The following is a 121,896-nucleotide window of genomic DNA, read 5'->3' on the forward strand; positions in this document are numbered from 1 at the left end:
TGATTACAAATCAGGAAACCAAGACCTAAATCAGATCTTATAGACTGGCAAACAACATAGGGGCAAGAGAGAAGGTAGTGAAAAAAAGGGGAGAAGGGGGAACCTGATAAAAATAAACAAAAAAAAGCAATTTGTAAAGCACTCACTATGTGCCAAGCATGGTCTTAAACATATTATGAATGTTAACTCACTTCATCATCACAATGATCCTATAAGATATGTGTTGTTATTATTATCCCTATCTTACCAGTGAGGAAACCAAGGTATAGAGAGGCTGTTACTTGCCTAAGTTTTCACAGGTAGAAGTTGTCAGAGTCAGGTTTGAACCCAGGAAATCTGGTTCCAGCGTTGTGATCTGTACCACTCAACTCTTACGCCTGTCCAGGTGCATATACCACTTAATTTAATTTTAAAGGTAATTATTATTGCCTCTGTTTTCAGAGGAGGAAAATAGAAGCTCAGAGCAATAGAGAAGCTTCCCCAATATCAAACAGCGAGTAGAGAACTGAGGCAGGATATTAACACAGGTCTGTCAGCTCCTGCAATTACATGCAGTCCTCTGTTTAACAGGCACAAGGACTTAGGACCCACCAGAGGATGTTTGGTACCAGCTAAGGACAGCAGGAGCAATTGATTCCACTTGCTATAGCCAGGCTATGAGCCAAAGGTATCCTGGCCTGCCTTGGGCTGAGTGGGTCAAATTTCAAGGTCATGGCTGGGTCTCAGTGCCCTTACAGGGACAAAGTCCCCAAGGTAGAACAGCAGTTCCCTCCCCCCAACCTGCCACATCTCCCCCACAAATGCAGGCATGCTTGGGCTTGGTGTCACGTGATAAATTCCAGTCTCTGACGGCAAAACTCCCAGGTCCCATCCCCGTCTGCCTATTAAGCGGCAAGACCTTTCCCTGACTCAACAGGGAAAGCCTCGGAGGAAAAGGAAAAAAGACTGGGTTTCCAGAACATTAAACTTCCATTGCCACTACTGCCTGCCAATCTCCCTGCTAATCACTTGGAGCAAAGAAAGCCAATGCAGGTTGGCGGGCGCGGGAGGTGGGGTAGATGCTCACTGCAGCACTGCCTGCTGACAGTCCTTGTTTCTCCAGCAGGAAGGGACCTTGAAAGGTCAGTCCATCCCTCCTCCTGCCCTGGCCCAGACTCACTTCACGCAGAGAAAGAAACCTGGCCTAGCCAAAGGGACAGTTCTCCCTCCATATTTGGTAACAAAAATATCAACCAGAGTTTATTCAAGAGCCAACAGATATTTAGTAAGCACTGTCCATGTGCCAGGCACTGGTCTGATTAAATAAGGCTCCAACCCTCTGTCTCCATAGTTTATCATCAGGGGCTTAAGGACCAAGGAAAGGAGTAGTCCTCAGATTTGAGGATATAAATACTGAAAGCCTTTCTCTGTCACCGTACTCCACCGCCTCCACCAGGACCTCACAAAGCACACATTCCTTCTGCCTTCTTTGCTGGCTTTCTTTTTCTGGGAAGGATTTTCATGTACAGCAACAGACTGCTCCAACACAAAGGTTCAGTGGAGTTTGACCAGCAGTGAGATAGAGTGAAAAGATCACTGAACTGGGTCACAGTGTGAACCTGGACAAGTCTCTCAACCTCAGTGATTCTTAGTTGTGTTATCTGTAAAATGAGATTACTTATACCACCTTCTTCATAAACTGTTCATCCCATTCTAATCTCTTTAAAGCAGCCTAGCTCACCATGCTGGCATATATGATAAGAGCACATTTTAGAAAAAGTGCACAAAAAAGAGTAATCCTAGGGTGTGGGGAAATGGGCCCTTTTGTGCACTGCTGGTAGGAGTATAAGTTGGTGCACCTTTTTTTGTGGGGGGGAGGAGGTGGCAATACATTTGAAAGAAAAATTATTAAACTCATCCTTTTCCTCAAAATCTTCTTTCCAGGAATTTACCTTAAGATGTGTGAAAAGATACACATCATAACAATGGTCATTACAACATCAATTATAATTATTCCATTTTTATTACATCATACCTACAAAAAGTATATGTAACAGATATTTACAGGGAACCCTCCTACACTGTTGGTGGGAATGTAACTTGGTGCAGCCATTATGGAAAACAGTATGGAGGTTCCTTAAAAAACTAAAAATAGAGTTACTATATGATCCAGCAATCCCACTCTTGGACATATACTTGGAGAAAACTATAATTCCAAAAGATACATGCACCCCTATGTTCATAGCAGCACTATTCACAATAGCCAAGACATGGAAACAACCTAAATGTCTATCAACAAATGAATGGATAAAGAAGATGTGGTACATATACAATGGAATACTACTCAGCCATAAGAAAAGAATGAAATAATACCATCTGCAGGAACATGGATAGACCTAGAGATTATCATACTAAGTGAAGTAAGTCAGAAAGAGAAAGACAAATACCATATGATGTCACTTATATGTGGAATTTAAAATATGACACAAATGAACTTATCTACAAAACAGAAACAGACTCACAAACATAAAGAACAGACTTGTGGTTGCCAAGGGGAGTGAGGGGAGAGGGATAGATTGGGAGTTTGGGACTAGCAGATGCAAACTATTATATATAGAATGGATAAACAACAAGGTCCTACTGTATAGCACAGGGAACTATATTCAATATCCTGTGATAAACCATAATGGAAAAGAATATATATATATATATATATATATATATATATATATATATATATATATATATATGTATAACTGAATCACTTTGCTATACAGCAGAAATTACACAACATTGTAAATCAACTCTACTTCAGTAAAAAAAGAAAAAATAGATATTTACATTTTAAAGAAGTGCCATAATAAAAAAAATACATAGCCAAATATCCAACACCTATCTTAATAGAATATTCATAATACCTTTAAAGCCCCCTACATGCCCTATCCCTTCCTATGCATCTCCCTCCTCCCACTCCAGTAACCCACTACCCCAAATTTTGTGCTAATTATTCCTTTCCTTTCCTTTTCTTTATAGTTTTATCACACATCTATGTATCTCTTAAAAAAAGAAAAGTTTCATTTTTCCTATTTTTGATCTCTATCCAAATATGGTCAATTTGTGTACTTTTGTTCATGATTCTAGTTCTAACTTGATTTTTAACCCCACAAATTAGATGATGATGATGATGATGATGATTTTATACAATCAATATTTATTTATGCATCTACGATATTCTTTCTTCACCATTCATTCTTGCACTTCAAAACTCCTCCTGGGATCATTTTTCTTCTTCCTGGTACATATTTGTATAAGTTCTTTTAGCAAGTGTCTCTTGGTAATCAATTGTATCACTTTTCTTTTTAAAACATTTTTAACTTGTTTTTATTTTGCCCTCACGTTTAAGAGAAAATTTTACCAGGGGTAGAATTCTAGCATAATATTTTCACTTAGCACGTCAGAGCTATCATTCCATAGTCTTCTGGCTTCTGTTGTTGCTATTTTTTTTTTTTAAAGAAATTCACGTTCTTTTATTTATTTATTTATTTATGACTGTGTTGAGTCTTCGTTTCTGTGCGAGGGCTTTCTCTAGTTGCGGCAAGTGGGGACCACTCTTCATCATGGTGCGCGGGCCTGTCACCATCGTGGCCTCTCTTGTTGTGGAGCACAGGCTCCAGACGCGCAGGCTCAGTAATTGTGGCTCACGGGCCCAGTTGTTCCGTGGCATGTGGGATCTTCCCAGACCAGGGCTCGAACCCGTGTCCCCTGCATTGGCAGGCAGATTCTCAACCACTGCACCACCAGGGAAGCCCTGTTGTTGCTATTGATAAATAAGCTGTGGGTGGAATTCTCATTGCTTTGTAGGTAATCTATCTTTTCTCTCTAGCTACTTTTAGGATCCTCTCTTTTTCTTTAGTGTTCTGTTTTTCAACAAAATGTGGGCTTCTTTATCTTTATCCTGTTTTGGATTCACTGGGCTTGCTAAACTGAGGACTGATGTCTTTCATCAGGACTGGAAACTTTTCAGTCATTATCTTTTTTAATGCTTCTCTCCCATTCTCTCTGTCATCCTTTGACATTCCAATTATACATATGTTATATCTCCTCACTCAGTTCTTTATACCTCCTCACTCTTTCATCTCTTGTCTTCCTACTGTATTCTAGGTCATTCTTCAGGGAAACTTCCAGATCACTAATTCTTTCTTCTTAATTCAGTTGTGTCTAGTTTATTATTGCATACATTGAGTTGTTCATTTGAATGATTATACTTTTCTACTTTCTAAAATTGTATTTTTTTCCCTTTTACATCTGACTAGGTTATTCTGATAGTCTTTTGTTCCCTCATTATACTTCCAATACTCTCTTTTATTTCATAAACAAATTAAATATGTTCATTTTATATTCTGTATTGGCTAAGTACAAGTCATTACAGTCTTTGAGGAATTTGTTGCATATGCTGAACCTCATTCACAGTCATTTATTTCCTGATGTATTTGTTGAATTTTTATTGTGAAGCCCATGTGCCTTGGAACTTTATCTGTGGGAATTCTCTGAGGCCAAGGTTTAAAGAGTGTTCTTTCAGAGAGGATTTTTTTTCAAGAACTGAGGATCTCACCAATCCAGGATAATTCAAATTTTCAGAATGGAGTTTTAGGTAAATTCAGGTTTAAGATTAGGAATTCTCCAAGAAAACATTTTTCTTTATGTTCTTTCTTCTGTTCCACCAAGAGTCAAGGATGATAAGCAAGTATCTTCATGAATTTTCTCTTTATGTGGAGTGTGTTTTTTCCAGAGTCCAGGCTGCTTGGGCCCAGGGCTCTATCTCCCATCTGTCATGTATATGGTCCATATTACCTATTAAACTCCAAATAGACTCCAAGACAAAAACCAGCTCTAGAGTTTACTTATTCTTTCAGCTTCATATTTTCTTGTGTTTGTCTCTAAGAAATTCTCTTTATTTTGTGTCAACTCAACCATGTACTCATGCATTTTCAAAGGAGGAGGAAGTATATATATTCCATCATTTGGGGGGCATACTGTCCCTGGAGAAGTTTCATGGAACATCTAGTCCACTATATTTAATGAAAGGATAAGTGTAATTATATTTATTGGCAAGGGACAATGTCAACATAAAGAGTGAGTATAAAAAATTTTTATATAATAGTGTTCTCTTTGGATCATAGTTTGTTGAGTAATGCTTGCTTTGTCCTTTGTGCTTTTTTCCATACTATTTAAATTTTTTGTGATGGGAATTTATTATTTTAACAAAAACAATTGTCTCAGTTTTACTCACAGAATTATGCAGATATGCAAAATATTTGTGGCTTTTTTATTTCTCTGTAGCATGCTTAACTGCACTTCTAGAAACTCCATTCTAGCAGGAATTATAGGACTAAGGAATAGGAGTCTAGTGGACCAGACCCAGTATATGGGTCTCCCCAGATTTGCTTGGCCCTACTTGCCTCTCTCCTCCACCTCATGTTCAATGTGTAGCCCTAGCCACCACTGCCTCATCTCCTAAAAGTACCTGCTGTCTCAGCCTTCTCCAAAGTGAGGGCTTCAGCAGATACTCCTTTGTGCCTGCCATGGCAGGAGCCACAGCAGCTCTGGTGTCCAGGTCTGATTCAACAAGACCCATGAAAATTCTGTTTCCTCTCACCTCTTCCAGACTCAGATAAAGGGTGTGTTTTTACTTAGTGCTTTGTAACAAATTATTCAAAAACTTGGGGCTTAAAGCAACAAACACTTATTACCACACCTTTTCTGTGGGTCAAGAATCTGCGAGTGGCTTAGTTAAGTGGTTCTGGCCAAGGGTCCCTCATGAGATGGCAGTCAAGATGATGACAAGAATTGCAGTCATTGAAGGCTTGACTACACTTCAGTGAAGTTGGAAATTGGAGATTCATTTCCAAGATGGCTTACTCTCATGGATATTGGCAGGAGGCTTTAGATCCTTACCACATAGGTCTCTCCATAGGCTGCTTGAGTATCCTCACAACATGGAAGCTGGCTTCTCCAAGAGCAGGTAATTTAAGAGCAAGGAGGAAGATGCAAGGACCTAATCTCTGAAATCACACACTGTCATTTTCACTTTATTCTATTTGTTAGAAGCAAGCCAATAAGACCAGTGCACACTTGGAGAGGAATTAGACCTACCTCTTAAGGAGGGTATGAAAGCATTTGTGATAAACAGACCTATCACAAGCAATGAAATTGAAACTGTAATTAAAATCTTCCGACAAACGAAAGTTCAGGACCATATGGCTTCACAGGTGAATTCTATCAAACATTCAGAGAAGAGCTAACACCTATCCTTCTCAAACTCTTCCAAAAAATTGCAGAGGAAGGAACACTCCCAAATTCATTCTACAAGGCCACCATCACCCTGATACCAAAACCAGACAAAGATATCACAAAAAAAGAAAATTACAGACCAATATCACTGACGAACATAGATGTAAAAATCCTCAACAAAATACTGGCAAACAGAATCCAACAACACATTAAAAGGATCATACACCAGGATCAAGTGGGATTTATCCCAGGAATGCAAGTATTCTTCAATATACACAAATCAATCAGTGTGATACACCATATTAACAAATTGAAGGAGAAAAACCATATGATCATCTCAATAGATGCAGAGAAAGCTTTGGCAAAATTCAACACCCATTTATGATAAAAACTCTCCAGAAAATGGGCATAGAGGGAACCTACCTCAACATAATAAACGCCATATATGACGAACCCACAGGCAACATCATTCTCAATGGTGAAAAACTGAAACCATTTCCACTAAGATCAGGAACAAGACAAGGATGTCCACTCTCACCACTCTTATTCAACATAGTTTTGGAAGTCCTAGCCACAGCAATCAGAGAAGAAAAAGAAATAAAAGGAATACAAATTGGAAAAGAAGAAGTAAAACTGTCACTGTTTGCAGATGACATGACACTATACACAGAAAATCCTAAAGATGCCACCAGAAAACTACTAGAACTAATCAATGAATTTGGTAAGGTTGCAGAATGCAAAATTAATGCACAGAAATCTTTTTCATTCCTATACACTAACAATGAAAAATCAGAAAGAGAAATTAAGGAAACAATCCCATTTACCATTGCAACAAAAAGAATAAAATACCTAGGAATAAACCTACCTAGGGAGACAAAAGACCTGTATACAGAAAACTATAAGACACTGATGAAAGAAATTAAAGATGACATAAACAGATGGAGAAATAGTCCATGTTCTTGGATTGGAAGAATCAACATTGTGAAAATGACCATACTACCCAAAGCAATCTACAGATTCAATGCAATCCCTATCAAACTACCAATGGCATTCTTCACAAAATTAGAACAAAAAATTTTACAATTTGTATGGAAACACAAAAGACCCTGAATAGCAAAAGCAATCTTGAGAAAGAAAAACGGAGCAGGAGGAATCAGGCTCCCTGACTTCAAACTATACTACAAAGCTACAGTAATCAAGACAGTATGGTACTGGCACAAAAATAGAAATATAAATCAATGGTACAGGATAGAAAGCCCACAGATAAACCCACACACATATAGTCACCTAATTTATGACAAAGGAGGCAAGAACATACAATGGAGAAAAGACAGCCTCTTCAATAACTGGTGCTGGGAAAACTGGACAGCTACACGTAAAAGAATGAAATTAGAACACTCCCTAACACCATACACAAAAATAAACTCAAAATGGATTTGAGACCTAAATATAAGACTGGACACTATAAAACTCTTAGAGGAAAACATAGGAAAAACACTCTTTGACATAAATCACAGCAAGATATTTTTTGATCCACCTCCTAGAGAAATGGAAATAAAAACAAAAATAAACAAATGGGACCTAATTAAACTTAAAAGCTTTCGCAGAGCAAAGGAAACCATAAACAAGATGAAAACACAACCCTCAGAATGGGAGAAGATAGTTGCAAATGAAGCAACGGACAAAGGATTAATCTCCAAAATATACAAACAGCTCATGGAGCTCAATATCAAAAAAACAAACAACCCAATTAAAAATGGGCAGAAAACCTACATAGACATTTCACCAAAGAAGACATACAGATGGCCAAGAGGCACATGAAAAATGCTCAACATCACTAATTATTAGGGAAATGCAAATCAAAACTACAGTGAGGTATCACCTTACACCAGTCAGAATGGCCATCATTAAAAAAAATCTACAAATAATGAATGCTGGAGAGGGTGTGGAGAAAAGGGAACCCTCCTACACTGTTGGTGGGAATGTAAATTGGTGCAGCCACTATGGAAAACAGTATGGAGGTTGCTCAAAAAACTAAAGATAGAGTTACCATATGATCCTGCAATCCCACTCCTAGGCATATATCCAGAGAAAACCATAATTTGCAAAGATACATGCACCCTAATGTTCATAACAGCACTATTTACAATAGCCAGAACATGGAAGCAACCTAAATGTCCATGAATGTTTAAAGATTAATGGATAAAGAAGATGTGGTGTATATATATACAATGGAATACTACTCAGCCATAAAAAAGAATGAAATAATGCCATTTGCAGCAACATGGATGGAACTAGGGATTATCATAATAAGTGAAGTAAGGCAGATAAAGACAAATATCATATGGTATCACTTATACGTGGAATCTAAAGAAACGATACAAATGAACTTATTTACAAAACATACTCACAGAAATAGAAAACAAACTTGTGGTTACCAAAGGGGAAGTGGGGGAGGGATAAATTAGGAGTTTGGAATTAGCAGATACAAACTACTATATATAAAATAGATAAACAACGAGGACCTACTGTATAGCACAGGGAACCATATTCAATACCTTGTAATAAATTATAATGGAAAAAATTATGAAAAAGAATATTTTTTTAAAAAAAGATACTCTTCTTTCTTCCTCCACATCCCAGTCCCAAACACTCAATCTTCCCCCTTAATAGGCAGCTCAGTTTGGAACCATTTTGCTGATTTTGAACTTAGCAGTCCTTCCAGGGTGTGAGTTCCTATACTTACCCCTTTGATCCAGAATAAGAAAGAGCTCTCTCCAGCCCCATTGTCTCACCTCACAGTTAGGAAATAGAGATCAAACACAAGGATGTTTTAAGACATGAAAAGAAAAGATGTATGTGAAGTCACTTTGCAAACTGTAAAGCACTGTAAAAATATCAAATACTATCTCATGAAAGAAGACTTCTCAAACAGCTGAGAAGAGTACTTCTACTAATGTTGTCTCTCTAGATACTTGTCTTTTGAATGATGACACTTGTCCCCAGGGGCCAGGAAGGATCAGGTCAGTATCAAGAGGGAGACTTCTTTAAATCACTGACGAGAAAGGATGAAAAAAGAGGGGGCACCTGTGGAAAGTCATTCTCAGATGCATCTCATCTGCCTGAACAACCACTGGCTTCAGGCATCCACTGGTGGAGCAGTATTAGAGAAGCTTAAGGAAGGCATCCAGGGAGGTACAAGTCACAATGTTGAGACGGTGGCAAGCCAGAACCCCAAGACCTTCAGGCAGACCACTTCTGCAGTCAGGGGCAGAGATACACCCAGGCCGCATTCCAAATTCACTCTGCCGGGCAGAAGAAGAGCTGACTCATGTCTCCAGCAGGTATGCCAGAGAAAATTCAAACTGATCAAAAATTAAATATTCATAGGACATTATTCATTAAGATTCATCTCACTGAGTGGATGAAATGAGGCAAGGGAAGAAATTAGCTTGCTTGAGAGTGTCAAAGTGATTATGTGATTAAATTGCAATTTATAATTTCTCCTTCAAAAAAAGCATTACTTCTTGACTTGTGTTTTTTCCTGTTTACTGCGCCCCTTGTTGTTTAGGCCTGAGCCAAGGGCTCTCAGGATTAATGGAAGATGGGAAGGCTCCAAACACAGTGCCTGGTCCCCATCCTTCACCCCCACCCACAACTGACTCCAAAAGAGGCCCTTCACCCAGGCTTGAGGCTTTGCTCTTCATGCTGAGAACAGGGCCTCCAGAAGCAAGCGACAACATCCTCAGAGAAAGCCAGACAAATCCCCACAGGGCCACTTGGCTGGATCGTGTCCAGGCTCAGGCCACTGTCTCCTCTTCCTCTGTTAGAAAAAAAATATATATATATATAGGAAATACAATTTTCCTGTAGATCACCAGTGTCCCTACAGGGCATATCTAGATGGTCCCTAGGGAAGTTCCCTTCCAGCCATCCTCCATATTCTTCCAGAAGGAGGTATCCTTCTTGTACTCTTGGGTCCCCCTCCTGAACTTGATGTGGAGCTGTACAGAGCCTCCTTGAGGCAAAGTCAGGGTCAGGCGATGACTTGCTAAGCTCACCCACTGAGACTCCATCATTGAAGGTTAACAAGACAGTTCCCCAGTTCCTACCAACAAAGGTCCCTGGGGAAGTAACCAGAATTCAAGAACCCAACAGTCCAGGGACAAGAGAGTAGGTGTTCCCTCAGGGAGCCCACCCCCTTCAGCTGGTGGATCCTTTCCACCACACTCCCTCATCTGGCGACTCCCAAATTAGGCTAAGCCTGAATCCAGTGAAAACCAGGGACACTCCCAAAACCCTGTCACACAGAAACTAGGCAGCTTTAGTTTCCCGAGTGAGCTCTCCGGAACCCTGAGGATCCTGAGGACGCAGCCACCCTGGGGGTGGAGGGGGGATGCGAGGAGCTGCAAGCTCCAAATGGAGCCCTGTTTTATCTGCTTCATACATTACGCTTCTACGTGTGATTTCATTTCAGGAAAGGGATTTGCTGCTAAAAATAATTTTAAACCACCAAATTAGATGACCTCTCATAAGCCCCTTCCAGCCCAGAAGCTTGATTCTGATTCTCTGACTTCAGTGGTATAAAAACAAGATGTACTCTGAGCTAGACAGTCTCCATTTTCTCCCCTTACCACTCGCTTTGAGAAGAGATGCAATCTGTCTGTCTCTCTGCCTTTCTAGAATCCCGAGTCTAGCTAAAATGCTATGTATGGGTACGGAGGCAGATGGCTAACTGTTTATCTCACTCTGTCTCTCTGTCTTCTCCCATCTTGGCCTCTCACTGTCTCTATAATTCTGTGTGTCTCTACTGCTATTGCCCAGTGAAGATTTAGAGGCTGGCTCCAGCAGCTGAGAAGGGTGGTATTAATTCCAAGCTTGTTTCCAAACACCAAGGAGGCCTGCCCGGGTTAATTAGTTGTGCAGGCTTTTCTTCAAGTGAGCGAGCCAGCAGGGTTTTTTACAGCTCTGTCACTGCGGTTATTTGTTCGTTTTCTGTTTTATTTGGAAATACATTCATCTGACAATAAATAATATCCGCCATGACTAAGGCCAATAAAAGCAGTGAGCAGCCCCTCCAGGGGTTTGGGGGGTCCATGGTCAGAAGACTTTGAGGCCCAGTCCCCCTACCCCAAGAAGTCTTTCCAGGCCCTTGGAGAGGCAGGGAGGATGTAGGTGAGGCCAGTGAGAGGAGGCTAGAGGAAGAGGCAGGACCAAGGTGCGTGGACATGGCTACAAGTGAAGAAGAAATACCCACTGGTGAGCAGAGCCCACAGCAAGGGGGCAGGGGCCTAAGGGTCTCGCATAAAAGGCATTGAAGGTAAGCCTGCCTCATGATAGGGTGAAGGCAGAAGATTTGGTTCCAGGCCCCAATTCTGTTTGATCTCAGGCAAGTGTCTAACCTCCATGATTCAGTTTCCTCACTCTTATAATGAGAAGGATAATAATCACTTTCTACTCAAAGTGGTTACGAATACCTAGGAGACAATGGAAATAAATATGCTACACAAACAAAAGAGATTCTCCTCTTTCAGATGAAAAGAATTGCTCAGGTAGACGATCCTGGAGTGTGTGGTCAGGACCCTAGGCCACCCGGGAACAAATTAATCTGAAAATGTTAGAGAAGGTATTTGATGAGGAAGCATCAGCCTTCTGTCCAAAGGGTCTGTACTGATGACTTCAACATGATCACAGAGTTTGGCCCATTTACAAGTTGACCACAATCTCACCATGGCTAGTTCAGCTCTTGCACAAGCCCCAACGGGGCAGATTCTGTTAATCCAAACAAAAATTATTATGGGAAGTATTTCACACTGATCTACAAGTACTTACTTAGGGCCTTAGGGGTGATAGAGGGGGAGGGGGAAGGGTGCAGAAGGACCACAGTATAAAACCAAAGAGGCAGAACAAAATAGTGGTAGAGGGTATGAGCTTGGGATTTAAATCGCCTGTTTATATCACTTTATGATTATAAACCTTAGAGAAGCTATTTAACATTTTTACCTCCTTTTAGTTTTCTCATCTATAAAATGGGCATAATAATAGCACCTAGCTCCTTGGATTGTGGTGTGAGGACTGAATGAGATGAAGGAGGTGACATGCTTAGGACAGTAGATGGCACATGGCAAGAGTTCAATAAACACTAGCTATCCTTATAACACATAAAAACTAGGCAGGACACGGATAAACAACTCACACATGTATGAACTTACTACCAATTGAGAGCCTGAGTGCACAATAAACAATTTCAGTCTGATGGGATTTAATCAAGGAATGCTTCCAGGAAGAAGAGCAACTTCAACACGGTTAAAAGGAGAAGAGACAGGATATTCTTGTGTACTGCTGGGCAGATCCTCACATGTTTTCCCATTAATGCTAGAATTGCAGCCAAGGACACGAGAGCCAAGTAACCCACAGAGAAGTACCAGCAAGCCGCCAGCAGATGGAGCCAACCTCCTCCACACGGAGCGGATGGAGGCACCAGAACCCCTGAAATCAACCAGCATCCAGCCCACCTCCAGTCAGAATAGAAAAGGACCGAGAGACAAGGAGAGAGTCCCCAGGCCTGTGAGGACAGGTTAGGCCTTCTTCTCCCCTAGGGAGAAGAGAAGGGAGTGCTTTCCTGCCCCAATACAAAGGGAAAGAGGATTCACAGACCCCACCATGCCTCAGAGCCTCAGAGCATTGCCAAAGAGTCCGTTGATTCCGGGAGCCAAGGGCTGCAGCCCAGTGATCTGTCTGCTCCACTTCTCCACTGTAAGAAAGAAGAGCAGAGCTCCTGACATTCATAGCCTGAGGTCTAGGATTATACTTGAATGTAAAGACTGATACCCAATTCAGGCCTGGAGATTCTGAAATTGGGAGGCCCACGGCAATAGCCTACCCAGCAGAGCTTGAAAGGACTTGGTACAGCATGAGTGGGAAGAAGATGGGGGGCAGCTCTCCCATCCTAGATCCAGGTGGCCCTTGAAGGCCACAATCACTCCAGCAAGCCCTGTAGCTTCATGTGGAGATGCACAAAAGTCAGCTCTAGGGCAGAAGCCAAAGGTTTGCCCAGGTTGCTGCTGAATCAAAAGTTGGATACCTAAGCCAGAAAATGGAGTCGTTGGGAGCCTATATCACTGGTAGGGCCAAAGGGAGGTGCAGCTGAGGGGGCTGGGGGTAAGAGGAAAGGATGGGCCTCAGTGATTGAGGAGGGCTGTGGTGAAATCTTCAGCTTCTAACAGAACCAGAAAGAACCAAGAAGGGGTAAAGGATGCACAACACCTCTCTTGCCCTCATAGGTCATGTCAACAGGCCTCTTACTCCCCATCTCTCCTTCCAGCCTCAAACAGAGATGCTAAGGCCTTGAAACGGAGGAGGATGGGTGCCTTCAATCCAGTCCCCACTTCCCTTCCACTGCCCCAAACAACCAGGGCCCAGCTCTAGCTTATGCTGGCGGGGAGGGAAAAGAAGAGCTTTGAATCAAGTTTGCAATGAAAGTTTTAAAAATGTAAAAGATTGAGTCTTAATTACCGGAATGAGACTGTTGTAGTAACCGAAAGTGGCTGGAAAGTTATGGAACCGGACCAAGACATCGTTAAGGGAGCTGCTCCCAGCAGGAAAGAGAGATCTGGCTCTGTATAGCCAGGAGCAGTTACTGGAAGAAATAAAATTGTTTTGTGCTTATATTCCAACAAGCTGAGACTCCCCCAGTAAATCAGGCCCAATTACATGCACACAGGAAGTAAGAGGACCTTGGAGACCTGTGTCCCTATGGTCAGAGCACCCTGAGGAAGGATAATGACTCACACAGAACACATCCTGCTCTTTCCCATTCAGGTGCTGTCTCGCATCCCAGGGTAGAGACCTTAAGTGAAGGAGGGGAAATCTGTCCTCAGGCTTTTAACGAGGCACTTAGAAAGAGGAACAAGACGGTTTCTTCTTACAGGAATCATCAATGGATGTGCTTGCAGGCAGCTGAAAGAGATGGTGCAATTTGCTTACTTCTGGTGCATTCCAGGAAGCATTACCTCTGCCTCATACTAACATCCTCCAGTGATCCCCGCCTGGAACAACCAACAACCACAGAGGTCTTTTGAGTTTCCAGGCTGCAAAAGGCAGGAGAGGAACAAGTCAGGGGACACTACCAGCCCTGGGACACAGAGGCAGCACATCCAGAGGGTCAGAAGACTGCCATAGGGGCTTGATCCCCTAGTGGAAAATGAGAGGAAACAAAGTTTCTAAAGAGCAGGGTGGGAACTGGTTGATAGAACAGGATGTTCCCTTGGCTAATTTCCACCTAGGGGAAAGGGAGGAACATTACTGAATGCCTGGACTGTATCAGGCACCATGTTCATCCTCACCTTGTTTAATCCTCCCACGACCCTGTAAGGAAGGCCTTCTCCCCATTTTACAGCTGAGGAAACTGAGTCAGAGTGGTTGCCTAAGGTTACATGTTGCTGGGATATGAACCTCAGGTCTGTCTGTATAGCATACATGGAGATTTACTACTATTGCCCCTTCAGTAAAGGACTTGCTGCCCTGCTGCCAAGAGTGTTGGTTCTAGTTGCCCCCAGCAGTTAGCTCCTTCAGGGACCCGTCAGCTTTTGGGACACAGTCATGCTCTTCTCAGGGGTGGCTGCTAGCCAATGGATGAGCAAGACCGTGGTTCATAAGCCTATAGCCCTTTTCTACGAACATGGAACTCCTCTAACAAGAATTTTGCCCCAGAGTGCCCCATTGGACTCGCAGAGGCTTTGTCAGGCCTGCTTCGCAGACTGAGACCTCCTCTTGGCCAATCCTGCTTCCTGCCTTTTCCTTTAACAGGTGTTACTCCCTTATTGTACACTTAACTCCATTTTAGCATCTGGTTCCCAGAGAACCCAGCTGGAACTCCCAAAGGTCTGACTCCTAAGCTCCTACTCATTCGACACTTTATCCTCACTTTCACTCACCCTTGAAGCAACATTGCTGCAGCCCAGAGAATGGCTTCTTATTGGTAGCCTTAGCTTCACCCCTTTCAGAGGAAAGCTACTAAGGTTTAAGGATTAGAGGAATTCCCCAACAGTTAGCTATCCTTGACTATTAGTTGCTCAATGCTCAAAGTCAGTGGCTAGCATTCAACTTTGAACTCTAAGTCCAAGTAAACAATTGCCCTCACTTTCTCCATTTCTCCCATGTCAATTCCACCCCTTTATTTGCCATAAAATGGGGTTGAGATATAGTTTTATTATATGTTGTGCTTAATGAGAATGCTTTATGATTCCTGTCTTTCATTTAAAAGCAGATGAGCACAAACAAAAAAAGAAAAAATGTGTAAATTGTACTTCATCAAAATTTAAAACTGGGGACTTCCCTGGTGGCGCAGTGGTTAAGAATCCGCCTGCCAATGCAGGAGACACGGGTTCGAGCCCTGGTCCGGGAAGATCCCACATGCCTCAGAGCAACTAAGCCCGTGTGCCACAACTACTGAGCCTGCGTGCTAGAGCCTGCGAGCCACAACTACTGAGCCCACATGCCACAACTACTGAAGCCCGCATGCCTAGAGCCTGTGCTCCACAGCAAGAGAAGCCACTGCAATGAGAAGCCAGTGCACCGCAACAAAGAGTAGCCCCCGCTCAACGCAACTAGAGAAAGCCCGCGCACAGCAGCAAAGACTCAATGCAGCCAATAAATAAATAAATAAATTTATAAAAAAAAAATTTTTAACTGTGAAGCAAAGAGAATACTTCCTAATTCATTCTATGAGGTCAACATTACCCTAATACCAAAACAGATAGACATTACCCAAACAAAAACCAAAAAGACCTACAGACCAATATATAATACGCCACAACCACATGGGATTTATCCCAGGTATGCAAGGCTAGTTCAACATTTGAAAATCTATTAATGTAATCATCACATCAACAGGCTAAAAAAGAAAAATCACATGATGATATCAATAGATGCAGAAAAAGCATTTGACAAAATCCAACAGCAATTCATGATGAGAACATTCTGTAAGATAGGAATAAAGGGAAACTTAACCTGATAAAGAACATCTATAAAAACCTATATCTAATATCATACTTAATTGTGAGAAACTTGAATCTTCCCCAATAAGATCAGAAAGTAAGGATTCCCCTCTCACCAGTGCTTTTCAACGTTGTACAGAAAGTACTACTTAATGCAATAAGACAAGAAAAGGTATACATTTTGGGAAGGAAGAAATAAAACTGTCCTTGTCCGCAGATGGCATGATCATCTATCAGCATGTAGAAAATCTGAAAGAACTGACCAAAAAAAAAGAAAAAATCCTCCTGGAACTAATTAGTAATTATAGCAAGGTTGCAAGGTATAAGGTTAATATATAAAAGTCAGTCACCTTCCTATATACCAGCAATGAACATGTGGAATTTGAAATTAAAAGCATGATGTCATTTACATAAGCACCACCCAAAAATGAAATACTTAAGTATAACTCCAACAAAATACGTACAAGATCTATATAAGGAAAACTACAAAACTCTGATGAAAAAAATCAAAGAATTAAATAAATGGAGAGCTCCATTTATTTAATAAATTCCATGTTCATGAGTAGGAAGACAATATTGTCAAGATATTATTGTTCTTTCCAATAGTTCTTTCCAACTTGATCTATAGATTCAATGTGATCCCAATCAAAATCCTAGAAAATTATCTTGTGGTGTTGATAAACTGATTGCAAAAGTTATATGGAGAGACAAAAGACTCAGAATAGCCAACACAACAGTGAAGGAGAAGAACAAAATCAAAGGACTAATAGTACCTGACTTCAGGACTTCTTAAGGCTACACTAATCAAGACAGTGTGGTATTGGCAAAAAAAAAAAATATACAAACAAGTCAATTGAACACAAAAGACAAAAGAAAGCCCAGAAATAGACCCACATAAATATAGTCAACTGATCTATCATAGAGGAGCAGACACAATACAATGGAGCAAATAAAGTCTTTTCAACAAATGATGCTGTGACAATAAATATCCACAGGCAAAAAAATAATAATAATTTAGACATAGACTTTGTACCCTTCACAAAAATTAACAAAAATTGATCATAGACCTACATGTAAAACAAAAAAACTATAGGAACTCCTGGAAGATAACACAGGAGAAAACTTAGACGACCTTGGATATGGCAATGACTTTTTAGATATAACATGAAAGGCATGATCCGTGAAAGATATAATTTATAAGCTGGACTTCATTCAAATTGAAAATATCTGTTCTCTGAAAGACAATGTCAAGAGAATGAGAAGACAAGTCACAACCTAGGAGAAAATGCTTGCAAAAAAACATATCTTATAAAGAACTGTTATCCAAAAGTACAAAGAACTCTTAAAACTCAATAAGAAAACAAACAATTATGAAGTGGGCCAAGGACCTGAACAAACACTCTACAAAGAAGGTATACAGATGGAAAATAAGCATATGTAAAGATGCTCCACATCATACGTCACCAGGAAATTGCAAATTAAAACAACTAAAAGATAACACCACACACCTAGAATGGCCAAAATCCAAAACATTGACAAACCAAATGCTGTCAAGGATGTGGGACAACAGGAACCCTCATTCATTGCTGGTGGAGATGCAAAATGGTACAGCCGCTTTAGAAGACAGTTTGGTGGTTTCTTACAAAACTAACCATAATCCTACCATACAATTCAGCAATCATGCTCCTTGGTATTTACTCAAAGGATCTGAAAACTTATATCCACACAAAAAAACTGCACACAGATGTTTATAGTATCTTTATCCATAATTGCCAACACTTGGAAGCAACCAAGATGTCTTTCAGTAGGTGAATGGGTAAATAAACTGTAGTACATCCAGACAATGAAATATCATTCAGTGCTAAAAAAAAAAAAAACAACTGAGTTATCAAACCATGAAAAGACATAGAGAAACCTTAAATGCATATTATTAAGTGAAAGAAGCCATAATGAAAAAGCTACATATTATATGATTCCAACAATATGACATCACAGAAAAGGCAAAAGTATGGAGACAGTAAAAAGATCAGTGGTTGCCAGGGGCAAGAGGTGGGGAAGGATGAATAGAGCATAGTCAATTTTTAGGGCAGCAAAAATACTCTGTATGATACTATTATGATGGATACATGCCATTATACATTTGTCCAAAACCGTAGACTGTACAATACCAACAGTGAACCCTAATGTAAACTATGGACTTTGGGTGTGTGGACATGATGTGTCAGTGTAGGTTCCTCAATTGTAACAAAAGTACCACTCTGGTGGGGGATGTTGATAATGGGGGCATAATGCACTTTTGGAGGGACAGGGAATATATGAGAACTCTGTACCTTCCTCTCTATTTTGCTGTGAACCTAAAACTGCTCTGAATAAAAATGAAGTCTTCTTTTAAAAAATTTAAAACTTTTGGGACTTCCCTGGTGGCGCAGTGGTTAAGAATCCTCCTGCCAATGCAGGGGACACGGGTTTGAGCCCTGGTCCGGGAAGATCCCACATGCCACGGAGCAACAAAGCCCGCGAGCCACAACTACTGAGCCCACGTGCCGCAACTACTGAAGCCTGCGTGCCTAGAGCCTGTGCTCCGCAACAAGAGAAGCCACCACAATGAAAAGCCCGCGCACCACAACGAAGAGTAGCCCCCGCTCGCTGCAACTAGAGAAAGCCTGCACAGCAACAAAGACCCAAATGCAGCCAAAAATAGATAAATAAATAAATAAATAAATAAATAAATAAATAAATAAATAAATAAATAAATTTATTTTTTAAAAAAATTTAAAACTTTTGTGCTTCAAAGGACACTATCATGAAAGTGAAAATACAACCCACAAAATGGGAGAGATATTTGCAAACATATATCTGATAAGAAACTAGTATCCAGAACATATAAAGAAATCTTACAACTCAGCAATAAAAAGACAGATAACCCAAATAAAATGGGCAAAGAATTTGAATAGATATTTCTCAACAAAAATATACAAATAGTCAATAAATACATGAAAATGTTCAACATCATTAGTCATTAAGAAAATGCAAACCAAAACCACAATAGCATACTACTTCACACCCACTAGAATGGCTATAATTTAAAAATAAAAGAAAGAAAGAAAGAAAAGAAAAGAAAGAACAGTAACAAGCATTGGAGAAGATGTGGAGAAATTGGAACTCTTATGCATTGCTGTTAAGAGTGTAAAATAGTACAGCCACTTCAGAAAATGTTTGTCAGTTTCTTAGAAAGTTATACATAGAATTACGATATGACCGAGCAATTGACCTCTTCAGTATATACCTAAGAGAAATGAAAACATATATTTATACAAAAACTTGAGGGACTTCCCTGGTCATCCAGCAGTTAAGACTCCACCCTTCCACTGCAGGGGTGTGGGTTTGATCCCTGGTTGGGGAACTAAGATCCCACATGCCATGCAGTGTGGTCAAAAAAAAAACAAAAAACTTGGGACTTCCCAGGCAGTCCAGTGGTTAAGACTCCATACTTCCACAGCAGGGGCTGCGGGTTCAATCCCTGGTAGGGAAACTAAGATCCCGCATGCCGTGTGGCGTAGCCAAAACAAAAAAACAAACAAACAAACAAAACTCATACACGAATGTTCATAGCAGCATTATTCATCATAGCCAAAAAAGTGAAAAGAACCCAAATGCACATCAACTGATGAATGGATAACCTGTAGTATATTCATACAATGGAATATTATTCAGCCATGAAAATGATTGAAGTATTGATATATGCTACAACATGGATGAACCTCGAAAACATTATGCTATGTGAAGAAGTTATAAACAGAAGGCAATATATTGTATAATTCAATTTATATTATATGTTCAGAATAGGCAAATTTATAGAGACAGAAAGTAGATTAGTGTTTGACGGGGGCTGGGATGAGAGAGAAATGGGAGTGACTGTTTAATGGGTACAGGGTTTCTTTTTGGGGTGATGAAAATGTTCTGGAGTTAGATAGTGGTGGTGGTTGCATAACTTTGTAAATATACTAAAAACCACTGAAATGTGTACTTTAAAGAGTAAGCTTTGTGGTATGTGAATTATAGCTCCAAAAAAAAACCCTAAAACTGTAAAATTTCTAAAAAAAAAAAAAAACAGAAAAAAACTTTTGTGAACTTGGGTTAGGAAAAGATTTTTTAGAAATGGAACCAAAAGCACAATCCATAAAAGAAAAAAATTGATAAATTGGACTTCATCAAAATAAAATTTTTGATCTATGAAAGACGCTGCTAAGAGAATAAGATAACAAGCCGTATACTTGGAGAAACTCTTTGTAGAACATGTATCTGATAAAGGACTCATGTCCAGAATATATAACAAACTCTAAAAACTCAATAATAAGAAAGCAAACAGCCAGTTTTTTAAATGGGCTGAAGATTTGAACAGACACTTCAACAACAACAAAAAATTGGCAGATTGAAAATAAGTATATGAAAACATGCTCAGCATAATTAGTCATTAGGGAAATGCAAATTTAAAACCATAAGAGGTACCACTATGCATCTATTGGCATGGCTAAAATTAAAAAGATGGCCATACAAGTGTTGGCAAGAATATGTAACAGCTGAAACTTTCATGGTTCAACCATTTTAGAAGACTGTCTGGCAGGTTTTTATTATTTTTAAGTTAAACATATTCCCACCATACTCCAAGATTTTGACCCAAAAGAAAAGACAAAACAAGTGCATAAAAGACTTGTATAAAAATGTTCATAACAACTTTATTTGTAATAGCCAAAAACTGGAAGGAACACATATGCCTATCATCAGCAGAATGGAGAAGCAAATGGTGGTCTATTCATACAACTGAGTACTACTCGGCAATGAAAAAGTATGAACTATTGATATACACAACAATACAGATGAATCTCAAAATACTTATGCCCAGCCAGACAAAAAAGGAGTACATATTGTATGATTCCATTTATATAAAATTCTAGAAAATGCAAACTAACTTATAGTGACAGAAAACAGATTAGTGGTTGCCAGAAGCAAGAAGGGGAAGAGGCAAGAGAGGGTGGAAAAGAGAGAATACAAAGGGCACAAAGGAACTTTCAGTGACGGATGTGTTCACTGTCTTGACTGTGGTAATGGTTTCATAGGTATGTTAAAACTTATAAAGTTGTGGGAGGGATAAATTAGGAGTTTGGGATTAACATATACACACTACCATATATAAAATAGATAACAAACTAGGACCTACTGTATAGCACAGGGAACTATACTCAATATTTTGTAATAATCTATAGGGGAAAAGAATCTGGAAAAAAAATTGATATATATGTATGTATAACTGAATCACATTGGTGTACACCTGAAACTAATACAACATTGTAAATCAACTATACTTCAATAAAACAATTAATTAATTTTTTAAACTTATAAAATTGTAAATTTTAAATATGTGCAGTTTATTGTATGTCAGTTATAACTCAGTAAAGCTAGAGAAAGAAAGAGCATACATGAGTGAAGATACAACTTATTGTACAATATCCTACAAGGTGGGAAAAGTCCCACTTAGATTCTGCTCCCAAGACTTTTAGTGCTTTAGGATGGAATGATCCCAGAAGGCCCAGAAAGCTGACCCTTCCCCAGGTCTTTTATACAAATTTTTCCCTTATTATTTTATACAAATTTTTCCCTTATTATTTTATACAAATTTTTCCCTTATTAAATTTTTCCCTATTCCCTTCGTTCACATCTTTCAAGCCCAGCTCAAATCTAATCTACTCCTTGAAACTTTCCTTGACTTCTCCAGGCAGGGTTTGTGGCTCAGTCTGTGCTCTCCTAGCACCTGAGAATCCAGTAATGTATCCCCTTGACATCCTAGGAGACAAGATTCGTGGTTTCAGCTGTTCCCCCCAAATCCTAAAGGTCTACCACTTGCACTGACTTCTCATTTTACTGAGACACAAATTTGATTCCAGCCAGTTATGAAGTCCCTACAGAGGAGGGACTGGAGGTAGGTAGGGGCTAGGTGAACTCATCATCTCAGCCTTCATAGCCCAACTCAGCTTGCTTGGTCTCTACTTGTTATAAAAGCTTTTTTTTCCCTTTAAGAAGAATTGACTGCCCGATAAAAAGCTATCAGCTTGTGGTGGAAATGCTGAGTGAGTGAAACAGTCCAAAAAAGCGATGGTTCTTAGCCAGAAAATAGCTTTATAAATTAATCTTTTATTAAGAATCTGGGTTTAAGACTGTGCGCCTGGTGTTTCGTGAATGTGGCTGGGGCAGCAGAGGGAGGTGAGTGGAGGCCACATCCAGTCCCTCCACCTTCCTTCAATACTTTGTTTTTAAACATTGGATTTTTATTTGAAAAAGAAGTTTGGTTTTGCATTTAAAAACGACAGGATTGGGACTTCCTTGGTGGCACAGTGGTTAAGAATCCGCCTGCCAATGCAGGGGACACAGGTTCGAGCCCTGGTCCACGAAGATCCCACATGCCACGGAGCAACTAAGCCTGTGCACCACAACTACTGAGCCTGCACCCTAGAGCCCGAGAGCCACAACTACTGAGCCTGCGTACCACAACTACTGAAGTCCGTGTACCTAGAGCCCATGCTCCACAACTAGAGAAGCCACCACAATGAGAAGTCCGTGCACCACAAAGAAGAGTAGCCCCCACTCGCCACAACTGGAGAAAGCCCCCACACAGCAACAAAGACCCAACACAGTCAAAAATAAATAAATTTATTTTTTTTAAATGACAACATTGGGGGACCTTCAAGATGGTGGAGGAGTAAGACGTGGAGATCACCTTCCTCCCCACAAATACATCAAAAATACATCTACATGTGGAACAACCCCTACAGAACACCTACTGAACCCTGGCAGAAGACCTCAGACATCCCAAAAGGCAAGAAACTCCACACATACCTTGGTAGGGCAAAAGAAAAAAGAAAAAACAGAGACAAAAGAATAGGGACGGGACCTGCACCTCTGGGAGGGAGCTGTGAGGGAGGAAAAGTTTCCACACACTAGGAAGCCCCTTCACTGGCGGAGACGGGGGTGTGGGTGGGGGGAAGCTTCAGAGCCACGGAGGAGAGCGCAGCAACAGGAGTGCAGAGGGCAAAGCGGAGAGATTCCCACACAGAGGATTGGTGCTGACCAGCACTAACCAACCTGAGAGGATTGTCTGCTCACCTGCCAGGACAGGTGGGGGCTGGGAGCTGAGGCTCAGGCTTCAGAGGTGAGACCCCAGGGAGAGGACTGAGGTTGGCTGCATGAACACAGCCTGAAGGGGGCTAGTGTACCACAGCTAGTCAGAAGGGAGTCCGGGAAAAAGTCTGGAACTGCCTAAGAGTCAAGAGACCATTGTTTTGGGGTGCGCAAGGAGAGGGGATTCAGAGCACTGCCTAAAACGAACTTAAGAGATGGGTGCGAACCTCGGCTATCAGCGCAGACACCAGAGACGGGCATGAAACGCTAAGGCGGCTGCTGCAGCCACCAAGAGTCCTGTGTGCAAGCACAGGTCACTATCCACACCTCCCCTCCCAGGAGACTGTGCAGCAGGCCAGGGTCCTGTGATTCAGGGACAACTTCCCCGGGAGAACACACAGCATGCCTCAGGCTGTTGCAACGTCATGCCAGCCTCTGCCGCTGCAGGCTCGCCCACATTCCGTACCCCTCCCTCCCCTTGGCCTGAGTGAGCCAGAGCCCCCTAATCAGCTGCTCCTTTAACCCCATCCTGTGTGGGCGAAGAACAGACGCCAGAGGGCAACCTACATGCAGAGGCAGGGCCAAATCCAAAGCTGAACCCCAGGAGCTGTGCAAACAAAGAAGAGAAAGGGAAATCTCTGCTTGCAGCCTCAGAAGCAGTGGTTTAAGTCTCCACAATCAACTGGATGTACCCTGCATCTGTGGAATACCCGAAGAGACAACAAATCATCCCAAAATTGAGGCGGTGGACTTTGGGAGCAACTGTAGACTTGGGGTTTGCTAGCTGTATCTAATTAGTTTCTGGTTTTATGTTTATCTTAGTTTAGTATTTAGAGCTTATTATCATTGGTAGATTTGTTTATTGATTTGGTTGCTCTCTTCCTTTTTTATATTTTTTTTTCCTTTTTCTTTTTTTGTGAGTGTGTATGTGTATACTTCTTTGTGTGATTTTGTCTGTATAGATTTGCTTTTACCATTTGTCCCAGGGTTCTGTCTGTCTAGGATTTTTTTGTTTTGTTTTTTTGGGTTTTTTGGTAAAGTTTTTAGTGCTTGTTATCATTGGTGGATTTGTTTATTGGCTGGGTTGCTCTCTTCTTTCTTTCTTTATTACTTTTTTATTTTTTTATTTTAATTTATTTTATTTTATTTTATTTTATTTTTTCTTTCTTCCTTTCTATTTTTTTCTCCCTTTTCTTCTGAGCTGTGTGGCTGACAGGGTCTTGGTGCTCCAACCAGGTGTCAGGCCTGAGCCTCTGAGGTGGGAGACCCAAGTTCAGGATACTGGTCCACCAGAGACCTCCTGGCCCCACGTAATATCAATTGGCTAGAGCACTCCCAGAGATCTCTGTCTCAACGCTAAGACCCAGCTCCACTCAATGACCACCAAGCTACACTGCTTGACACCCTATGCCAAACAACTAGCAAGACAGGGACACAACAACACCAATTAGCAGAGAGGCTGCCTAAAATCATAATGTCACAGACACCCGAAAACACACCACCAGACACGGTCCTGCCCATCAAAAAGACAAGATCCAGGTTCATCGACCAGAACACAGGCACCAGTCCCCTCCACCAGGAAGCCTACACAACCCACTGAACCAACCTTACCCACTGGGGGAAGACACCAAAAGCAATGGGAACAACGAACCTGCAGCCTGCGAAAAGGCGACCCCAAACACAGTAAGTTAAGCAAAATGAGAAGACAGAGAAATATTCAGCAGATGAAGGAGCAAGGTAAAAACCCACCAGACCAAACAAATGAAGAGGAAAGAGGTAGTCTACGTGAAAAAGAATTCAGAGTAATGATAGTAAAGATGATCCAAAATCTTGGAAATAGAATGGAGAAAATACAAGAAAGTTTCAACAAGGAAGTAGAAGAACTAAAGAACAAACAAAGAATGATGAAAAAAACAATAAATGAAATTAAAATTTCTCTAGAAAGAATAAATAGCAGAATAACTGAGGCAGAAGAACGGATAAATGGGGCTTCCCTGGTGGCGCAGTGGTTGAGAGTCTGCCTGCTAATGCAGGGGACACGGGTTCAAGCCCTGGTCTGGGAAGATCCCACATGCCACGGAGCAACTAGGCCCGTGAGTCACAACTACTGAGCCTGCGCGTCTGGAGCTTGTGCTCCGCCACAAGAGAGGCTGCGAAAATGAGAGGCCCGCGCACCGCGATGAAGAGTGGCCCCTGCTCACCGCAACTAGAGAAAGCCCTCGCACAGAAACGAAGACCCAACACAGCCAAAAATAAATAAATAAATAAATTTTTTTAAAAAAAGAACGGATAAGTGACCTAAAAGATAAAATAGTGGAAATAACTACTGCAGAGCAGAATAAAGAAAAAAGAATGAAAAGAACTGAGGACAATCTCAGAGACCTCTGGGACAACATTAAATGCACCAACATTCGAATTACATGGGTCCCAGAAGGAGAAGAGAAAAGGACAGGAACTGAGAAAATATTTGAAGAGATTATAGTTGAAAACTTCCTTAATATGGGAAAGGAAACAGTCAATCAAGTCCAGGAAGCACAGAGAGTAACATACAGGATAAATCCAAGGAGAAACATGCCAAGAAACATTAATCAAACTACCAAAAATTAAATACAAAGAAAAAATATTAAAAGCAGCAAGGGAAAAGCAACAAATAACTTACAAGGGAATCCCCATAAAGTTAACAGCTGATCTTTCAGCAGAAACTCTGCAAGCCAGAAAGGAGTGGCAGGACATATTTAATGGGATGAAAGGGAAAAAACTGCAACCAATATTACTCTACCCAGCAAGGATCTCGTTCAGATTCAATGGAGAAATTAAAAGCTTTACAGACAAGCAAAAGCTAAGAGAATTCAGCCCCACCAAACCAACTTTACAACAAATGCTGAAGGAACTTCTCCAGGAAGGAAACACAAAAGAAAGAAAAGACCTACAATAACAAGCCCAAAACAATTAAGAAAATGGGAATAGGAACATACATATTGATAACTACCTTAAATGTAAATGGATTACATGCTCCAACCAAAAGACATAGACTGGCTGAATTGAAACAAAAACAAGACCCATATATATGCTGCCTACAAGAGACCCATTTCAGACCTAGGGGCACATACAGACTGAAAGTGAGGGGACGGAAAAAGATATTCCATGCAAATGGAAATCAAAAGAAAGTTGGAGTAACAATTCTCATATCAGACAAAATAGACTTTAAAATAAAGACTATTACAAGAGACAAAGAAGGACACTACATAATGATCAAGGGATCAATCCAAGAAGAAGATATAACAATTGTAAATATTTATGCACCCAACATAGGAGCACCTCAATACATAAGGCAAATGCTAACAGCCATAAAAGGGGAAATAGACAGAAACACAATCATAGTAGGGGACTTTAACACCCCACTTTCACCAATGGACAGATCATTCAAAACGAAAATAAATAAGGAAACACAAGCTTTAAATGACACATGAATCAAGATGGACTTAATTGATATTTAGAGGACATTCCATCCAAAACCAACAGAATACACTTTCTTCTCAAGTGCTCGTGGAACATTCACCAGGATAGATCATATCTTGGGTCACAAATCAAGCCTTGGTAAATTTAATGAAATTGAAATTGTATCAAGTATCTTTTCCAACCACAACGCTATGAGACTAGATATCAATTACAGGACAAAAACTGTAAAAAATACAAACACATGGAGGCTAAACAATACACTACTTAATAACCAAGAGATCACAGAAGAAATCAAAGAGGAAATCAAAAAATACCTAGAAACAAATCACAGTGAAAACACGACGACCCAAAACCTTGGGATGCGACAAAAGCAGTTCTAAGAGGGACGTTTACAGCAATACAATCTTACCTCAAGAAATAAGAAAAATCTCAAACCAACAACCTAAACTTACACCTAAAGCAATTACAGAAAGAAGACCAAAAAAACCCCAAAGTTAGCAGAAGGAAAGAAATCATAAAAATCAGATCAGAAATAAATGAAAAAGAAATGAAGGACATGACAGCAAAGATCAATAAAACTAAAGGCTGGTTCTTTGAGAAGATAAACAAAATTGATAAACCATTAGCCAGACTCATCAAGAAAAAAAGGGAGAAGACTCAAATCAACAGAAGTAGAAATGAAAAAGAAGTAACAACTGACACTGCAGAAATACAAAGGATCATGAGAGATTACTACAAGCAGCTATATGCAAATGAAATGGACAACCTGGAAGAAATGGACAGATTCTTAGAAAAGCACAACCCTCTGAGACTAAACGAGGAAGAAATAGAAAATGTAAACAGACCAATCACAAGCACTGAAATTGAGACTGTGATTAAAAATCTTCCAACAAACAAAAGCCCAGGACCAGATGGCTTCACAGGCAAATTCTATCAAACATTTAGAGAAGAGCTAACACCTACCCTTCTCAAACTCTTCCAAAATATTGCAGAGGGAGGAACACTCCCCAACTCATTCTACGAGGCCACCATCACCTTGATACCAAAACCAGACAAAGATGTCACAAAAAAAGAAAACTACAGGCCAATATCACTGATGAACATAGATGCAAAAGTCCTCAACAAAATACTAGCAAACAGAATCCAGCAGCACATTAAAAGGATCATACACCATGATCAAGTGGGGTTTATCCCAGGAATGCAAGGATTCTTCAATATATGCAAATCAATCAATGTGATACACCATATTAACTAACTGAAGGATAAAAACCCTTATGATCATCTCAGTAGATGCAGAAAAAGCTTTTGACAAAATTCAACGTCCATTTATGATAAAAACCCTCCAGAAAGTAGGCATAGAGGGAACTTATTTCAACATAATAAAGGCCATATATGACAAACCCACAGCCAACATTTTTCTCAATGGTGAAAAACTGAAACCATTTCCACTAAGATCAGGAACAAGCAAGGTTGCCCACTCTCACCACTATTATTCAACATAGTTTTGGGAGTTTTAGCCAAAACAATCAGAGAAGAAAAAGAAATAAAAGGAATACAAATTGGAAAAGAAGTAAAACTGTCACTGTTTGCAGATGACATGATACTATACATAGAGAATCCTAAAGATGCTACCAGAAAACTACTAGAACTAATCAATGAATTTAGGAAAGTAGCAGGATACAAAATTAATGCACAGAACTCTCTTGCATTCTTATACACAAATGATGAAAAACCTGAAAGAGAAATTAAGGAAATTCTCCCATTTGCCATGGCAACAAAAAGAATAAAATACCTAGGAATAAACCTACCTAAGGAGACAAAAGACCTGTATGCAGAAAACTATAAGACAATGATGAAAGAAATTAAAGATGATGCAAACAGATGGTGAGATATACCATGTTCTTGGATTGGAAGAATCAACATTGTGAAAATGACTACACTACCCAAAGCAATCTACAGATTCAGTGTAATCCCTATCAAACTTCCAATGGCTTTTTTCACAGAACTAGAACAAAAAATTTCACAATTTGTATGGAAACACAAAAGACCCCGAATAGCCAAAGCAATCTTGAGAAAGAAAAACGGAGCTGGAGGAATCAAGCTCCCTGACTTCAGACTATACTACAAAGCTACAGTAATCAAGACAGTATGGTACTGGCACAAAAACAGAAATATAGATCAATGGAACAGCCCAGAGATAAATAGAGGGCCCAGAGATAAACCCACGCACATATGGTCACCTTATCTTTGATAAAGGAGGCAAGAATATACAACGGAGAAAAGACAGCCTCTTCAATAACTGGTGCTGGGAAAACTGGACTACATGTAAAAGCTACATGTAAAAGAATGAAATTAGAACACTCCCTAACACCATACAAAAAAATAAACTCAAAATGGATTAAAGACCTAAGTGTAAGGCCAGACACTATAAAACTCTTAGAGGAAAACATAGGCAGAACACTCTATGATGTAAATCACAACAAGATCCTTTTTGACCCACCTCCGAGAGTAATGGAAATAAAAAACAAAAATAAACAAATGGGACCTAATGAAGCAAAAGCTTTTGCACAGCAAAGGAAAACATAAACAAGATGAAAAGACAACCCTCAGAATGGGAGAACATACTTGCAAACAAAGCAACTGACAAAGGATTAATCTCCAAAATATACAAGCAGCACATGCAGCTCAATATCAAAAAAACAATCTAATCCAAAAATGGGCAGAAGACCTAAATAGACATTTCTCCAAAGAAGATATACAGATTGCCAACAAACATATGAAAGGATGCTCAACATCACTAATTATTAGAGAAATGCAAATCAAAACTACAATGAGGTATCACTTCACACCAGTCAGAATGGCCATCATGAAAAAATCCACAAACAATAAATGCTGGACAGGGTGTGGAGAAAAGGGAACCCTCTTGCACTGTTGGTGAGAATGTAAATGGATACAACCACTATGGAGAACAGTATGGAGGTTCCTTAAAATACTACAAATAGAACTACCACATGACCCAGCAATCCCACTACTGGGCATATACCCTGAGAAAACCATAATTCAAAAAGAGTCATGTACCACAATGTTCATTGCAGCTCTATTTACATTAGCCAGGACATGGAAGCAACCTAAGTGTCCATCATCAGATGAATGGGTAAAGAAGATGTGGCACATATATACAATGGAATATTACTCAGCCATCAAAAGAAATGAAATTGAGTTATTTGTAGTGAGGTGGATGGACCTAGAGACTGTCATACAGAGTGAAGTAAGTCAGAAAGAGAAAAACAAATACCATATGCTAACACATATATATGGAATCTGAAAAAAAAAAAAAAAAGATGGTTCTGAAGAATCTAGGGACAGGACAGGAATAAAGACGCAGACGTAGAGAATGGACTTGAAAACATGGGGAGGAGGAAGGGTAAGCTGGGACGAAGTGAGAGAGTGGCATGGACATATATACATTACCAAATGTAAAATAGCTAGCTAGTGGGAGGCAGCCGCATAGCACAGGGAGATCAGCTCGGTGCTTTTCGTCCACCTAGAGGGGTGGGATTAAGAGGGTGGGAGGGAGACGCCAGAGGGAGGAGATTTAGAGATATATGTATATGTATAGCTGATTCACTTTGTTATACAGCAGAAACTGACACACCATTGTAAAGCAATTATACTCCAATAAAGATGTTAAAAAATAAAATCTTAGCTGTACTTTACAGCATTTTATGGGGAGAAGTTATACACTACAGTGGCATTAACAGGATTGGAAATTTGAAAAGGCTTTGGGCCTTGCCCCTCAATAATGTCAAAAGCTCCCAGTAGCTCTAGTGAGTACTCATCACATTGCATTATAATTATGAGTCTAGACTCTAGAGCTAGATCGTCTGGGCTCAAATATCAGTTCAATTCATAGCTGGGCGGGTGACCTTGAACAGGTTGCTCAACCTCTGGGTCCCTCAATTTCGTCATCTTTAAAATGGCAAGTAAAATAGTGCCTGCCTAATAGAGTTGATTTAAATGATTCAATATGGCAATACATAAAAAGCACTTAAGTCAGTGTCTGGCCCATCAAAAAGTGCTCAATAAATGTTACTAGTTAGTCTGAGGATTTCCTCTGGGGCAGAGTTTATTAGGGACCTTTTCAAAATTTTCTAGTTCTCCAATGGCTCATATAGTTCTTGGCACATGGTGTGTGCTCAATAAGAGTTAAAAGAATGGGTGAATGACTCAGCAAGTGAATGAGTTATGGCTCTGCCACTTTGTTCCTAAAGCCAAAATTCCGTCTGGTATAATGGAGGCGTTTGGCTTGGCTTATCTGGTATCCAGACAGCACTAATGTGGTCAACGTCCCCACCACTGTCACTTTCTCCTTTGCTGTCAATTTGTAACTATGAGAATCATGGTGCTGTGACTGGGAAGGGGCAAGAGGAACAGAAAGGATGGTGGAGGATCATAGCTGTTCCCCATTTGGCCATCATGGTAGAAAGATGACGCCTAGAATCAGACAAAAGTCAACTAGAGCAGAGCTGCCTTGGGATTCAGCTGGCACCCTTGCCCCCCTAGAGTTTATTCTCAACCCAGCACCCCGAGTGACCCTATTAAAACCTAAATTAAATCATGTCACATGCCTGTACAAAACCCTCCAATGGCTCCTCATCTTATTTGGAATAAAACCCAAAACTATCACAATGGCCTACAAGGCCCTACATGCGCCAACCTGTGCTCTCTCTCCTGTCTCATCTCCTACCTTGCTCCTCTCTGCACACTGTACTCCAGGCTTCTTGCCGGATACTGACCTTCTGGCAGTCCTTCAAACACACCCAGAAGACCCCTGCTTGCGGTCTTTGCACTCTCTGTTCCCTCTGCCTGGTATGCTTTTCCCCAGCAATTCATGGTTCACTCTATCACTTCATTTAGGCCTCAGCTCAAATGCCACCTCCTCAGAGAAGCCTTCTTTGTCAACCTGTCTAAAACACATGAAGGCGGGGACTTCGTCTGTTTGATGCATTTCTCTATCCCCAACACCTTGTCGGGTGCCTAGCACATAGTACTCAATAAATACTTACTGACTATTAGGTGAAGAAAACCCCAGGAATCCACCTGCTTTCGGCTTCTGTTTCCCTCCCAGGGCTGGGTCCTCCCCACGTGGAAGCTTCTCCCGGTAGTGGGCTGTCTGTGTCCAAAGACGGTTCCTGCACCCCCAGGAGAATAAGGTGGATTCAAGTGTATTATTGGAACAAGAGGGAGCTTCTCGTTGGTGCGGACACTCAGGGGTCTCTGGCTTGACAAAATGAATTCGCCTTTGCTGGTGTTTTTCAAGAAAAGATACAAAGTATAAGGTGTTAAAGAGACAGAAGTACTGATTATCGTGACCCATTACATCTAAAGTAATGGAGGGGGACAGAGACTGAAAAGAGAAAGAGAAGGAAAGATCTGAATCATTGGTGATGTTCTCCCTGGGGCAGGACTCAAGAATATGCATTTTAATAAGTCCCCTAAGTGATTCTTAAGTAACCAGCTTAAGACAGGTCTTTAGAAAGGTTTTTGGAGATTTAGTAAAGTATAAGTCCATACATTACGTGAGAAAGGCATGGGCCATCACAGCCAAATAGACCTGGGTTCAAACACTGCCATCACTACTTATCATCTGTGTAACCCTCTGCTATTATTTAACGTCTCAGAACCCATTTCTAGTTAGAGTCGATAATGACATCTATCCTATTGCACTGTTGTGATGATTAAACCTCAACACATGTAATGTGCCTGGAACATAGTAGATACTTAATAGGTAGTAGTTTATTACTGTTGTTTTTTATGGCCTCTGTTTTCTGAGTGCTTACAACCTCCCTACAATGTTGTATTGACATTCTTACCCCTCTACTACGTGACCTCACAGAGGTGAAAACATATAGTCAAAAGGGCCAGTTCTTCTGCAGATAGCAAAGTCTTCAGCCCATACCTTCCCTAGAATTCTTCTTCCCTCCTCTAGCATAGCTCAAGGAGCATATTTTTGCTTTTACCCATTACCCATTAATAATCCTTATATTTTTAGTCTTCACTCTACCAAGGCTGTCACATATATTTCAGGACAAAAGCTTGAGAAGGACGTGGAACAGACCCCATGGTCACTCACCCACAGATGTCTGGCAAGTGCCCTGTGTGCATGTCTAGGACGTGGGTATGGTTGGACTTAGAACTCCCCACCGCTGTGCACTCTCCACTAGGCTACATTCACCATCATCAAGACCTCCTACCTTTGAGGGCAAAGAGGAAAAAGAGGCAGGGAGTATCTCTCTCCTGTTGCTTCCTGCCCCTCCTGCTTCCTGCCCCTCCCCTCTGGAGTACTGGTTGGAGAATGAGAGGGCAGCCAGAGTTGCTCTCCTAGCTTGGCTGCACAGACTGCAAGGACAGTCTTGAAGAGCCTCTCCCATCCATATCAGAGGTTGGCTAGCGTCTGTCTTCCGGTTCTACTCAAGGCTGCCAGCCTTCTGCAACTCCACACTCCCACCTGCTGGACGCTGCCTTGCGCGGATCCTGACTATCTGGGCTGGACTACTGTTTTCTGTGAATCCCCTACGCCACCCGCCCCTCACCAGGGCTGCTTTGGGGGCCACAGAACAGGCTGAAATGGGGGAAGCGCCCCTATATCTTTCCCAGTCTTACTGTAAATCTTAATCTATGATATTGCGTGAACTCTTCACTCTCTCTAAACTTCAGTCTCTCCCAGGTTGTAACCAGAGGAAGATTCAGCCCTGACTTTCCTGCCCTCCCAGCGTGAAATGGACTGGAATAAGACACCCCCTCTGCCAGATGGAAAGAACTGGGGCTTTGGAGAGGAAACTGCTATAAATTTGAGAACTAGGGGGATAAAAGCAGCAGCATTCTCAGTAAACAAATGAAGAAACTAAGTCCCAGAGAATCAAAGTCAGCAGCTGCAGGGAACAGACTTTATTTATTCATTCATTTATTCAATTACTCAGTCAGATATATTAGTTGAACCCCTACAGTGTGCCTGGTACTGTGATACATGGATGAGAAATCCGTTGTTGGACTTTAAGTCCCTTTGCTGGGTCACTCATTACCTTTCTCCTCTCCAACTCCTTGTCACAGTTTTCCTTCTGAATGTTTTTCCCTGTGCTCTTGGTAACACTCATTCCACTAAAAACAAATTCTACGTCCAAAACACCCTCCAAGAACTTTCACTATATCCTCCCCCTCACTGTAACTAAAACCTGGCCTTGTCCCAAGGACACTGGTTCCCTTGCAGCCCTCTTGTGTGGAGGCCGCTACCCCTCCCACATGAGTTCCATTTTCCAGCCAAGAAGGGTACACTTGGGGTCAGCACTCTCCCAGATCCTGCCCCCCCCCACCCTCACTGGCAGTTTCACAATATGGCTTTTCTACCCTCATTTAAAGCCCTCCTCAAGCGGAATGTTTCATTGCGCTCTACCTCTTCCTTTGCTGTCACTGACCCTGGCCCACACCAGCTGAGGACTGTCTCCACTTACCCTTACACATTAACTCCCACCATGGTCCTGAGACAACTCGCTGACACCAACCCATTTGACATGCTAACCTCCCCCTAATTTTATCCTGATTACTTCAAATAACCTTCGATGCTGCTTTCAGCCACACTTTTCAAGGCCACACTTGGACCATTACTAGCATTGCTCTATCTCTCAAAAATTAAACTTCAACATCCCACTTGGACCACAATCCCTCCAGCTCTATTCTATTCTTCCCACTTCACCACTCCCTGACCTCACTGAGTTCCAGCAGTTTAACCTCTTTATTGCCTCACAGTTTATCTTCCTTCCTCCCTCAACCCCAGGGCTCAGTCCTTGGAAAACCAAGCTAGACCTCTGGTCAATAAGCTGAATGACTTCTTGTCAGCCTCGTCAGCACACTTGCTCCCTTTTCCTTCTACTCCCAAGCTCTGGAAAGCCCTGACCCCAAGTCAGTCCTACAACTGCCTGCTCTGCCCTTAAGCCTGGACTTCTGGGTCCTGCTGGAGAAAACTGTCTACTCTGGCACACTTTGGTCTTCTGAAAGGTTCTTCAAGGGCTATTACAAATCTGCCTCACTCTCCCCAAGGCCTCAGCAGATAGCCTGTCCTCGTACTTCACTGAGAAAAGTAAAGCCAAGGGGCTTCCCTGGTGGCGCAGTGGTTGAGAATCTGCCTGCCAATGCAGGGGACACGGGTTCGAGCCCTGGTCCAGGAGGATCCCACATGCCGCGGAGCAACTAGGCCCGTGAGCCACAACTACTGAGCCTGCGCGTCTGGAGCCTGCGCTCCACAACAAGAGAGGCCGCGATAGTGAGAGGCCCGCGCACCGCGATGAAGAGTGGCCCCCGCTTGCCGCAACTAGAGAAAGCCCTCGCACAGAAACGAAGACCCAACACAGCCAAAAATAAATAAATAAATAAATAAATCTATAAAAAAGAAGTAAAGCCAAGAACTCCCTCAGCGTCTCATCCTCCTTCTCTCATAAACACATTCTGACTACCTACCACGTATCCTTCCTTATGGTCTCCAGGCTCAAAGGATGCTCCTCTCCTTGTTCAGAGTCAGTCTTTCCACCTGGGCCTAAATTACCTTCTGTGTCCTCCCCACCTCTGAAATTTCTATTCCCTTCTTTTATCAGTGTATCAGTCAGGGTCCACTCAGGAGACAGAATACAAACCCGAATTGTAACAGAGGGATTTTAATATAAATAATTATTAACTATAACAGGGGATTACCCTCTAAGGAGAAAGAAAGAACTCAATGAGATACACAAATACCCGATATAGGGAGCAGCCAATACCTCTAGGACTGAGACAGAAGAGGCCCCACCCCCTCGGCTGATATCTAACCTGTGTTGGAAAAGGTGAGGCCTTGACCCACTGGACAGCAGAGATGTTGTGCCAACAGAACTCACCAAGAAGCCACCCTCTAAGGTACCTGAAAAAGCCTTCTGCATGGAAGGTCTGTGCTACAGAGCTTGCAAGGCCACCATGCACTGCCCAGGAAGCCATCTGGAGTGCCAAAGGACCTCCTTGAGGAGGTGCTGCCCTGCAGAGCTTGCTGGGAAAATACCTGTTAGGATGGTGGATTAGAAAGCCACACTCTGGTATGCTGGGAGAAGGTGCCCACAGGGAGAAGCCATCTGCTGCTGGCCACCATGTGTGTTGCTGGTTACCACACTTGCAGCTGGCCCCCACGAGCTGCTGGTGCTCGGCTGCAAGAGCCTGCCAAGAGGACACACGGGAACCAGGAAGAGAAGCTCTTTCCTCCCAGTATCTCTTCAGTGCCCTCCACTGACAAAGCTTAACCTTGTGCCAGCTGGCAAAGGAGAAATGTAAACAGGGTCCAGCTTCATTTCCACAGAACAGGCAATGAAGAGTTTACTTGGAACAGAGAGGCAATACATTGAAAAGTGACTTAGTATCTTCCACTTCCCTTTCTTTACCAGCTTCTTTCACTCAGCCTATGAATATGTACAAGTACTACCAATTAAACACACACACACACACACACACACACACAATCTCCAGTCCCTATGCTCCCCACTAGGTATGACAATCCTTCTCATTCCTTTTAAGTGAAGCTTCTGGAAAATATAGTCCTCACTTGTTTTCTCTCTTCCATATTCCTGTCACTCCTTTTTCTACTTTAACCTGGCTCCAACTACCACTATCCACATAAATTTCTAGAGACAATCTCATCAGTGAAACTCAAAACATAATTTTTATCCTTATCTTTTTTATTTAACATCTAAGCACTTTAGGCTGATAACAACTTCTCTCTCTTTCCTTGGATTCTGTGACATTCCTTGTAGTTGATTGCATTATTTGCTCAAAATTTTCTCCTCTTCCAGTTTTGCCATGGTTCACTGTGGGCAGAGCGTATTTCCCTGCCCCTATTTACTTTCGGCTTGGCTATGGGACTTGCATTGGCCAATGACATGTAAATTGAACTGAAAATTGGTCAGTTCCAAAAAGAGACTTTTCTACTTGCACTCTTGCACTCCAGCCCTCAGCCATACAAAGCAAATGCCCAAGGCAGCCACTTCATCAACCTGAGTCCAGAATGAGAAACACATGGAGTAAACCTGAACACTATCCACAGCCTGGATCTGAGCTGCCAGAACTTAAGGAAAAGAAAACACCTGCAAGGAGTAGGGGGGGAAATCCTCAGGGTTCATCTCCCAACAAGAGTGGAAACTTCCTAATTTACAGGTCATCAGGTAGAATATTCAGACGGGTATTGCTTCAGTAGTAGGCAATATTAGTCATAGATGAAAAACAGTTCTGGTCATGCCTAACAAAGCAAGCCTCAAAAGGACCAAATAGTTTCCAAATAACTTAACTACATTACAGAATAAAGCTCAAGTTATGCTTATAGGAATACAAAAACATCCAGCACCCAACAAGGTAAAATACATAATGTCTGGAATCCAATAAAAAATTATGATACAAATAAGCAGGAAAATTCAATCCATAATGAAGAGAAAAATTCATCAATGAAAACTGACCTAGAAATGACATAGATAATAGAATTAGTAGACAAAGACATGATAACAGTTACTAAAACCATATTCCATACCTCAAGAAGGTAAAGGAAAGATTAAGCATGTTAAGTGAAAACATGAAAGATATAAAAGACTCAAATAGAACTCATAAAGATAAAAATGAAAATATTTGAGATGAATAACAGCATATTAGATACTAAAAAATAAAAGATTAGTGAAGTTCAAGACATAGCAACAGAAAATTATACAAAATAAAACACAAAAAGAAAAAAGACTAAAAAAAAAATTACCAGAGCATTAGTGAGACAACTTCAAATGACCTATTATATATGGAATTGGACCCCAAAGGAAAAAAAGACAGAGAAGAAGTCAGAAAAAATATGTGAAGAAATAATAACCAAAATTTTTCCAAAATTTATGAAAATCATAAGTGCACAGATACAAAAATCTCAATGAACCTCAAGCACAAGAGACATGAAAAGCCAAAACGCATCATAAAATTACATCAAAACATAAAGTGCTTAGGGATAAATTTAACAAAATATATACAAAATTCATACATGGAAAACTAGAAAACATTACTGAGAGAAACTAAATACCTAAATAAATGGATTGAAAGGCACAATATCATTGCCAGCTCTCTCCAAAATGATCAATAGAGTCAACATAATTCCAATAAAAATTTCAGCAGTCTCTATTTTGTAGAAATTAACAAACTGATTTTAAAATTTACGTGGAAGTTCAAAGGACCTAGAATAGCCAAAACCATTTCTTATAAAGAAGCTGGAGGACATATATAACTTGACTTGAAGATTTATTATAAGTACTATAATCAATATAACGTGATATTGGAGTAAGGATAGGCAAATATACAAATGAAACTAAATAGACCAGAAATAGACCCAAAGAATGACCAAGAAGCACATGACAAGATATTCAATCATTAGTCAACAGACAAGTGCAAATTAAAACCACTGTTATGTACTACTACACATTTACTAGAATTGCTAAAAATTAAAACTAGTAACAATACCAACTGGGGTGAGAATACGGAGCATTTGGAAATCTCATATATAACTGATTAGAGTGTAAAATGATATAACCACTTTGGAAAGAAGTAAGCAATTTCTCTTAAACATACACTTAACATTTGACCATGAAAATATATATATACACAAAGACTTGTACACAAATGTTCATAGCACTTCATTCATAATAGTCCCAAACTAGAAATAACACAAACATCTACTAACAGGTGAGTGGGTAAACAAATCATGGTATATTCATACAGTGAGATTTTACTCAGAAATAAAGACACTGACCCATGCAGCAACACTAATGAAGCAAGATACAAAAGAGTATATACTGTGTGATTACATTGATGTGAAATTCTAAAATAGTCTATGGTGATAGAAATCAGATCAGTGGTGGTTTGGAGCAGGGAGTGCAGGGGAATAACTGAGGAGGGGCACAAGGGAATCTTAATATGATGGCAATATTCTATATCTTGAATGGAGTGGAGGTTACATGGGTGCTTACATTTGTCAAAATTTCACCAGAACTGCCTGCAGGCTGCTGAGGTGGTAGCATCTAATTGTGGCATATGTCTGGGAACTGTACACTCAAAATGGGTGCATTGGTTATATGCATTTTCCACCTTATTAGGTAGGTTTTTTTAAAAGGAAATAGAAAAAAATTTAATTAAATTCATCCCTATCTCCTGATTCTCTGCCTATATCTCTAAACAGTGCTTCTGAATCTTCTTTATGAACTCTTCACTTGGTTTGCCTTTGAAACATAGGGATTACCTCATGTTCCATCCTCCATGATTTTGTCTCTCATATAACCTTAGTTAGTTCCCTCATTGCTAATGGTATAACTACCACCTATTTGAGGGTCATTCTCAAATCTATATTTCTTGCACAGACTTTTCCCCAGAGCTCCAGACAAGTATATCCAAATGCTTAATAAAAATCCTTTATCTTAAGCTCAACATGTTCAAAACTGAGATCAACTACTACACATAACCTCAAGCCTGCCTTTTCTACTATATTCTCTTTTTTTATTTTATTGAAGTATAGTTGATTTACAATGTTATGTTCTACTATATTCTTCATATAAGTTGATACACTGTGACAGACACACAGTAAACACTGCATATATATTTGTTGAATGAATGAAAGATGGAATTATCAACAGTCAAAAACTCCTTCAGTTCTCCCTCTCCTGTATTAATTAAGCACATGACCAACGTGTTTTGCCTAATCCTGCCTTTCCCTCCCTTTGGGAAGCTAGAAAGATATAACCTTCTTCTAGGCTGGCTGTGTGGCACTAAGCAAATTCTCACCCCTCTCGGGGGCTCAGAGACATAATATAAAAAGCATGGGTTTGGAATTAGATAGGGGCAGATTCAAATTCCTGCCTATTGTTGATATATCTTTAGCATGTTCTTTTTATTCTTTGAACTTCACTTTCCTTATCTATGAAGGAGAAAGACTAATATCTATATTCTAAGGTTGTTCTGAGTATTAAATGAAATGCAAGGTTACCACTGTGCACATAGGAAGTGTCACTATATGTTAGTGCATTCCCTTCCCCATCCCCACTACCACCTCTACTCCCACCCCAGAAGGAGACGGAGGGAGAATGGAGTTGGTACACATCTCTGAATGGCACCTCCTCTGACTGACAGGCTTTATTTCAAGATAAGGAAAGATGCTCTCCCCCTCCCCCTACCCTTGAGCGCCGTTGTCACCAACAGAACTGCCTGCAATTGGTACTCCAGGAAGATGCAGCCAGCTGCCGAGGTACTGTTACCTGATCATGCATCTGTCTGGGAAACTAGAAAAAGAGAGACTGTGTTTAAAAAGTATATTTTTCCCCTCCCCAGGTAAGCAGGAGAAATAATGGAATTCAAATTGGAATGAACATGAGATAAAACTCCTGCCCACCAGGTGTTTATCCCAGTTCATAAAAACAACTACTTTAAAGTAATGAAGAAAAAAAAAAAAACTACTTTAAGGTAATGAAGAAAAAAAAAAAAACTCCCTGTTGAGAAAGCAAATGGAACCACATGTTTCTGAAACAGTTTGAGAGAGAACAGCAAACTCAACAAGCAGACAGCAAATGCATGTCAAGCAGGGTCAGCACAAGCTGCCTTGCTCACAGACACTCCCCACAGACAAGGCTCCAGGAAAGGCTGGACCCCTTGAAATCATACCACCCATCATGAGAGCACATGCACCTTCTGTCAAGCCCACAGGCCTTGGCGGGATGTGGGAAGGCTCCCCTTTTATCCTGTACCCACACCCCAAGAATTCCACTCCATTTCTTTTTCTTTAATGCTGCCCTACCAACTCTGTTGCTTAGGACACTGTCCCCCCTGTTCTTCCTTTCCCTGTTGTCCCTAAAGATAAGCACACAGGCCTTTATGGTTGGAAGAGTTTGCTGCTAATCGCTAGAAGACAATGCACAGGGAGAAACAAAGCCGACAAAAATGAAGACGTTTATTTACCTAATGAGCCCTTGCATGTAAGGTGACCAAATGTCCCTGTTTGCACAGGACGGTCCTATTTTACACCTGTTGTCCTGATGTCGTGATTAATAGCATCCCTTTTACTCTCAAAATTATCCATGTGTGGTCATAGAGTAGAATAAGTATTTCTATTTACATGGCACTCACTTACTTTATGTGAAACATATAAACATTAACTTATTTAACCCTGAAAGCAATTCTATAAGGTAAAAAACATTTTTAAAATAATGAAGCCAAGGCATAGAGAGGTTGAGTAGCTTACCCAAGGTTACACAGAGAGTCAGTGTCTGAGCCAGGATTTCAATCAAGGCAGTCTGGCTTCAATGTCCTTGTACTTAACCACCATGGTAGGCTAGCTATGACAAAGCTTTAAGAAATCACTTGCTCTTTCACTTAATAAATATTGTTCATGCCTTTTATGTGCAGACACTATGCTACAAATTATGAATACAACCATGAACCAAGCAGAGTCCCTGCTCTCAAGGAGCTTTTAGTCAGGGGAGACACAGACACAAGTAAAAGGACAGGAAGTACAGGGTGCATTGAGAACAAATAGAATGGGGCGGGGCAGGGGGGGGGGGTCAAGCGGCATCTAATCTGGCCTTAAAAGATCACAGAAAGCTTCCTGGAGGAAGTGACATCTGAGAAGAGTCCTAAAGAAAGAGTAGTTAGCTGGGCTGGAAGGATGAAGAAAAGGCCGTGCAGGCAGAACAGCACATCAGAAGGTCCTGAGGCCAAAGAGATCATGATGAAGTAAAGGAATTCAAGTAGTTCAGTAAAGCTCTAGTACTGCCTGGGGCCAGGGCACTTGCAAAAGTTGGAGCTGAAAACTCAAGTAAGCAGAGGCCGGACCAAGAAGGGATGTCGCTGATATCCTCACGTTACACTTTATCCTGAAGTTAATGGGAAACGCATGACTCTCTAGGAACTTAAGCAGAGAAGTGACCTGATCGAATTTTCACTTTAGAAAAATCACTGTGGTCTCTGTGTAGAAACGAATTGAAGAGGGAAGAGCTGGAGTAGACACAGGACACCCAGACAGAAGGCCGTTGTCAGGATCCATAGGAGAGGGGAAAGTGGCTTGCACTAAGGTAGTGATAGGAAATGTGGAGAGATGGGGTGGATTAGGAAGGTAGAACAGGCAGGACTTGGTGATTGGCACGATGTGGTGAGTGGGAGGAAAGGAGAGTCATGGATGCCATGCAGCTGTCCTATCTTATCGGAGTCTGGAGCTCGAGTCATAGATTTATTTGAGAGTCATCCGAGCAGAGGTGGTAACTGAGCCGTTGGATTAGGTGGCTCACCCAGGGGAGAGTGTAAAGTGGGAAGAGAAAGAAATGGCCATAAGAAGAATGGGAAGGAGAGGCAGGAGACCGACTAAGAGAGGATGATATCATCATGGCCACCAAGAGAAGAAGGAAAAGGAGAGCAGTGTCTAAGGCTGCAGGGAGCACAAGTTAGAGCCCAGACACATCCGCATGGTTTATCAACAAGATGGTCATTGGAAACCTTAGGGGAGCAGTTGCACAGTGCAAGCGGGAGTGAGGCTACGAAGGGATGAGGACAGGATGGAAGGTGACGATGAGTCTCAGAAAGCTTGGCCTTAAGGGAAGGGAGAGAGTGCGGGAGGTGGAAGTGGGTTCAGGTCCTGGAACAGACACCCAGCTCCCTGTTTTCTTACTGTGTCCTCTCCCTCCCTAATCCTGCCCACCAGTTCTGCTGATAAATACTGTAGGAGAACAGATGGCCGTAATAGAAATAGTTAAGAAATCTCACTAAGTTCATATTGCCATTTCCATGTTTTATAGTACTAGTCACCTAGAGAAGCCCCTCATGGGCTTTATTCCTGATGGCATCTTTTGCTAGGCTGGCAGCCATCAGGGCAGAACTAGCATTCATCTCCATTAGCATCCATCCAGGAGACCATCTGTCTCAAGGGGATTATCTGTATTCCTGAGGACCACCCAAATGGGTCAGTGGATCCCTTTTGGACATTCCCTCAATTCCAAGATCATTTATTTGAGTAGCTACCAGAGCCCAGGCATTGTTCCAGGAACTGAGGATTAAAAAGTGAGTAGTAAACCATGGTCCTAGAGGATCATCCTAAGGGGATTTTTCAGGAGGGGCACCTGAAATCTCTGAGCTTTCCAGGCACCTCCAAGGGTATGCCCCTAGGTTTCCCCTAGAAGGGTTTGCAGTAGGTTGAAATAGGTCATAAAATGTTATATGTCCCACCACAGAACTCAGGATTATCACCACAGTTGGACACTAGGAAAAATTATTTATAGAGCACTTTTATAAATACTGCACTTTCATTCATTCATTCATTCATGCAATCAATCAATAAACATTCATAGAACAACTACTGTGTACCAGGTACTGTGTTAAGATACTGGAGATAAGAATCATGAGCGAAATAGACATGATCTCTGTCCTCGTGGAGCATACAAAAGAGTTATGAAGAGCCACATTAATCAAAATAACTGTACAAATGTATAATTACAAATCATGACACATGCTACAAAAGCAAAATATTGGAACCTACTCACTCTGTTGGGCTAAGGAAACTTTCCTGAGAAGGTAACATTGAGATGATGTCTGAAGGATGCATGGGCTTTAGGTAGAGGGTAGGAAGAACAGCCCAAGAACACAGAACAACATCAGCAAAGACTCTGAGGAACAGAAAAGCAGCCATCATTGGAGAAAAAAATTATTCTGACACTTGTTAAAATGGTAAGGAAGACTTCCCTCAGGACTACTGGAAAAGTGTCAAGACTATGGCAGTAGGGGAGAGAGATCAGGTTCAACTCCAAATGCAAACGGACGAATGGGGATTTATAGCCCAAAAGCAGAGCGAGGAACTCAGTGGATGGAAAATCACTAAGAGGAGTTATCAAGGGCAGGGAGATTCCTGTTAAACCGACTTAGCAGGATTCTTGCTGAAGGCAGGCCAAGGACTTAGACATCAAAGGTGAGGGATGAAGCACTTCATCAGATATGATGGGTGTGAACTGACTTAGCAGGATTCTTGCTAAAACTGGGCTATGCAGGCCCAGAAAGGCCAGGGAGTGAGGGTGAGGGACCAATGTCAAGACCTAAACTAACCAAACCTAACTTGGTCAAGGAGAGAGTCTTTATCCCCAGTTGTCTAGGGCAGAGAGAGCAACGGGAAGAGGGGTAGTAGATGATTCTGGAGAGAGAAGCAGGAGCCAAATAATGAGGGCTTTGTGAATAGGGTTATCCTAAGACCCCTGAAAAGTTTTAATTGGAAGGAAGGGTTGTGACATGATTGGATTGTGTTTTCTTAAGATCTACTCAGCCTGCTGTGTGGAGGATGGAATGGAGGGGGCAAGAAGAAGGCTAGAAGACCACTTAGAAGGCTGCCGCTGCCCTGGAGAAACAAGGTAATGGGCAGACCAAGGAGGCGATGGAGGTAGGAACAGAAGTTACGGAGTTGATGTATTCAGGAGGTGAAATTGACAGGTCTGGGTGATAGAGTGGTGGCAAGGAGAAAAAGCATCAATAAGTCTCCCATTATCTCGCTTCCTCTTTACTACAACCCTGTGAAACACGTTATTATTTTCTCAATTTATGATAAGGGATTTGGAACTCAAAGTAGTTAATGACATGCCCGGGTCACACAGCTAGTAGGTCTGGCTCTCAAGTTACTCCCTTTCTATGATGCTACACAGGAGTCAAGAAGCTGTTCCTTGTGGAAGATTCCACTCCCTTTTGTGCCTCTGAAAGCTACACCTAGTCAATACCTCGAGCATTTGTCCTCCACCCTCAACCTTCCCTGTTTGCCTATGCAATAGCAAAATAAATTAAATATTATCACAGAAGCTGCTGCAGTTTGAGTCAGTTGACCTCCAAGGACAGTACAAATAGATTCCTCTGTTGGAGAAAGTATCTTCATGGGCTTATCTGGCTATGAAGAGTGAGGGTCCCCGGAGAGAATTGAGATGAGAAAAGTTTGGCAATAAGGAATTAAATCGCTCGGCATGACAAAGAGGAATTTTGCAGCAGGTACCATGGCCATCATTGTAACCTTAGCACCTGGCACACAAGAGCCAGTGTATATTTTTGTTGAAACTCTGGAGGTAGGGCCCAGCAATCTGTGATTTATCAAGACCTGGTGATTCTGACACACCCTCAAATCTGAGAACCTCAGATCTTTAAAAACCTTTTTAACACTGCCCATACCATACCAGGCCCACAAATCCTCAGTGAACAGCTGTTATACACAACAGTCTTTTGTTAGTAATGCTTTGTGCCCAAGCATTAGAAAGGACAAAGACCAGCCATTCCAGAGTTTCTGACAATGACCAGCAGCAAGGCAAGTCCAGGCCAAGGCAGAATTGGGGCCAGGTTACAGAAGCAGCTGCAGCTCAAGCGGTCCCAAGAGCAAATGTGAGACAAACCCTCAAATATGTAGTAAACATTCACTATTTGCTTCCCAAATATCCATCCCCATTTTTTTTCGGTAATAAATGAATGAATTAATGAATGAATGAATGAATGAATTTTCATCTGTGGTTATAGCTTTTCCCCACACTTAATGCATAGCTCTAGATAGAGCACACGACCTAGATCTAGCCAATCAAAGCAGCACATGCCCTGGCCACAATGATTGAGTTCGGGGTTGAACACGCAATCTAAGCAGAGCCAAGAAGACAGAGTGGATTTTTCTCAGACGTCTGGGAAAAAGGGAGGTGCTCCTTCCTATTGAATTTGAATATGACTGGATATGAAGCCGGAACGCCTATGTTTTTTGCCAATTGAGGAAGAAAGCATGTCTGAAAGCAGGACCAACTCTACAAAAGTAGAGTTGAAAAATACAGAGAGAGCAACCTGGTGCTGGTAACATTTTTGAGAAGCCAGATCAAGCCTCATCTGAAGGCAGTCTACTCCTGGACTTTTCTATTGCATGAGCCAATAAAAACTAGCTTTGGCTAGTTTGGATGGAGTTTTCTGTCCTTTACATCTGGAGGAGTCCTGATTGTGATGTAATAACAGTGGGTTGAGTTACTTTATTTGGAAACTGTGGCTACAGAAAGCAGGAGAACTTGAGTCAACCAGTTACACAAATCTACCTCCCCTCAAGACTATGAGTACCCTGAGGTCTGGAACTGTGTGTTATTTCTTGTGGTAATGATAATAGACACTCAATGATTGTTTTAGGAATAAAGGGGGGACAAGAGGAAGGCAGGGTGGCAGAAAGAAAAGGGGATGAGAAATGTATAGATTTCTCCCAGTGGTGCAGGAACCCTCCTGGTCACTTTGTTCAGGGTAGACTAGACCCTGCAGGGGCCCAGCAGAAGCCATGAAGCAGGAAATGAGGGCATAGAAGCTTCTAGCATCAGGCTCCTCCAAAGGGCCGCTTACCAGGAAATTGCCTAGAAATGATGGCGCAGCCGTAACTGGGTCATTACTTTCCCTACAAATATTTCTCCCTTTTGTGAGCAACAAGGACCCATTCAGCCCACTATGTGGTGCCTCAGCTGAAATAACAGACCAAAGGGAATGTGTAATTGCCTTTCATCAGATTGAAACCATAGGGCAGCCTGGCCAAGCCGAAGCTCTGTCTCTGGCCGTAGCGCAGAAATTATTTACTGCTTGATGTCAGGCCATGTATGAGGAAGAAGAGGGAACAGAAGGGGAAAGGAAAGAAGACCAGCCTTCCGGCTAGCTTCAGCCCTTCGGGCAAGGCTACTCAGCCCAGAGCTTTGTCTGAAGAGAGAGACAGAAGGGGGTCTGGCTCCAAACTTTTAGGGAAGAAGGCACCTGGGGCAGAGGAGGAACAGGAAGAGAGACAGAAAAGGGAGGGGTTGGAAGAGAGGGAAAAAGTTAACCTTTAATGAAATAAGTCAATTTACAAATAAAAAACAGTAGCCAACTGATAGCTTCCCCGCCCCCATCGGCCTGCACGAACCCTTGGAAATAACAAACATAACATCAGTCAGTTCATCAAGTCATCATCTGGTGTGTGTTTTTCAATTATAATTTAATAATGTCAAAGATTAGAATGAAAATGAAAACTTCAGACTCATCCAAAGGGACATAGAGTATTCTTCCAGGGACCTATGACTAATCTGTATCTTGGGCAGAGGAGAGGAGTTTAAAATGACGCAAATCCTTGGGAACTTTGCTGGGTGATTTAGGAACTCCATGATTTTTCTCATCTACTTCCAGGACTTTTCTACCTGGGCTAGACTGTACCCCACTTACCTTTCCTTTTTGCCCCTCAGTGAGCTTTGTGTACCCCATCCTGGCCCACCAACTTCAGGGGAGCATGTGTATTCCACACAGGATGAGGGAGACAGGACTCAGGGTCCTCTGGGTGCTCTCCCCAAGGACCCTAACAGCAATATTATTGTGCAGTTCCCAGGGTGCTGCCCTGTTATGCATTTCCCCAAGCAAACTGTCCCAGGATCCCATGGCCTTCAGCCTTGGCTTTTTCATTGCCATCGTATCTCGGGAACCTATCTTTGGATCTGAAGATCCAAAACACCACATGGCCTTAGTTTCCTGGTCCTGGGGAAGGGTTGCCAGGCAATGCCAGTAATGACAAGAACAGTGAATCACACAATCCTAGGCTCAATCCACCTCTACCACCCACAGCTCCATGAGGCAGTGGTGGAATGGAAACAGTCTATTTATCTCTTGTAAAAATAAAATACAGTGTGTGTGTGTGAAAAAAAAAAAAAAAAGCAGCTAAACCCCATTATAAAAATAAATTACGGGCTTCCCTGGTGGCGCAGTGGTTGAGAATCTGCCTGCCAATGCAGGGGACACGGGTTCGAGCCCTGGTCTGGGAAGATCCCACATGCCGCGGAGCAACTGGGCCTGTGAGCCACAATTACTGAGCCTGTGCGTCTGGAGCCTGTGCTCCACAACAAGAGAGGCCGCGATAGTGAGAGGCCTGCGCACCGCGATGAAGAGTAGCCCCCGCTTGCCACAACTGGAGAAAGCCCTCGCACAGAAACGAAGACCCAACACAGCTATAAATTAAATAAATAAATAAATAAATAAATAAATAAATAAATTACTTTTAAAAACCCATAAAAAAAAAAAGGAATTATCTCTTAGGATGATCGCAAGAATCAATTATATAATTATATATATAATATATATATATAATTATATATAATTATAATTATATAAAGGAATGTAGAGATTATATATGTAAGGATTACAAGGGCAATACATGTAATATCTGTAAAGCACCTGGCACAGTGCCTGATACATAGTAGACACGCAATGTTAGATTTCTTTCCCTTTCCTTCCCAACCTCCCTCTGTGAAATCCAGGATAAGAGTTTCCTGGCTCCCTCATGGTCAAGCTGGCCCCAACACTTAGCTAACAACCAGAAGAAACTGTCCCTGAAGGTGGTTTTTCCGAACTTCTGGTCCTTGGAGCCCCCTACCTGCTGCGCTCTCAGCCCACACCCTTAAAAGGAAAAACTGTCTGGGGAGAGGTCGCCGCGGAACGCGCGGGGACGGCCAAGAGGGAAGCTGACAGCTGCAGGACTCGTCGCTCAGCACTAGGGGGGGGCAATACGATCGAGAACACAATGAGGGCCACGCCCAGAAATCTCAACTTCCCCTGTGCCCCAGTCGCCCAGGTCGGGCTGATCCAAGCTAGACGAGAACCTTAAGTGCTACTCAGAAAGGCCTTTGTGGGAGCAAATAATGAGAGAAAATGTAGGGAGCCACGGAGAGCACACTGTCCTTCCCACTTCAGCCAGGTCCCGGCCTCGAGAGCTCTCTGCCGCTGCTAGACTGCAACCTCAGGATCCCCTCCTGGAGGAGCCAGGTGGGGGCTTGAGGAACAAGAGGTAAGGGAGCCAGGCCAGGTCACTTTTCCCAGTCACTCCAACTTTTACATCTAGCTCACCCAGCATCTTAGTAAGTGTGGGTCACAGCTAGAAGGAGTCCTATAGAGCCCCAGATGCTCAACCCTCAGATGTTCAGCTGGAAGGCAAGGACCCAGAGAGGAGAAAGTTTGAGCAAGATCTCCCAGGTAGTTTATCATCACCCCTCATAGGGTTTATCAAATACTTTCATGTCCATTATCTCGCTTGGCTATTCACAACCACCTGGCGGAACTATTATTCCATTTTACAAATGAGGAAACTGAGGTTCAGGTAAGTGCCCATAGCTCTCCTCTTCCCTACTAAGTTTTCATTGCCACCCACTGTTCCCTTCTCTCTTGCTTTCCCCAGGAAGATTGCTACCCAGCTCCAGGTATTATATAAATCAAAATTTTAAAGATTTGTTGCGTTCCCCATCTTCCTAACCCATCTAGTATGACGGAGAGATTACAGAGCATAGTAATTGTGAGGGTGGACTTCGGAGTCAGACCTGAGTGAATAGATTCCATCTTCATCACTTATGAATTCCATGACTATGGACTTCTTTGTACCTCAATTTCCTCATCTGCAAAATGGGAATATTCACATCTATCTCCTGGAATTCTTTTAAGGGTTAAATCAGATGTACTGTGAAGCAATTTCATAGTGCCTGGCATATAGTAAAGGCTTGAGAAATGCTTCTAGCATATATAATTATCATACAATTATAGAACTGAAATGATCTTTAGGAATTAGTTCACTACTTTCATGCCATTACCAATGAAGCTAAATGGAGTTAAGTGGGGGTGTTACTGTGCAAAGTAGTTTTGCATACTGGTTTGAATGGTTCCCATCCCCACCCCCCAAAATCCGTGTCCATCTAGAACCTCAGAATGTGAACTTTTTTGGAAATGGGATCTTTGCAGATGTAATGAGTTAAGATGAGGTCATACTAGATTAAGATGAGTTCTAAATCCAGAATGACTGCTGTCCTTATAAGAAGAGGAGAGGGGCTTCCCTGGTGGGGCAGTGGTTGAGAATCTGCCTGCCAATGCAGGGGACACGGGTTCGAACCCTGGTCTGGGAAGATCCCACATGCCGCGGAGCAACTGGGCCCGTGAGCCACAATTACTGAGCCTCCGCGTCTGGAGCCTGTGCTCCACAACAAGAGAGACCGCGATAGTGAGAGGCCCGCGCACCGCGATGAAGAGTGGCCCCCGCTTGCCGCAACTGGAGAAAGCCCTCGCACAGAAACGAAGACCCAACACAGCCATAAATAAATAAATAAATAATAATTAAAAAAAAAAAAAAAAGAAGAGGAGAGGACATATAGAGACATCAAGTCACAGAGGGAAGAAAGCCATGTGAAGACAGAGGCAGAGACTAGGGCAATTCAGCTACAAGCCAAGGAATGCCAAGGTTTGCCAGGAACCCCCATAAACTAGGAGAGCAGTTTAAGTCCCATAAACCCACCCCTACCAACACCCCTCACCCAGGAACTGACCTTGTCAACACCCTGATTTCAGACTCCTAGCCTCCTGACTGAGAGAGAATACATTTCTGTTGTTTTAAGCCACCCAGTTTGTGGTAATTTGTTACAGCAGCCTTAGGAAAGAAACTACAGTTTGTGACAGAGGGAGAACTCCAGCAGAACTCGCAGTTTTTTGTTTTGTTTTTTTCACTTCCAGCCTAGCCCTTTTTTACTCCATCATTGCCTCCCCAAACCAGCAATAAACATTTATGGTACACCTACCTAGGAAGTTTACTTATTTGGAGAAAAATTAACACACACTATAATCTTTAGCACTTCTTACTAAATTGTTACCTGACACACAGTAGGCATTTAATAAATACTTCCTGGCAAGTTGATAAAATAATAGATATAAAAATGGTATGTTGTGTTATATAAATTTAAGAAATTAGTACGAACCCACTTTCTACCTCTGTGTATGTACATCAGTGTGCCAGACTCTAAATTTATTTACACATTTTATATATTTGAAGAATCACAAAACTTCAGGTTCACAAGCCCTGCCCATGCACTAGCTCCTGGGGCGATGAATTAAAAAGAGAGTAATCTGAATACCCTCAGGACTCAATCCTACACAGTGGGGACGATCTCATTCTTGCTGGGTCCTCCCACACTCACTGAGGAATGGACAAGTGGGAGCTCAGGGAATCAGGGGAGCTGCCGGTTGCTGTAAAGGAAGAAAGCACCAGGTCAGCCTGGGAGTAGAATGGGTGGTGGTGGGTTAACAAAGGAAGGAGGGGAGGAGGGATGAGCTGATTCACTGGGGCAACTCTTAGAGTGACTCAGAAGCCAGCAGAAAATAGCCTGTTCTCCCACATCTGCCTCATTGTCGGGCAATGAGGCACTTCCTCATTGCACACCCGTAAGGCAGGGCAAAAGGGAGGAGGAGGAAACGGAATTTTTCAAATTCATGGGCCTAGTCCAGCACTTAAACTCTGTGTTTTTAACCATTTCAGACATTTTGTTTCAAGTGACGTCAGTATTTGTTGAGCACCTACTATGTGCCTGGCCCTTCATCTCGCCTTTCAGATCGTCAGTCTCCTGAACACAGGGAATGATGTCTTTCTGAAGTTCAGTATTACCTATTTGTTACTTCAGAAGCACTTGGGCTGCCGTTGAGCACCTCAGTACAGTCTTCTTGTCCTTCATATATAGAGATGACCTTCTCCAGCCAGCAGTCAATAGGGGGAGGCATGGAGCTTGTTTCTGTCTCTAATGCTGGATTTACAGTCATCCAGGCCCACTCTGGACCAGCCCTCCTGTGAGAGCCAAGTGTATGGTGAGCAGAATATAGCACAGGTTTGAAATCACACATCTTGTTGGAAGTTCTTTATTTACCATTTACTAGCTCTATGGCTTTACTTGATTTCTCTGAATCTCTATCTTCTCATCTGTAAAATGGGCACCAATGATGTCTATCTTACAGGTTAGGAAAGATTTTTCATTTGGTAGTGAAGATTAAATATCATTATATGAAAGCACCTGGCACAGTGATGACATTAATACTGGTTTACTACTTCAGACGTATCAATGATTGCAGACTGACCAAATCCCTCCACCAGACTGTAAACTGCATGAGGACAGGGCTGCATCTGTCCTGAGATAGTCTGCCTAGGTGAGTACTAGGTCCCTAGTACTGTCTTGCTTAATAATAATTGTTAATATTAGAAATAATATGTTAAAATTAATTTACATTATTTATGCATTATAAATATTTAATTGTAAGTATTTATTATATTATATTAAAAACAATGTGGTTATTATTCTCTTAACCAGTTGAATCAATCTGTGAACTGGAAAAGGATCCAGAAACCCTGACCTCAGGAAGGGGTGCATCCTCTCCCTTTTCTAGGTTATTTGGTGCTGGTAAGGCTTGCTGCGACCACCAGCAAGATCTGCATTCCTGTGTTCACGAGGGACAGGCATTCCTTGCATCCTCTACTGTCCTGTGTCCCAGCGTCACTGCAAACGTGGTAGCCCACAGTATAATGGGGCCAAGGACACAAAAAAGTCCCCTCATTTGGAAAACATAGCGTAGAAAACCATGACACAAATTTTATTCATTCGACTTCTACCTGGAAGGCAGGTCTGGCTGGGTTTGGGCTACCCGGTGTCCCCGCTCCAGGGGCTCCAGAGGTACTATTCTCTTCCAAATGTAATGTGAAAAGAGAAGGCGGGGGTGGTCCTCCGGGTTTTTTATCTTTGCGCCCTTGTTTCTAGCACAGGCTTCGTAAAAGAAAAAAAGAGAGAGCAGGCAAGCCACGTTACCAGGTTTTCAACAACCAGTTTTCTAAAGCAGACCCAAAGCGCACTTCATTTATTAACATTTTGGATGAAATGAAACGTTAATATGCCCGATCAATCAGGGCACCCGAAACCCGCCGTTCCTAAGCTGCCCGTACCATGAGGGTAAACACGAAGCACTCGCCACCGTCCGGTCCAGAAATCGCTTAGAAGGTGGAAAGTTGCAGAAGCCGAGCCGTGAGGGTCGTAAGCCCACCCCCGAGCCCGGGCCGGAGGACTACGCTTCCTCCCGGAAGTGACGCGAGCTCAATCCCAGCTAGGCTCTCCCCAAACAAAAGGGATCTCGGGGCCCCGGGAGGAGCCTAAAAGACATTGGAGAAGCCCCTCCTCCAGCCGGAGCGGATTGGTGTCGGGGCTGGAGAGGCGAGAAGGAGATTGGCCCTGCCGAATGCCAGGGCCCTCGCCAGGCGGTCGAGGGGCGGGGCCTCGGAGGGCTGTGGATGGAGCGGCTGGCGGAGGCGGCAGGGAGCGGAGCCCCGAGCGCTGGGAAAAGGTAGGAGCCGCTGGCGCCCGGGCTTGGCGGCGGCTGGGAGGCCGGGTCCTCGAGAGAAAAGCAGGGGTAGGACCACCGGTGTCCTCCCGCTGCCGTCCCAACTGCCACTCGCGCCCATCCCCTGAGGGGGCGGAGCCGTCTCGTCTACCTCCCGGTATTCCCTGAGGAGGCGGCTCCTCAACCTTCGAGGGTGCTCGCAGCCACTTATTGTCCCTCGTCAACCCCAGCTCCCCAGAAGGGGCTGCCCTCCTGACACCCTCCGTTTAAAGGGCCCCCTCGCCCAGCCCCTCAACCTTGGGAGAAGGCGTGCGGGTTCCCATTCCGTAGACTGCCGTCCCCACCCCCGTTTGTCTGGCCGCCCCCGGGAGGCCAGACATCCCTTCCTACACCTGTCCTGCTCGCTAGGGTGGGACCAGAGCTAGTTCCATCCGTAAGATAAAAATTAGTGTTTTCCAAAAAAAAAAAAAAAAAAAAAGAGCGATGGGGCGATGCAAAAATCAGAGACCCGACCTAGACTGCCAGCTCCACGGACGAAACGGCCTTCCCCCGCTTGGGTTCTTCCCATCCCCCATTCTCTGATCTTCAGCCTTCCGCCTTAAGCCCCTAGGATCCTCTGTTCGCCTGTGGGACATCGAGGGCTCACCTGCCTCGGGACCTTTTTAGTCTCTGGAGGAGGGAGAAATAGTAACCTTCCCCGCCTCCCTTTGTACCTTTATTCCTTGAGAGAGAACCCAACCTCTAAGGGTTTTTTTAGGTTTGAGTTGCATTTCGTTTTTGCTTTCTCACCCTATTTCTTCCCTGAAAACTTGATGAAAAACCACCCTTTGGTATTTCATAGTGAGGTGGGCGTGTTGGATATCTACAGAGTTGGTCTTGTGTGGGTAGGAATGCAGTGTATATTGTTGGACTGTCAGTGAATAACAGAATGCTTTCAAGTGAAACAGTACAGATAAGTAAATAAAGAGCTTTAGATTAGGAATGAGTATCTCCTAGTCTAGGGTGGGCTGGTCTGTTGCCCAGGGAGACTGCAGTTAACCTGGAAGGTATAGTTCTGTTGAAACAAAAGGCAGGAAGTGTTTGAAGAAAATTCAGGTTCAGCGGTCTAGGTTCATGATTAATCTGGTCCGGTGGCCATTGGTTACTCTCTAGCCCCTATTTTATGGTGGGTTTTTCCCTCCAGGTGAAACTGATATATATATATACATATATACATATGTATATATATGTGTATATGTATATATATATATATATATGATGTTGTTGATTGGTTTTACAAGACCACTATCATCTACCAAAATTCAGGGGATGAAAATTAAAAGCACATTTTAAATCTCAGCGATAAGGATAAATAAAAGCAAGGTAAACTCCAGCTATTCACACACATGTGGCTACTACCAAAGAGTGTCCCTATAGTGTGCTCATAAAGGCCTTCATTTCAGCAGGTGCAAAATATTGATGATTTTGGCCTAATGTTAATGCCATTGAATCCCTAGTAATCATCTATTGCTAGCACTTTCATATATTAAAATTTGCCATATTTTTTTAGCATTGTTTCTTTTGCTTTCGGTCTGAAGTCTGTCTTACTACTGTTATTTATAGCCAAAGATAATAACAATGGGATGCAAGGAGTTGGAATCATGGGGGCAATTATAACAGCTGTCTTTTACCTTCCTGATTAGAGTCTCTGAAGGTAGACTTTCTGAAGGTAATTAATTTTGAAGAGTTAGGTTCGAAGTTTTCAGAGCCAGTCTCAGTGCTCACAGATCTGCCCAGTGATTGTTTCCAGATCTCCGATAAAAAGGCACAAAGAAGAAACTGTGGAGGGTCTCTCCAGCAAACACAAAGTGTACTGCGATAGGTGGGTAAGGGCCCCTAGCAATAGCAGCAGAAAAGAACTAAAAGCAGAACAGGAATTCCCAAAAAGATATATCTTATTACATGAGCAGAGAACAGAAAATAAACTGAGGTAAGAGACTAAGGAAAACAAAGTTGCGGTGATTGCCAGGGCCTTAATGAGCAGAGAGGAAAAAGCAAATAATGCTCTTTGATTACTTGGCACAGTAAGCAGGATCTGTTTGATACACATTTGGGTCTTGGAAATCTTTCTTTTAACTTTTTCAACACTTGTTTGGTTATATCAGATGAAGAAAAACATTGTATGCAGAGATTTTTTAAGGTATATTTGTAATCTGCCTCATTAAATTATAAATTCTTTGAGAGAGGTATTAGTATGTTTTGTTTCATCTTTGTACCTTTCACAATGCCTAGTATATAGTTTGACTTCATGAACGTTTGTTGAACTTAGTTTGAAGCTGACCCCTTCGGGTAGACTAGAAACATAATTTACTGATAAGATATGGCACATCTTGTTAGTATAAACAGTCCATAAAGAATTTAATATTAAATATTCTTCCTCTTTAGCATTTAAACAAAGGTGAAGAATTAGTGTCTGATTTTAGTTATTGGTTGGTTTTATTTTAAATATTTCAATATATAGCTAAGATGCCTAAGTAAGGGAAAACAAAGCTTGTATATGTCATGATCTCAGACATATGATACAAGGATTTTTAGGCCACTGAATTGGTGTTTATTGGCATGATACAAGAAGCAGAGATTTATTTCTAGAGGAAGTTTGTCCAGTCTGTGGTGGTTGACCCCAGGAATAGCTTGTCAGCCTGTTACTAAAGGCCATTTTTTCTTATTTCCTGGATGTTTGCTGATAATAACTAAAAATCACATCTTCCTAGTTCTAGTTCAAAGCATTTCAGTGAGAAAATGGCTTATTTATGGTGAGGCTATAAAGTGTGCCGATTTACAGCACAGACTTTAAAGGCAGACCTGAGTTAAGATTCCAGCTCTGCTGCCCTTTTGCTGTGTGACCCAGGGAAATGGCAGTTTTCTATCTTCACCATATCTCAGTTTCCTCAGCTGTGACTTAAAAATGACTTTCAGAGATTTTTTTTTTAAAAGATTACATGAACATGACATACAGGAAGCACTCAGTAATTGGTAGGTATTATTGCCATTATTATTAGCACTTTGCACGTGAGTTAAAGAATTTAATATTAAATATTCTTTTACTCCTTTAGCATTTAAACAAATGTGAAGAATTAGTGTCTGAGTTTAGTTATTGGTTGGTTTTGTTTTAAATATTTGAATATATAGCTAAGCTTCCTAATTAGAGGGAAACAAAGCTTGTGTATGTCATGATCTCAGACATCCGACAGAAGAGTTTTTAGGGCAGCGCATGTGTCTTACGGTATGTGTGTTTCATAATTTTGTCATGTACCTTATCTTCCTTAAACTTTTTGGCCCTGGAAAAGGAAAGGCAAGGGATTCAACCGTCTGATGTCTTCTCTCTGAATTGTCAGTTGTTTCACTCCACACTGTCTTAAGTACCTTCACCCTCAGTGTCATATAAATGGTTTCGTGGATACCGTGATCATGGTGCAGGGTTGTACCTTCTGTGAGATTTAAGGGATTTTCAATGGTAATTTTGATTGACAGTGATTTTTGCCTCTTGAATAACTCTTCTACTACCCCCAAAGTAAGGAGCAATCATAAGAACAACTCAAATGGGTGAGAAGAAACTATGGATAGGGAAGTTAAGAGTGGAGGTGGGGGAGTGGAGGACTGGGGTTTGTGGGTTGAGGAAGACAGGACTACAAGCAGGCATTGAAGTAAAGAATGTAGTAATATGGTTTCTCCCTGCCAACTATTTCCAAACTCTGTATTTCGGGTCCAAAGCCAGAGCTTCCACTCTAAATGTGTGCTTTGCTGCTAAATGAATCGTTTCTGCCTTTTGGAGCCACAAAGAATGTAATCCGTAATTGTTACTGAGTTTAAAGAATATAATCCTTAACTGTTACTGAGTTCAAATAGAAGCTAGGAAGGAAGATAGGAGAGCACAGGATGATGGGGTTTACAGACAAAAAAGACTCCCGACCCTGAGCCTTGGGAGCATCTGCATGGGTCCTTTGTGCAGAGCTGCTGGGGAAGGAGAGGCTGCAGTGTGCTCTGGGTCAGCTCGCCTAGAAAGGTGAGCCAGGGAGGAAGGAGTGCAGAGGGAGAAGCAAGCAGGGATGAGTTGTTTTAATGAGAAATAAGATCTATAAATTATAACAGAGAGGAGAATGAACTGACGGGTAAGTTGTAGAAAAAAGGAGCACTAAGTTTGGGGTTTTTTGAAGGAAGGTGTTCCCCATTCCTTGGTTTCTGCTAAGTAGTCCTTTCTGTTGTAGCGGGTTGAACAGGAGTGAGAACAGAACCAATCTGGTTCTTAACTGGTTTAATATTTGACGGTACAGACAACATCTGGTCTAGTCCTATGTATCAGCTTCTTCTTATTGCCTCTTGTTCTTAAATTGAAGACATGGAAGAAATTTTCTGAAAAGGCTCCACCCCTAAAGACTTCTCTGCTTCTAAACCTTTAGCCTTCGCCACACTCACTGAGTCTGAACGCGTTCTTCTTGGGGGTCTAGTTACTTCTCATTCAGCGTGTCTCGCATCACAGTCATTATTTCCCCCCCAAAACCCGTTCCTTTTCTAACATCCCTGTTTCTGTTAATGACATCATCATTATAGTCACCCAGCCTTAAAAACCTCAGCTGATCTGGGATTATTTCCCCTCTTACCTCCTTAAAAAAGCCAGTACCAAGTTACTATACATTCTTTATAAAGTCTCTTGCATCGGTCTTTTTTTTTTTTTTTTTTTTTTTTGTCCTATTCTTACTGCCACCATCCTATTTCACACATTTTAACCTCATACCTGTACTGTTAAAGTTTTCTCCCAACTGCTTTTTCTGCTTCCAGTTTCTCTTCAGTCAAATCAGCTCTGTACGTCAAGCTTTAACCTTCCTGAAACTATATTTTTATTGTGAGATTCACCTAGTTAAAAATGTTTAGTGGCTTCTTATTTCCCAGAAGATAAAGTCCAGTTTCGTACACTGTAATTCAAGGTACTGCACTGTACATTTCTTTCCAGCCAGCATGTTTTGATTACCCCTTTGAACCAGAGACTGCTGGGTGCTAAGTTTATCAAGCTGAATAAGACAGAGTATTTGTCTAGAAGAGCAGAATCTTATGAGACAAAAGACAGCTATGTAAATAGATGAATTGATGTAATAGAATGTGATAACTGCTCTTGGGTTATGAATAAGATACATATCCATTATGCATTTAATATGATTTCAAAATAGCTGTGATATTTTTAGAAAACCCGTTTATCAGTATTATGAGTTAAAATTGTAACTTGATTAAAAGCTGTAGAAATTCAGTGGAAGCAAAGGCATGCTTTTCACTTATATCCTAAAGTCACAAAAAGCCAGTCTAGGCAGAAGATTGTCCTTTTTCTTTCCCAAGTAGTGTGCAGATAACCATTGGCCTGAATACGTGTTGTGTGTGTTCCTAAGCTGCCTTTCCCAGGAACTGGCCAGGCCATCTCCTTCTTGGAGCAGATCAACCTACCAGGTTAGAAGGAGTAAACTTGTTTTGATTTCTAAATTAGACACATGAGTGGTAGAAAGTGAGAACTCATTGGAAAAAAGGAAAACTTCATTATCCTTACAGATGAAACCAAATATATGCTCTCCAGGGATGAGAAGTGAGAGAACTAACCAGTCACTAAGTCATTTAACCCATTCAGTATCCTGTTAGAGTACGTATTGTCATCCCCATTTTATAGATGAAGAACTGAAAGCTCAAAGGTTATGTGGATCAAGGAAGTATGAAGTGGTAGAGCCAGGATGCAAACCTAGGTCTGTAGGGCTCCAAAGTCCAAGCACTTTTCACTGCAACACACTGCCTCCCAGAAGAGTTACTGTCCCCAAAAAACCTTGGAGCAAAAACAATTGCCAGGTCTGTTGGTCATTTTCAACTGATACCAAATTGTTAAACTTTTTTAAAAATCAGTGGTCTGACTTAGAAGACAGAAGTTAAAAGGCAAAACAACATCATCAGTTATAATATTCTGTTACAGGCTTTTGTGAAATTTTTTTACAGTTCGGGGAGAGTCAGGTTATGGGCATAGCTAAAACACAGATACCTTGACTGTATTACAGTTCATCCTCCACACCATATGCTCTGTTTCTTCCTGGTTTGAAATCCTGATGGAGTCACAGACTTCATCCAACATTAATGTGGAATATTTGAAGGGTTCTTGTATTCCAGGCTGCCTGTAGAATTGAGGCCCATGAATCATTTTACTGGAAATAAAATCAATCTACATATTATTTTCCCTCATTGTGGTATTTTACAAATCATGGTGGCATTATTTCAGAAAAGCAAAAATTTAGGGGAATGATGGACAGATAGATGATATAGACAGATATACATATTTCAATGAAATCATGTTATAATTTCATTGAAATAAATAAAGCCACTGACAAATAATACCTGAAATGGTAAATACTGCTGGTAATTTTCTGATATTAGAAGGATTATTTTTAATTTTAATGAAAAAATGTGTTAACGTAAAAACTATTCTTCATTTTCATTAACATACATTCCAGTAGCTTAACTAATGTAGCTCTTCTGGTTTGGTCTTGTCTCAGATGAGAATACTTGAAAAGGTGTAAACAGATATCCAGGTAGACAGACCTGTTTTTAATAGCGTTGTGCCAGATGTCCTCATTTTGGGGGAGAGATGTTTGAATGCTTGTTTATGGGCATGAGGCCACTTCCTCCCTTTCTTCAGGATGCATATAAATGTTGTTGGCAACATGTAGGAGAGACAATGATAGAAACAGATGTACACACATAGTAAGAGAGACGGACATTCACACACACACACAGATACACTAGAGATGTATGAGTCTTAAAACAGAGCTAACCAAAACAAAACCCTGATATCCATCATGGTGTCCCAGAAGGTGGATTAGACTGGATCTTAATAATTTTACTATTTAACTATAATCTTCAGTAATTCACTTAACAACTCTGGCCTCAATTTTCATCTGTAAAATGAGAGTGCTAAATTAGATTATTTCTGAGGTCCCTTCCAGCTCTGTGAATCACATTTTAGCTTATAAAATGAGAAAATCAGATGTGAACAGTGGTTACCAAGTAGCAGTGGTTTCTAAGGAAGCCTCTGGAATCAAATTACTTAGGTTCAAATTCTGTTTCTGCCACATACTAGATGTGAGACTTTAAGTTATTTAGCCTTTGTACCTCAGTTTTCCCATCTGTAAAATGGGGATGATGATGATGATGAACTTGTTGATAATGGTTATAGCATCTATCACCTAAGGTTGTAAGGACTGAATTAATACATGTCAAGTACTTAGAACACTGCCTGGAACATGTTTATGTTTAGCTCAATAAGTGTGTATCTTTTTTATTATTGCTATTATGGCTTGAATTCTCCTTAGAAAACTACTCTAGAAAACTCTGAGGAAAAAAATAAACAAATAAAAATAAAACTCTGAGGAAGTGGTGATTAACATTGGTAAGCTCAATTATATTACTAATTTCTGTACTAAGTATAAATCTAGAATATCTGGTATCCTAGAATCAGCTTTGAGTAGAGTACTGAAAGCACTTTAAGTATTGACCTTAAAGAATAATCAGCTTTATTACAGAACTGGTTTCTTGAGGCCTCCTTCAAAGTCCATATTGACAGTATTGGATAAACAAGCACCTCAATCCCTTAGCACTGTTGTAATTTCTTTGTAAGTGCATTATTCATATTATATTTCAGGATCCTGAAATTTACAATCTCCAACACTGTTTCAAAACCATTCTGTTTTATATAATCCTATACATAGTGTTGCTGGGAAAAAGCAGACTGATAAGACAAAGCAGGGCATTCTTTGTTCAGGCACTCACATGGTAAGGGGAAGGCTTTGATCTAGTTGCTGTAATAGTCTTTAAAAGTAGTAAACGGTTAGCATGTTGTGTTAGTTTGCTAGAGCTGCCATAACAAGTACCACAGACTGGGTGGCTTAAACAACAGAAATTTATTTTCTCGCAATCCTGGAGACTAGAAGTCAGAAATCAATGTGTCAGCAGGATTGGTTTCTTCTGAGGCCTCTCTCTTTGGCTTGTTAAATGGCCATCTTCTCCCTGTGTCTTCACATGGTGTCTCCCTGTCCTGCGTTTTTGTCCAAATTTCTCTTCTTATAAGGACACCAGGCATATTAGATTAGGGCCTACCCTAATGACCTCTTTTTTGTCTTCTTCTTCTTTTGGCTATGCCACACAGCATGCAGAATCTTAGTTCCCTGACCAGGGATCGAACCCATGCCCCCCCGCAGTGGAAGCGCAGAGTCTTAACCACTGGACCACCAGGGAATCCCATGACCTCATTTTTTTTTAAATTTATTTATTTATTTGTGGCTGCATTGGGTCTTCATTGCTGCACGCGGGCTTTCTCTAGTTGCAGCGAGCGGGGGCTACTCTTCGTTGCGGTGCGCGGGCTTCTCATTGTGGTGGCTTCTCTTGTTGTGAAGCACAGGCTCTAGGTGTTGGGCTTCAGTAGTTGTGGCTCGCAGGCTCTAGAGCACAGGCTCAGTAGTTGTGGCGCACGGGCTTAGTTGCTCCGCCGCATGTGGGATCTTCGCGGACCAGGGCTTGAACCCGTGTCCCTTGCATTGGCAGGTGGATTCTTAACCACTGCGCCACCAGGGAATGCCCCATGACCTCATTTTTCACTTAATTACCTCTTTAAAGACCCTACCTTTAAATACAGTCACATTATGGGGGTACTGGGGATTAGGACTTCAACATATAATTTTGGGGTTAGAGGACACAATTTAGCCCATAACACGTTATAACACATAGACACATAAGAATACAAATACTCAGGTAATATCTTTTACCTTCAACTGGAAGAAGATTGATTTGACATTTGTAGTAAAGCTTTTATTGCATAGTACTGTAGAATTCAGTTAAAAGGTTTGTTTTTCTATCTTGGTTTTAGAATCTGTAAATAATAATAGCAGAAACAACTGTCTTTAGTAAATGTACAAAAGATCTGCTTTCGTGATGAGAAGATTTATTTTCTGATAATATTTTGACAAGTTTTTCTTTACTAGCCTAATCCTAAAATGCCAAAAGTGGAATGAGAGGTTCAGTTTGGAATGTTGTCGCTCTCTTACCCACAAACGCATAAATAACCTTTATGAAAAACCAAAAGTGCCAGAGGGTGGGAAGGCTAAATCTTGAGATAGTCAAGGTAATGTGTCAACACCTTCCACCCTCAGATAGGAGGTTGCTTTGGATACATTTTTTTAAAAAATAGCAGTGCACTTTTGTCCATTTTAGATTTGGTATTTATAAATGTGACATGTTTATTTTTTTAAATTTCATATATACTGGGTTTTTAAGGAAGTACATTATCTAATGGAAAGCTGTCAAAACAGCCATTTTGTATGTCAGTGTTGACTCTGAATTTTTAGAATTAACTGGCCTCCCAAATTTTGGTTTTGCTTATATGTACTGGAAAGAGTCTTTACATAATTGCAGCAAGTTTGCTTTACATCCGTGCTAATCCCTTATCACTGATACTAAAAACTTAACTGAATGGCCTGAATCTTAGTCAACTGTAGCCCAAGTATAAATTTCTTTAATTTGATATCTGAGTATATAGGAAAGAAGTGATTTTTATCCAGTTTTGCAAGAGTGATCTCTTGGGTAAAATAACTGAATTCTTTTTTTTTTTTTTTTTTTTTGGTGCTAGCCAAGTGGATTTAAAAAAAAAGATTTATGTAGTTTTTTTTGAGGTGCTTCTATGTCCAGAAATATCTGAGACTCACCTTAAAAATGTTTTCTCTCTTTCCTGTCCCACATTACCCACCACATAGAAATAAAGCCTTCAGTTCCACATAAAGACATACACACACCCAGATACTAGATAGACAAACATCTACGTGTACTCCACCCTGCCCTGCCTTACTCCTTACATAGCTGTAGCAACTGGGGTGTTTCTTTTTCTGCCACCCAATCTCCATGTGGTAAAAAGGCAACAATGCCTGCTATCAAAGAATGAGTTCCAGAGCAAAAGCTGAGACTTCCTCAAGAAGGAAGAGGCACAACCAGAACCAGAATGAGTGGATGTTGGGTCAAGGGAAAAGGCTAGAATAAAATGAACAGAGCCAGAGCAGCATACCTCCATAGCAAAATGAGCACTGCTGTTCAGGAGGTACAGTGGAGGTGCAGAGCCAGTGTCCTCCTTGATACCCATAATTTCTGTGGCTGTTGGCACATGAAAGTTCATACAGAAGAGATTCATGGACTTCCCTGGTGGCGCAGTGGTTAAGAATCCTCCTGCCAGTGCAGGGGACACGGGTTCAAGCCCTGGTCCGGGAAGATCCCACATGCCGCGGAGCAACTAAGCCCGTGTGCCACAGCTACCGAGCCTGCGCTCTAGATCCCGTGAGCCACAACTACTGAGCTCACACGCCACAACTACTGAAGCCTGCACGCCTAGAGCCCGAGCTCCACAACAAGAGAAGCCACCGTGATGAGAAGCCCGCACACCACAACGAAGAGTAGCCTCCGCTGGCCGCAAGTAGAGAAAACCTGTGCAGCAACGAAGACCCAATGCAGCCAAAAATAAATAAATAAATTTATTAAAAAAAAAAAAAAAAAAAGAAGAGATTCATGCTCTCCTGGCTGTTGGCCCTGACTTGGTGGGAAGTAGCATGTGAATAGACCATATTGTAAGCTGGGCAAACTCATGTTTGAAATCATTTATTAATAACTTAAAAACAAGTTTCATACCTAATCTATAAATAGGCTAATTTTTCCAGGGTATTAAAATATGTGTAACTTTTTATGATATATGCTTATATATTTTTTTAATTGAGAAAACTATAAAGCTTAATATAGCTACAGCTAGCTGTACCACAGTGTATGATAATATATACAGACAACTTGTCCACAGGTGGTTTTTATTTCAAATTTATAGACTGTAGCATTCCTTAGGCAGAAATATCTACATCTAAACTTTAAGGAAAGTTGGGTCTTGGAGAGATTCTACCGGAAGGAATGAGCTGAGCATCTGGTTGAAATGATCTTGTCTTTCACAGTTACTTAACAGACAATGACAAGTAACAGCTCATTTAGAAAATAAGTGGAGAATGAGTCTGTAGACTACAATGTAACATGCCAAAAATCTGGCAGTCATATTTCTGATAATGAATATGGAGTTAGAAACAGCCTTTTTCTGAAAATCTTAGACCATATAATTTATATATTGGCAGAAACTGGAGTCGAATGGACTTGGTACTTTAAATACCTTAAATACAAGACAAAATTTATGTTTTATCAAATAAAAATTTGGGCCTATCTTTTTTGTTTAAGTTTGCAGGCTCTAATACACTATTAGAAAAACATAAACCAAAAATTACATATAATTCAGCATTTAATATTTGAAAATAAATGGGAAAAAGTAGAAGCTGGGATGAGTAATAAGCCCTACAAAGTTGAGGTGGTGACAGATTGATTTGTTTGTTTACTGATTGGCAAGAGATGAGGGGATGAGAATTTTCCTTACACAAATTTGGCAGTTTGAAAAGTTCAGTTGTAATTATGTTATTTTTTTTATCTGAGTGCATTGTGCATAAGTCATGGTGATTCAAGCAAATAAGCTTTTATCAATTCAGGGAGAGAAAGTCAGTTTCTTCTGGGGACATTCATAAAATAGTCCTTGAAATGACAGTGAAAAGATTTTGAAAGACCTCACCTTCCCTAATTATGATTGCAAAAGGGAAGTCAGAGTCCTGATATTTTTTCCTATATTACTCAGCTTCAACTTGAAGAAGTGGCTATTTTCTTCTTTCTTGTCTGTATCAACCAACAGCTGTCAGGCCTCATCAGCTATAATGACAGTTGACATTCTTGGGATTTACCAATTGTTTATAGTATGGTCACATAGACAATAAATTTCTTATTATTTTGCAGCATTGGAGATTTTTCCACCATGCTGATGACATTTTAAATATATTTGTCAATTTTCCCAAATTTTAACTGAAGAAAACTTTAAGAATTTATACTTGAGGACTAAAGTGTGACTGCCAGTTATCAGGTCAGTATCACCCGCATCCCCATCCCCACCCTCATACCACCCCCAGGAATATCACTGCCATACTAAAACATAATGCAGTTTTACTATCGTTCATTTATATTTCGGACAAAAAGTTACTGCAATGTGTTGTGTGTTAAAATTAGATTCAAATGTAAAGGACAGCAAAGAACTGCTAAATTTTAATATTTATAAAGAATGGTTATAGGAATATGCGAAAACAGACCTCTTGGGTTTGAATTACACAGCTGTGGCCCTTTTTTTCCCCTACTGTGTTGTATTTGGTATTATATTTATTTCATGTAGACACCAAGCTAAATAAGTTGATACATTAGCAAAATGTTCCAGATATTAAAATTTGTGTGCAGAAGTTATTTACAAATGTAGAGGTAACATGAATATTGTTCTTTATGCCATTGACAAATAATAGAATTTTTTCTTGCCTAGGCTAGACTGTTTTATAATTAAAGTGACTTAAGGTTGTTTCAATTTCACTCTTTTATGAGGACGTATATGTATCACAACAGATCAAAAAGTGTGATTTAGAAAAAAAAAAAAAAAAAAAAAGTGTGATTTAGGTACAGTCTGTTTTAGTTCCTTGTATATTTACCTGTAATTTTTATTTAATTGATTTCTCTAACAAATAATTCTTGATTTTGACTCATGAAAGCTTAGAATGGAACCATGAGGGACTTTAGAGATTATCTAGTCTGTTTTATTTTACCTGTGAGGAAACTCAATGCCAGAGCAACTAGGTAATTTTTTTTTCTCAAGGCAATATAGCTGTTTAGTAGCAGAGCTGAGACTAAAACTCTATACTCTTCACTCCCGGTCTATTATATTTTATTATATCACAGTGCATCCTTAAGCCACAGTTTTAGATTTCTAAATGAGAATATTTAAGGAGTATAAAGATATTGAAGGAAAAAAGAGTAATACGTGTAAACACTATCATTTTTAGCTCTATTCCTAGTTGATTTACTCAGTGCAGTTGGTATTTATGGAGCGCCTTTACCAAGTGCCCATTATTCTGCTTAACATCAGGGGAGGGGTGAGAAAAGGAATAAAATGATAGGATTTTTTTCTCTGCCTTATAACCTCCTTGAGAGAGATTAAAACATGAAACCATCAGGAATTGGGGGAAGGGTTTCATCTAAGAAACCAGTGTGACTCAAATGGTAGTTTAAATTCCTCATCATTATTCACTCCAGGATGCTATCATCCTTCTTCATTTGTGGTTCCCAACTACAAAAGGCAGCCAGAGTCACTTATTTCTGAAGTAATTGATCTTGGCTGCCCCCAATTTTGGTAATGCCTTCCTTGGAATTCTTTTGGAAAGTGAGAGAGGATAGTAGTTCTTAATAATTAAACCATTGATCAGCTTCTATCAGGAACTTGGCAAGATATTTTATATTTATTAACTCAATCTTTACAACAGTCCTATGAGTTAGATATCATCGTTTCACTTTCACAGGTAAGAAAACTGAGAATCAGAAAACTTGCCCAGTCACACAACTAGGAAGATGTTGACCTGGCATCTATCTGACTGCAAAGCCATGTGTTTTTTTCCAGCATACCATCTTATGTTAAGTGTAGCTTTATTAGGTTTGTCGTTTTTTTGTTTTGTTTTAATTTTTTTTTAGCTTTTATTTTTAAAGTAACTGTTGTGAGGGCTCTCTAATACTGACGTGAGAATGTGAGAATCGCTTACTAGTCGCTAACCCTCACCAGTCAGAAAGTTAGCAGTTAGAGCTGAAGTTACATTGAACACGTTTTACCATGTGGCAAAAGATTTGTACAGTGTGTCCTGGAGCAACATCGAACAACACAGTGAAGTATGCATTTTCTACATGCTCTCCTTCGCTTAAAGGCAGTAGCTCTGGAAGGAATCAATGACTCTTTTGTGTGCCTCCTAAAATTTAATGTGCTCATAGGAGTTGGGAGTTACTGGAGGGTGTGTGAACTAGTCATGTTGTGATTCACTTTAAAAAAAGAAACTATATGAGAGTGGCAATTTAGAAGTAAAGAGTGGAAGAGGGAGAATCGTACTTGCTCTACTTTAGAAGTTATGAAATGTATCTTACCATACACAATGGTCAGAAGATCCTGCCAAGATTGTACGCCGTCTAACTTCTATCTATGTGTGGTTTGTGAGAAATTAATCTTATGGAAAGGACTGAGTTTGTGCCATGTAATTCGCCATTTAACATATTTTGAAAGATGCAAGATTTCATAGACATGTTAAGTTCATAGAACTTGTGAAGTCACATAAATTCAGTTTATAGTAGCCTGTCCAATTAAGATGTTTTAACAATATATTTTAAGCAGTCATTTAAAAGTACATTTGTACATGGTTGCATTTAAGTCTTATTTTACTATATGAAATATAAATATTGTGATAGATGTTCTCTGCGAAAGTAGACAATTTAAAAGAAAAATTTCTCCCTTACTCCCACCAAACATTATCTTTGCTCAAATTCATTTCAGCCAGTTTCAGAGGGATCCCACAATGTTTTATATACAGTTTTGGAATTCAGTTATCTAAAACTGGGATATCTTTTGGTGGTCAAACAATTTTTCATTGAAATAGTATTCATTGTAACAAAACTTTACCTGAACTTCTAGTGAACAAAAGTAGTGACTAATTCTTTCTGAGATCTTCTAGGATGTTTGTTTATATGCCTGGAGGAAAAATGATGAAAATTTGATCTTTGTGAATGGTGATGAAATCAATAATTTAAATGAATTTTATTTTCTTTTACTGCTCAGTTTATGATTAACATCAGAAAGTTCTTATTTTTCCATTTAATTATAACCATTTCCTTTCTTAAAGTATTTTCTACTCTAATTGTTGCTCTTTTCTTACCTGTCTCACTTTATTTTTTCTTTAATAGTATCAAATTAACTCTGTCTTCTGGAGATTATCTGATTGTTGTCCTTGTTTTAGGCTTTCAGGATGAATCTGGAAAAACTCAGCAAGCCAGAACTCCTAACACTATTCAGTATTCTTGAAGGAGAGCTTGAAGCAAGGGACCTTGTTATAGAAGCTTTAAAGGTATGTTTAAAAAAAAAAGAGAGAGAGAGAGTGGTCATCATATGTTTGAAAGCCATATCATTGGTTAACTAGGATATTTCTATAGCCCCAGTTGAAGTTGAGAGGCCTGGGTATATATATCAATACTTGCTGTAGCAGCCACCTGTATGGTATGATTTTGGGACACTGATGAAGCCTTTCTGCCTCCAAATAGTTCCTTTAGTCTCTCTACCTGATGTCTAGACTTTGAACTTCATTCTTTAGCTTAGTAGCGTTAGCTGTTTCTGAATGCCAACCCCTTGAGAACTTGATGAGACCTGTTTCCTAAAAAATCTATATACACGCATATACCATAATTCAGGATATAATATCTGACAGATCAAGGACCCCATTAAGACCGTGAATAGATTCCCTAGATCCCAGATTAAGAATCCTTAACTTTTTTTTCAGTATTTGATATCTGTTAAAATACACGGGGCTGGGGGGTGGTAGATGGCAACTCTACTTTCCACTCAATTTTGCTGTGAACCCAAAACTACTCTAAAAAAGTCTACGTAAAAAAAAAAAATCAAGAGAGCATAACTCCTTTAAAGGGTCTTGAATCTTTTACACCTTGGTAAGGATGTTTCCCAATCTGTCTTGAAATCAGATTTGGAGAGGGGAAGAAAAGAGCTTAAGGCTATCCGTGTGAATAGTAGGAAGATGATACCCCCATAGGAGAGGAGAAATGGCCAAAGAAGATGAGACTTGGGCATGCTGAAGAAAGCATAGTCTCTGCCGAAAACTATGGCTTTTTTGTTTTCCCTTAGAGCTTTGTAATGTGTGATGAGTGATTTCCACTTATCCAGGCCCCCTACTGGAGAAAGGCACCATTTCCAGTGGTTTCATTTCTCCGGAGTGCATGAGGCAGTTAGTCCCCTTCTGGTATGGGGGTAGAGTCTGACTTATTTTCCTTTTCCCACTTACTTCAGTCTTGTTTTGCATGGTGTCCCTGGGGATCATCTGTTTATGGCTTTGACACGTGTCTAGTCATGTGATAAAGTTCATTGCCCGAGTCTTTGCCTGTCATGCCACTAAGCATGACTGTGTGACCTTGGTAAAGTCATTCAGTCTGTCTGAAACAAAGCTTCCTTGGTCTGTATTAAAAAGAAATGATTAATAACTAGTATTTCTGTGTAACATAATTTGCATGGCATTACAAATACTCCAACAATGTAGGATTCATTTCTTCTCCCTTTATTTATATTCTCTCAGTACATATCATGTACCCCATATCCAAGCAACAGTCAGTGGTAGCTAATCATTTGAATCGATGTCTCTAGTGTGCCCTCAACAGTGCCTGACTTTTTAATGACTCCCCTGCCAACATATATTACATAAAAATGTTCCCTCTGCTTGGTGACTCATTTCTGCCACATCCACAGGTCTTCCCCTTTTGTCACTATTGGGGATTTCTCATCCTTTCCCTGTACGTCCCTGAAAACTATTCTATTTCTCATAACCCCATCCCACTATTACCAGTAGTCCTAACCTGATTAAACCCAGGACACCCTCCCATTTATTTTCACGTGTTTATCTGATCAATCAAGAGAAAAGAAAAAGAAGGACTGAGGAAAGTTTGAGTGCATTCCTAATCCTCACTCCTAATGCCTGTTGTTTTTCCTACTTCCTTCCCTTCTTCTCATCTGAGACCTCTGGCTCTCCTCTCCACAGGAATTATCAGCTTAGACCTGGAAGAGTTCCACTGCCTCGGCTGAACTAGAAAGTGCATTGTTCGTGTCCTTTTAGAACTCAGAAAGCATTTTCCCGGAGCAGCATTATTATAAATAGCAGTCAGATTTTAGAAAACTACAATAGCTTGGCAGCATGTGTTAAATAGCCTCACCTGACGATCTGTCCCTGTTTGCACTGGGACTCCAGGAAGAAGTTTCCTGTAAATATCGCAGTTGACTTACACAAAAACTTCTGGGCCTCAACCCTCTCATACTTGGGGTAGGGGTTGGGGAATGGCTGCCTCTAACAGAAAAATTAGAGGATGGCCTTATTTTCTCTTTGCTTTTTAGCTTTAGAAATGATACAAACCTGTGGAGCTTTATGTTTGTCTTATTGAGCATATAGATGCTCAATAAATAGTTGTTGAACAGATGAAATGTATGCCATTGTTTTAAAAGATTGCCATAATATTTCAAAATGAATGTTGTGAATTATTAAATTTTACAGCCTGCCCTATGTGTGCTTAAACAGACTGCCTTCTGGTTTTAATGTTAACAGATGCTAAGGTGCTTGTTGCATATGTTTTCCTAAAAAAATTTTTTTCTGCGTGAATCCAATTTTAGTTACTTTAGGCAGCTTCTGACAAGTTGAAAGAGCAGCTTGAGAAGCAAGAGCTATAATTAAGAGAGCATTTTGATATAAGATACCATTCAGAATCAGGCACAAGTGTTGTGTTTAGTCTGTGCGTACAGCCTGTAGGTGGTAAAGTTCTCTTCTGAGGCTTAAACTACAGGCAGTTTAGGTGAAATGAATAGCTTCACCAGAAGTAATACATCTTTAAATAGTCTATTGTTAGATAAAATAAGTAGCAGCTGGGGGTCAAAATTGTTTCAGTCCTTTGAGAAAAGCAACTGCCATACCAGATTCTTAAAGTTAAAATGAAATCTTGTTTTATTTGTGGAGTAGGTTTTTGTTTTGGCTTGGTTTTTTTGTTATTTTTGTTTGTTTTTGGTTCTGTAGTATGTCAAGATTTCACTGCATTCTTTGTATATAGCTCTTGCTTAACAACAAACACTTGCTCTTCTTGGACTAATATGACAGCTCACTAATTTTCTTCCTTTTAGTATTCTTAATTCATGCTTAGTTGATTGAAAAGGTTTTGGTCTTTGTCCTAAATAGCTATGATTGGTTTTTCCTTTATGTTTAAGTGAAAAAAAGCTTATCTTTTTTTCTCCTTACCTTTAAAAGAGATTTTTCTTAGACATAAAATCTGTTCTTTAATCTTGCATCTCTGAACAAAACCATATGGTTCACTGTTGCTGTTAAATAAATAGTAGGTCACATTGGCAAGGGTTAGATTTATATAAGGATGTATTATAAAATTTCCTGTAGTTTGTAAGTAAATCCTACCTATAAAGTTATAATTGTAAAAGAGCTTCATTCATTTTCCAAAATTTCTGCAAAGTTTCAGATTGCAACTACACCCTTGTAGAGCCCCCGTAATTCTTTTTCTCCCCAAAATTTTACAGAAGAGTGAGCCTCCTCAGTCTTCTGTTGCAGCCTAGACATGTTTGGCATAGAACCAGAGAAGTCAATAGAAAATAATGTAATATTCAGCCTTTTCTGTATTTGAAGTCTAATTGTTACAGAGGCCATTTATACTGTATTTGGTCCTAATTGAACTTTATATAAAGTGATTTTCTATTTTAGGAAGGATTACATCAGAGAAAAGCCTTCTTCATGAAAGTCTCTCCCTTTGATCTGACCACTTTATTTTCATGAATGAGAACACTATGGGAATCCCTTCCACAGTGAAAACAGATTACATTGCTCATGAACTGTCCAGGGGAGTTTGGGGTGGAACCACACAGTTCAGCAAGAGAGGCCGAGTTCATTAATTCTAAGAAAATCTAGGAAAAGCTTCCCAGCAGGGTCTGACTACTCTAGAAGGAGTAGTTGAGGGAACCTTAATTTTTAAAATTTGGAAAATAGATTTGACTGCCAATAAAAAGTCAGATTAAATAGTTTGAGTCTTCCACATTGGGTATGTTATATCTGCATGTCTCAGATCTGATGCAAACTACACTTAGCTATGACTAAGTAGAATCTACCCTGTATTAGTATCATTTTATTTTAAAGCATTCTTTAAATTGCTTCTGCAATAAGAAATGGTAAAGTATTATAACTTTCACATAGAATTAGCTTAGAGTCTTGAATTCCTTTCCACTGATGCCTCAGTCATAAAACAGGTATAAACTCTTTTAACATCTAGGATATAAATTTGTTGGTTTTGGCCAAAGGCCATTGCAGAATTCCCCAGGCAAGAAAATTTACAGACAAAAATGTTGCAGACAGGACAAAGTTAGAAATATATTTAGAGTATGAGACTATAATATTTAACTACTGTGAGTTTTTTAAACAGCCAGAATTAAAAATAAAAAATCTAAATGTTACATATATGTCTGTGTTAACAATAAATGATTTACGTTTGCCAAAAATATTCTTAAAATAATAATAATTATAAGGATCTTGTGGCAGTGCCAAAAATATAGAACAAACAAAAGTTATGGAAGGTGCTGTGGCTCAAGAAAAACACAAATACAAGTTCACTGTAGGTTGAATCTGACATCTGCTCTTGGTCATGGCCTTGTGCTTATCATGGAAGCAGATCATTATAAAGGCTGGTCTGAGATGAGGAAAGTTAAATTGAATTTAGCAAAAAACATGCATTGTCCTATACTAGTAAGCTTGTCAAGTGTGTTTGCGTTAAAAAAAAATAACAGATCCATGAATATACTTAAATGTACTCAAAGTTGAAGCATTCTTTGTCACCCATAAGCCTGGACCTAACAATTCTTTGACCAAAAATGATCCCATTTTGATAGATGTTTTTAGGAAGAGCTGTTAGGATTGGAGTAGGTAGTTTAAATCTTTAATAAACATCACATGAACATAAGCTTATAACTGAAAGAAGTCCAGTTTCTGCGTGGATAAGAACTGGGATATTAGGAAGCAAGTAGAACTTTATTTAGGGAATTGAATTATGGGGTTTTTAGATTTACATTCATAACCTTTACTGTGAAACATGTTTTTAGAAGGGAGTTAATCAGTGGCCATTTGGGGCCAAGTTTTTATGTGTTTTATATAGTTGGAATTGCTGATATTTTTTATTCCTGCTCTCTGAGTAATGTGCGTACATGAAATCCTAGCTTTTCAAAAAAGAAGCATAAAGATAATTACTAGGCACTCTACAAAACTATCAACTAGAACATTCAGTTAAGTGTAGCTGTTAAGAGCATGAGCGTTCATATCAGACATACTTAGGTTTGAGCTCTGCCATTTAATCGCTGTGTGATCGTAGACCAGTTACTTACCCTGTTAAGCTATATGGTGGAATGGTACGGTTATCACAAGAATTAAATGAGATAGCAAATGCTAATCGACATAGTGCTCATTTAGTGTTAGTTGTTATTATTAGAGCATAAGTTTTAAAGTTCATCCATTTAGGAACAAAGGTATATTCCATAAAGCAAGATGTACTGACAATATGCTGTCCTTCATAAGAAAGATGAGCATTTTAAATTAAATCTTTGTTATCAGAAGGGCTTGCACTGTAGCTTGTTTTTCTTATGGGAATTGATGGTTTTGAGTTGATCCATCCCCACCCTCACAACCAAAAGCATGTATTTTGAGACAGCTGGCAAGGGTTAAGGGTGTACTGTGGGGCATGGAACAGATGTCATACTGCATTCCCTTCTCTCTCTCTTTATAATGAAAACAGGAAATACAGACACTGTGGAAACTTTTTTCAAATTGATTTTTTTTCCATTGATTTCTTTGCTTCTCTATTGCTCGATTTGACATATTTGTTATATTTTGTTTTTTTATTTCACTTTATTGAGGTAAAACTGACATACAATAAGCTGCATATATCTAATGTATACAAATTGATGTTTTGATATACATATCCCGCATGAAACCATTACTACAATCAAGATAGTACACATATCCATCACCCCTCAAATTTTCCTTGTGCCCCTTTGCAACCGCTTTAGCTAACCTTCCCCACACCCCCCCACCCCAAAACCACTAATCCTCTAGAGATTAGTTTACATTTTCTGGAATTTTATATAAGTAGAATCAGACAGAACGTAACCTTTTGCGGGGGGGGGCCTGGTTCTTTGACTCAGCATAATTATCTTGAGATCCATGTTGATGTTGTATTGATAGTTCATTCCTTTTATTACCAAGTAGTGTCCATTGTATGTATGTACCACAGTTTGTTTTGTCTGTTCATCTGTTAGTGAACATTTACATTGTTTCCAGTCCTGGACTATTGCAAATAAAGCTGCTATGAACATTCATATATAAGGCTTTGTATGGAAATGTGCTTTTATTTCTTTTGGATGAATACCTAGAAATGGATTGGAATATGTTTAACTTTTTAGGAAACTGCCAAACTGTTTTCCAAAGTAGTTTTACCATTTACATCCCCACCAGCATGTATAAGAGTTCCATTTGCTCCACATCTTTACCAACACTTGATATGGCCAGTCGTTTTAATTTTAGCATTCTAGTAGGTATGTAATATCTCATTGCAGTTTTAATTTGCATTTCCCTATTGACTAATGATGTTGAGCATCTTTCCATGTGATTATTTGCCATCTGTGTTGTTTTCTTCGTAAAATATTTGTTCAGATCTTTTGTCCATTTTTTAAATTGAGCTGTTTTCTCATTACTGAGTTTTGAGCATTCCTTATATATCTGGATTCAAGTACTTTAATACGCCTTGCAAGTATTTTCTCCCGGTCTGTGGCTTGTCATTTCATACTCTTAACTGTGTCTTTTGAAGAGCATAAATTTTTCATTTTGATGAAGTCCAATTTATCAATGTTTCTTTTATGGATTTTGCTTTTAGTATCACATAACTAAGATTTAGTGTCATATAAGAAATCTTTGCCTAAACCAAGGTCAGAAAGGTTTTCTCCTATATTTCTGTAATTTTATAGATTTAAGTTTTACACTTGGGTCTGTGATACAACTTCAGTTAATTTTGTTATATGGTACAATATATGAATCAAGTAAAATTTTTTTTGCATATGGATATTCAGTTGTTCTAGCCCCATTTGTTATAAAGGCTATCCTTCCTCTGTAGATGGCCTTGGCACCTTTGTCACAATCCGTTTTCTGTATATTTTGGGGTTTATTTCTGGACACCCTGTTCTGTTTCATTGCTCTATTTGTCTACCTTGTTGCCCATACTACATTGTCCATTGATTACTGTAGCCTTTTATGAAAGTCTTAAAATTAGGTAGTGTTAATCCTCCAACTTGTGTTCTTTTTGAAAGTTGTTTTGGTTATTCATGGTTCTTGGCATTTCCATATAAATTTTAGAATCAGCTTATCAATTTTTCAGAAAAATCCTATTCGAATTTTAATTGGAATTGCTTTGACTCTATAGATCAGTTTGGGGAAAATTCCCATCTTAACAATATTGTATTTGATGATCCATGAACATGGTTACTTCTCTCCATTTACTTAGATCTCTCAGCAGTGCTTTATAGTTCTGATTGTATAGGTCTTTGACATCTTTTGTCAGATTTATCACTATTTCATATTTTTATGATATTATAAATGGCAGTTTTAAATGTAAATTTCTGATTGTTTATTGCTGTTATACAGACATGAAATTGATTTTGTATATTGATCCTTTATCCTGCAACCTTCCTAATCTCACTTATTAGTTCTAATAGCTTTTTTATAAACTTCATTGAATTTTCTACAATCATGTTTGCAAATAAAGACAATTTTACTTATTTCTTTCTCATCTGATTTCCTTTCATTTCTTTTTCTTGCCTTGTTGCATTGGCTGGAACCTCTAGTACAACGTCAAGTAGAAGTAACGTGGATATCTTTGTCTTATTCCCGATCTTAGGGAGGAAACACTCAAGTCTTTCATCATTAAATATGCTGGCTGCAGGTTTTCATAGATGTTCTTTATCAGTTTGAGGAAATGTCCTTCTATTCCTAGTTTGCTGAGAGTTTTTATCAGGAATGGATATTAGATTTTGTCATGTGCTTTTTCTGTATCTATTGAGAACTTAATTTTTTTTTTTTTAAGATTAAAAGCTCCAAGGTGTATTGTTTCATAGGTGTTATTACTATCTATACCTTCACCCCATTTATTAAGCCATTTCAGGTAACTTCAAGTTCATAAATTTACAGTGAGGTTATAGAGCCCAACCAGGATGGGACAGAATGTGTTCCAAGTTACGGGGGGACTGCAGGGCTCCTCAGTGATAACTCCCGTGGAGCACCTGTGCTCCACTGTTTCTTCCTGCACATCTGAATGTGACCTTTCGGATTCTCTGGCTGTGGCTGATTTAGTCTCCTGAGTCTAATGCTGTGCTGCTTTGTTGCCTAGAAGGTTGATCCGAGCTTCCAGGCCCCCTCTCTTCTTAGGCCTCAATTAATGTACTGTGAGGTTCAGGATAGCTGGCCAGTCTGAAGGGGAATGCTTGCTTAAAGGAGGAACTGCCATTCCAGCATAAACTGTCCTTAATCCTACAGCAGAAACTGTTTTCATTCTGGGAATGGTGAGTCCTAGAAGATCATGGCCAAGAAGCAGATGTCCTAAGGGGCTTCCTCTGAGAGTTTATCCCCAAGAGGGAGCCATGTGGCCACCTGCTTTTTATCACATTTCTAATAGCTGCTCCATTTCCTCAAGGGCTGTTGTAAAATCATTTACTTTACTGTTACATAAGGTCTGTTGTTGCAGGAACTGGGCCCTTTCTCCTTTCATCTTCAGCTTTAGCTTTAAGACCTGTCCTGGGTTGAGACCCTTGCTCTCCAAACTTGCCAAACAGTTGCCCTGAAACTTCTCCAGCAGCTCCACCTTTTAGGTCAGGTCCTTTAGCTCTCCCTGAGTTTCAGTCAACTTTTGGTGCAACTGCTTGTTGATGGCGTCTAAGAGCTGGTTCTTATTCTTGAGCTCTTCCTCTGATTTCAGTTTACTCAATAGTTTGTAGCTCTTCCTGGTGGCAGTGTCTGTAGCTTTAACCTGCCCATTCTCTCGTCTTGGTTTGATGATTTTTGTAACATCGTTATCTGAACCTCCTGAATGAGGTCTGGAAACATCAACTTCTTTGGACTTTACAGGAAATAGGTTCTTAGAAGTGGCTCGAGTTTGTGCATCTGTGGGCAGGCCACTGCTTATATAGCACGGAGGAGGGCTGCAGGGTGTACACTGTCTTAACCACTCTGGTCATCATAATGAGGTGGCACTGCTGGGGCCTAGGCGCCTGCTGCTTCTGCCCTCAGGCCTCATCCGAGAACTTAATTGGTTTTTATGTCCTTGCTGTTTTACTGAAATATTGTCTGAAAAAGAAACTTCATCCCCTTTCTTATTGACCTTCTGTTAGATCAAGTACATTGATGTGGAGTAACTTTTTCAGCTTTGTTCTACGGCTTTTTAGAAACTAGAATTCTCTAATTTAACTTTATAATTTTGTGGAGTAGAGTTTGGTAATTAAATTATTTTCCCAGTGGCAAAAGTTAACTGTAACTTAAAAATCATAAACATTTCCAAAAGAGAAACCCGAAAAAAAACCTCTGCTGCTTTAATGAACTGCTCTCCTTTAAAGCAACTTTTATCCTTTGACTTTAATAGTTTTGATAGTTTATTGGCTTCTTATGATAAATAATTTTTCCAAAGAAGAAAAACAATATGTACATTTTTTTCACCTTCTGACAGAATATTATTACCTCTCTCCTAGGAGTAACAAAAGCAGTTTATCTATTTGAAACAAGCTTAACTATTATCTTTTTAAGTTAAATCACTTAAATTGTATTTTAGTATATCATATCAATAGTCAGGAAATAGACATCAAAATGTACTATTCCTTTATTATTTCCCAGAAAACATTATTTTTCTCAGTGTTAATTTGGACCACAGGAAGAAAATTTATTTTAAAGGAGGCTCCATTTATTACTGACATCCCCTATATCTGAATGCAGCTCCAGAGCCAGTTATTGAAGAATAGGTAGAAATACTGTTATTTCTGTTTCGTGCTTTTGAATTAAAAAATTCAACATTGGTTTCTTTTATTGAATTTATTAATCTCAGGACACCTATTTATTGAGGAGAGTTGCTACAGTCTATATGGTTTTATGTGAAAGTATATTTAGAAAAAAACATTTTCTGTAAGTTACTTCAGATTACCCACCAAACATCCCATGATAACATAGTTATATTGATCTAGCTCCAATAAATTCTTTATAAAAAGTAAACTCTTGGTTAATGGCTGTATGAATTGGGTGGTACATCCACATGGTGGACTATTATGTGGCTATTTTAAAATATGATGCAGGGCTTCCCTGGTGGTGCAGTGGTTAAAAATCCTCCTGCCAATGAAGGGGACATGGGTTTGAGCCCTAGTCTGGGAAGATTCCACGTGCCGCGAGCAACTAAGCCTGTGCACCACAACTACTGAGCCTGCGCTGAAGAGCCCACGAGCCACAACTACTGAGCCCATGTGCTGCAACTGCTGAAGCCTGCATGCCTAGAGCCCCTGCTCCACAACAAGAGAAGCCACAGCAAGGAGAAGCCCATGCACCACAACAAAGAGTAGCCCCTGCTCGCCGCAACCAGAGAAAAGCCAACACGCAGCAACGAAGACCCGATGCAGCCAAAAATAAATAAATAAATTTATTTTAAAAATATATATATGATGCATATGAGGAACTTCTAATGACATGTAGTGTTCCTACAGTGTAATGCTAAATTTATGAAGCAGATCATAACATTAAATATATCCTTTAGAATCGAATAGAATAAAATACCTAGGAAATAAACCTACCTAAGGAGGCAGAAGACCTGTATTCTGAAAACTATAAGACACTGATGAAAGAAATTGAAGACCACACAAACAGATGGAAAGACATATCGTGTTCTTGGATTGGAAGAATCTGTCTTGTTAAAATGACCACACTACCCAAGGCAATCTACAGATTCAGTACAATCACTATCAAATTACCAATGGCATTTTTCACAGAACTGAAACAAAATTTTTTTAATTTTTATGGAAACACAAAAGACCCCAGATAGCCAAAACAGTCTTGAGAAAGAAGAACAGGGCCGGAGGAATCACGCTCCCTGACTTCAGACTATATGATAAAGCTACAGCAGTCAAAACAGTGTGGTACTGGCCCAAAAACAGACACATAGATCAGTGGAATGGGACAGAAAGCCCAGAAATAAACCCATGCACTCTTGGTCAGTTACTCTACAACAAAGGAGGCAAGAATATACAGTGGAGAAAAAACAGTCTCTTCAGTAAGTGGTGCTGGAAAAACTGGACAGCTACATGTAAAAGAATGAAATTAGAACATCCTCTATCACTGTACACAAAAATAAGCTCAGAATTAAAGACCTAAATGTTTTTAGGTCATTGATTAAAGACCTAAATGTAAGAGCGATACTCTAAAACTATTAGAGGAAAACATAGGCAGAACACTCTTTGACATAAATTGCAGCAATATTTTTTTGGATAGGTCTCCTAGAGTAATGGAAACAAAAGCAAAAATAAACAAGTGTGACCTAGTTTAACTTAAAAGCTTTTGCACAGCAAAGGAAACCATAAACAAAATGAAAAGACAGTCTACGGAATGGGAGAAAATATTTGCAAACAATGCAACCAACAAGGGCTTAATCTCCAAAATATACAAACAGCTTATACAGTTCAATATGAAAAAAACAACCCAATCAAAAAATCGGCAGAAGACCTAAATAGACATTTCTCCAAAGAAGACATGCAGATGACCAATAGCCATCTGAAAAGATGCTCAACATTGCTAATTATTAGAGAAATGCAAATCAAAACCGCAATGAAGTACCACCCCACACTGGTCAGAACGGCCATCATGAAGAAGTCTACAAATTATAAATGCTGGAAAAGGTGTGCATAAAAGGGAACCCTCCTACACTGTTGGTGGGAATGTAAATCTGTGCAGCCACTGTGGAGAACCATATAGAGGTTTCTCAAAAAAACTAAAAATTGAGTTACCATATGATCCAGCAATCCCAGTCCTGGGCATATATCCAGACAAAATTATAATTCAAAATGGTACATGAGGAATTTCTGTTGTGGCGCAGTGGTTAAGAATCCGCCTGCCAATGCAGGGGACATGGGTTCGATCCCTGGTCTGGGAAGATCCCACATGCTGTGGAACAACTAAGTCCATGCGCCACGACTACTGAGCCTGTGCTCTAGAGCCCGTGAGCCACAACTACTGAGCCCACGCTACTGAGCCCATGTGCCACAACTACTGAAGCCCATGCGCCTAGAGCCCTTGCTCCGCAACAAGAGAAGCCACTGCAATGTAAAGCCTACACACCACAACGAAAAGTAGCCCCCACTCGCCACAACTAGAGAAAGCCCGTGCACAGCAACAAAGACCCAACAAACCCAAAAAAAACAAGTACGTGCACCCCTATGTTCACAGCAGCACTATTCACAATAGCCAAGACATGGAAACAACCCAAATGTCTATCAGCAGATGAATGGATAAAGAAGATGGGAGATATATATATATAGATACATATAGATATATAGATATATAGATATCTCCACTAGATATATACTCAGCCATGAAAAAGAACGAAATAATGCCATTTGCAACAACATGGATGGACCTAGAGATTGTCATACTAAGTGAAGTAAGTCAGACAGAGAAAGACAAATATATGATATCACTTATATGTGGAATCTAAAAAATGATACAGATGAACTTACTTACAAAACAGAAATAGACTTGCAGACATAGGAAACAAATTTATGGTTAGCAAAGGGGAAAGAAGGGAGGAAAAACTTGAGAATTTGGGATTAACATATACACACTATTATATATAAAATAGATTAAAAAACAAGGACCTACTGTATAGCACAGGAAACTATATTCGGTATCTTGTAATAACCTATAATGGAAAAGAATCTGAAAAAGTATATATATATACTGAATTACTTTGCTGTACACCTGAAACATTGTAAATCAACTATACTTCAGTAATCAATCAATCATTGTCAGAAAAAGTTTTTTAAAAATAAAATAAATATATATATCCTTTAATCTCAATTATAAAGAATAACATACACATTGATTACTGTATATATAATTATATAACATTTGTGTGTGTGTGTGCATATATATATATATATATATAAATGACTCAAGCAAATAGATTGACATGTGTAGTTTGTGGTTGTCCCTGGGTGTGGAATCATATTACATTTTAATTTTTTTCATTAAAACTTCTGTATTATATATAAATAATTTAAAATCAGAAACATTTGTTTTTAAATAGCAGTAAGCTTGTACAACAACTTCCTGCTCAAATATCTGTTTAGTAAAACTCACTCTAAGAAGGTAACTTAACCATATATTATTTGCTTTGTTAGGAAAAGATATTAGAGCTATATAGAACCATAGTTGAATTCTTCCTTTTTTGTTGTTCCTGATATTGTTAATATTATACTTTTCCAACCCAGTCTAAATAACTGAATTGTCTCTGTCTGAAAAACCTAAGTTACCAAGTTATCCAATAAAAAGATCACAGAGTTTAGGGGGAGGAAAAAGAAGGCTGCGATAAAGATATCATACCAGAGTCTGAAGAGCTGTCTTTCAAACTTTTTTTTTTAACATCTTTATTGGACTCTCTCATTTTTTTTTTTAACATCTTTATTGGAGTATAATTCCTTTACAATGGTATGTTAGTTTCTGCTTTATAACAAAGTGAATCAGCTATACATATACGTATACCCCCATGTCTACTCTCTCTTGCGTCTCCCTCCCACCCTCCCTATCCCACCCCTCTAGGTGGTCACAAAGCACCGAGCTGATCTCCCTGTGCTATGCAGCTGCTTCCCAGTAGCTGTCTGTTTTACACTTGGTAGTATATATAAGTCCATGGCAATCTCTCAGTTCGTCCCAGCTTACCCTTCCCCCTCCCCGTGTCCTCAAGTCCATTGTCTACATCTGCATCTTTATTCCTGTCCTGCCCCTAGGTTCTTCAGAAACTTTTTTTTTTTTAAGATTCCATATATATGTTGTAGCATATGGTATTTGTTTTTCTCTCTCTGACTTACTTCACTCTGTATGACAGTCTCTAGGTCCATCCACCTCACTACAAATAACTCAATTTCGTTTCTTTTTATGGCTGAGTAATATTCCATTGTATATATGTGCCACATCCTCTCTATCCATTCATCTTTCGATGGACACTTAGGTTGCTTCCATGTCCTGGCTATTGTAAATAGAGCTGCAGTGAACATTGTGGTACATCACTCTTTTCGAATTATGGTTTTCTCAGGGTATATGCCCAGTAGAGGGATTGATGGGTCGTATGGTAGTTCTATTTTTAGTTTTCTAAGGAACCTCCATACTGTTCTCCATAGTGGCTGTATCAATTTACATTCCCACCAACAGTACACCTTTTCTCCACACCCTCTCCAGCATTTCTTGTTTGTAGATTTTTGGATGATAGCCATTCTGACTGGTGTGAGGTGATACCTCATTGTACTTTTGATTTGCATTTCTCTAATGATTAGTGATGTTGAGCATCCTTTCATATGTTTGTTGGCAATCTGTATATCTTCTTTGGAGAAATGTCTATTTAGGTCTTCTGCCCATTTTTGGATTAGATTGTTTTTTTGACATGGAGCTGCATGAACTGCTTGTAAATTTTGGAGATTAATCCTTTGTCAGTTGCCTCATTTGCAAATGTTTTCTCGCATTCTGAGGGTTGTCTTTTCATCTTGGCTATGGTTTCCTTTGCTGTGCAAAAGCTTTTACATTTCATTAGGTCCCATTTGTTTATTTTTGTTTTTATTTCCATTTCTCTAGGACGTGGGTCAAAAAGGATCTTGCTATGATTTATGTCACAGAGTGTTCTGCCTGTGTTTTCCTCTAAGAGTTTTATAGTGTCTGGCCTTACACTTAGGTCTTTAATCCATTTTGAGCTTATTTTTGTGTGTGGTGTTAGGGAGTGTTCTAATTTCATTCTTTTACATGTAGCTGTCCAGTTTTCCCAGCACCACTTATTGAAGAGACTGTCTTTTCTCCACTGTGTATTCTTGCCTCCTTTATCAAAGATAAGGTGACCATATGTGCGTGGGTTTACCTCTGGGCTTTCTATCCTGTTCCATTGATCTATATTTCTGTTTTTGTGCCAGTACCATACTGTCTTGATTACTGTAGCTTTGTAGTATAGTCTGAAGTCAAGGAGCCAGAGTCCTCCAGCTCCGTTTTTCTTTCTCAAGATTGCTTTGGCTCTTTGGGGTCTTTTGTGTTTCCACACAAACTGTGAAATTTTTTGTTCTAGTTCTGTGAAAAATGCCTAGGGATTGCATTGAATCTGTAGACTGCTTTGGGTGGTATAGTCATTATCACAATGTTGATTCTTCCAATCCAAGAACATGGTACATGTCTCTATCTGTTTGTATCATCTTTACTTTCTTTCATCAGTGTCTTACAGTTTTCTGCATACAGGTCTTTTGTCTCCTTAGGTAAGTTTATTCCTAAGTATTTTATTCTTTTTGTTGCAGTGGTAAATGGGAGTGTTTCCTTAATTTCTCTTTCAGATTTTTCATCATTAGTGTATAGGGATGCAAGAGATTTCTCTTTGTATAGTATCATGTCATCTGCAAACAGTGACAGCTTTACTTCGTCTTTTCCGATTTGGATCCATTTTATTTCTTTTTCTTCTCTGATTGCTGAAGCTAAAACTTCCAAAACTACGTTGAATAATAGTGGTGAGAGTGGACACCCTTATCTTATTCCTGATCTTAGAGGAAATGGTTTCAGTTTTTCACCATTGAGAACAATGTTGGCTGTGGGTTTGTCATATATGGCCTTTATTATGTTGAGGTAACTTCCCTCTATGCCTATTTACTGGAGGGTTTTTATCATAAATGGGTGTTGAATTTTGTCAAAAGCTTTTTCTGCATCTATTGAGATGATCATATGGTTTTTCTCCTTCAATTTGTTAATATTGTGTATCACATTGATTGATTTACATACATTAAAGAATCCTTGCATTCCTGGGATAAACCACACTTGATCATGGTGTATGATTCTTTTAATGTGCTGCTGGATTCTGTTTGCTAGTATTTTGTTGAGGATTTTTGCATCTGTGTTCATCAGTGGTACTGGCCTGTAGTTTTCTTTCTTTGTGACATCCTTGTCTGGTTTTGGTGTCAGGGTGATGGTGGCCTTGTAGAATGAGTGCAGGAGTGTTCCTCCCTCTGCTATATTTTGGAAGAGTTTGAGGAGGATAGGTGTTAGCTCTTCTCTAAATCTTTGATAGAATTTGCCTGTGAAGCCATCTGGTCCTGGGCTTTTGTTTGTTGGAAGATTTTTAATCACAGTCTCAATTTCAGTGCTTGTGATTGGTCTGTTTATATTTTCTATTTCTTCCTGGTTCAGTCTCAGAAGGTTGTGCTTTTCTAAGAATTTGTCCATTTCTTCCAGGTTGTCCATTTTATTGGCATGTAGTTGCTTGTAGTAATCTCTCATGATCCCTTGTATTTCTGCAGTGTCAGTTGTTATTCTCCTTTTTCATTTTTAATTCTGTTGATTTGAGTCTTCTCCCTTTTTCTCTTGATGAGTCTGGCTAATGGTTTATCAATTTTGTTTATCTTTTCAAAGAACCAACTTTTAGCTTTACTGATCTTTGCTATCGTTTCCTTCATTTCTTTTTCATTCATTACTGATCTGATCTTTATGATTTCTTTCCTTCTGCTAACTTTGGGGTTTTTTTGTTCTTCTTTCTCTAATTGCTTTAGGTGTAAGGTTAGGTTGTTGATTTGAGATGTTTCTTGTTTCTTGAGGTAGGATTGTATTGCTATAAACTTCTGTCGTAGAACTGCTTTTGCTGTATCCCATAGGTTTTGGGTAGTCGTGTTTTTATTGTCATTTGTTTCTAGGTATTTTTTGATTTCCTCTTTGATTTCTTCAGTGATCTCTTGGTTATTAAGTAGTGTATTGTTTAGCCTCCATGTGTTTGTATTTTTTACAGATTTTTTCCTGTTATTGATATCTAGTCTCACAGCGTAGTGGTCGGAAAAGATACTTGATACGATTTCAATTTTCTTAAATTTACGAAGGCTTGATTTGTGACCCAAGATATGATCTATCCTGGAGAATGTTCCATGAGCACTTGAGAAGAAAGTGTATTCTGTTGGTTTGGGGCGGAATGTCCTATAAATATCAATTAAATCCATCTTGTTTAATGTATCATTTAAAGCTTGTGTTTCCTTATTTATTTTCATTTTGGATGAGCTGTCCATTGGTGAAAGTGGGGTGTTAAAGTCCCCCACTATGATTGTGTTTCTGTCTATTTCCCCTTTTATGGCTGTTAGCATTTGCCTTATGTATTGAGGTGCTCCTATGTTGGGTGCATAAATATTTACAATTGTTATATCTTCTTCTTGGATTGATCCCTTGATCATTATGTAGTGTCCTTCTTTTTCTCTGGTATTAGTCTTTATTTTAAAGTCTATTTTGTCTGATATGAGAATTGCTACTCCAGCTTTCTTTTGATTTCTGTTGCATGGAATATCTTTTTCCATCCCCTCACTTTCGGTCTGTATGTGTCCCTAGGTCTGAAATGGGTCTCTTGTAGACAGCATATATACAGGTCTTGTTTTTGTATCCATTCAGCCAGCCTGTGTCTTTTGGTGGGAGCCTTTAATCCATTTACATTCAAGGTAATTATCGATATGTATGTTCCTATTCCCATTTTCTTAATTGTTTTGGGTTTGTTATTGTAGGTCTTTTCCTTCTCTTGTGTTTCCTGCCTAGAGAAGTTCCTTTAGCATTTGTTGTAAAGCTGGTTTGGTGGTGCTGAATTCTCTTAGCTTTTGCTTGTCAGTAAAGGTTTTAATTTCTCCTTCGAATCTAAATGAGATCCTTGTGGGTAGAGTAATCTTGGTTATAGGTTTTTCCCTTTCATCCCTTTAAATATGTCCTGCCACTCCCTTCTGGCTTGCAGAGTTTCTGCTGAAAGATCAGCTGTTATCCTTATGGGGATTCCCTTGTATGTTATTTGTTGCTTTTCCCTTGCCGCTTTTAATATTTTTTCTGTGTATTTAATTTTTGGTAGTTTGATTAATATATGTTTTGGCGTGTTTCTCCTTGGATTTATCCTGTATGTTACTCTCTGCGCTTCCTGGACTTGATTGACTATTTCCTTTCTCATATTAGGGAAGTTTTCAACTATAATTTCTTCAAATATTTTCTCAGTCCCTTTCTTTTTCTCTTCTCCTTCTGGGACCCCTATAATTCGAATGTTGGTGCGTTTAATGTTGTTCCAGAGGTCTCTGAGACTGTCCTCAATTCTTATCATTCTTTTTTCTTTATTCTGCTCTGCAGTAGTTATTTCCACTATTTTATCTTCCAGGTCACTTATTCGTTCTTCTGCCTCAGTTATTCTGCTATTGATTCCTCCTAGAGAATTTTTAGTTTCATTTATTGTGTTGTTCATCATTGATGGTTTGCTCTTTAGTTCTTCTAGGTCCTTGTGAAATGTTTCATGTATTTTCCCCATTCTATTTCCTGGATTTTGGATCATCTTTACTATCATTACTCTGAATTCTTTTTCAGGTAGGCTGCCTCTTTCCTCTTAATTTTTTTGGTCTGGTGGGTTTTTACCTTGCTCCTTCAGCTGCTGTGTGTTTCTCTGTCTTCTCATTTTGCCTAACTTACTGTGTTTGTGGTCTCCTTTTCACAGGCTGCAAGTTCATAGTTCCCGTTGTTTTTGGTGTCTGCCCCCAGTGGGTAAGGCTGGTTCAGTGGGTTGTGTAGGCTTCCTGGTGGAGGGGACTAGTGCCTGTGTTCTGGTGGATGAGGCTGGATCTTGTCTTTCTGGTGTGCATGACCACGTCCAGTGGTGTGTTTTGGGGTGTCTGTGACCTTATTATGATTTTAGGCAGCCTCTCTGCTAATGGGTGGTGTTGTGTTTCTGTCTTGCTAGTTGTTTGGCATAGGGTGTCCAGCAGTGGAGCTTGCTTGTTGTTGAGTGGAGCTGGGTCTTAGCGTTGAGATGGAGATCTCTGGGAGAGCTTTCTCCGTTTGATATTATGCGGAGCCGGGAGGTCTCTGGTGGATCAATGTCCTGAACTCAGCTCTCCCACCTCAGAGGCACAGGCCTGACACCCGGCCAGAGCACCAAGATTCTGTCAGCCCCACAGTAATTATTCTTTCCAGTGGTGGACCAACAGTGGGGCAGGGAGAGTGGTTTGTCCAAGCTAAAATCCAGCTGGAGGAGGTCATGGAGAGGACATAACGGCTCGTTGAACGGAGAGGCAGACCCAGGCAATTTCGCGACTCGACTGTCAGGTTAGTGGGGGCACCTTCCCCACATCCTCCAAACGTTTTATTAAATACATTTCACCATTTTGCCACAATCCAGGACACACAAACACACCCACATATATATATTAGCTAAAACAAAAATTTCACTAAAATGTACACTGTATGTTTTATTATACTATGTATGATATTTACACTATACCATGTTATACTACACTATTTTCTTTTGTATTTTATTTTTCTTTAAATGCTGACTGTGACACCCACTAACCTAGTTTCATGATCCACATCTAGAAATTTTTGCTATAGATGTACTTAGACATATACAATAAAGTGTAAGTGTAAGGATATTTATTGCAGCATTGTCATAGCAAAATGCCGAAGACAACTTACGTATTATGGTTCTGGTCAGTAAATTATGATATGTTGTACAGTAGAATAGTATGCAACCTTTAAAGAGAAGATCTTTATGAGAGCTAGATCTTTATGTATAACATTCTCCAACGTATAGTAAGTTAAAAAATAAGGCACAGAACAGTGTGCACAGTAAAAGAAAAAAGAAACAGTATTAAGTTTTAACTGGTGAAGCCAGAAATACATTTCACAAAGCCTCTTCCTTCCTGCCCCTTGACTTGGTTCCCTTGAGAATGGTAGGCGCTCCCAAAATGGTCTGCCCTGGGAAGGGAATGAAATTAGTGAAAGGAAAGTACCAGGTTTGGTGGTAGGGTACTCTGGCACAAAAGAGCCAAAAGAAGCAGGAAAGGCTGGTCATATGTATGGGATGTTTATAAATTGGGTATCTGTAAAAAAGAAGACTACATTCTTAAGTAATTAAGTATCTTTGTTGCATTCAGAAAAACATTGGGCCTCATATAACAGTGAACTCAGTAATTGTCTGATCAGCTATTTGCTATTCTCTAAGATAATAGTAAATGAAAAAATAAGACATAGCTTTTTATCACATGCCATCATGTACATTACAAATTGTGGCATTTAGGGGGTTTAAGAATAAAGGTGCCAGAAAAGTAAGCACATTTATCATTTAACTGGCATCTTCCTGTGGGCTGTTTTTCTTATGTCTTTGAGGAAAGAAAGGGGGAATTCAGATTGTAAAATGCTACCTATTTAGAGAATATACAGTTCTCTAGCAGTTGGGGAAAGCTTCAGAAAAGAGTACTGCAGTGGGGAATTTCATTGCATTTTTCAGCCTGAAACTAAAACAAATAAAAAAGGGAAACAGCTTATTCCTGTTATTTTGACTTCCTCTTATTGTGTCTTCCTTGCATGTGTTAGCCTTGTGATTTGGGATTAATCAGAGGTTATTTCTAGTTGCCCCCATAAAGAGAAAAGAAACAAAGACAAAGAGGTTGCTTCTGAAGTTAAAGCCTGTGGTCCACCGTTTAGTGTTTCAGTTCAGCCAGTTGTAGGAGTAACTTGAAAGAATAGGAGGAAACCATCTTGTGTGTTCACTGAAAATCTTTATGGAAGAGGAGCATTTATAGAATCAAGCTGAGAATTTTATTATATAGGAAATTATTTCCTTAGAAAAGCACAGCAGTAAATCTATTCCACCAAACTATTCTTGTGTCTGCACAAGGATGCTCATTGCAGTATTGTTTAATATAGTATTTGAAAACTATAAACAGCCTAAAATATCCATCAGTAAAGTATAGGTGTGTAACTGGTACATCCTTATTATGGAATATTATGCAATTGCTTTTTTTTTAAAGAGGAAGAAAGAAAAGCTATGTACTTACTGACTTAGAAAGTTCTCTAAGACACAGTAAGTGAAAACAAGTTGCAGAACAGTTTTACAGAAAATAATATCTCTGTAATTACACACACACACACACACACACACACACACACACACACACACACACACACACACACACACACACACACACCCCTACACACATATCTGTGCTTGGAAAAGGTCTGGAAGGATGCCCATCATACTAAGAACCTTTGGAAAAGAAAGAGAGATTGGGTTATGTTTAGGAAGGACTTCAGCTTTATCTATGGAATTAAAATTTTATGAGAAAATAGTCATTCACTAATGATGAAATTAAAATAAAAATTATATTTGTAAGAAATATAGTGTGAGCAATGGGATGGCAAGGAGTTAAGAACAACATTTACTTTTTAACGATCTTCTAGATAGTTTATACTTCTCACAGAAGTCTGTGTTAATTCGAATATATAGTTAAGGGAGTAGAGACAAGTATAGCATGCCTAGGGAAAGCATGAGCTTGCTACCTCTATATCCCTGATTTTCTCCCCAAAACAGCAGACTAAATTTCTGACTAATTTTCAAATTCTGCCTTTGTGCAGGATACCTAAAAGTTATTCTTCCAGAGTAGATTCTTTCACAGGTCATGGACTCAAATTAAGTAAAGCTGACAACATATGTATGAGAAGCCACATGATTAAAATTTTAGGAAATTTTAATATCATAGCAAGAGACCTACAGCCCTTCAAAGTATTTTTCTTGTCTTCAGTTTCATGTATGTAGTTCATAATATTTCATCATTTAACAACAAGGGGCTTCCGTGGTGGCACAGTGGTTAAGAATCCGCCTGCCCATGCAGGGGACTGGGGTTCGAGCCCTGGTCCGGGAAGATCCCACATGCTGTGGAGCAGCTAAGTCCATGCGCCACAACTACTGAGCCTACACTCTAGAGCTTGCGAGCCAAAACTGCTGAGCCCATGCGCCACAACTACTGAACCCCACGTGCCTAGAGCCCGTGCTCCACAACAAGAGAAGCCACCGCAGTGAGAAGCCCACGCACCGCAACGAAGAGTAGCCCCTGCTTGACGCAACTAGAGAAAGCCCACACGCAGCAACGAAGACCCAACACAGCCAAAAATAAATAAATTTATTAAAAACAACAACAACAAAAAGTATTTTCTGCCTCAAAAATCAACTTCACCCAATGAGTGCTAAAATATGCATAAGTTCCAAAAATTTTTTTTAATTTAATTCAATACCTAACACGTTGTCTGTTCAACAAAAGACTGAATTCATTGGTAGAAATGAGTAAGAGATAGTGTTATTATTTAATTCAGAAGTTTCTTCTTACTGATTTGAAACTTCATGTATAGAACTTCTCATATAAGCATACCTAGTAAATTTTTGTACAGTTGGATCATACTTAACGTGATTTCTCTTTTTCTTTGCACTAGATAATAATTTGTCTATTGTGCTGATACGCTTCACAGATTATATATTTTCATCTCTCTTTATATTTCATATTTCTTTTTTTCAGTAAATATAAGTTTCATGAGGGGCAGGTACTTTGTTTATCTTGCTGCATTGCATCCCAGATATCTAGAACCTGGTAAGCTCTTCAGAAATATTTGTCATCCGAGAGAGCAAGTTAAGGCCCTTTAAGTTTAAATTGAATGTATTCAAGCCTCAAAAAATAGGTTGCCATTATACCGTGAGAAAACCATAATTCAAAGAGACATGTACCACAGTGTTCATTGCAGCACTGTTTACAATAGCCAGGACATGGAAGCAACCTAAGTGTCCATCGAAAGATGAATGGATAAAGAAGATGTGGCACATATTTACAATGGAATATTACTCAGCCATAAAAAGAAATGAAATTGAGTTATTTGTAGTGAGGTGGATGGACCTAGAGTCTGTCATACAGAGTGAAGTAAGTCAGAAAGAGAAAAACAAATACTGTATGCTAACACATATATATGGAATCTAAAGAAAAAAAAAAGGTTCTGAAAAACCTAGGGGCAGGACAGGAATAAAGACACAGACGTAGAGAATGGACTTGAGGACACAGGGAGGGGGAAGGGTAAGCTAGGAGGAAGTGAGAGAGTAGTGTTGACATATATACACTACCATATGTAAAATAGATAGCTCGTGGGAAGCAGCCACATAGCACAGGGAGATCAGCTCGGTGCTTTGTGTCCACCTAGAGGGGTGGGATAGGGAGGGAGGGAGGGAGGCACAAGAGGGAGGGATTATGGGGATATGTGTATATGTATAGCTGATTCAATTTGTTATACAGCAGAAACTAACACAACATTGTAAAGCAATTATACTCCAATAAAGATGTTTAAAAAAAATTAAATAAATGCAAGAACAAAGGCCAAAAAAAAATAGGTTGCCATTTATTAATTCATGTTTTTTAGAAGAGAGGCTTACCTATAGTAATATAGTTTGCCAACTAAAACTTGTCACTTGCCATCTGGTTCTACAAGAATGAAGTCACTCGCCACTGAAGTTGCTGACCTTCAACACACCCTGAAAGGAGTTCAGGGCAGAGCCCAGGAATGAGGCAGTCTGTGCTCTGGAAGAAACTGGCAGAACAGGCCTTCAGGTAGATATTTTCAGGAGAAAATTTTACAAGCCCATTTTCTTGCATTTTCTCATATCTAGAAAAGCACTGAAATCAGTAACGGAGACATCTGCTCCTCTGTCACTAGCAGCAACCTTCTGCCAAAATGTGTGCTTGATTGCACGTATTCCCCTTCACCAAAATATATATATATGACCTTCCCACTTACCTCTTCGGAGCATTTCGTCAGAGCTATGTGAGAGGCTGTCTCCCAGGCTGTAGTCCTCAGTTTGCCCCAAATAAAACTTAACTCACAACTCTCACATTGTGCATTTTTTTTCAGTTGATAAGTTTCATAATTTTACTATTGCTGATAATTCCCACTCAGTGACATTATTTATATCTCACCCCTGTACTAAGAAAGAACAATTTGTTCTTCAGACAGGAAATTATTGCTTTGTGTTTGTTTCCATATTTTTAGTAATGGATAACAAATAATTAGGATATGCACCTTTTTTCACTATGTATCTGTATTCAACTAAAAAACAAAAAAAATCAACTGACATTTTACCTCAGTGTCCTTTCCTATCAAGTTGAAATCTGCATTCCCTAAGAGGTTAGTAAGGAGAGTTTTGAGAGCATCAGAGAAAATAGTTAGTACTTTTTAAGAGTACAGTGTTGCTTATCTTTCTTCATCTATCTAGATATATTTACCAAACATATTGTTCCCCACACTTTTCAGCTAAGGACCCCTGTGGGCATCTGTCTACATTACAGGTCCTTTCTCTATCTTTCAGAATATATTTCTTTATCCCCCGTTTCTCCAGTGTTTTTGTTTTTGGCTTTCACAAAATCTTCATTATCCCCCGTTTCTCTGCTTTCCAAATTGATAGCTCTGAGTTCTTTTCTCTTTAAAGTCTTCCTTTCAGTCTCTTGTCCTTCCCTTCCTGACAGTATCTTTCATCAGTGGGACGAATGACTATCATCTACACAGCAGACCTAGAAATCATTAAAGGAAAAGAGTGCTAAAACAAAGTCTTAGAGGTTTAGAATAGAGCCAGTTTTCCTGTTCCTTATGGGATTGAAATGGGGAAAGGGTCTAGGTTATCCCATTCTTGTCTTTGGTGACATTTAAAGTTTCCTAATGGTATCACCCCTTTTGAAAATAAAAAGAAAGGGCTCATATACCTCCAAACAAAGATCTCCCATTCTTCTGATCCAGGCATATTCTAATCCCCTTCAGTGGACTTTTATCATGAAGATGAAGGCATTCTTGGGTTGGAATTACTTGGAATTAATAGTAGCAGTGATCAACTTTCACATGCTCAGTTTCACCATATATTCAGTGCTTTACTGTAGTGATGAACATTACCAGTTCACATTTTAAATGATCATTAAACACCCTACAATGCACTTACAGCCCACCTTTTACTTTTCAGTCTTGGCTTTTTTACCCCTCTCCCCATTCTGTTCTCTAAAGAAAAGGGATCCTTCCCTGACTGGAGTCCCAAGCCACCTGTATGACTGCTGGTTGAAACTGAATAGCTAGCTACCTCCCTCTACATAAGGCTGCAGTGACAATAGAAATTGCCATCTTCCCATCCTCTGACTTGTGCCATGGAGCTTGTTAGGATGTATAATTAGCATTGTCCTTGCTTCCGTTTGCCTGCCCTGATGTCTTATTCTCACTGCGTTGTGGTTCTCAAACCATACTGGTCCCCTTTTTTCATTCTTCCCTGTCTCTACACTCCCCTTGACCCTCTTCTCCCCCAAAAGCTTCTTATTCCTGTTTACTTGGGACACTTTTTTTTTTTTTTTAAGATAATTCAGCATTTTTTTAAAAATTTTATTGATTGATTGATTGATTGATTGCTGTGTTGGGTCTTTGTTTCTGTGCAAGGGCTTTCTCTAGTTGCAGCAAGTGGGGGCCACTCTTCATCGCGGTGCGTGGGCCTCCCTTGTTGCGGAGCACAGGCTGCAGACGCGCAGGCTCAGCAATTGTGGCTCACGGGCCTAGTCACTCCGCAGCATGTGGGATCTTCCCAGACCAGGGCTCGAACCCGTGTCCCCTGCATTGGCAGGCAGACTCCCAACCACTGTGCCACCAGGGAAGCCCACTTGGGACACTTTTAATTGTGAACACTTTTACTTCTCAGCCAAGTAAGAACCCTTTTCCCAAGGCCTTACATTTAAGCAGCTTGTTTCTTGCCGTGCTTCCTTGTAGTATCAGTCTGTGTTTGTAATTTAAGAATCTTACTTCAAACAAATTTTTAGAGTTAAGACCTATATCCAACAATTATACAGCTTCAAATCCTCCCTCCTCCGAATCCCCTAACTAGAGGAAGAAGACACCCTTTCTCATCTTATTTAGTAAGCTCTTTTTTAGTATTTTAACACTGAAGTTAGTTTCTACACTGTCTGTTAATACATAGTGAGTAAAAGAGCCAGAGCACATCTCTAATAAAGATGATTTTCAAGTTCATAGTCACTTAAAGTATCACACAGTTATAGTCTGCGGTCTGGGTCTCCTTCTGTAACACTTCAGAGACAGTTTTTGGATTGTGCCCCCTCAACCTCATGGTGTTTCCTGTGATTCATTAAATTGCTAATAGTCCCATTTATCTGCCAGAACCCACCCACTTCCAGGGTTGGCCTTTTCCTTCCTATTCCTTACGAGTGTAAGGGCTGAGTCGTAGAAAGTTCTGATCAAACAAATTGTACTTGGTGTTCCTCTAAACATTAATGGTATTGTTTAGAATACATTTAAATACGCAGAAGCAGCTTGTTTTTTTTCTGCTCTCAGGCCTTAAACTTGTCTGGCAAATTTTAATTTCCTTGAGAGCAGCAGTTTAGTCAAATCTGTATCCCCCTAACATTACCCACATCACTTAGCATATATAGTACCCAGCAAACATTAAGTATTCAATATAAGCATTCAAAGCATGTGCCCCTGTGAATCAGCCATACATCCAGAAAATTTTCTCAGGCTTCTCCAGTGCTATTTTTGATTGTCTAACCCTGGTAACACAAACTTTTTTTTTTTTACATTTTGTATATTTGATGTTAAGCCAAACTTCTCCTGGTCTGTAGACTTTTATAACATTCATTAGTTTAAAATACTAATCCTGATTCCTTATTACTTCTGTTAGAATTCACATGTTTATTATAGCTTAAACTGTTTAAAATTATAGATTCAGGAGTCATACTTCTTAGGTTCTTCATTCTATTCTACCGTTTTTCAAACGTTTTTGGCAGGGACACATAGTAAAAAATAGACTTTGCATTGTGACCCAAGGGACACACCAACATGTGCGCACACACACACACACACACACACAGATATACACACACCTATATTCTTATGCCAGAAGAAAAGTTTCTTGAAATAGTACAACATTCAGTGCTCTACAATGTTTTCAATTCTGTTCTATTTCATTTTTAAGCTACTGATCGAGACCTACTAAATTGAAATTCATTGCTATGAAGTCCTGGGGAATTTCTGTTTATGTGTATTACTCATTCAGTTAACATATTCAGTACTTACTATATACCATTTACTGTTCTTCTCCACTTCTTAACTGGCTTTGTGACCTTGGGAAAGTCACATGTTAATGTTCAGTTTCTTCTGTAAAATGGAGATACAGTGCTGTCTACCTGCAGAGGAATGCTGCTAGGATGAGCTGAGCTATGTAAAGCACTGAGCACGCTGCTCAGTAGGTAATGAGCACTCCAGTGTGAGCGCCTCCCTTGTTGCTTCTCCTGTTGTTATTACTATTAAAATTACTTTGGTTTGAACTTCCCATGTTTCTGAAACACAATATATAAAGCATATGTTATATATAACTTAATTTTTCCTTTAACTCTCACTATATATATTTGTTTTTAAACTAGAGATATATTTTAGATATAGTGAAATGCACAGATCTTAAGTGTTCAGTTCAGTAAGTTTTGACAAATGCCGCTCCATTCGACCTACACTCCTGTCAAGACATAAACATTCTCATCACACCAAAAAGTTATCTTTTGCCCCTCCCTGGTCATTTGTCCCCCCCTGTATCCAGATGTAACCACTGTTCTGATTTTCTTCACCATAGATTAGTTTTGCCCATTAGAACAGAGTCACAGAGAATGTATTCTTTTATGTTTGGCACTTTTTTGTTTGATATAATGATTTTCAGGTTCATCAGTGTCATTGTATGTATCAGTAATTTGTTCCTTTTTATTGCTGAATAGTATTCCGTTTTCATGAATGCATCACATTTTACTTATCTGTTCTTCTAGTGATCGATATTTCATTGTTTCCAGTTTGGGGCCATTATGAATAAAGCTACTCTGGATAATTGTGTAAAAGTCTTTGTGGATATATGTTTTCATTTCTTTTAGACAAATACTTAGAAGTGGAGTAGCAGGTAGGCATTTTCTAACTTTATGAGAAACTTCCAGATTAATTTCCAAAATAGTTCTACCGTTTATACTCCCACCAGCAATGTGAGCATTCTAGTTACTCCATATCCTTTATAACATTTGATGTTGTCAGTCTTTAATTTTAGCCTTTTTAATGGCTGTATAGTACTATCTTATTATCGTTTTAATTTACATCTCCCTGATCACTAATGAGTGACCACTTTTTCATGTACTTTTTGGCCATTCATAAATATTTCTAGGTCTGTGATCCATCCTTCTTTTTTGTGTATGATATGAAGTAGGTATCGACTCTCAATTTTTTTTTTAACATCTTTACTGGAGTATAATTGCTTTACAACGGTGTGTTAGTTTCCGCTTTATAACAAAGTAAATCAGTTATACATATACCTATGTCCCCATATCTCTTCCCTCTTGCGTCTCCCTCCCTCCCACCCTCCCTATCCCACCCCTCTAGGTGGTCACAAAGCACCGAGCTGATCTCCCTGTGCTATGCAGCTGCTTCCCAGTAGCTGTTTTACATTTGGTAGTGTATATATGTCAGTGCCACTCTCTCACTTCGTCTCAGCTTACCTTTCCCCCTCTGTGTCCTCAAGTCCATTGTCTACGTCTGCGTCTTTATTCCTGTCCGGCCCCTAGGTTCTTCAGAACCTTTTTCTTTTTTTTTTAGATTCCATATATGTGTGTTAGCATACAGTATTTGTTTTTCTCTGTCTGACTTACTTCACTCTGTATGACAGACTCTAGGTCCATCCACCTCACTACAAATAACTCAATTTCATTTCTTTTTATGGCTGAGTAATATTCCATTGTATATATGTGCCACATCTTCTTTATCCATTCATCTGTCGATGGACATTTAGGTTGCTTCCATGTCCTGGCTATTGTAAATAGAGCTGCCATGAACATTGTGGTACATGACTCTTTTTGAATTATGGCTTTCTCAGGGTGTATGCTCAGTAGTGGGATTGCTGGGTCGTATGGTAGTTCTATTTGTAGTTTTTTAAGGAACCTCCATACTGTTCTCCATAGTGGCTGTATCAATTTACATTCCCACCAACAGTGCAAGAGTGTTCCCTTTCCTCCACACCCTCTCCAGCATTTATTGTTTCTAGATTTTTTGATGATGGCCATTCTGATCGGTGTGAGATGATATCTCATTGTAGTTTTGATTTGCATTTCTCTAATGATTAATGATGTTGAGCATTCTTTCATGTGTCTGTTGGCAATCTGTATATCTTCTTTGGAGAAATGTCTATTTAGGTCTTCTGCCCATTTTTGGATTGGGTTGTTCGTTTTTTTTGTTATTGAGCTGCATGAGCTGCTTGTAAATCTTGGAGATTAATCCTTTGTCAGTTGCTTCATTTGCAAATATTTTCTCCCATTCTGAGGGTTGTCTTTTGGTCTTGTTTATGGTTTCCTTTGCTGTGCAAAAGCTTTTAAGTTTCATTAGGTCCCATTTGTTTATTTGTGTTCTTATTTCCATTTCTCTGGGAGCTGGGTCAAAAAGAATCTTGCTGTGATGTATGTCATAGAGTGTTCTGCCTATGTTTTCCTCTAAGAGTTTGACAGTGTCTGGCCTTACACTTAGGTCTTTAATCCATTTTGAGTTTATTTTTGTGCATGGTGTCAGGGAGTGTTCTAATTTCATACTTTTACATGTATCTGTCCAATTTTCGCAGCACCACTTATTGAAGAGGCTGTCTTTTCTCCACTGTATATGCTTGCCTCCTTTATCAAAGATAAGGTGACCATATGTGTGTGAGTTTATCTCTGGGCTTTCTATCCTGTTCCATTGATCTATATTTCTGTTTTTGTGCCAGTACCAAACTGTCTTGATTACTGTAGCTTTGAATATAGTCTGAAGTCAGGGAGCCTGATTCCCCCAGCTCCATTTTTCGTTCTCAAGATTGCTTTGGCTATTCGGGGTCTTTTGTGTTTCCATACAAATTTTTTGTTCTAGCTCTGTGGAAAATGCCAGTGGTAGTTTGATAGGGATTGCATTGAATCTGTAGATTGCTTTGGGTAGTAGAGTCATTTTCACAATGTTGATTCTTCCAATCCAGGAACATGGTATATCTCTCCATCTATTTGTATCATCTTTAATTTCTTTCATCAGTGTCTTATAATTTTCTGCATACAGGTCTTTTGTCTCCTTAGGTAGGTTTATTCCTAGATATTTTATTCTTTTTGTTGCAATGGTAAACGGGAGTGTTTTCTTAATTTCACTTTCAGATTTTTCGTCATTAGTGTATAGAAATGCGAGAGATTTCTGTGCATTAATTTTGTATCCTGCTACTTTACCAAATTCATTGATTAGCTCTAGGAGTTTTCTGGTAGCATCTTTAGGATTCTCTATGTATAGTATCATGTCATCTGCAAATAGTGACAGCTTTACTTCTTCTTTTCCGATTTGGATTCCTTTTATTTCTTTGCCTTCTCTGATTGCTGTGGCTAACACTTCCAAAACTATGTTGAATAATAGTGGTGAGAGTGGGCAACCTTGTCTTGTTCCTGATCTTAGTGGAAATGGTTTCAGTTTTTCACCATTGAGGACAATGTTGGCTGTGGGTTTGTCATATATGGCCTTTATTATGTTGAGGAAAGTTCCCTCTATGCCTACTTTCTGCAGGGCTTTTATCATAAGTGGGTGTTGAATTTTGTCGAAAGCTTTCTCTGCATCTATTGAGATGATCATATGGTTTTTCTCCTTCAATTTGTTAATATGGTGTATCACATTGATTGATTTGTGTACATTGAAGAATCCTTGCATTCCTGGGATAAAACCCACTTGATCATGGTGTATGATCCTTTTAATGTGCTGCTGGATTCTGTTTGCTAGTATTTTGTTGAGGATTTTTGCATCTATGTTCATCAGTGATATTGGCCTATAGTTTTCTTTCTTTGTGACATCTTTGTCTGGTTTTGGTATCAGGGTGATGGTGGCCTCGTAGAATGAGTGTGGGAGTGTTCCTCCCTCTGCTATATTTTGGAAGAGTTTGAGGAGGATAGGTGTTAGCTCTTCTCTAAATCTTTGATAGAATTTGCCTGTGAAGCCATCTGGTCCTGGGCTTTTGTTTGTTGGAAGATTTTTTAATCACAGTCTCAATTTCAGTGCTTGTGATTGGTCTGTTTATATTTTCCATTTCTTCCTGGTTCAGTTCGGAAGGTTGTGCTTTTCTAAGAATTTGTCCATTTCTTCCAGGTTGTCCATTTTATTGGCATATAGCTGCTTGTAATCTCTCATGATCCTTTGTATTTCTGCAGTGTCAGTTGTTAACGTCTCCTTTTTCATTTCTAATTCTGTTGATTTGAGTCTTCTTTTTTTCTTGATGAGTCTGGCTAATGGTTTATCAGTGTTGTTTATCTTCTCAAAGAACCAGCTTTTAGTTTTATTGGTCTTTGCTATCGTTTCCTTCATTTCTTTTTCATTTATTTCTGATCTGATTTTTATGATTTCTTTCCTTCTGCTAACTTTGGGGGTTTTTTTGTTCTTCTTTCTCTAATTGCTTTAGGTGTAAGGTTAGGTTGTTGATTTGAGATGTTTCTTGTTTCTTGTGGTAGGATTGTATTGCTGTAAACTTCTGTCGTAGAACTGCTTTTGCTGTATCCCATAGGTTTTGGGTAGTCGTGTTTTTATTGTCATTTGTTTCTAGGTATTATTTGATTTCCTCTTTGATTTCTTCAGTGATCTCTTGGTTATTTAGTAGCGTGTTGTTTAGCCTCCATGCGTTTGTATTTTTTCAGATTTTCTCCTGTAATTGATATCTAGTCTCATAACGTAGTGGTCGGAAAAGATACTTGATACGATTTCAGTTTTCTTAAATTTATGAGGCTTGATTTGTGACCCAAGATATGATCTATCCTGGAGAATGTTCCATGAGCACTTGAGAAGAAAGTGTATTCTGTTGGTTTGGGATGGAATGTCCTATAAATATCAGTTAAGTCCATCTTGTTTAATGTGTCATTTAAAGCTTGTGTTTCCTTATTTATTTTCATTTTGGATGAGCTGTCCATTGGTGAAAGTGGGGTGTTAAAGTCCCTTACTGTTATTGTGTTACTGTCTATTTCCCCTTTTATGGCTGTTAGCATTTGCCTTATGTATTGAGGTGCTCCTATGTTGGGTGCATAAATATTTACAATTGTTATATCTTCTTCTTGGATTGATCCCTTGATCATTATGTAGTGTCCTTCTTTGTCTCTTGTAATAGTCTTTATTTTAAAGTCCATTTTGTCTGATATGAGAATTGCTACTCCAGCTTTCTTTTGATTTCCATTGCATGGAATATGTTTTTCATTCCCTCACTTTCAGTCTGTATGTGTCCATAGGTCTGAAGTGGATCTCTTACAGATAGCGTATATACGGGTCTTGTTTTTATATCCATTCAGCCAGTCTGTGTCTTCTGGTTGGAGCATTTAATCCATTTACATTTAAGGTTATTATCGCTATGTATGTTCCTATTACCATTTTCTTGTTTTGGGTTTGTTATTGTAGGTCTTTTCCTTCTCTTATGTTTCCTGCCTAGAGAAGTTCCTTTAGCATTTGTTGTAAAGCTGGTTTGGTGGTGCTGAATTCTGTCAGCTTTTGCTTGTCTGTAAAGGTTTTAATTTCTCTGTTGAATCTGATTGAGATCCTTGCTTTGTAGGGTAATCTTGGTTGTAGTTTTTTCCCTTTCATCCCTTTATATATGTCCTGCTACTCCCTTCTGGCTTGCAGAGTTTCTGCTGAAAGATCAGCTGTTAACCTTATGGGGATTCCCTGGTATGTTATTTGTTGCTTTTCCCTTGCTGCTTTTCATATTTTTACTTTGTATTTATTTTTTGATATTTTGATTAATATGTGTCTTGGCGTGTTTCTCCTTGGATTTATCCTGTATGGGACTCCCTGCGCTTCATGGACTTGACTATTTCCTTTCCCATGTTAGGGAAGTTTTCAACTATAATCTCTTCAAATATTTTCTGAGTCCCTTTCTTTTTCTCTTCTTCTTCTGGGACCCCTATAATTCGAATGTTCATGCATTTAATGTTGTCCCAGAGGTCTCTGAGACTGTCCTCAATTCTTATCATTATTTTTTCTTTATTCTGCTCTGTGGTAGTTTTTTCCACTGTTTTATCTTCCAGGTCACTTATCCATTCTTCTGCCTCAGTTTTTCTGCTATTGATTCCTCCTAGAGAATTTTTAATTTCATTCATTGTGTTGTTCATCATTGTTTGTTTGCTCTTTAGTTCTTCTAGTTTCTTGTTAAACGTTTCTTATATTTTCTCCATTCTATTTCCAAGATTTTGGATCATCTTTACTGTTATTACTCTGAATTCTTTTTCAGGTAGACTGCCTATTTCCTCTTCATTTGTTTGGTCTGGTGGGTTTTTACCTTGCTCCTTCATCTGCTGCATATTTCTCTGTCTTCTCATTTTGATTAACTTACTTTTTGGGGTCTCCTTTTCACATGCTGCAGGTTCATAGTTCCCGTTATTTTTGGTGTCTGCCCCCCAGTGAGTAAGGTTGGTTCAGTGGGTTGTGTAGGCTTCCTGATGGAGGGGACTAGTGCCTGTGTTCTGGTGGATGAGGCTGGATCTTGTCTTCCTGGTGAGCAGGACTACATCTGGTGGTGTGTTTTGGGGTGTCTGTGAACTTAGTATGATCTTAGGCAGCCTCTCTGCTAATGGGTGGGGTTGTGTTCCTGTCTTGCTAGTTGTTTGGCATGGGGTATCCAGCACTGGAGCTTGCTGGTCGTCAAGTGGAGCTGGGTCTTAGCGTTGAGACAGAGATCTCTGGGAGAGCTCTCGCTGATTGATATTACATGGGGCCAGGAGGTCTCTGGTGATCCAGTGCCCTGAACTTGGCTCTCCCACTCAGAGGCTCAGGCCTGACACCTGGCCAGAGCACCAAGACCCTGTCAGCCACACAGCCAGGTACGTGGGGAATTTCTTGACTTCTGGGAAGTCTGAGGTCTTCTGCCAACGTTCAGTAGGTGTTCTGTAGGAGCTGTTCCACATGTAGATGTATTTTTGATGTATTTGTGGGGAGCAAGTTGATCTCCACATCTTACTCCTCCACCATCTTGACGGTCCTCCCTCTCATTATATTTTAAGAGATGTATGGTCCCCTGAATAAAAGAGATTAAGATCTAATGCAGCATTAAAAATTATACTTTCGACTTGTGGCAGTAGCGGCTCGAGTGGCCGAAGCAAGAGGCCTCAAAGTCAGAGTGGTGGTCATGGTCCTGGAGGTGGAAAGAAGGATGACAAGGATAAGAAAAAGAAATATGAATCTCCTATACCAGCTAGAGTGGAGCAAAAGAAGAAGAAAACAAAGGGACCAGATGCTGCCAGCATACTGCCCCTGCTGACACCTCACACTCAGTGCTGGTTAAAATTATTGAAGTTAGAGGGAATTAAAGACTATCTTCTCATGGAGGAAGAATTCATTAGAAATCAGGAACAAATGAGGCCTTTAGAAGAAATGCAAGAGGAGGAAAGATCAAAGGTGGGTGATCTGAGGGGCACCCCAATGTCGGTAGGAACCTTGGAAGAGATCATTGATGACAATCATGCCATCGTGTCTACGTCTGTGGGCTCAGAGCACTACGTCAGCATTCTTTCATTTGTAGACAAGGATCTGCTGGAACCGGGCTGCCCGGTCCTGCTCAACCACAGGTGCATGCTGTGATAGGGGTGCTGATGGATGATACGGATCCCTTGATCACAGTGATGAAGGTGGAAAAGGCCCCCCAGGAGACCTATGCTGATATTGGGGCATTGGACAACCAAATCCAGGAAATTAAGGAATCTGTGGAACGTCCACTCACTCATCCTACATATTATGAAGAGATGGGTATAAAGCCCCCTAAGGGGGTCATTCTGTATGGTCCACCCGGCACAGGTACAACCTTCCTAGCCAAAGCAGTAGCAAATCAAAACTCGGCCACTTTCTTGAGAGTGGTTGGCTCTGAACTTATTTAGAAGTACCTAGGCGATGGGCCCATACTTGTTCGGGAACTGTTTTGAGTTGCTGAAGAATACACACCATCCATCGTGTTTATTGATGAAATTGATGCTATTGGGTAGGAAAGGTATGACTCAAATTCCGGTGGTGAGAGAGAAATTCAGTGAACAATGTTGGAGCTGTTGAACCAGTTGGATGGGTTTGATTCAAGGGGAGACGTGAAAGTTATCATGGCCACAAACCGAATAGAGACTTTGGACCCAGCACTTATCAGACCAGGCCGCATTGACAGGAAGATCGAGTTCCCCTTGCTGGATGAAAAGACGAAGAAGCGCATCTTTCACATCCACACGAGCAGGATGACACTAGCCGACGACGTAACCCTGGACGACTTGATCATGGCTAAAGATGACCTGTCTGATGACAACATCAAGGCAATCTGTACGGAAGCTGGTCTGATGGCCTTGAGAGAACGTAGGATAAAAGTAACAAATGAAGACTTCAAAAAGTTTAAAGAAAATGTTCTTTATAAAAAACAAGGCACCCCTGAGGGACTCTATCTCTAGCAGACCACAGTTGCCTTCCAGAAAAAGGTTGGAAGTGTGTCGATCCCTCAGAGGTGTGAGGTTGGGGAAGTTTCCCAGGAGTGCATGTTCCAGCTGATCTTCATTAGCATAGCATCCTGAGTACCTTTTGAGTGTGATGTGTAGGATGCCCATCCGACTCTCGTCATATGTTGGTCACGTGCAGTGCTCTCTTCCCAATAAAGCGTGCTCTTTCTCAAAAAACAAACAAAAAAAATTATACTTTCAAATTCTTAATTTATATTCAGAGCATTAATTTGTTCAGGCGTTATAGAATCCCTTACACATTTTCGTCCCCGCCTCAAAAAATTTTTTATTTAGACCCAGTCCAGAATGTATATGTAACTTGTTTCTATCACATACATAGACTAAAATAATAAAACAGAACAAAGACAAAAAAACTCAATACACCTATTTCAATTTCATTAGGAGTTTTCTCAGGACTCTCTGGAATCTGAATGTTGAAGCAGCTACATTGTTCTGTTTACCCATATTCTTATTCTATCAATAAGCAGTCTACTAGCTAGAAGTACTACACTTGTAGCTATTTGTACTAAACTTAACCATTTTTAGTCTTCAAAAGAATTTATTACACTGTAGTCAAATAATATTGTAACATGATCCTCTGAACTTATGTAAATAATTGCTTTTATAAATATCTGTGGTTGCAAACTGACCCCAAGGGGAATCTTTTTTTTTTTTTTTTTTTTTTTACCAGGATGATGAACGTTTTATTAAAAATACAAGGGGAATCTTTGAAGCTCATCTGCTTCAAAGTCAGTTTGCTAAATATATAAATTGATATTACCTTAAGTGATTATACTAAGTAAATCCTAGATTTTACTAACAGCAAAATAAAATATTGACCTCACTAAAATGATGAGAGCAAGGAGAGGCTAAGACATCAGGAAAGAGGCTGGAAAATAAATATCTGTTACATGTCTTGGGCTTAAGGCAAAATATAGGATATAGGAAGAAGAAAGATGTATAAGTGCTTTTTCCTTCAGATCACTTGCAGTCTAAGTAGGTTGAAAGAAAAGACAGAAAAATGAGGAGTGTTTAATAACAATGCAAGAGGTAAATATCAATTGACCACATTATATAATATGTCACATGCCAGTTCAGGATTGATTTCTAAGTAAATAGAATGTTATTGGTTATCCAGGTTCCTGATACATTTTTAGTGATGTGTTACTTCTGAGTTATCTGGGATTGGTGAATTTCATTTTGCTTTTAATGGAGATTTACTAGCCTGATCCAGTTTTACAGAATCTTAAGTCTGTGGGGTTGAGTTTAAGTCATTGTCTCTAAAACAGCAAAATCTATATTCTAAATTTGGTTATTGAAAAAATTAATTCATATTTATAGTATTTACTTTGTGTCAGGTACTATAGGAAGCATTTTACATTACTCATTTAATTTTTATAACAAACCTATAGGTAGATTGTTACCCTCATTCTACAGATGAGGAATCTGAGGCACAGAGAAGTTAAGGTTGTTACTAAAGGTAGTACAGAAAGTAGTAGTGACAGGATATAATCCCAGTTCTGTTAGACTCTAGGGCCCAAAAGTATTAAAGAAAATAAACATATAGAAAAGACCAGATTTGAGAATACAGCATTTATGGTTAAGTGGAAGGAGCACTCGGTTTTCAATAATATATTAGACATTTTTTAAATGATGAAAATTTTCTCTTTTCGCTCCCATGATAAATTTTGTGCCATTTTCTAGAAATCAGTTTAATTCCAATGAGGCTAAATCCTCTCTTATCAATATTATCAAACAGTAAAATCTGGTTTTCTTTCAGCAAGTGAAAAGGAACTTCCAGAACAACGGTTATACTTGTAATGTTGTTATCATCTTTATCCAGAATGGTTGCTTTATTTCCAGCTGTTCAGGCAGCTATTTATAGTTTATTAGGGACTCCAGAGTATAAATGATTTGAAGATTAATAGATTCAAATTGTGTGTAAAAAGGATTCCTTTTGACATGCTTCTGGTAACATTAATAAAAACCATTTTGGAATCACGTTTTTTGTCTTTCTGATCCCTGACATAGAAGTATTCAGATATTTTTAAAGGCATAATGTTTATATTGCTGTTTACTTTTACAAGTATCACTTCAGAATTGGCAATAAATGGCAAAATTGCATATCCTAATACAGTTCTGGTATCAGCCTGAGTCTTGAAAATAAAACCTTGTACTTAAATATAAGCCCCCATTTAAATGGGCCATAATTCTTCACCTTTACATTTGGAACCACTTTTCATGTTGGTGATTATCATCCAAAGAATAAAGAGATTGATTTCCTATTTTAAGATTGAAATATATATATATAATTTATACCATTATCGGGACTTCCCTGGTGGCGCAGTGGTTAAGAATCCGCCTGCCAATGCAGGAGACACAGGTTTGATCCCTGGTCCGGGAAGATCCCACATGCCGCGGAGCAACTAAGCCCGTGCACCACAACTACTGAGCCCACACACCACAACTACTGAAGCCCGGGCGCCAGAGCCTGTGCTCTGCAACAAGTGAAGCCACTGCAATGAGAAGGCCGCACACCACAATGAAGAATAGCCCCCGCTTGTGGCAACTACAGAAAGCCCGCACACAGCAACGAAGACCCAATGCAGTCAAAATGTGTGTGTGTGTATACATATATATATATATATATATATATATATATATATACACACACATACTATTATCTACATATAATATTATTGAACTATTATTTATGTATATATGATATATACATATGTTATTTATTATAATAAATAAATTATTTATTTATAATTGAGAGATGGTGATTGCTTCATGTTTCTTTTTGTAGTTTATCATAGCAAAGCTGAAATTTTTGGAGAGCAAACATGGTATATCCAAGGATATTATGTGGTTTTATTTTAAGCTTTCAGTAGTGCTGTGTTTCATTCAGCCTGTAACAGTAAAAATAAATGAGTAATAGATGACTAGTATGTTTTGTCTGCTATAGTAATATCTTCTATCATTGAATCTGTCTAACCAGCCAGTTACTTTACTGTTGTCTGAAATAAAGATCATTGTGTTTTCTGACAATGTAGGAATTTCTGTTCAGTTAAAGTATGTGTTGTCATTGAAGTAAAAATAATGAAATTGCAAGAAATTGATTTTAGCTGTACTCCTGAACTCCTCTCCCCAAAAGTGAAATCCAGATCATTTTAAAGTTCTTACAAAATAGCTGAAATTTCATTAAAATATTAAAACTCAGCCTTGATAGTTTTTAGTATAGGTACTTAGCCTCTAAATTTTGACCTGAAACGTAAATGGTAGCGGTAGCATGGCTAGTCATTCATGTTGATAACCAGCCTCCACGATGGCCCCCAGTGGTCCTCCCTCCTGATATTCACACCCTTAAGTAGTGCCCCCGACCCACATTTACCAGGGTTGGTCTGTGTGATTGCTAGAATACATCAGAAATGATGGTAAGTCACTTCTGAGATTAGGTTACAAGACAGTGGGACTTCCATCTTGATGTGTCTATATATGTCTGTCTCTCACTCTCTCACATCACTTGCTCTGTTGGAAGCCAGTACGTGCAAGGAACCAAGGCCTAACCCAACAACTAAGCTTGGAAATGGATCCTGCAGCCCTAGTCGTGCCTTCAGATGGCTGCATCCGTGGCCAGCAGCTTGACTGCAACCTCATGAGACAGAGCCAGAAGCACCCAGCTCAGTCCTCAGCCCCTCCCAGATTCCTGACCCTCAGAAACTGTATGAGATAAAAAATGTTTACTAAGCATTTAAATTTGGGAGTAATTTGTTATGCAGGAATAGATAACCAACGCACACCTCCACTAAAGCTCTTCTTTCATTTGTCAAATCTTAACATCTATTTTTGGTTATTGTTGTTATTATTTGTGCTGTTAAATGTGTAATACATACAATTCACCTGACTGAAGCATTAAGTTGGATGGAAAATACTATATTCCGTCTCCCATTTTCCAATCCAGTGTTTGGTATAATAAATACAGAATTCACTTTTCCCATATTCGGGTCCCATATTAGAATGTACTTAAAAGAATTGTTTTGTGACAAGGAGCCTTTTTTAGATTATTCCGCAGATTCTTTTCATTTATGTGTGAAGCTACCAATTTTGTATAACTTGTAATTACTATGCAAGTGATTATGGAATTACTGTGAAATACTTCAAGAGAAAACAGACAGCTTAACAACTATTCTCAGAGAAGTCTGAGACCTCACCAAAGAAGCTCCTCATCCATTACTTGTAACTCTGTGATGCTTATTAATTCTACAGGATAATAACAGTGTGGGTTTTAAAAAGTCATATTTTTAAGGATTAGTTAACTATATACTCAAACCTGAGAGAGCGAGCTTCTTAGCGTCATCAAGATCATGAATTGTACTCCCAGCTCTGCTCTCCCATCCCACTTTCTCCATGGTGTTCTGAAAAGGAAAAGGTCATAAAAATACTCAGGTTCACTTTTTCCTTTTTGCCCTACTCAACCAATTTTAGTACCAATAATTGTTTCTTTTCCATAGCTAATCATACAGAAACAGTAATCATGAATAAAAGATGTGACAGAAAAGTGGAATTTCAACTTCTTAAAGAGTTTTTTTTTTTCTCTTGCTTCCTTTGTCTGTGTTTTTCTAAACATGGATTTGCCTTAGGACATTAATAGCTACAGATACTTTCAGTGAATCCTGGGTTATCAGTCTCATGTTTTTATACCTGAACTTAAAGAAACAGACGTTCTTAATGAAAAGAAAACCTTGATGAGTCCCATGTTCTTTGACATTAATGCTCTTAAATATGTAACTAAAAATTAGCTTTTTTGTCTATTCTTGCCATGATTCTTAAAAAACAATAATAAAAATAGCCAATTTTGGAACTGGTCTTGTCTTCCTCTATCCTAAATAGACAAGATTATTTTGAAATTTTACTGAAAATTTCCTTTTAATTTGGACCTGAAAAAAAATAGGATTCTGTCTTTCAAATCCCTCCCCGCCTCAATTCACATGCTCACATGTGCACACCCACACACACGCACACTTGTAATCAGGTTAGGAGGATGGTTATCAGTAACTTAAAGGAATAACTGAATTTCACGCTTCAAATATTTCGTATGCAGATGTCACCCAAATACTCCAGTAATGTCATCACTTAAGGCAGTTGTAGTCCAGCCAGAAGTGAAACCGCCAGGGCTTCTAACTCTGCTTTGAACATCTGCCAACTGATACCAACACAAATTTGTAACACAAGGCTAATTCCTGAGTCTTGAGCTTGGACCGTCTCTAATGAAGAAGGAGGCATCAAATTTTCATCACTGAAACATGTCAGAGAAACCCCATGTTTGCTTTATTTTCTTGAGGGTTTTTGTTTTTTAAGCATGGTCACTGAATTGTGTATTTTTCTTTTCAAATGGGTCCCCATTTGTGGGTGGTGGTAGCTCCTGATGAAATAATTTTTAAAAATTGAGAAATAACAGTAGTTTTCATAACTAGATTTCATTTGAAAGCTTAAATTATATAGTACTTTGCTATGATTTTTTGAGAAAGTTTCCTCAACCCTCTATTAACACTTCTTTTTTTTTTTTTTTGTAAAATGTCTCAGGAAACATTTAGATGTCTGTTCAGTAAAGTAATTGTTAATTTCACTCTGTTCACCTGCGCGTAATATATGATGCTTATATGAAATAGTACTTCAAGTCTTTCCTAGCAGATATAAGAGGGAAGCCTAAGAATCTCCTTTCACTCCCTTCCTGATCATTCGACCTGACTTGGCACCCAGGCCCAAAGCCATAGGCCAGACTCCAAGCACCAGCCCACATTCCCTCCTCAAGTTCCCTTTCATCCCCAAAGCTCACCAAGCCGTGAAGGGGACAGAAAGGAGAATGGAAGACAGCTGAACAGAGGTTAGAAGAGGGGGGTGGAATTTGGCAGCAGGTAGAAGGACTTTGTCTGCACCTCTAGTAGTGAGTGCCTCCACCCTCTTGACCGGCCAACAATTGAGTGAAGTTCTATGCGGACAAATCACAAACAGTCCTCGATTACAATGTAAAAATATCTTTAGTGTCCTTTACTTATCTACAGCCACCTGGTTAGGTCTCTAAACATATAAACTCTTAAAGGTATTATGCTTACCGTATTTTAGAAATGCAAATGCCATAACACAGAAAAAATAAGATATACCTGTTGGTAATAGAAGCATTCATAAGCTGAGGCGGTAAGTGTGGTGGTTAAGGTCACAGACTCTAGAGCCAAGCTGCCTGGGTTTAAATCCCAATTCTGACAGCTTGCTAGATGAGTAACCTGAAACAAGTCACTTGACCTCTCCGTAGTAATTTTCTCATCTGCAAAATGGAGATGATAGCACTACCTTATAGGGTTGTAAAATTTAAATAACCTGAGCCTAAACACTTAGATCAATGTCTAACTGGTACTTAGCTTTACGTAAGTATTTGTTCCCATTAATATTGCTATGCCCCTTTTCTGATGTTGTTTCTATACTTAGATGACCCTGTCTGATTTGCAGTCAAAAGGTTACTTCATACTCACACCACTACCTTTGACGTCTAACTACTAGCAGATCCCCTCCTCAGCAGTATTTGAAAGCAAAATGCTTATTTTCCCTTCTTCCCCAGGCCCAACACAGAGATACTTTCATTGAAGAACGCTATGGAAAATACAACATCAGTGATCCTTTAATGGCACTCCAGAGAGACTTTGAAACACTGAAGGAGAAGAACGATGGCGAGAAGCAGCCAGTCTGCACAAACCCGCTGTCGATCCTGAAGGTGGTGATGAAGCAGTGCAAGAACATGCAGGAGCGCATGCTGTCGCAGCTGGCTGCCGCCGAGAGCAGGCACCGCAAGGTGGGTTCACCGCCGACGTGCGCCTGCAAGCTCCTGAAATGCCCGACACTTTGTCAGCTGCCAGCTCTCATAGTAGTTTAACTGGGAGGTCTCACAGGTGTAAAAAAGCCCCTGAGCTTACCCGAGAGCCAGGAGATAGAAAATGCAGGTCATTCCAAATGTTAAATTTAGGCAGTGTGCCAGACGCATTATTTCAGATGGCATTTCTTCTTGATATATGACACTCCAAAACACTTGGTATGTTTTTTCAGCTCTTGGTCATCCAAACTCTGGCAACAAACTGGGGCTTGACCAAGCCTTGTAGCTGAACGGAGTGTTCTCTCTTTGCTTACTTAAGTGATAAATAGAAAGATTAACAGGTATTTGGGGAGTGCTATATCAGAGAGAGAGAGAGAGAGAGAGAATTAGAGAATTTACCTGACTATAAACATACAAGCCAATAGATTATTTTCATTTATTTCTGGTTTTGCGTTTCATTGCATTTTACTTCTCGTGAAACCATAAACAGTCCCTAGGGTTGTTTACCTTAAAGCTGTTCTACCCTGTTAGGAAAGTGTGTGTGTGTATGTGTGTGTGTTTTTTTCTAGGTCTTACAGCCCCTGAGATAGGAAGGCAAACCTGTGCTTTCCTCTACCTCATCTCCTCGGAATTCTTCTAGTGCTTGTGATTTCATTCCCCGACTTATCATTTATGGCTCAGATTTGGCCTGGAAAAAAATGCTTGGCTAGAGTCTGCATTTTTAAGAACTATTGGTTTAGATTTATATCAACAAGGGGGGACATCAGTGCATTTAGTAGGAAGCATTTTATTCTGAAAAATTGCGTTAGCAGCTGCAGTTTGATGGACCTTCGTTTACTTTTATGGTTACCTGCTTTAGAGAGCCATCTGCTTAAAATGCATCTGACAAAGTGCTTTAAGGGCTTAGGTCTTGCCCATGATTTTTCTTTCCCTTCACAGAGTCCAAACAAAAGGCCAGAGTGGGAGTTCTTAACCACGAATGGGTCTCAGATGTTCCATGATCCCCCAGAAAATATACAGAATGCCAAAAGTTTATGCATTTTGTAGAAAATGAGTTTTTTTCCCATATCCTTACTTGAATTCTCAGAGTTCTCCAAGACCCAGAAGAGTTTAACCTCTGGACTAGACTGAAGTAATCTGAAGACATTTATGCCCCAATTTAAAAGGTGTCAATGAGTTTGAGGTAGTTGCCTAAATTTGGGGGCTTTTACGTAATATTATAAGAAAATCTTCACAACATCCTTGTTTGATAGGCAGGCCTGTTTTCTATTTCGTACATGAAGTAACTGAGTTGTACTGAAGGGCTGGCTGGCTGTCATGCCCATTGAAGGTGTAGTGTTGGGATAATTTATGGTTCTAGGTGATTGGGGAGAGGAAGAGTTAAAAAATTCAAAATTCCCTAACACTGTATTTCAATGTAAGATAGTATTAAATATTTTAAAACAGCTGCCTATCTGATCTTAAGTGTTTTATCAAAGTAGAGCACTGGCTGTGTTAGACATCAAAACTAGAGGCTTATAATTAGGGCGCATATAGTCCCAGTTTGCCTGAGAAAATTCCAGTTTAAGCCTGTTGCCTTGGCATAGTTGTTAACAATACATTCCGCTTTGGCTCTCAGACATGTTAGTGGTTTGAACAGTCAATTACGTGGTTACTCTGCTTATTACGAAAAATAGGGTTCCCTAGTCCACCCCTTCCCATTCTCTCTCCTCCTCAATATTAGAGACAACCACTTCTTTCTTTTAACTGTTTATTTTGGCAGCTAACTTCCATATTTCTAACTGATATACTGCTCTCTCTTGCTTTATCAATTTTAGACGCTTATATTTACTTTCTTTTATTATAGATGTGGATTTCATTGTCTTACACCCCACCTCCCTTCTCTCCACCCCTGCCATCTCCCCTAAACAGACATAATACCCTTTCCTCACTGTCATTCTCTGTCATATCTGTTATTACTATATCTGGAGCCTGTCACATTCTGTTTCTTCAGAGGATAAACATCTGGTATATTCCCGGGCAGTGGACGCCTGGCTGAGCATTCTGTGTACAGGAATCAGGTTGTGGGGACGAATAACTCTTCTGAAAATACAAACTTGGAGCCAGTGCCCTTGTCTTCTGTCCTACATCTCACCTCTCCGGTGCAGTGTCTGCCATCTGCAGGTTCCATATGTCCTTGGGGTCCTGCAGCGCAAAGCAGCTTCCTCCCCCGTACCAAAGTAGTTACCACTCCTCCAGCCACTTTCTTTCTTCAGAATGTTACTAAAGTTTCTTGTCTGCCAAAGTCTCTCTCTTTGACTTTGTGGGTTTTTATTCTTTTCATCCCATTTCTATCATTTTAGACGGCTCTCCGAAGGGAGAGGAGATGATCTACCACCTTTAGCCAAAAGCTGTTCTTTCTATTAAGTTGCGAAAGTTTTCTTTTTTTTCAACCAGAAGGAAATACACCAAAATGTTTTCATTTTTGTATTTAAAAAGGGGTCCCAGAAAGTTTTCTCTCTCCATTCATACAGTTGTTAGTGAGGAGAAACAGTAGGAAATGGCCATTGGGATGACAGTGCTCTGGCCGAGGGAGGTCTAGGCCAAGGCACCTCTGAAGCATGAGCCGAAGCTACGAAGGAATCCATAGCCATTGGAATATTATGCAGTTGTAGGCAGGATTATGTGGGGAAATGTCCCTTTAAATTTGTATTCTTAAAATTGGGCTTAATCCCTTGGCACAAGGATAAGTGGAATGGGGTAGGCAGGTTAATTAAAAAGCCGTGTGAAAAATCCCCACTGAAGATCTCAATAATTGAGCCTTTGCAAATGCGGGATAAAGTCAAGAGAGTCTTTTCACCTCTTATCTACTGTCCACGAAATGCATATATTAATTAAGCAAGGCACAGTTAGGATGTCACCTATTGGAAATGTTTCATTTTAGGCTTCACTCTCTGGTACCTCCAGTGATTTGAACATCAAGGGAGAGCCTCAGCTTTCAGCTTTCCATGGTCCTGCCTTGCTTCATCACCTACACCTGTCCCCTAGTCCCACCAAGCTTTTATTAATTCTCTGAAACCTTCTCAGCCCCTACAGCTAATGAGTTGCTCTCTTCTATTTACATGCCACTTCGTGTTACCTCGGATAAGTGTGTACTGTATTGTTTCCTAGCACATCGCTTGCATCTCTTTTGCCCTTCTAGACAGTGTGCTCCTTGATGGCCCTGACTGGGATTTACTTATTTATTTATCTATGGAATGATCTTGGGTGCTTAGAAAGACACTTAGTATTTAATTGTATTCTAAGTGTGACTCCTTGATATTTGAAAATGATTTTTTTTTTAATTCCTTAAAGGTAATCCTAGACCTTGAGGAAGAAAGGCAAAGGCATGCACAGGACACAGCTGAAGGAGATGATGTCACCTACATGCTGGAGAAGGAGAGAGAGCGGCTGACTCAACAGGTAATTAAGGTGGAGGGGCTCAGAGCAGCATTTGCCTAGAGTAGCATTTCTTGAAGATTATTCTGCAGGGTGTAAATTGGTATTGCTCAAAAAAAGGGGGCTTTGTGGTCAAATAAGTCTGGGAATTACTGGATTAAACAAAGTTAAAGAGGTTTCTAACTTCAATTTGTTAGACCCTTTAGTATGCAGAAGCACGCTGTGAGTCTTCAAGAACAAGATAGGGTATTCTGTGTTTAGCAAATTTATGTTTTCATAAAATCTTTTTAACATAGATCATTCACTATGGGACTGTCGTTCCATAGAACACACTTTGGGGAACACTAACTTTGAACTCTTCCAACTTTTTTTGACTTAGGACTCCTAGTAAGAAATACATTTTACATCACAACCCAGTATATATACACATATATACATATGCCTGAAACAAAAATCTCATGAAATCACACCTAACCCTTACTGCTTATCATACACATTGATATTTTCGCTTCTATTTCATTTTTTTTTATCTCTGATCACGGCTCACTGAATGGTTTTGCCGTCCATGAATGAGTCTCAGAGTTTGAAAAACACTGACTAAAAGGGTTCCTTCAACCCTTTCCCTCTCACTCTGTGCCTTAAATAGGGTTGGGATGATGATTAAAGCAGATGGCATTTGTATAAGAAGAATGATTCAAATGCAACTACTTACGTTTGTTTGTTTTTAAGACCAGAAAGAATTATTACTGAAGCTTTAAAAGTTATCGGCAGCATTCATCACAAAATCTGGTTGATATGGCTTTCTGCTGTTTTGATTGGTTCTAATCCTCTGAACTTTCCATAACATAAAACACAATGATGATTCAGATTCCCACAATAACCCTGAGACAGTAAGAACTAGAAGTGCCTCCTAAATCATCAAAGAAAGATTAAGTCGTAGTGTGTACATTTTTATGGTAGGTGTTCTGATACTTAAATCTTTGATGTAAGCACATGGCATACATGGTAATCCCATGTGCCAGAGAACAGCTAGCTTGATACACTCTACTTGATAAGAGTTTTTCAGTATCTCTTTGTTTCCTTACTCTAATCAAGATGTGTGGTGGCATTCTTTTGTAGTTGGAATTCGAAAAGTCCCAAGTGAAAAAGTTTGAAAAAGAGCAGAAGAAGCTCTCCAGTCAGCTGGAAGAGGAGCGCTCCCGCCACAAGCAGCTCTCCTCCATGCTGGTGCGCGAGTGCAAGAAGGCCACCAACAAGGCCGCCGAGGAAGGCCAGAAGGCGGGAGAGCTGAGCCTGAAACTAGAGAAGGAGAAGAGTCGGGTGAGCAAGCTGGAGGAAGAGCTGGCTGCTGAGAGGAAGCGGGGCTTGCAGACGGAAGCCCAGGTGGAGAAGCAGTTGTCTGAGTTTGACATTGAGAGGGAACAACTGAGAGCAAAGCTGAACCGAGAAGAGAACCGGACCAGAACTCTGAAAGAAGAGATGGAGAGTTTGAAGAAGATAGTGAAGGACCTAGAGGCTTTGCACCAGCAAAGTAGCCCCGGCGAGCAAGGGAAGAAACCAGTAGCCCTGTCTAAAGGCACAGCAACTGAGCCGCCCGTGCTAGTGTCCGTATTTTGCCAAACAGAGAGTTTTCAGGCAGAAAGAACCCATGGGAGCAGCACGGCCAAGGTAACAGCCACAGGGCTGCCTGGTCCCACCACTCCTGCTTACTCTTATGCAAAAACCAATGGACATTTTGACCCAGAAATGCAAACTACCAAGGAGCTGATTACAGGCAGCAGTGTAGAAAACCAAGCGCCTCCACAAGAGAAGCCTGTGGGATTGGCCCAAGAGAAAGCAGTAGAGAATGGTGGGTGTCCTGTGGGGATAGAGACTCCAGTCCCAGCGCCTGGTCACCTCCCTTCCAGTGGAAGCTCACTGTCCCCCAGCAGCACTGCCTCTTCCTCTCTCACATCCTCTCCTTGCTCTTCACCAGTACTAACCAAGCGCTTATTGGGGTCATCAGCTAGCAGCCCTGGCTACCAGTCATCCTACCAAGTAGGGATCAACCAGCGGTTCCATGCAGCTCGGCACAAATTTCAGTCCCAAGCAGATCAGGACCAACAAGCTAGTGGTCTACAGAGCCCTCCATCCAGGGATCTATCCCCAACCCTCATAGACAACTCTGCCGCCAAGCAGCTGGCCCGAAACACAGTCACCCAGGTGCTCTCCAGATTCACTAGCCAACAAGGACCAATCAAGCCCGTGTCTCCCAACAGCTCTCCCTTTGGCACAGACTATCGAAATCTGGCCAACACTGCCAGCCCAAGAGGTGACAGCAGCCATTCACCTACTCCAGGGAAAGTGTCTAGTCCTCTGAGCCCCCTGTCTCCAGGGATCAAGTCCCCTACCATCCCCAGAGCTGAGAGAGGAAACCCTCCACCCATCCCACCCAAGAAACCTGGCCTCGCTCCTTCTCCGTCTGCTGCCACTCCACTGAGCAAACCTCATCCCCAGGCATCCTCTTTGACCACCACAGAAGACCTTGCCAGCAGCTGCTCTTCTAATGCTGTCGTAGCCAATGGCAAGGACGTTGAGATACTTCTGCCTACCAGTAGCTAGTCCCTAGGAGGGAGTCTCCACATTTGACATTCCATCAGATTTCATCCAAGAGCTCAGAGTCAAGCCATTGAGTCAGATCATGTTATTTATTTTGATAGTAGCTGAAACTATCTGTATAATACATTTAGTGTATTTCACCTTTTTGTATTTTTTAGGTAGAAACTAAGTAGTTTGGATTTTTATGATCCACATCTTTGTGCTAAAGCTAGAAGGGCACCTCAGAGATGTCTAAGCTTTGCAGTCACCATCGTGTTATGATGGAGAAAGCTAATTGAGTACCAGGTGGTGATTTCCTGTCTACTTGGGGACTAGAGTCACTCAACACTCATTCTGAATTATGTGGAAGTGGCTCATGCAGACTTTTTATTCCAGATGAACATGTTTTAAAAGTGCCTGAAATTAGACTGCCATATGAATGTGATTCTGCAGCAGTAACACAACATGGATCATTTAACTGCAAAAAATGAGACCCTCTGTGAATTCTGAATGTTAAAAACCAACACTGCTTTTAATCCTCTTTTACTGTTTTTTAATACAAGCTTTGTGTTCAGAAACAAGGCTGCATAAGTAGAATGGGAATCCTAAAGGTGGGTGTGAACTCGCCACAAAGCTGAGCGTTATAGAGCCCTTGAGAAACCCTCCTTAACATTAAGCAGTTGGGGTGCTGATTTTCTTGTACTTTTGAAAAATTACATCGCTCCCAGTTTCCTGCATAAGTTTTTGAATACAATGAAATCACATCTCCTTCAAAAATATCTTCAGGCATCTACTGTTGTGTAAGGAACTTCTGATTCCGATTGCTATTACTTGAATAGGAAATGGTTACTCATTCTGTATAAAAGTTTGCAACAGAATGAGATCTTTATTCTGTAATGAAAAAGCAATAACTTAAAGTTCACTGTCTTTGTAATATTATAAGTCAGAATTATACAGGTTTTAGCAAATTGTTACACTTTTCTCCAAGCTGCCAGCACTCTGTGTCTATCTGTGGAACCAAATTAACTTTTGCCTAAATGGAAGTATACATATATCTGTATAGATAAACACCCCTTTACGTGTTTAACATACACACACTTAAACACATAAATATTAGTGTGATTATATCTTTGGAGTTTGCAATATAGCATAAAGGACGAGTAGAAATGCATGTTAAGATTACCTACCAAAGCAACTAGATATAGCTGGGACCCAGTCAATCAAAGGAGGAATCTTGTCCACCGGGAGGGGAAATTTTCAAATGAAATCAGGTCTTCAGCATCATAAGAAGACAAGGCCAAACCAACCCAGTGTCAACAAAACTCAACTGGTCATATAAATGAGTGAAACAGGTCGGTCACTCAAGTGATGTATGACAGCTGGGAGCAGTGGGAGCTGTAGCAAACTGAAGTGCCCAAGCCCCGTTAAAAAGGGCACCCCCCGTTCAGTTTCAGCTGCTTGTTGCCATGCAAGAATGCTAAACCCGTGTTACCAGCTCCTAAAATTTTTATGAAATCCAAATTTTCATGAGAAACATTCTCATTTTTAAATATCAAGAACTGATCAAAATTTAAATACTGCTAGTTAAACACTTCTGCAGCTGGATTCAGCCCACAAGCTGCCAAGCTGCAGCCTCTTTCATTCTAGAAACTTCTGTCATTTCCATCACAACAAGTTTGTGAGGACAGAAGCCTCCAGACTTTCCAGCCTGTTGGCTAGCACAGCCAACAAACTCCGCAGAGTATAATGACTAGTCTCCTCTTCCAAACAGGACTGTCTGCAACCCAGCTCAGATATGGTGGGTACAGGATTTTGTGTCCACAAGGATGAAGAGGCCTTGGTGTCCTCACATACATTCTTCTAGCCAACATCTATCCAGCAGCCACTGACCTGCTATAATTTAGATCTATTTCCTCTTAATCCAGCATGAGTTGATGGGGGAAAAGCAAGTGATGGAAATCAAGATAAATCACTATGGAGTATATTGGTGTCTGCACAGCTTATGGTCTGACTAAAGACAATACATCAAAAAATTAAAATACTATTAATGCCCCAGCGTGTCTACCAAATGATAAAGGGGTTATCTTAAACTTCCCAGAGCAATCATGCATTAAGTTTTATTCCCGTGCATAGTCACGTGAACTGGATGATAAAATAGCTGAACTTTCTAAGCAGAAGAGGGGGCTATAATCCCAGAGTGTTATTACCTCTTGCTTTAAATGGTAATCTTACAAATTGCATTGTGCTCTTCTTTTGTTTTGGCATAGATATATAGAGAGAGATACTATAAGGAAGTTTATTTCTTAGGAAGTGCACTGAATAATGTATTTCTTTTACAGTGTAATATGGGGGTGGGGAAATGCAAAAGAAATGTGTATTTTTGCTAGTTGCCTATCTTCTGAGATAAATAAGCACAATACTGCAATGGAGCCAATAATCCAGCTAGGTATTATAGATAAGTATTTAAGTTTGCTGTAGATTGTGTGTGTGCTAAGTAAAAGTTCTGTGATTCACAATTTTGGTCATAACCCATGTTGCAAAAGCTATGTTACTGGTCAACAGATTATAATGCTGTGCAATGCATAGCACAAGCATTAACTAGTCATTAACATTTGTAAAGCCAAATGTACCGTGCAGAAGTCTTCACCTGTTTTTATAGCAGACTACATTAAAACAAGTTAAATCCTACTGTCTGGGCAAAAGATAGTCTTGTTTGTATGAAATGAAGAATGTTGCACAACAGGGCCGATTTTGTTGGGGAAGGAGCAGATTGGTGAAGAGGGAGCACTCCTGGCTTTAAAAAAACAAACGAAGTCAGTGACCCATCCAGGTTAGACCCCAAAAGGAGCTGGGACATTGGTTTTCCTTAGAATCTTAGAGCTGGGAGAAGTCTCCACAATAACCCAGTCTGTAATTTTTAAACCATTTGGGGATTCTGGACCTTTTGAGAATCTAAAAACAGCTAGACTCTATCCCCAGAAAAATGTATATGCTTATGTGCAAAATTTGGTTGATGGCTTCACAGTGTCCAGAGACCCTGAAGCCATCCATGAATCATGTACTCTTAAGAATGCCTGATCTTGTCCAGCCCTCTCATTTTACAAATGACTAATGCATCTCTTGTCTCCTAGTCCAGTGCTGTTGCTGCTACACTGTTAGCAAATGCTAGTGTAGCCAGACAAAAGCACTTGAAAATCCTTTGATGTACAAAAGACGTTCAAACAGTGTGGATGTTTACATATCTAAGTTCCCAGCATTTAAGCCAATTAATGATCATTTCAACAAACACAGGGTATATCCATTTTTTCATAACAGCCTCACTTCAGCAATGCTGCCTTGTCAATTTGTGTGTGTGTGTGTGTAATTTATAAAGAGCGCTTCTGATGCTTAGCCCTTGAAACAACTTCAAATGTCTTTTGAGAAATGCTGCTTCAAAACATTTTGTGTTTTCATAATGCGTCAGAGGTAGGCAATGAGCATTGTTTGTTCCACGGGAGTAATTTTAATTTAATTGCTATAAAACTAGTTGAGAAAACTTGAGAGCCTGTCCAACCCATCTGCTCACATATCAGTGGCCAGTTCATTGGTACAAGTAAAGGAGGAGAAAGGAGACTGGGGTAGTGATTCTCAAACTTTACTGTGCTTAAGGGAATCCTGCTAAAAATAAGGATGCCTGGGGATTGGGCCTAGGGGCCAGGTGATGCAGGTGATCTGAGGCTAACATTGTGAGAAATGGTGCCTCATAGCCCACACCTGTTCTTTCACAAGAACTTACTTGCCTCTAACCCAAGGAGATGTCTTGAGCTCTGGAATCTGTTTTGCTAGAATGTCAATGATACTCGGAGTCAAGAGTGCCTACGTGGATTCCAAGCACCGTGTTAATGATTCCACACACGTATTCCCTCACTAATTTGCACGAGGGTGCTGTGAGGGGTTATCATCTCCAGTGTGCACATGAGGTAGTCGGAAGACCAGAGATTGGTACTAGAGACCTTAGTAAGTGACAGGGCCTGAATTGAAAACCCAGTACTTTGCTCTTTCCACTACCTGCTTCCCAAATGAGAATCTCCTGAGTCACTCATTAACGCCAGTTCCAGGCCCTTCCCCCTGGAGATTCTGATCAGTAGACCAAGGTGGAGCTCAAGATAAGTGCCTGGGCTGCTGCTTAGCATGAGGCAGGTTTAAAGCTTGCAGGACACCATGCTGCTCCTCCACCGCCCTAACCTAGAGACCTTTTATCAGGTCGGGTAAATGGAACAAAAACAAAACATCTTAATTCCCCTGAAGCGACTCATGTTTCTTAGACGTTTAAGGCGAGACAGAAACCAAAGTAGCTACCGTAGAAAACCTCAAGGTACGCTCTGGCTGGGGGGGTGCACAACAACACAAAAAGTTACCAGAGACAACTGAATAATGCAAGTGGGGTTTAAATGCCATATAGGGTCGTTAAAGGCGGTCCTAGCAAAAACAGATCTTTGTGGGCAGGAAAAAGTTAACTAGAAAAGAAGCAAATGTCTTTTCTCCTCTCACCAAAGCATTACTTACCTGGAGTTCTGCACTGTCTCCCTGTGTTTGCATTATGTTTCAGTTGGCTTGTCTTGGTCTTAGGATGAGGTCAGAGAGAGAGGCACAAGAGGGCCCCAAGAGCTGAGTCCTGTCTCAGGGAGACAGACAGCAATGTGGTGTGCTCTCTGCAAGGGCTTGGGCTGGTATAAGAAGGAGCTCCCAGGCCACAGCACTCTGCAAAACATTCTCAAGTAACTTGTAGGGAAGACCTAGGAACGGGCAAAAGGCAAGTTGAGAAAGGACCTTGCTGCATTACACATAAATGTCCCCTTCCTACCCTCTAAATCCCTATAAGCAAAAGAGAAAAGACAAGCTTCGGAAAAAATCCAATGGGTACTTCTGGGACACCTACAAGTGATTCCCTTGGAGGGATGTAAAAGCAGCTTCTCCTTTTCTCCCAGCGGTGTGACTACTTGTGCTGCTGTTAGGCTGGAGGGGCACAGGGAAGGTCTCGTGGCTCTGCACACTGTGAAATGGTTGGCTTGGAGAAATTACTGGGAAGTGTAGCAACAGGCCTTATCCCCGACAAGAGTCCTACTCACTAATTCAGCATGGCAGACACTCAGGTCTCCCTTCAGGAATGAAAGATTTATTTTCCTAGCTGCAGGAAATGCTGACAGGAAACAGCCCTCGGCTATAAGCCCCTTATAGGAATTGCCTTAACTGAAAGCAATTTGACCAAGGTCACATCTCCCATCCATGGGCAGTTCATATCTAAAGACTGATTGATACGGAATATAAAGACCTGGCCTCCTTGTCCCAAATCAAGGGAGCTCTGAAGGGACATCTCAGCCTCAAAACCCCCTGTAGGGTTGGCTGAACCCTCTACTGAGACCGTGTTGCAGCTCAACTTTCCTGCCCCTTCATTTTCCTCCCCTCCCCTCTCTTCCTGTGGATCCCAAGGGTTCTCTCTGGTAAGCCTCTTG

At 40.0% G+C, this 121,896-nt stretch overlaps 1 protein-coding gene and 2 pseudogenes across 2 annotated transcripts; 2 read left to right on the forward strand and 1 right to left on the reverse strand.

Annotated features, from left to right (window-relative positions):
- Positions 1–53,039: 53,039 nt before the first annotated feature.
- Positions 53,040–119,093, forward strand: CTTNBP2NL (CTTNBP2 N-terminal like). 2 transcript variants are annotated; one of them, XM_068540496.1, is made up of 6 exons: positions 53,054–53,129; positions 65,031–65,154; positions 68,099–68,206; positions 110,162–110,392; positions 113,744–113,851; positions 114,947–119,093. In XM_068540496.1, exons 3-6 carry the CDS (start codon positions 68,108–68,110, stop codon positions 116,426–116,428), a joined length of 1,920 nt encoding a protein of 639 aa, XP_068396597.1. In that variant the 5' UTR covers positions 53,054–53,129; positions 65,031–65,154; positions 68,099–68,107; the 3' UTR covers positions 116,429–119,093. The 2 variants fall into 2 exon arrangements, with proteins under 2 accessions (XP_068396598.1, XP_068396597.1); XM_068540497.1 differs by lacking the exon at positions 65,031–65,154 and having other exon boundaries at positions 53,040–53,129.
- LOC137761227 (small kinetochore-associated protein pseudogene) lies at positions 76,593–77,223 on the reverse strand (annotated as a pseudogene).
- LOC137762504 (26S proteasome regulatory subunit 4 pseudogene) lies at positions 102,193–103,500 on the forward strand (annotated as a pseudogene).
- Positions 119,094–121,896: the final 2,803 nt, after the last annotated feature.

The sequence above is a fragment of the Eschrichtius robustus genome, chromosome 3 (genome assembly GCF_028021215.1).
Source record: "Eschrichtius robustus isolate mEscRob2 chromosome 3, mEscRob2.pri, whole genome shotgun sequence".
NCBI classification, from domain to species: Eukaryota; Metazoa; Chordata; class Mammalia; order Artiodactyla; family Eschrichtiidae; genus Eschrichtius; species Eschrichtius robustus.

What these genes read in the sequence shown, in the direction of transcription:
- CTTNBP2NL (XM_068540497.1), top strand. Translation starts at nt 68,108, where the DNA reads ATGAATCTGGAAAAACTCAGCAAGCCAGAACTCCTAACACTATTCAGT. An exon ending in TTGTTATAGAAGCTTTAAAG is followed by an intron (nt 68,207 to 110,161) that starts GTATGTTTAAAA and finishes CTTCTTCCCCAG; the next exon opens with GCCCAACACAGAGATACTTT. An exon ending in GAGAGCGGCTGACTCAACAG is followed by an intron (nt 113,852 to 114,946) that starts GTAATTAAGGTG and finishes ATTCTTTTGTAG; the next exon opens with TTGGAATTCGAAAAGTCCCA.